The sequence below is a fragment of the Megalops cyprinoides genome, chromosome 18 (assembly GCF_013368585.1).
Source record: "Megalops cyprinoides isolate fMegCyp1 chromosome 18, fMegCyp1.pri, whole genome shotgun sequence".
Lineage (NCBI taxonomy): Eukaryota > Metazoa > Chordata > Actinopteri > Elopiformes > Megalopidae > Megalops > Megalops cyprinoides.
This window is the reverse complement of record NC_050600.1, coordinates 9,856,291-9,979,289: the sequence shown is the minus strand read 5'-3', so window position 1 is coordinate 9,979,289 and position 122,999 is coordinate 9,856,291. Positions and strand designations below refer to the sequence as shown.

The window sequence follows — 122,999 nt, the reverse complement described above, 5'->3', positions numbered from 1 at the left end:
TCAGTCTCAGAGCAATCAGATTGGTTACTTGTACATGCCCATCCTTTTCAAATGTGATGTGGGGTGGGGGTGGAGGGGGTGGGAGTGAACAGCAACATTAAGGTGCACTATTCATGTGCCACTATTCAAGTGGTAAAGCGTTGCGGGTGGTCAGTCAGGCAACGGCTTGGCTGGGAGGACCCACCTTCCCCAGTATGAAGATGTGACCTATCACCTTGTACCTGACCATGAGCAATGGTTCATTTTCATTTTAATAAGAAAAGAGTTCCTCTGAGGCACAATTAGAGTTTGTGCAGGCTAACGCCTGAAAAATCATTTAAATTTGCATTTCGTATATGTTTTGTCACCCTTTTCAAGAAATTGTGCATCCTAGCGACCCATCTGCTGAAGTCCTCTAAAGGCAATTCAGCTTCTTCACAGGGAAACAGCTACTCTGCTGGAGTGGAAACCTGCAGGCCAGGGTGACCTTATGCCACAAGGAAATTTTACCCATGATTCTCTGGGGCATGGTCTGTGTGTGGTAGGGTTTGCTTACCTTTTTTGTTCAGAATAAAAGAAGAGGTTTTGTCTGCCTCATTCTATTGTTGGTTTGTGAATATGGCAGTCCATTTTAAGTGTCCATTATAAAAGATAATGCAGAAGGGTCAGCTGTGTTTTGACCACACAGAGGTAGCCCTTTAATTTTTGATATGCTTGTTTCTTCTTCCCTTGATCGGATGTGGGCACATCATGCGTCAGATGTAACCTTTTGAGTTTTGGTTGTGTAACTCAATATAGAACAGGTTTCTAGAACAAATTGTCAAAGATTCACTTCAACGATTTAAGTAACAGGAGAATGAAATTGGCATTGTATTTTTGCTGTTTATAATACAATACACTGGTATTACTGTGGTGTTCACTACTAACAACTTTTACTTCCTCCTGGTTTTGTTTTCAAAAATTCCACTTTAATATATATAAAAACATAAATATAATATAAAAATATGTAAATATATAATAAGCGTTTGTTCCTGCAATATCAACACAATTAAATAAAAACAGCAAACAAAACGAATATCATTTTGTAGACTCAAGATCCATCCTTAATGAGGTAACATTTAAGGATCTTTCACTTTTGTTGTTCCTAATCTTTCTTCTTTTTCTTGCAAGAATAAATAAAGTACATTATGGACATACTGGGAATTTTTAGAAACAAAAGAGCTCAAGAGTTCCAAAACAGTGGTGTAATGTGACATATAATTTAAGAGACTAAGATTAATTTAGGCATAATTGTGGATGAGTCATTTCCTCCAGAGATTATTTCAAACTACCAAGCAGCTAAGTGAGATGCAGGAACTGTTTGATGTCATATCTTCACAATTACCACACACAGCCCTAGTTGTGTTTTTCAGTGTTGATGATAAATATAAATATAGTATATATTGTACCCCCAAATGTGTGTGTTTGCCATTGGTTCTACATCGTTTCATGATGACAATTTGCCTGAACCAGACAAAGACTAGTAAAATCACAAATAAATAAATCTAAGAAACAGATGGTGGAATCTTCAAGCGGAAACCCAACAGCTATTTATACCCAGCAACCTGATGTAGAGACAGTGCGTGATCCATGTGAAATAAACATTTGAATACACGGTTTGTCCCTTATCTTTACTGCCCTGTCACACTCTACCATCATCTGTCATCTGTTGAAGATTAAATTAAGATTGTGTGTCGCTATGAATTTGCAAAGCTCTGGGGAGAGGGCATCTCCAGCTTTCGGTCGGTGAGAGCAGCCGTGTCACCAAGCCAAACAAGAAAGCTTTTTGGAGTAGACATTCCAAACCAAAGCCTCCCTGAGGAAGCCAGCGATGATGTTCTTTTGCTGCTGCTACTCTATTACAATATCCAGCACCTTTTGTTCCTTGGGAGCTTGTGTTTTTATCTTACTGCCTACATTACTGAAACACTGAGTTGCAATGCTGGCAACAAATACTTCCAAACTCTTAGAACAGAAAGCAAACAAGAAGAGACGATATTTTGTGTCTTAAGCTGGAAAAGCGCATGATCCCCCTTCCTCTCCATTCCTTTATCACAAATAAGCAACTCAGTACAGACATTGGTGTCAGTGCTTGCTAGGGTTGCTAGTTCCTTCATAGACAAAACCTATTATTTGAATTAGATTTGTGACTTGTGGTACATCTGTCTCCTCAGGTGGTTTGCATATTTTCACATGCATTTGCAAGGCTTTGCATTATTGTATTTCCATACATACAAGATTTCCAGCAATCAAGTAGCTGTTTCCTCTGATCAAGAGAAAAAGGCTGACGTTTGTTTTTATGTTTTTGTTACAAAATGTTTTGATTCATTATGAAACATCAACCGCATCAGCTGTGGTTGGTTTTTGTTGATATTGTGATTGATGTTTTTTTTTTTTTTTTTTGCTTGAGCAATAATGGGTGTGTTGGGATTTTTCTAGAAGGATTGATTTGAGGTGAGATTAACCTGAAAACAGTCAACGTCACATGACTAATTTAACTACACTTGCTCAATGTACCTTGTACTAGTTGTCCAACACACAAACTTGAGGCACATTCAATATTGCAGATAGACTAGCAAGCACTGTCAAAGATGGCATGATTGAATTGTTCCATTGCTCTGTCACCAGAGGGGCTATTACTTCAAATTAGCATACAATTTCAAACCAGGACAGATGGATTTGTCACATTCCAGTTGCCATCTTCTTCCAAGATTGGCTGTGCTTCTGCTGTATGATGGAGATAAGACACCTGTCTGCAGCAGATTCAGGGTGGCTGGTGGAGGGTGCCAGCGTGTGGGACTGCTGAGGTGTCTGCAATAAATTCTCCCGCAAACTGCGCTCCTGCACCACTAAGCCTCCTTCCCACAGACCATTGGGGCTGGAGAGGGAGCCATTCCGGCTCAAATCGGCGGTTACAGCAACAATCTACCGCTGTCTGATGCTCCCATTCCGGTCCCCGTTTGTCCCCAAGTTCGAGTTTTCGTCGGGTAATGTTCAAAAATCAGCTCTCGCATGTGTCTGCATATTGTCCCCTGGGTTCCCGCTGATGGGCGGTGATTACTTTTTGTAGAAGGTGAAACTGCTACATCAGCTAGCAAGGCTGAATATTCAATGACACACCCCTTCACTCAAATATGTGCCACTTCTACAGCCAAGTGCAATCAGCAAACTGAGCCTTCCATTAGAAACATAAGATCACCATGAATATCAGATACATAGATGGAAGTTCTTTGAAATCACAATGCATTGACCTCAGTAGCTGCACACACTATGAATGCAGCAAAATATTACAAGAATCAATTTTTACAGTTGACACAGCCATCGGACGCATAAGACAATTGAAACATACATATCATCAATAGCTTTTAAAATCAATGGGTTTAAGAGCCAAGACAGACAAACATTTTCATAATCATTATCTTATTCATGCTTGCTTTGATAGCCCTCTCCCATATAGGAAGATATAGTTATACGGATGCCTATTTCAGCAATTGAAGATGTGATGGGAGGAGGAATCCGTGATGTCATGGAAATTGGGCTGAAAAGAAGAAGCAGGTAATTGTATGTTATGCTCTGACTGTATGTCATTAGCCTCTCTCTAATAAAATATAACTTAGAAAAAAATAATGATTTTTCTGTAATTATGCTTGAGCAGATCAATGCAAAACATTGAGCACGAAAAAAAATCTCTCTTCACGAGATCAATGCCATATAATTTCCGATCAACTAAAACTAATGTGTTTTCTACTGGGCTGATTTAAGAGGCTAATCTTTAAGTGCAATTTCATGGTTACATTTCCGTTTTGCACGTAAAAAGCCATCTGCTTAAAACTCCAGAAGTACATATGGCTACCAACAATGTGAGAATATTAAAATAAACACACTAAGCTTCCCAGTCTGCAAGATGCACAAACAGTGCACTTATTATTCCGCTCATGCCTTTCGAGATTTCTGGTGAATCTATCATTCCACAAAAGGCAATGGTAAAAAGACTTCGACTGCCCCTCCCCTCACAGCGATACACCACTGAAACTTCAATCAGAGGGCAAACGCGCACTTAAAGTCCCTTTTGAAGTTCTTGTGTCTTCCTCACATGTAGCCACACGTAATATTCATCTCGTCTTGGGCACAAGCTGCTGTAATGTACAATGCCTTAGGTGAACAATGGATTCGGTCTTCATCTGCAACTAATGGATTAACACGGAGATAGAACAAAAGCCCCTGGGTTGCGCCGAGAACCTGTTTGCTTGAATACATTTAAGGAGCGCTACAACGCTTTTCTGTGTTCAGTCTGTCAGGTGCCCTTTTTTTTAAATGCACGCGCCCCAAATCTGAGAAAGGCAAAGCAAAGGCGTGCACTGTAAGAGCAATGCAGACGCGATGAAAGTTCAGCTGAAAAAGGGCTGACGACTCAATATCACTTGGAATGCGTGGGGGAAAATGTCATAGGGGAACAAAACCTACTGAATACATTGTCAACAGAGTGAAAGAAAATGCCCCAGATATAAGGAAATAAATGCTAAATCTCAAAAAGAACAGACTGCTCTGCATCAAACCATGGCCATTCTTTTGCATAATCCACCATGGGGACTGAACGCTGGAGTTCATACAACTGTCAAGGGTTTTTTACTCTGAATAATGCTTTGATTTTGTGGAGTCCGTGTAAATATACATCTGGGTACATACTGTGGGCCAGCATAGCAAATGCTACTGACAGGCTGTCTCTGAGGCAGCGGACTCCAAGTTAAGATGGCTTCATGAGACTTCCCTGTTTTGGGACCCGCACTGACCCAAGCCTTAGGGTCAGACCTGTTTTCAAGGGTTTCACTTTTGTGGGCCACATGTGGATTCTCGCCACTCAATTCCTCCTTGGTTCATGCTCCTTTTCACACAGTTGATTTTATTTGGATTCCTCACCGACAGCTTGAGGGAACTTTCTGATATCTGTATGTGAGCTTCTGTTTGGCTCAAGCAACTTTCTCAAGACCATCATTTTTTTTAGCATTTTTATAAGGCCAAGGCAATCAAGGGTAATGATCTGTCTTGGTGATACTGCAAGTCCAAAATACAATGTTCGCTTGATGCACATTGTGTGGGGGAACCAATGTGATAAGTTCCAGTCTTCTGGTCTAAAGTTGTTTGAGAGGAGTGTAGATCAGTAAAAATGGAAAGGAAAACTGGTCCTTTTCAAGGACAAAACAGTTAACACATGAAAGATTCATGTGACATTTTTCAGTGGTAATTTTAGTATGTGTAGTCTTTCCCATTATCTTACATTAGCTCAGTACCATATTTTTAAAGAAATTGTTTTCCATAAGTTTTTATTCACATAATGGACAGCTTGTCACTTAAATTAAGGCTATTGATCTTCTGCCCTCTATCTGCTGCACCAACAATTAATGGGATCATATAACAGGACTTTTGACTTTTTGCCTGTTCACAAACTGTTTTAAGAAACAGACTATGACCATCTTTTATCATGTTTATTTTATTTGTTATTTTCCAAATACAGCTGTGATGCTCATATTATCCAGGAACGGCACCTTCCTCTGAGCACAATAAAGCTTGTGTGAAATAGTCGGGGGGGGGGGTTCAAAATGGGATGTTTTTTCCTTTATAAAAACACTGATAAGCATTGTGCTTTATGCAACAGTACACATCATCAATACAACTTCTCCTCAAAACGGTCTGGACACGTTAAGCCCGTTATTGCACGTGGATGTTTCATCACAGTATTTGTGAACACAGGGCCAGCTTGACCATCACATTGCTAGGGGACCAGAGGCATGTGTAAATTAACAGAATGCAGGAAAGATTTCTGTTCAATGCACTGGAAATTCCTCAAAGCATTGGTAAACATAAGAATGATAACCACCAAGAATGATAAGGGTATTGTGCCCCCAGCACTGATCCTGAATCAGTATTCACCTTTTACATATGAATGTTTGGGTTATGAGTAGGAATAGGAACTCTGGGCAGGCCAGAAAGAACCTGGAACAGGAGACTTTATACAATTTAGAGCGCTTCGTGACTGTTAGAAATTTGGGGAATTTATACCAAGACTTTCAAAGACTTTAAGGCTAGTAAATGAATGTGACAGGTCAAAGGCACTGCTCACATCAGTGTAAAAATCAGTCTGTATATGGTAATAATCAAAGATGATAGCAATCCTGTAGCAAATGTGTGTTAACTAAATAATTTTTATGGTATGTAAAGGCATTGACCATAAAATACAGTCTAATTGCATTCCTTAATATATGGCATAAACAAGGCAGAGCAAATTGTTATCAGGTTGAGACCTGTCAGTTTTTGAGCTTGTCCACTTACTTTTAAGTTTAATTTTTGTTATGTTACCATGGCTAAAAAATATTTATTTTTATTATTGAATTACCCGCCAGCTGTTCTTATCTGAGCATATTTTTGAACATATTTTTGAATCCATTTGTACAGCTTGCTCTCAAGGAACAGGCAGAGAGGGAGGAGAGATGAGGAGATGAGATGACCCATCTATCTATTCATACATTTTTTTAACTTGACTGTAATGGAAACTTTTACTCACAGGAGAAAAAAATCCCAGTTTTCTGGATATCGCTCAAACATCTGAAGATATATATACACACACATGTTCTTTCAATTGGGTGAGTCTCTGGGTTTCACCATCTGCACTACATATAGTGCAGTCTAAAAGTGCAACGTGTGATTAAAACACCTTTCCAAGGGAGTGCCTTTCCTAAATCAATCATCTATTATTGTTTCAACATTCAACCTTCCCATCCAAAAAAAAAAAAAAGTCAGCCACATAACACTCAGAACCACAAGACACAGTCCAAGCAGTTTATGATGGAGGATTCCTATAGGGGTCCTCACATCCACAGTCCTGCACCTTTATACATTACATTCTTGTCATTTAGCAGGCACTCTTACCCAGAGTGACTTACATAGGTTACAATGGGTAACCCTAAGGGTACACCAGCAGTGCTCCAGCGGGGAATCAAACCAGCAACCTTACAGTCATACTCCCTGCTCCTTTCCACTATGCTACACTGCCACCCCACCCCTTTATCAAGACCATTTCTTTCATGTGCTCCAAGCCACAGCACAGGCACCAGCCTGGGTCCACGTAACTGTTCAGCTCCAACAATGAACACCACAGCGAAAGCCCAGCACAGTGAAAGGATTTTCATTGATTGCCTTTCCAAACATTTATAATTAACAACGGTTCTCTCAGATTACCTCTTGAATTCCCATTTACGCCTGCTAAAAATATGTTGGCTTTAAGTGATTGGTAGCATTAGGAATTTTCCTGTAAATGTGTGAGTCCTTCAAGTCCATGCTTTTCACAGCTGAAGGGAAAGAACTCTGCAGTCCCTTCAGTACACTCAATCACAGCTGGCCAGACCGAAAAAAAAAGCCACTGGTTTAACAAAGTCAATTTATTTTCAATGACTCCAAAATGTCAATTTCACCTATGAACAGATATAACTTAAGTGCTATTTAGGTTTGTTCACACAGCTAGCAAAAGTCCATATATTTAAGATGTCCTTTGGATACACAAACGTTTATGCAACCAAGAGAAGGCTGGAGACCTTACCCTGAGAAGCTGCCAGTGCCCAACTGCGCATCTATTTCAGTGACAATGTACTTGTACACAGCACACATCTCTCCAACTGCCAAGGCTGGTTTTAGTTGTTTTTTTTTATCGAATCAGAGCTCCTTCAGTGAATAAACAGGACCGTCTACGCAAATACATTATTTAATAGTTCACAATTTCTAAAAGGAATGTCAACATCCACATGAATGATCATGCATAGCATGGTCAGTAACTGTTCCTGTTGGCAGCCTGTATCAGGCAGGCTAGTATTCACTTCTAAAGCAACTTGTATCATAAATGCCTATGACAGTTTTACAGTTATGTTATCAGGTGAACAAAAAAAAAAAAGGACAAAAGAAAAAGTTATAAAAAAAATAATCGATTCTGAAAACAGTAAAGAAAAACAGTAAAGCCTTCCAAACGATGGATGTTAGATGTGTGGTGTACAGCTTTAAAAAGTTCTGATTCACTGAGCAATGAGCACTGAAGCTGATGTTTGTCCTCTTGCCAAAGCTGTTCTTTAGTACTGGGAGTATTCCTTGGTTTGGAGTTTGGCGAGGATGCGCTCCAGCTGTCTCTTAGCTTCACACTGGGGGAAGTTGCTCATCTCATAGTACTGGGGAGCTATTTTGACCAGCCTTCAAAAGGACAAAGAGACCTTTTTAGAAGCATTAAAAATGCATACATGAGTGCGAAATATTTATAAAACAAGCTGTGATTACAGGGCCGTGTGTTGCGCGTGTCGATACTCACCACTCTGGTTTGATGTCCGTGCACGTGCGGATGTAGTTCTTGGTGGTGAGGACAAACTCGTTGTAAAGAACCCATTCCGGCTTGTGGTCCAGGACGGTGGAGGGGTGAAGCTGGACCACCTGGTTGTCCTTCACGGTCAGGTAATGTCCCGTACGCTCCAGGTGGGCCACCTGCTCAAACACACGTATCTATAAGGTAAGGCACCTCCAAGTTTGCTCAATTCACTTTGCTAGACACAGACATGAAAGGACAATGGTGGTTTTATAGTCTGAATCTGGCATTCATTCAGATCAAGGTTTCAACTTACATCTTGACACAATGACACCTTAGCAAGGCACCCGCTTTGACAAAGACAAAAATGAACTGACAAACGCAGAGTATAACAAAAAGACTGATCTTAGTTCTAAGGTGCAGGCTACAGAAGTATTACATTAATCTGAGGCAGCCAGTTCATATTTTTCTGTAACACTTAAATATGCAGACGATGACTGTTATGATTGCCAAAGCAATCAGTCTCAATAAAAACAATTCAAAACAAAACATGTGGGGAAAATGACCCTCGCTTAAACATAAGTGGCAAATTTGTCTTTCTCAAAAAGGTTAATGTTCATGAATATTTAAATATTAATACGCTAAATCAACTTGTCAGGTTGCTTGATTCATGTCCTGCAGACGTGTGCTTCTCAAATTGGTACTTTTCTGAACAAGGGGCAAATTGACTAGATTTGACTAGACTAGAACTTTGTACTTAAGTACTGGCCCACATTTAAAAACTCTGAACATTAAGCATTCCAAATGTTCAACACGTTGTGTTTTCCTTTGGAGCAACACTTATGTTTTAATTACAATTGTACTTTTTGCCCAGTTTCAAGGACATAGTTCTGATCAAAGAAAAAGTATTGTTACAGGAAACTGTGCAATGTCAGCTTATGCTGTCAGGATGAAGTCCGATTACACCTGCAGAGATTGCTTCCAAATACCACTGAACTGATGTCAACGAGCAACAAACCCTGCTGAACACTTCAGAATCAGAATAAGAATCAGAATAATAATCAGGCTTTATTGGCCAAGTATGCTTTTACACATACAAGGAATTTGACGCCAGTTCCAATGTGTAAAAGCATACTTGGCCAATAAAGCCTGACACTTTGTGATAATTTACCACGTGCTCACACAACAATGACCGAAAAAAGAAACAAAGCAGGACCGGTTCATTGAGATCCAACCAGGAAATGAAGAACGTGACCAAAATATATCTCTTGTCCTGTTTTCAGCATAACGTAAGCGGTCACCCCTGGCCTCTACAGTGCAAATGCACATGCTGTGAGCACACAGACCTGCATGAAGAATCCTGTGACCAGGGCCCGGCGGATGTTGATGTAGTAATCTCTACTGGTGAACTCTGTGCTTCTTCGTGGTAGATTGAATCGGTCCATGATCCTGGACAGCTGCTGTCGCACATTGTCGGCTGACATCAGCGATCGGTAGTTCACGAAATTGTCATAGCACCATTGAACTGACTCGTGGTCTGCAAACCAGAGAGAAAACAAGGACTGAACCTGTCTGTTTAAGGTAAAATGCATTGAAAAGATGACAGAACCGAAGAAAACAAATCTATCAATCTACCAGTTTTTACTCAAATAACTGGGAGACCATATGAGACAGCTTTGCTATAAGAGCCTCATTCAAATGGCTACTGACTCACTACAAATGCTAATACTAATACAGCAACAGTAAAGCTGAATTCATAATTACAGAATAATTTAATTTAGATATTGAACGTACACCCACATTTAGGCACTATAAAAAGGACAACCGGCTCCAATGACAAAGAGTAACAACTACATATAGTCACATGCTCACGGTAGTGAAGAGATGTACGTACTCTGTTTGAACGCATGGTAGACGTTGAGCAGAGTCAAATGATCTCCGTCTATGTGAGCGAACCTCATCTTGGACTCATCGGCTGCCTTCTTGGCCTCCGTTGGACGAACAAAACACTGCGGGACTAAACAAGGTTGGTATGGGCCCAACACAGACGCCCAGTACGGATGAGTCAAGCATTCTCAGACAGAGGAACAAGGCCTAGAGTTAGGTCAGGTCTCAGAGCATAGGGCTGGGTAGGGTAGGGTTTTCCCATGGTCTCACCAACTGCACGATGAAGTGCCTATTTAGCTTGAGGGGGTCAACACCTAACCACATCTGGAAGACAAGAGTTTAAACAACTACAAACTGTTAAGAAAAAAGCATGACTGCCACACAGCGTGCAGCATAACGCATTACAGCCATTTTCACATTCAATAAGCCATTTACCGCTGAAAGAAAATGAAAAAGGCCTCAAAAAGGCATTTTGAGGACACTGACACAGATATAGACAAAGAAATACTGTGCTTCCAATTTATCACACAAGAATGTATCAAATTTATGGACCATTATATCTATCTATATATACCTATAAAATGTGAAATGATGGAACCACTATAACAAGGTCTCAATTAAGGAACCCAATAACTTTTTGAAGGAATCAGAATAAAGAATTTTTTCCATCAATGTTAGGCCTGGGAAATACGTATATATCCACTGATGCATCAACTTTAAAAATTGTAAATGCACATGACACTAAATAAATAACTTTCCTGAAACTGGACCAAATTATACTTGGTAGAAAATGAATCTGTACCTTTAAGAATGCTACACAAACCTTATCTTATGCTTTTAAGGCAGGTTTATGCTATCTTTTTTTCTGAAATGACAGTAATTGGAGCTAGAAATAAGCCCCCTGAATGTACTTCCTGTGAAAGTAATTTTTCTTTTGGGCAAAACATGTACATTAACCTTTGTAACAGACAAAAGGAAAAAGCAAGCGAGAAACCACTTGAATAGGTAGCTAGCCCCATTAATGAGGGGATGAGAATTTGCTCCTGTTCTTTGGACTCGCTACAGAAAAATAAGTACATTAATTTCATGATGCATTCTAAAGGTTAGTATAGAAAGGGTTAATGCCCAACACACATATCTGGCCACCCTTATATTGGTAGCTATTTAATGCAGTTAGATGGCTATGTTCATGAAATTAGCAAGTCAATTTACAGTCATTAAGACTACCAATTACATTTTAAGCATTTCTCAAAGTCTAAAATGAATCTAGTATGGAATTCATTAGCTAGAACTTCGGTCAGCTGTGCACTACATGTCAGAATAGGAGTGTTAACATCGGTTAAAATTAAAGCCACATTAAATGTGCATGCAGTATCGCTTGATTGGTTTTCTTTTGCATCAGGAATAATTGCATCAATACATCCTTTCTAAACCACAAATGCTGTGAAAACTGTCCCAGCCCTACCAAATGTACAAAAAAGGTCTGGAAAAAAATGACCACACATCACTAATTCACCACATTACACAGTTTATTTTTTTTTTTGGAGATGACTGGCTTCGCACTAAGGTGATGTTGATGGGCATGAGTGCCTGGCTGTGGTGGAATATCAGGCACACTGGCACTTGTGAGGTACTAAAACATAGCAGGAGGGAAACCTCTGCCCTGCCCGCCGCTCTGGTCCTGGACGCTCCAAACAGGTTCATGACGAAATAAGCAGGCACATGTCCAACCAAGTACGGCACGCTCCATGAGCAGCCAGATTAAATAACTCTGAGGTTTATCTCTCTCCCCCCCAACCATACCCTGTTTTTTCTCCCCCTCACTTTTTTAACGTCAGATCCTGCTCCTATTCAATCATGAGCTTAACAGGCGCACTCAATGTTTATTGAACACAACACCCGGCCGTTGTGGTGATATGATGGCTCTGCATACGCTGCTGACTTGGTAATGAACTCAGCAGAAATCAGCTCTCCAGCGCACCCATTATTAATGCACCCAGCGTCGAAACAGCTAGTTAAATTCCTTTTTTCCCTTCAAAGGCATCTGTTTTCATCTCAATGAGCAGCATTCTGCTTTGGCAGCCTAAAGTGCAATTACTGCAGCAGCACATTCTAGCTGTGCAGACTATAAACTCATTAATTTAGTGTAGACATGCATTTTTTCCCCCCTGACAAATATTAACTGACACCACCAGCTCCGTCCTCCACACATCACTATCTTTAGAAAGTCCTCGAGCGCTGGCGAGGGCCGTGCGCCACTTCCTGCGAGCAGGGGCCCGGACCGAATTAAAGCTGCAGCCAAAATGAAAAGGCCGATTCAATTCAAGTTAAAAAATAAAGCATGGTAGCAGGAAAAGACCCAGACACCTCGGTCTGCGGGCGCGTCCGAAATTGCGTGCACGTGCGAATAAGGAGGCCGGCTCTCCCCCGGGCGTTACCTGACAGCATGGCGGTGATGGACAGGATCTCGTTGGAGCAGTTGTACTCGCAGCTGGCGATCACCATCTTGGCCAGCTGTGGGTCCAGGGGGAACTCGGCCATCATGGAGCCCAGCTCCGTCAGGTCGCCGTCGTCGTTCAGGGCCGCCAGGTAGTTCAGCAGCTCCAGGGCCCGCATCAGCGTCTCCGGAGCTGCGGAAACAGAGAGACGGTCCCACAATGCACCAGCCGGCTCTCGCGCCCACCCATCTGCAAGCTCATTTTTCATCCGTCGCTCCAGTGCTTCAAAACAACTACACCACCACCACCGCCCATGCAATTACAAGGGAACCCTTTACTTAATGAATCAAAGAGGTTTACACTGTTTGGTCAAAAGAATTTCCCCAAGATGCAATTATTGACCTTTGGCTCTGAAAAGCTGAAGTCTAATGATCAGTTGCATGTTAAGTGAAAATGACTGGCTTTGCCTTCGTCTTAGGGCAGAGCTGAGCTGAGTGCTAACACAGAGCGCTAACATGACAGGTTCTATTCCCAATATCCTGGAAAATTCCAGGGCATAATTTATTATTAGGAACAGATCGATTTAGGATGTGGGCCCTACTTCTCTTACAGAGAGAAAGTGAACACCATTATTTAGAGCGCTATGACCAGAGTCATGCAGAGCCTGGTTTTAGTCCAGCTCAAAGGTAATATGATAAACCATGTAAAACCCAATCCATACACAGCATACCTAATCTGAAACAAGTTTCTGACCATTATAATATATAATTTTGTAGAATAGAATTTATTGCTCTATCATGTGGCTTCTCCCTGAAGGGAAATCACTGAGATTATAGGCTTTATGCTATTTGGAAGAGGGACATTATACACTATTGGGGCGACTATATCGTACAGTCTGCACGTACTTTGAGAGGCAGGCAAAAAGGATTATAAAAACATGATAGTACTTCCAGATTCTTGGGATGATACTGATATATATCATATACATCATCAACTTTCTTCAAGGTTTAATTTTTCCAATGTGCATATGTGCAAGTATTTAAAGGAACAAATCTTTCTGTTTCAGATGACAGTATCCTGTGCAGGAAAAGACAAAAATAGTCCAGTACATAATATTTGTGTTAAATCATACATTTATACAAAATTTTCTTCCCTGAATAAATATGATTATATATCACAAACATACACTAACTTACAGCACTTACTTATACATACTTAATGCATTAATTAAATTTCTCCAAGTTCAGCATATGTAAATCATATACATTTTAATTTTTAAGCAAGTTACGGAAGATTAGACATTAGATTCATTTAAGAAAAACGAACAGAAGAAAAACCTCAGCTCTCTGTATACAGATTAGCATAAAATACATAAAACAGAGACATGTTGGCTTACTTTGCTTGCAGTAACATCTTAAGCGAACTGGCTTATGTGGTTCCCTAACATTTTTTGGGACAGTTCAACTTTAATTGCTTATGGAAAGACCATTTTTGTAACTTATGTTAAATGAGTTTTTCTTTGCTATGGGGGAAAAAGTTTAAAAAGCAACATGTTGAACTAAAAAAGGTTTAATTCAACAAAGCGGAAACACAATTAACACTAAAAGCTAACAACCTTTTTCACTGCAGATCTTTAATTGTCCCCTAATATGAGGATTCATGACCCAGCTGTCCTAATGCCCAACCCCATCCTCGTGTCCATGACACACCAAGACTTTTCAGCAGTGACTAAATCACCACGGCGACTTCACCCTCTCCCAAGTGACAGGTCGAATGCAGTCACACATTAAATCCCTTTAATGGACCTAAACTGATTAAGAACGAAAACAATGGCCACTAACAGAGATTCCAATCGGCGAGGGGGTGGGTTGTTCCATCTTTAGTTTGAGGGGCTGACGTTTAATTCATCGCGTTGTGTGTGGCCTCATCAGTCAGCACAGAGGGAGTGAAAGGCTGGGACTGCAGTGGATACTCTCTGCAGCTGGAGATCCGGAGCTCGGCACAAATCAACATCCCCGTTTCCACCACGCCGCATCACTCCTCCCTGCCTGCAGTCTTACAGCATTCTCTCAGCACACCTGCTTAACGCACACCATCTTGGACAGTTAATGCTTTACCTGCTGCGCGTTCGATCAGCTTGAGCGGAATAGCTCCTGGGCGTAGTTGAGACAAGCTGGCAGTCCAAATGACAATATGCGCTCCTCGCTGAGCAGTTCGATGCAGCCGCACGATGGCCTGGGTGACCGCGGTGAAACTGCGCTGTGGGTCCGGGCAGTGCCACCTCAGCTCCACAGAATCAGCAACAGGCCCAGCAGCTACAGCTGCGTACAGCCCCAGATCCCACATCAGCACAATGCCAAGCCGTCTTGCACCAGAACCCCACGGTCCCCTTTCAAAGTTCAAAGCACAACATGGTGCAAAAGATACTCTGTTCAAGCTGATATGAGCATCCCCACTCAAAACACAGGTTAAGCTATTTGAAATAGTTCATCTATTCTACACCAAACATGTGTGACCTCATCAAACATGGATCTCCCCACACTGCAAAGAGAAATGGCAACGCAGCATCACACTCATTCATTTAACACCTAATATATTTCAGACATGTTTGAACTAACACAAAAACACAGAATCCTTCATCTGTCAATAGCAATACCTATTTATCAAAAAGAGCTATTCTTTAACGGTCTAGTTCCATGTATCTGAGTGCAGGGATGTTAGGTGTGTCTTTCAGGATCTACACAAATGCCAATATTGGTTGGCAGCCAGCCAATCACACATCAGCATGGAATTTTTCTTTCAGCGGGGGGTGGAGCTGAATAGTGTCTGCAGCTGCATCCCTCAGACAAAAGAAAAGCTGCAAGGTATTCTGCCCACGAGACACTAAATCAGAACCACTCACTTGCTCTCAGCCGATTTAACAAATAATCCTGTCTGGAAGGAATCACTCTGTACGAAGAAAACATACAATGTTATTGTCTATAAAAGTGCTACAACACATTCCAGTATGGAGTGAGCTGAAGTACTTGACTGGGGAGCAACAACAAATAAAATAGCGAATAGTGGTTACCCACTACGATGCAAAACACCTCCAAAATGACAAAAAAAAGCAAACTTCTTCAGCTTAGAACTCATGCTAACCCTGCATGGGCGCACTGCCACACCTCTACGTCGTGGGAAGATCCCGTCACTGAAACAGAAGAGAGAGTGCACACACCACTGCTGCATCTACAGAAAATCTGACGAGACAACAAGCTATTTCTGTAACCTGTCTCCATGTTCTTAGTGCTGTTTGGTGTTGTGAACAGAAGTATTAGGTCCGATTTCATCAGCCAGACATGAGTGGAGTGTGTTGAGTGTGGAGCTCTCCTGCTCTAGTTTCACACTGCAGGGAACGCCGTGGCCCGCTCTCCCCAGTGCCGCACCAGCAAGCGCATGAGATCAGACCGGACAGGACCAGAGCGGCCGGCGGAACAATCTGGCACCTTTCCAGCAAGGAGCCAACGAGCGAACAACTCCGGCACCGTCGAAGCAACAGCACAAACAACCTTATCGGCAGAGAAAGTACCCTGAAAGAAAACCGCAAGCTGACCGTGACTCCCTCAGTAAGTGTTGCGGGAATCATCCCCAGCCGTGGCTCTGAAGGGTTTTCATTACAGATGAGCACTTAAACACCCTGTTGAAATAACCGTCATCCAGACTGCCCTCTTCGCCCAGCTGAATGCATTTCTGAAGCTGTCAGACTGGAGCCCTTGAAGACCAGGATTATGAGGACAGGGAAGACCCCAGAATTGAATAAAAAGATATAAATTAAAAAAAAAAAAAATCACCTCTAGTGTTAACATGTTAATGGACAACATTTCATTAGTCCTATTATAAAAACTTCTGGCTCTAACCTGGTGGGTCCATGAAGTCAAAGTGCACTAGGTCGTCGATCCCGAGTTTCTTGAGCTGCAATACGACCGAGCCCAAGTTAGACCTCAGGATCTCAGGATACGTGTTGTCCTGTCAAAAAAGAGAAGAAAATTGAAATAAATTAGTCAGGGTGCGATTATCTTTTCACACATACTCATATGTCAAGCGAACACAGCCTTCTGACTGGAGCATGTGAAGGGCTATTTAACTTGTTTTAAAATTCACTTTCCCACTCGGCGTGACATGAAAGAATTACCCTGTTAAACTGAGGACTTGGCTTTCACGTGTGCATTTGTCAGGATGTGTCTGTTCCTCTGGCATTGCTTATTAAAAGCGCTGGGGCTCAATGGCGGAGAATCAGATATATGAAGGGGAAAAGAGTGCAAGAATTATACCGCTCTGCGTAACATTTATCACCGAGTGCACAGGGGTGGCCGAGAATCTGAATTTAGAGGCATGGCAGTGGTTCTGAAATACACAAACGGTTCTCAGCATCAGGAAAAATCTAGAAACCTCTAGAAAACTGTGCCATGCTCTCCGTCTCCCGCATCCTTTCTCCTTTCCCCTCTACTGTGGAGCTGTGCTCACGTCAACAACTGTACTTGATGGGAAAGAAAAATCAATGGCTTTCGTGTTTGAAATGTAAAGTGAAATTCAGAAACTTTGTAAAACAGCACTGCCATATAGGTGTGCGTGTCAGATTAAAACCACGCAGATTCCATATGTGACATACAACACAGTTCTATGCCCACTAACTCTGCGTCTGTACAAGAGAATGGTGGGAGCAGTGGTTAACAGCTCGAGTTTGAACAATTCCCCTACACATTATAAAGTGACTGCAGTCGCGCTGTTATTTACGCCCGCGTGCTCTGTGCCCAGCTGCTACCACGGGCTTGCAGAAATGAGATGGCACAAGCCACCAATATCAGGAACAAACAACCTCAGGGCGAGACACAGGGCAGGGACACGTGGGCCTCTGATCCGCTCCCTGTAAACACGCTCACGATAAAAAAGATTTACATTTATCTCCAAAAATGCACTGGCTTGACAAAATCCCACTTCAGAGGGATCCACTTATTTTTCCAGGGCCACATGGTCCTTAATTTATTTATCTTTAAGGAATAACCCTGCACATTATTATATTATTGCCATTTAGCAGATGCTCTTACCCAGAGCGACTTACAGAGGTTATAGAGCTTCGCATGTTATCCATTTATACAGCTGGATATTTACTGAGGACATTATGGGTTAGGCACCTTGGTCCAGGGTCCAGCAGCAGTTCTCCAGTGGGGAATCAAACCAGCAACCTTTCAGTTATAAGTCCTGCACTTTCACCACTATGCTACACTGCTGCCCCCACACAGTGACAGCAGCGCTGAGCCCCAACCCCATGGACCCCTTTCCCCCTAACAGCACGGCGGGCACCTCACCTGCATCTCGGTCTTGTAGGCCTTCTCCGTGTACAGGCGGAAACACTTCCCTGGGCGTGTCCTGCCAGCTCGCCCCGCCCGTTGCTGTGCCGAGGCTTTGCTGATGGCCGTCACCAGCAGCGACTCCACCCTGATGCGTGGGTTGTACACCTTAACAGAGGGGCGACTGGACAGGTCAACAACAACCAACAGCAGCGACGAAAAACTGCTAGCAAAATGCTTAATAAACTGCTTCTGTGCAGACGCCATTTTCATTCAGGAAGATGTGTAAATTCCTTCTTAAATCTTTTTTTTTTTTTTTTTTCTTCTTCTTCCAGGGCTTCCAAATGTCAGAAGAATAAATAAATAGCATTTCCATCTCCTGTGCTGTCAGATATGTATGAGCATTTATCTGGGGATTTTGCTGGCAACAGAAGCAGGTGATGGGAGGAGATTATGTGGAGGACAGAGGCAGCCGCTAACCTTCTGCTTGGCAAATCCGGGATCAATTACAAACACCACGCCGTCGATTGTCAGGGACGTCTCGGCAATGTTTGTCGACACCACAACCTGCAAAAAGCGAGCGCAGGCCCGGATTACTCACCCTCCCGCTCAGGGCTAAAGACACTCCCGTCGTCATGGAAGACCCTGTAATTCACCACTTCATTCATCAGGCGTGCACTCATTGGGTCATAAACTCTGATGAGCACCGCAATAATCGTGTATTCTTCGGGTGTGCTTTCAGAGCATTCAACAATTACAGAACCTGTATGGACCTGGGTATAATCCCAGGCCTCTCAGCTCAGCACTCAGTCTAAAGGTGTCAAACCTGCAATCACATTACTTCAGAAAGAACGGACAAAAACATTAAAAATAAATTACGACCTCTAAAAGGAAGTATAAAGCAGAATGTAGACGCTCGCTTGCAGCGTACTACCGGCAAATATATCAAATATGAAAGCTTTCCAAAGAAAGATCTACCACCAGAAAAAAAAAAAAAAAAACAGTCTATGTTCCACTTCCCCAAAAATACTTTATGGAGGGCCAGAGCAACACATTGTGAATGAATTAAATCCAGCAGACACTTCTGCGGAGCGTAATAGAACCTAACAGGGGAGTGCTGCGACAGTTGCTGCAATCAACTCGAATAGACAGTCAGCAAACTAAAATGGGCTGCTTTCAGCAGAGCATCTTGTCCAAATGCATTACCGCCTCCTCTTTGTGGAATAGATGCAGTTTGCTTGCACCCAACCACCCCTCCGTTTCTTAGAAATGCTTTCTGCCTTATCTGGAGCTCCCTCCGAATAATTATTTTTTGTGATCCAATTTTTTCCAATTGAGGCACGTTACGTTGACGGTAGACCGATTCCGAAATCAGTTTACATCAACGTTCTGAAATTCACGTTTTGTCAAAACCATAACCATTAATTTGAGATGAAAATGAAAGCCGCAGTAAATCAAACACCGAAATGCTCCAGAAAAACAAACCCTGTCATGTTTGAAAAACAAAAGTGAGCAGAGGAATGATTCATTTGCCTGGAGGTGAGAGCCCCACACAGAGGCGTAAGAGCACCCGCTAAATTAAAATCACTCAAACTGACTGTTGGAAGAGCACTAAAAAGCTACTTTGAAATAGGAGATAAGTTGCATTAAAATTAATTAGCTTTGTGGATAACTGAAATTACCCAAACGCGGCTGCAAATTCATGTTAGTGAACAGCAACACTGCTTTAAAGGGAACGAGAGGAACCAAAAAAATGATTTCCAGGTATATTCTTGTAGATTGTTTATATCACAATATATATATAAAATATGGCGCTCTTCCTAGGACTGAATGCAAGGCCACACATAGTAATATACAGCTTAGAAATGCTGAAATCTCTTCCCTGTCAGATCTGTGCAGCCTCTGATCAAAGCGCTGGGGCTGCCTGCTACATTTATTTTATCTCAAATATTAATAGGATCCAGACAAATAAAAAAAAAAAGAAATAAATGAAATAAAAAGGCGTTGGGATTCTAAAAGACAAGGAGGCCCAGGGAAGCCATGTCTCAGAATCCCCCAGATCTTTTTCTATTACGATTATCCCCTATAGCGAGTCTGTCCATGAGAAATGACAGCCGAAATCGCAGTGCCGAAATAAAACGAGTCACATCACCCTATGGGTCTTTCTGTCAGCGTTTAAACTAATGGGGGGAAGTGCAATGTGATGCCGCCGCACGCGAGCAGGAGCCCGGGCGCTGGACAGCCCCTTACATAAAGAGTCACGGCCCTCACCCCCCCTCGGAGGGAACAGAGCCGGGCGGAGCCGGAGTCTGCAGCTGGGCCAGCGTGACGGCTTTTACGCAACACACCCGGACCTGCATAATGATGAGTATCACTTCCCCTTTATGGAGGAAAAAAAAAATATCAAAAGAGAGCAGAGGTTGGAATCTTTCTGAGATCGCTTGAACTCAAGAAAAAAGAAAAGAAAATGTTGAGATGAAATATGAATTAAACCCACCTGTATTTTCTACGCAAGGGTACCCGATTTATATACTTTGAAATCTAGTGCTGGTTTTTTCAAACAGTTGAAATTTACTTCAGTTTTAAAATCCAAAAGCGTTCCTTGATATTCCAAAAAGCTCAACATCCTGTTTCTATGTTTGTACCATTTCGATGCTCAATTTTCCTGTTTCCTGCTCCTGTTTTCTATCATCATTTGGTAGATTTCACAATAAGGAGCCTGGACAAGGATCAGCAGTGCCAATATTATGCTTGAACTGACCTTCACAATCATCTTGTTCTGCTTCATAAAGCTCATTTGCAGCTAATGATACACAAGTATCTAGGGCATTGGCATCTAATTGACCCCATCAATTCATCAGCTTTAATATCTGACCAATGCCGTGTCCATGTAAATGTTGCCGTATCCGTGGCAAGCTCCAAAAGCTCACCTCATGTGTACCTCCTGTAACTGCAAGGTCAAGTGGACTCCTTTTAAAACTCACTATGGGATGGGCTGCAAAACTATTAAACCTTTACCTTTATGCATTCTTGCTTTCTGCAGATTCCCTTATACTGGTCAACATACACTGTCTTTTTGGTCTATTCTACTTTAATCGAACGTGAAACATGAACTAGATCCCGTTTCAAAACCGACATCTATCGATAGTAAACGAGTCACTGCAGTCATAAACAAGTCAGTGCTCTGATCGTCACTAAGTTCCTCATTAGCCTCATGACGGAGGGTTGCCATCATTAGCATTAGCATTTCACATGTAGTAGCTGGCGGTTGATTGTCAAATTTTCCCCTAAATAGATCCCTATCATTTGACAGACAGGTAGCCTAAAACTTGAATATCCCACTTCAGAAGTGCAGCGGCCTATCAGCATGCACCGCAGGTGATGAGAGCCAGAGACTCGCGGCCCCATCTCTAGTGATGCGGCCGCCTTTGCCTATGATAGGCGTTTAAATCCCACCTTTTAACAGTGGATTTCTCTCCTGTGATTAGAATGCAGTGGTGTTTAGTTATTAATGCCATGGATCATTTTAAGTTTTTCCAGCCCTTAACCTTGTGTAATACCGCCTCTGAATGAATCATCCTGGCGCGCATTAGCATTCCATCGGGTAACGGAGAAACCAGTCAGGCGACGAAAATGGCCTCTCTGGAGGACTTGGGCAGGATTCTCTGGACCGAGCCGAAAGAACAAACCAAACAGGCAGTTTGAGTGAAATCAGCAGGCAGATAAATGACAGAGCTTTGGTCTCTTCGATCTACGGACCCCTCAGACTAATAAGAGAGACGCCGTGGTGACATTTACCGCTCAACCAGTCCTCTCCCTTCCCCAAGTTAGGTTCATGTGGCCCACTCTAATTTAATATGTGCCCGTGAAACTGTCAGCACACGTATCAAAGAGATCGGGGGGGCTGTCATAGCGCTTATGAATTGGAGACACTTTCAAGACAGATCACGAAACAAAGCAGAGCATCGCCTGACACTTATTAATGTCTGGAGCCATCAAGGGAAGCCGGTATGCACGACCGCTGAAGCGTCGTAAATCTTAAAAAACAGCTTCCGTTTTCCTCATCCGAATTAAAGCCACACAAATTGCTTGGCGAAGCATGCAAGGAATGAACAGTGCTTAACCACATTTAGTGAACCGTGGTTGTTGGGAAATTGCACCTTTTTGCAGCCAATGATCCACATGTGAACGATCTGGAACGAGGGTGACCACAGGCGTGCATGGGGTGGGGGCTGGAACGGTCGATTTCTCACTTGAAAAGGAGAATTTAGAGCTGAAAAGGATGGCATGTGGCTACACGGGCTACGCTCCCCACCAGTTTAATCAAGGGAATAACGAGAGAGAGCAAGGCACCTACAGATCATCCACATGGGCCTCTGTGCGCCCACAGTGATACACAGCGATCTGTACACCAGCGCTACCAGCGGTTCTACATGCAGTATTCACATTGTGTGCCGTAATTACACAAGCCCTACCCACTACCAGCCACTGTGATTCTGCGTAGCAGAGGACATGAATGAAACAGTGCCTGCTGACATTTTATAATCGTGTGGGAGCAGATAGCCTCTCATCGATTGCATTGATTCAAAGTACATATGGAGCCCGGGAATCATTTAAAAGGCATGGGGCCGGCTCCTGCTTGTCTGTGGCCATATTGTAGAGCGAAGAGTTTTCATCAGTAATATCATTACAGCATTATCACTGCGTGTTATTTCTAGGTTATTACCAAGCAGGGGCAGGGACTTTGCTTAACAAGGCCATTCTTCACTCTCACCATGGGGAAACTGCAGGGTTGACAAATAAAGCCATCTCCTGATTAGTAAAAATGGGAGGGATCCTTAATGGTTTTTGCGCCTGAATGTGTTTGCCGCACACTGAAGTGTTTATCACGGGCGTACAGGTCTGACGTCTGAAGGAATATCCGGACGTTTAAAAAAAAAATCCTTATACTAATAGAGTCTATTTGTCAAAAACGTTTAACAATGATACTTTAGAAGAGGATGGGGTGGGGTGGGATTTAAGTCTTTGTTAGTAATTACAGTGAATGGAAGCTCCAACACAAAAATCATTAAACTGTAAAAGGCAAGATCAGTGCCTTTTTTGGAGGAATAGACCGTCGATGTGGGGGGGGCTCTATGTTAATGGAAGGGAAGCTTAATGCGCTCATCAGCATGCGAGTGGGCCGTCGCGGATCGTCTTAATTCTGTCATTACCTTTCCCCGAGCTCCTGCTTGCGACACCTCGCCACACCCCTACTCACATCAGTATCACTCTCTGACATAACGGAAGGGGGAAAACTCGCGTGGCGCCCTGTCTTCAATTATTCTCTCCCAGACGAGCGCCGCCACACCGCGGTCTGATCCTAATAAAAATGACAACTCCGTTTGGGGCCGTGGCAAAAGCGCGCACGCCAGTTCAATTATTCGACCTTGCCAAGGTTCTCATGGCCAGGAATTTGTTCAGGTGTTTACACGTTGCCTCCGGGTCCTTATTTGCATGGCGGGGTTATATATACTCCGGCTCTGACAACCTGACATTTTAACAAGGTAATTTAAGCTCATCTCCATGCGACTGGAGTCACCCAGGATACCCAGGGGGCAAGAGAAAATGATACTTGAAAGCATGCAGACTGTCCAGGCACCTCGGGAATCACCTGGGAAAGGCAGGCGCTTGCCATTTCGGATGGCGTGGCAAAGCGTGTGTCACTTCGGGGGGGGGGGGATGCAGAATGCAAATTTAGGGGGGGGGGCCGTCACGGGTCTTCTTTCGCGTCTCTCTGAATCTGGAGATGGCATCTCCCGGGCCATGCCATATTCAAACCTGCCCCTGAGTATCCATGTCGCTCTTTCATGTCAACATGCCTTTGAGTGGCGAGAGCAAACACAGATAATGTTTGAACTTTTAAAATTCCCGTCCGCCAGCTTAACGTAATCAGACTGTTGCACATCTTGAGCCTCTGTAAACACAAAGGAGCTCAAGGAGATAAAACCCATGCTGCTGCATGGAAGGGGGAAGAGAAAGACTGAAACACAATCTTCTCGTTTGCATTTCCGTGCTGCCAAAAGGTGCTGATTAAGGAGTTTTGATATGCGTTGATTTGGGTTACGCAGCAAAATGTATGTAAGCCAATTTAAAGGGCATCAAGCCTGGATTCCAAAAATCCAACGCCAACAAACCAAAAATAATGCTTAGGAGCTGCGCGCATCATAATCCCGTGTTAGGGTAGTCACTACAGAAGATTTAAAAATGCGACTTAGTAATCCTGCACTCCCATTTTCAGCTGTCCAGGGAGAAAAAAATGAAGCCACAGGGAGATATAGGAAGTGTGAGGCTGCTTACCCTCCTCCTGAGGAGTGCTGAAATGTTCTGAACTAAAACACTACAGGGAGATGGAGAATAACTAGCATCACAAATACAATTAGAGTGTTGCATTGGAATTGATGACAGGACTGCATAGCCCTATTGTTTTAAAGGTTATGGGCAGTTTAAACAATTTGAGTGAACCAACAAGTCTCAAATTATGAAGTAATTTTCTAAAATTACTATTAAAAACAAATGTCCGTTAATACTGTATATATCCTGGACAAAAATGTGCTAAAATCATGTATCTGATACTAAGCAATTATGGATATACAAAGGGCTTACTATACATGGGTTACCCAGTCATCATACTTGTGCTTCTGCATATGCGTGAAGCAGGGTACACATATGCTTAGCTGAGCACTATTGTGCATTCCTATCTTGAACATAAATACCCACAAAGATTAACAGCATGTTCCACTACAATAATTCAATAAAAACTCAAACAAGCAAACAATTCACATGGCAATATAATTTACAATTTAATCACAAAACCCAGATGAATTACTTGCACAGAACACTTCTTGGCTCATAATTATTCTCATCAAATAGGAATTAAAAATATTTCACTTGTTTGTCTCAACATAAATTGACAACTTAGCGGAACAAATGTCAGAGATTGCTTGTGTCTAGGAGGGGTTATACACTGTGAGCAAGTCTAGATGGGAACAGTGCAAAGCACTGCCATTCTAAAGTTTGGTAAAAGTTTGCCAGTTTCTGAAAGCCAAAGCTAATGTCAAGTTGAGCCGACTGAAAAGTATCAAAGCTGAAAGCCACGGTAAGGCAAAGTATCTGTGAAAGTGGTAAAAATGGCACCAACAGATTATTCACAGCAGCAGCACCTGATTATTCACAACCTGACCATTGTTAATACTCTATTGTACGAACATTACATTATTGTCATTTAGCAGGCACTATTATCCAGAGCAACTTACACAGGTTTCAATTTTTACATATTATCCATTTATACAGCTGGATATTTATGGGGTAAGTACCTTGCCCACAAGTACAGCAGCAGTGCCCTAGCGGGGAATCAAACCAGCAACCTTTTGGTTATGAGCCCTGCTCCTTACTGCTATGCCACACTGCTGCCACTCCCTGTTGCTTCACCAACAATGCTCCATCCGGTCCTACTGCGAAGGCGGCAGGGAAGAGTAACTCCTCCAACCACAATCAGATGTCTGGGTAAATGTTTGCAAATTTACCACTAACCATCACGTTTAATATTCCCTCAGATCCCTGTCCAAGAGAGCTGCAGTCCAAGAGGTTCTCCAGTTACAACATACAGCTTTTAAAAAATATAAAAACAATGGTTGAATGCCTTAATAGTGTCTATAAATAGACAAAAAAACCAAAATAAAAATCAGTAGGACAGAAGAGGGTAAGAGAGAGCCAAGATCTAACACAAAATAAACAGCTGTGGACCGGTGTTTTGCATCAATAATTCATGCTGTTTTTTGGCATTAAAGACGGCAGATCATTTTGGCCTCTGTTCTCCCAGTGAGAATGACTATCTGCAGATAGATAAAGGACTGCAGCTTCAGTGCTTTCCTTAGGCTCTCAGTCAGTGCATAAAAACCCAAGTTATAATTTAGAGGGAATCATATGCTGACAAAAGCAGCATATGTTGTGAGTCAGTCCTGCACCAAAGCTGAAGGAAACTTTTTCCCCCCCACCATCTTTTTTTTTAAACTAGCAGACAAGTGGTGAGGCACTGAGCTGCAAAGTAATTGAGTGCTGTGTACGTACCTTCCTTCCTATTGCGCCGTTCGGCTTTCTGGGCGGGGGCGGCTCGAAGATCCTCTGCTGCTGCTGGGGGGGCAGTGTGGAATACAGCGGAATGATCTTAATGTCCCCCACTTCGGGCCCCAGGTCGTCAATTTCGCGTTTTATCCGCTTGCAGGCTTCATCAATTTCCTGGAAGATGATTCACGCAATTAAGGTCAGTGATGGGCACTTGTCAAGTATGTGCTCAGTGCAGTCATAGTGGCTCCACGGTCAATATCACCCACGGAAACAGCAAGGACGGCCGGGGTAGGCACCGGGCAGGAAGTTGGCGATATCAGATCAGTGCACCCCCGGCTATCTAACTTGGGAAATCCAACCTGCGCTGGAATTTGCCAGGGTGAATTCCACATGGCTCTACTGTCAAATGAAGCACATTCAGAAAAGGCCCACTTATGCCCTTCCTCAGTGGTAACACTAAGGTGATATGAAACAAAGAGAGCAATACTGATGCTTCAGCAGCTTTCCATGGAGAGGAAACACGCACCCACACACTTTTTAAATGCTCCAAAGTCAGGTTTTCCTTTTTTACACAACAAAAACAAATATCAGTGTTTTGCCGCCAATGAGTTGGTTTGGGGTTTTTTTTTAGAATACTACTCACTTGAGAATTTAAATAGTGGGTGGATGTTTTCTATTCCTCTCCGGTCCCAGACATTTTTGTTAGCCTGCAGGTGGAAATATGGAGGTGTGAATGTTTTCATTCTGCTCACTTTAATTAGCCCACTCCCGGTCCCAGCAGATAGGATGGCTGTGGCTGAAAACTGGAGCTTGTGGGACAACCAGGTGGTAACTTAGGGGCCCCTAAGGTGTTCATCCGTTGCACCAATACGTGGGTAGTGGGCAGCCAGGGCCTCTCACTGTCCTTCGGGTGTGCACTGGTGAGGACACCATGGAGGTGCAGCAATTAAGATTAAGGGAGCCGGTTCTAAAAAGAATTTCTGGCCCATCTAAACTGTTGGTCTGGCTGCACTCTTGAACTTCCCCAGCGTCTGGGTCAGAAAGGGAGCCGTTCTACACGGAAACTGTGATGTCACACAGGCAGGAATCACCTCTGAAAGTAATAACTGATCTTCTGTTTTGTCTGTTGCATGTACATGTGGATTTGGAATCATAAGACCTATAATAATGGAATTTCAATTATTGCCGTAAGTACAGAGTGTGCAAAACATGGACTGTCTGTGCATCAAAGCCATGGCCTGTCTGGAAGGGGAAATGAGACATAAGGACACCCACTGGACTGGACAGAGCCTAGATGTGCTACTGGAAATCATACCTGCATTTGTAATCATCTTGTTTTCATGGCCGGTATATAACCTAAAGCCAAAAGCACTATAAACAAAAAAAGCCAAAAGAAACTGCTAAAAATGTTAGCTCTTATTGCTAACTGAAGCTTTGAAAAAAAAACTGTCTACTTCAATACAAAGAGGCATGAGAAAATAGTTTTCAGTCTGAAAAACACTTCTCAGTGGAACAGACATTCACCACTCTAGGTGGAGAGAGTATGCACCTTTTAAAACATAAACCGTATAAACAGTATACAGTTAATCACTAACAAACACATGGAAACATCAGTAATTTCAATTTAATCTTAATGTACAATTTGGCAACCATAAGGACTCAGTATTATTTCATATTAGCAGCTGCTTCAGTCATATCTTTAAAAAAAAAAGGCTGAAGACAATGGCAAAGCATTCAAAAACATATTTGGAACACATCCTCTTCTAGACAATGTAATGTGCTTCCCTGAAAGATTTCATTTTTCCTTTTCCAGAAATGCATTTCCTCAAAACAGCACAAGTAACAAAATGAAATGGCTTGAGGAGGGTAAACTGAGGCAGCAGAGAATGAGAGAGACTCCTGCCACATTCTGAGTACAAAGGCATACATCCCTGCCCGAGCCTGGCACTTTTCTAAGAGAACTTGGGGAGATCTTTGGGCAGAACCAGAAAACATGGCACAGGAATGGGTTTGCCTAATGAAGCGATCCAAATGCTTATTCTCAAATACCACAACATGTAACCCACAGAACTGGCTCCGTGCCCACAACACAAGGCCTCAGCCTGTGCTATAGCACCACCCTCAGGTGGCAGCGGAAATTACAGCTGCTCCCTGAGCGGTCATGTGACACAGATGAATTACTTGGCGCTGTACCTTTGGAGAGAATGTTCCATGGAAACCTGGAGCAAGGTGCATTCTGAAATTACCGGAGCCATTTTTAATACATTGTTTTCCATTATCATATCAAGGCCACTCTGTGGCACTGAGAGCGCTGCAACCTAATCCCAGCCTGCAGAATTAATACCCTTTTCTTGGGAGTATCCCGGCTGCATAGGAATTTTATTTTAACCTGTTCAGGGCTCCCACAGACCTAGAGGAAGCTACAAAGACACCACATAAGGGGATGAAAATGGCCATGTGTCTTAATCTAACCACTATGGCACGCACTGGAGTAGCACACAAATGGATGAATGAAATTAGCTTCAGTATTAATAGCCCATCAACACTCTGGATGCAACAGCTGTCACGAAAACAGCATTTGCTGCCAAGCAAAGAAACGAGCCAGCATCCATACCTTAGGAAGAGCAAAATGCAGGGCAGATTCGCTGCACTCGTTCCATATATAGAGAGCTGGGTGTTAACCACTTAATTGAGGTAATTAAGTGTGTTCTTGGTCCTGCTAATTAGAAAGACTCCAACATATCTGCACTTTGAGGTTAACAGCTGTGGGCATAGCTTAAATGGTGAAACATACCACTAAATCACAGATGGCTTATTCTTCACCCATTCTATTTTCCTATGGTTTACCATAACAAAATATCTGAACGTGCACCGAGGGAACCCCACCCCCACTCCCCCAATTTATGTTGTTATGAATTATACTCCTTTATCTGGAAAAGATAAAAAAAAACGTGCATACTTTAAAAGAGATTTCCATCGCAGTCATTAGGCGACATCAAAGTTGTGAGGAGAAAGTGAAGAGGTTAAGAGGCTCTCAGGGGCAGGGAATGGCACCCTTTGAACATACAATTCTGCCAGACCTACCTCATATTCCCTTTTAACCTAATTAAGGGCCCGCTAATAAACTAACTGCGCAAGTGTTTAGAGTACTGACACTCTGCACCATGACATGCTACCCCCAATACATTTTCAGCAGACAAGCGCATCCCTAATATTCTACTGTATGGGGGGATTACGATGACCAAATTGAAATCAGAATAAAATGTCTTACAACATTTTTTACTCACAACCTTTTCCTGCACTCATACAAATAACAGTATTACTTCCCAATTAAGTTAATTCACACACTACTATATTTAAAGTCAATTACAGTCCTTTTGAGGAAATTACTTCAGACACAACTACATAACAAGTGAAGTATTCACTTGTTTTTACATCAGGTGTATTACATGGTTACCCTAAACCACCGATAATTCATTTATACTGAACAATAAGCAAACCCAAATTAAATGCAGTATGTGATTGGGGGAGCTTTGCTGTTACCATTTTGTTTGAGAGACCACTATTTGAGAAATTTCAGACAGCACCAGGGAACACAAATCCATCTCACAAAACTCAAAATGAGTGAAAGCAATTGAAAGTTGTCCACTCATTAATATGGTTCAGTTGGCTTGCTGTTGGAAGCATTCATTCTGCTCCCTTTATATATCCAATAATAAGACTCTGTACACTGCGCTTAATGCCTTTTCTCCTACAATAGATGCCGGCTGGTGGGCCCATTACGGCCAGTGTAGCCATGCAGGGGCGGCTGTCTGCCTTCGCCTGAGAACTTGAGGCTGTCAGACACATTTCCGCAAGGCTTGAGCTTGCCCGGCTGTGACCAAATTCATCATTTTCGGCATGAACCTCGCCCTCTATTACACATCAGTAAGCAACATTTGCGGGAGCAAAAATAATAAATTACTTAATTTCAGGGATTCATGAGGAGGGCAGAATCTGGGTCACTTTCTCCCAGTTTTTAGGGTATTTTCCAAACAGACAAGGCCAGACATTAAATACCACTATTAGCCTGATTGATTTTTTAACCTTTGCTCGCATGTGTTGGTGCACATGTGTGCTTGCATGCATGTGCGCTTGAGGAAAACATTTGTGAAGGCATCCCCATCCCTGCTGCATCAGACCGGGCACGGCCCATAAACGTGCGTACCTCCTGGCCTGTGAGGAACAGCAGGACGTCCCCCTCCTCTTCCTCGCACATGTGAATCTGGATGACGGTGCGGATGGCCGCCTCCAGGTAGTCCCTCTCGGGCTCCGGCGTGTAGAAGATCTCCACGGGGTGCGTGCGCCCGGGGATGGTCAGCAGGGGGCAGCTGTCGAAGTAAACCTGGAACTTCCCGGCGTCTAGAGTCGCACTCATTACAATGACCTGTTTGTGGACCAAAAAAAAAAAAAAGCACTCGTCAACAGCAAAATTCATCTACTGGCTTTCTCCATGGTTTATGAGGGTTGTACATGTGAAACACTGGGGGTGCAGAGTTCTCTCAGCTCTCCGGCCTCCTAAGGCGGGACAGAGAAGTTTACAGGCGCAGCACTGCGGAAGGCACATTCTGTTCCAGTGAGCCCATTAGATAAAACACATTAGGATTCTGATGGGAAGCGTCTCTCAATTTTCAATCTAAATATTTCGGGCCACTGTCTCAGTATTCGCTTTACGCACTGCAAAACATTATAATTGCTCTTAATCAAGGCAAATTAAACTTTAAATTTAGAAGGGACAGAGGCAGAAGATCATTCAGAATAACCTAGACCTCATTTAACAGTCTTTGAACACATGTATAACCTTTGATTCGTTCCTAACAACAAGCAGTCATTACCCATCTGCTTTATGAGAATTGTGTCCAGTGCCTTCTATCTATAAAAACTATACGCTTCTCCTCCTCCAGGATTGATGGCTTTAAATGGGCTGACCCGGGAACAATCTCCCCGCTGCTGAAAAGTGACTCGCTGTGCATTTCTGAGCTAAATGCTTGAGTTTGTCTTTCCTCAATAGCCACACAGCTGTCAAACAAAGAAACTTCATCACCGATTGTCAGCAAATGGCAAAGGAAAAAAAAACGTAAGCAAACAGCTGCTACAAAAGCCATTCTGATGCCCATCCTGCCAGAAATACGCATATTTTTCCATATTGTCTACAGCAGCTCTGACTGCAGCCGGGGAGGTGACTCGGCAGGGTACCTTCAGGTCCGTTCTCTGTCGGACGACTTCTTTTAGGACGCCCATCAGGATGTCTGTGGCCAGCGTGCGTTCATGGGCTTCGTCTAGAATGATCACCCCATAGCGCTCTAGGAGGGGGTCGTTCATGGCTTCCCGAAGCAACATACCATCAGTCATGTATCTGAGGGGGAGGGCAAACAATGACAATATCTATCCGTCCATCATTGACCTGATCAATCAAATGTGCGTGTATTGTTACAAAGAGTTTGCAGAGTATGTTTTCCTAAGCAAATAATTATATAAATAATAATAAAAAAGAGAAAACTGGAAAATTACTACATGGAAAAGGGGGTCAAGAGATACTCGTGGAAAAAAGAAAAATAATTCACTAAAGGCTTGGAGATGAAAACATCTATAAGGAGACAGCTGGAGGGATAGCCATCAATGGGATATAAAATGGTGGAAATTGATAAGAATAAAAAGGAACGGCATGGTAGTGGCCAACTGCTACATTTATTCAGTGCTAATCCTTTTTCACTCCTATTGATTTCCACCACTTTATATCCCATCCATGCCCATGCTGAACAGCAAATAGGACTTCTCAAAAGACAGGTAGCAAAATATTTGCAGGAGCGTGGTATTCATTCAAGCTGCACTGGTTATCACACCTAAATCCAATTTCAATCTCTGCCCCAATTAAAGGAAAGTGAATACTTGGTCTAAGAAAGAACGTGGGAGCGCTAGCCTTACTTCAGTATGGTCTTGGCGCTGCTGCAGTCTTCGAATCGGATGGAGTAGCCCACTTCCTGCCCCAGCATGACGTCCATCTCATCCGCCACCCTCTGGGCCACGCTCATGGCAGCCACCCTCCTAGGCTGAGTGCAGGCCACACCCCTCTTGGGACCCGGCAACGCCCGCACCATGTCGACACACCACTGGGGGATCTACATGAAAAGAGAGGGTGTCACTTAGCAGGCTTGTTCTCATAGGGTAACAAAGGACCAGTTTAGACAGAAACTACCTCAACAGAGGAGTGCAGACATTAGCAAGCACAAGGGTTTAAAGGCATCCTGACTGTGCCAATTACAACAATGTAAAAAAGTTTACTCCCACGAAACCTGACGCACCAACTCTTGGAGGAGCTATGACGCAAAATACAAAATAAGTGCAACTAAGGAGGAATGGAAAAGTCTGCCAGCTCCAGTTCCCATGCAAACACACAGTAGGGATCCCAGCTGGTTTAAAAAATGATGAGACCTGCTAAGAGAGAACTAAACTTAGAAACTGTTCCTTCCACTGTATTAACCTTGAGTTCGGATGAGTGACTGTTAGTGGCACCAACCTTTTTGACTGCCGAGGAAAACACTTCCTACATCTAACATGTCAACAAATCCACAGCAAGAAATAAATGTAGAACTATGCGAGCCGTTGTGATAAATCTGCTACAGAGTGTACTGAAACAAGAGATTTCATTAAAGCTGAAGGCCGAATCCTCACACTTCACAGCTTAGACATTGATGAAACTCACAGATGAAAGCTGCAGGGTAAAAAGTAGCATGAGGTCTAATGCTTTGCCAGTTCGTTTTGGTGCCAGCAGCAAGGCGCAGCTCGAGCATCGCGTATCCCCCGGGGAACGCTTACTGTCCGCGAGTTCGAACACAGCTTGGCTGTGCGCTGAAGAGGACAATCAGCCAGCTGGGACGCAAATGCGGGGCTCGTGCGGAGAAAATGGCGACGTTCAGGTAAAACTCGAGGACAGGTTTGAGTCAACAAAGCAGCATTACGGCCGGCAGCAGAGGGGGCGGATCTCGATGGTAGAGAGGCACTCCCAGGGAGGCCCTTTTCACTCAGACTCCGCCACCACAAGCCACCAATGCCACCACAACCACATCTACCCATGCCTCCAAGATGGGAGGTTTTTTCAGCTGCGGGGAACATCAGGATATCCGGTGGCAGAGTAGCATAGTGGTAAAAAGCAGGTCACGTAACTGAAACTTTGCTGGTTCAATTCCTCACTCGGGCACTGCTACTGTACCCTTGGTTAAGGTACTTAACCCAGAATTGCCTCAGTAAACATCCAGCATGGTTTTACATGTAAAAACGGTAACCTATGGAAGTGGCTCTGGATAAGAGCATCTGCTAAAATGAGTAACGAAATGTAATGTAATATGGATCTGATGTTATCCAAACAGGCCTCACCTGCGTGGTCTTCCCAGAGCCCGTCTCTCCGACGAGCACGAAGCTCTGGTGGCGTGTGAGGATGTCGCTGAAGCGCTCCTTGTACTCCCACACGGGCAGCTGCAGCCTCTTCTTCAGGATCTCGTAGTAGCGGGGCGTGTGCGGAAGGTTGGTGAAGGGGTTCACCTGCTGGTGGAGGGCCATCTGCTTAAGAGGGAGCATGCCGGTGCCCGCCATCGCGGGGTTGAGGGAAATACCGGGCACCTTGGCGTCCTTGTCTCTGTCTCTGTCCCGGTCTCGGTCGCGTTCCCTGTCCTTCGACCGGTCATCGCGGTCTCTGTCGCGGTCACGCTCTTTTCTGTGAGGGGAAAATGGACTCATTCATAAACCGGGAGGAGTGACAAAGTCAATAAGGCGTTCTTACTTTATGGTCTTGTTTTCAATGAAGAAGAACCAATTTCCACACAGCGTGACAAAATTTCCTACTAATCAAAAATCGCTTTTGATCAGTTACACTGACCATGTCAGTTGTATCACATATTTTCCACATATATTTACAAAATAGATTAGGCGTGGCTTTGAATGACATTACACACAGTGCCATTTTGGAAGAGTGCCATCCAATCCCAGCAACACTTTAACATCTTATCCTTAGAGGTCTAAAAGACAAAAACTCATCAGATACTTTTAAACCCAAGCTAAAGGTGACTACTATCAAGGTATTTCACAAAATATATTTACAGCTTGATTTGTCAAAATCAATTATTTGTTCAATTGAAGTGGATCAATCTTAATGTAGCAGTAGTGCCAAAATAGGCATATACATAAATTTATATTTATTTGTTCCACAGAGTGCTTGTTAGTGTTGTAAATAACAATTAGTTAACAGTTTTGAGACAATACATTCAACTCAAGATATGTTTCATGAAATAGAGTTCAGGAGACAAAATTATCATGAAAAACTGACAATCGCGAACATTGGAAATTATGAACAATGGATCGTAATTAATCTATTGGACAGAACAAGTAATGCAAATAACAATTTCATAAACATTCTTCCCAGCATTAAGTCACTTAAATTTATTTCACAGTACCCCCCCCCTCCCCCGTTTCTATATTTCTGTCATCTATCAATCTATATCTATATATCATATATACACACATGCACACACATACACATATATGTACACATATGGACAGACAGACAGATAGAAAGATATTAATCAAATATAACGCAGTATATATGAATATAACACGAATGTGAAAACTCAATTTAAGTACCAGGGAAGAAATATGTTTGATTAAATCTCTATATAGAGTTGATGCAAAATCACATTTTTTCTATTTTAGCTTGGTATATGATTTGAAAAGATTTTCTATGCAAAACAAGAAACTGTACTTGTGTTCTTGATGGGACAAAGTAGGCTTAAGACAGGTCTTAAACATGCATATTTGTGATTTTATTATTAGCACAAACATCCAGTTAATGCAAACACATTTTTGCAGATTTTTTTGCAAATTTTGCAATGCAGATATCATCCATGCATCAATTACCCTACATAAACAGGTGTGTTTGAAAGGAAAAAAAAAAAAGTTATTATTGTCATTGTCAAAACTTAGTGTTGCATACTGTTCATTACAAGCGTTACAATTCAGATAAATTACAAATACATATCTCTACATTCAATCAACTGGAAAGTCAGTGCTAACAAAGTAATTTATACTAGAACCTAATTTAGTTAACATACTTGCAGTGGTGATTGTTAAGTGAAGATACAATGCGGTTGGATACTGTATGCATGTGAAATTGTCGGTGTGTGATCCTGTGCACCAGCATGCATGAACTCCCTGCAGTAGTGGAACGCCCTGTTGGACAGAGTACAGTAGCGTTACGTCATGCAGTGCCATACCCATACAAGAGCTTGCTTAACACGCATGCCAAAAGTGTGAAAGTGTGAATCCTTTGGGGAATGCAGGTTCAAATAAATGCATACACTTTGCCTTGTGTTGCAGTAAATGTCCCTGTTCCCCGTTAAACTATTTGAGTCCACAGGAATCTTGAGAGGCTTACATCATTATAACTGGAATTGAAATATCGTGCAACTAAAAATTTAGCATCTTCACTTTGTACAGCACCTTTGTTTATGAAACTGAGATAGTTCACAGGATGGCTCTCCCAATACAAAGCATAAGCACATTTCACCCACCCATTTAGTTTGGCACGTAATCTTTCCTTTAACCATAATGTTTTCATCTGCATAGCAGTGGGTGTAATTCTTGGTTTTGATCAGTGCATTGCCACTGCAGGTTCCCTGGATGAGACCAGGCAGGCAGTACTGTAGTTCAGAAGTAGGGGATATACTTTGGACTAGAAGTAGATCATTATCAGTCTTTTCAGGCTAAAGGTAATACTGATGTTTTACAGAATAGGTAGACCAATGGCTGATGTATCAGGACTAAGGTGATGTCACATATCTCTGGTTGATATTATTATATACACTTACACTAATACTGTATCACACCCTGATGCTGCCATAAACACTAAAATATCTGGCTTCTGCTGGTCATATTTTGCATCAAATTATCTGCAAAAAAATACAGATTTCCATTTATTAAACATATACTGTGCAGTGTAGCATTCTCATTTCCAAAATGATTTTTGTTATTGGGAAGTTTCAAAAAACTTCATAACTTCTGTATGTATTCACAAAATAATTAAAATGGTTTGCAGCGGTTGCAAAACGACCCTGCCCAAGTTACCACAACCTCTGGTGGTTGGACAAACTGGAGAAATGCTGCCTGTGACTTAAAATAAATAAATGAAAGCAGATATGGGAGATTTGTATAATGGTTGGGTGGCTACCAAGAAAACCCCAATATTGGGGAGAAATGCAGTTGGTAACCCTGGATAATAACTTTTAGGCTCCTACACATTATTTCCCACAGTAGCCTTCCTACACTTTGTGACACATGACTGATTGCCGTTGCTGAATTATATCCAAAACAAAACTATCAGTGTCACTGCTGCTGTAAATCTTACAGCCCATGTCCACTGCTGAGATACTCCATAAACAAGCCAAAGGAATCCTTGTCACTGCATGCCAGAGATATATCATCAATGTATCCAAACCAGATGTCTGGTTTGTTTCAACAGATTGCAAAACACATAATCCATTTAAAATTTGCCCCAAAACAGCTCTGCGCAATTGGGTGACATTATGAGATATACTGGTGCACAGCCCTCGCAGCTCCACAAGCTAGCACATCTAATTTCTTAAATTAATCCCTGTTGTACTAACACCTGAAATTCTAATGAACTGTAAAACCTTTTTTAAAGACACCTGTTCACCGACTAACACCTGATGCTCTGATGAGACCAAAACATTTCAGCTTCAGTTTTTATTATGCAAACGGAAACCAGAGTAAACATTTCTGTATTGATTTCCTTGCATTTAAGTATTTATATAGTGTACTTCTAATATTGCCCAATCAACGTCTGGTGCCCGGAGCGGAAAAAATAAAAGATAAAACACTTTAACTACATTATGGAGTTGTGAAGAAGGAAAAACGATGATTTTTTTAAATACCCCTACAAGATATAAGCGTCAAAAATGCACCTGGAACCAAGTTTAAAGTTCTGCCTGTGTTCTGCACCGGACATGCGCACACAGCATCGTGCATACATCACATGAATCCTTTACCGGGAGCATTCACAGGTTAAAAGCATTTTCACGTTTGTAACTATGAATACTTAGTGGTAACATGTCGTAAAGCATGTCTAATGGGATCTTAGAATCTTTTCATTATTATTTCGCGAATGGGTTATCCAGTTATTCACTCTTATACGCGGATAGCAGAAACTTGGACTGCATTCTATAATTAAAGTATCTTTTAGCTAATGTTACCTAGTTCTACTGATAATATGACTAACTGGGTTATTTTCAGGGTTGCTCGTTGCAAGTCCACTGCAGGCACCAAACGTTTGTTTTGGATTAGAGAACCTCCCACATGGTTGGCCTACATTAACAAAACAGACTGTCTACGCTGCCGAACAATAACACTCATCAAAGCACTGACAGCGTGCATTTAAGACAACTTTCACACACCGATACCCTTGACTGCAGCTAGCAAGTTATGCTGACTAGACTCTCTACGCTTTGCCATTCATTAACTGTGTTGGACAAGTAGCGATGGATACTAGCTAATAGCGTTTCTCAGCTATCTGGAGGTAACGGAAACAAATTCAAGCTAATTAGATACCCATCTGACTCCAGAATTAACGTTACTGTCCAGACGCACTAATGCTAGGGTGACAGGTTAACAGTTGCCAAAGCGCAATTAAGTGCCATTTATGTTTAGCTAGCTAGCTACCAACGCAATGGGTTCACGTACCACGTTAGCTAAAAATTTACTTACTGTAATGCGAGCTAGCTGCACATGTTTTAAGTGTGACAGACCGCTAAGTGGTTAACCTTACACAGTTAATACAGCCTGACAACTAAATTGTGCTAGTCTGGCTACCTAACTGAGACCACCACTCCATGTAGCTAGGCCCCAAGCTTTCCTCCTGCAAAAAGGTCATATCAGAAATGACAAGTGGAAAAGAAACTGATACATTTCTCGTGCTATTTCTATGACACAAAATCAATACAGCTGCACAGATAAATAGCTGGCTATTTTACCAGCTGCAATACTACAACATTGCCTGGAACAGTTTAGAGGACAGCAATGCAAAACCCAATTAATTAGCAGGACAGCTACTAACGTTATATTGTATTCAAGGTAGTGTGCTAGCTGTCTACCCAGCCGTTTGATTTCCATTCATCAGCGTGGTCGATATTCCTTAGAAGACCCAAAACAAACAAAACGCTAGCTAGCTGGCTAGCATAGCTATTACTTCATTATACTTCAACTTACCCTTCAGAGGATATTCTCTTTTTACCAGATGAATAGTCGTCTCCCAAATCCAACCGATGCCTTTTCGACATATTGCACAAATCGCACGATTGTTTCAATTAATCAACCAAAGTGGACAATTATTCCAAACAAACCCTCCTTTCCACTCACACAGCATTAGCGACAAGATGGCGACCGGAAGCACTTACCTCATCATTATTATTTCAGGGAAAATAAAAGAAAATCGTAAATGTTGGGCCTATCTAAAACAAATCATAGACTGGTTAGAGGGACTAGTTTGTCTTTTGAAAAGGCGTCTTTGTTAGCAATGCAGACGTTAAGACTGCGGTGGGGGGATTTTGGCGGCGCGCAATGTCATAAAGCAAAGCCTGGGGATGCCGGTGTAAGTTCGGAAGATATTGTATTAAGCGCCAGTGAAGACGACCGCCCCTTCTCAAGCTGCATGTAGTACCTGCTTTGGCAGATAGGGACATTTTGGGCACTTTTCCTCAAAAAAAAAAATTCTAAAATTGATTCGCATCGTGTGGAATTCCATTCTTATGCAGACTTCAAGTAGATTCACTCATCTCCTTCGGGAAAAGGACGGTACATGGCTGCAACTATCATCATCATCATCTTCCCATGGTCGCTAAATGTAACACGTGGTTTCCAGAAAAAAAAGAATGCAGAATGTGAAAAGGGTAATGTAATGTAGAGGTCAGAAGGAAGAAGGGGCAGTCACGAGAATATTTCCAAAAATGATACAGTGATTTCTTTTAAGAGGTGCACAGATACTAGTGTGGTCAATACATACCTCACAACAAAGACTGAGATACTATTTGCCAGCTCTGTGGGCTAACACTGCAGCCAAGTCAGCATTACACACGTTAACTCGGGTATAGACTCGGACGCAACTACCGGCCTCAATGAAAGTCACTCACACTGAGCTAACAAGCTATCTTAAATAATATTTCCCTATTACAAGTAGCCCCCACCCTTCATTCAACCACGTGAGGTCAAAAGAACAAGGCACATAATTAGGCCTACAGTAACATTCTAGTCTTCTTTTACATAGCCTATAGAAGCAATGGATAACACCTCTTACACTGTACAGCTCAATCCCATGCAGGATGACTAAATTAAAAGCATGCCATTTAAATACTTCAGTGAATAGTTATAGCCCCTCCCCCATAAACAGAATGAACATACCCATATTCCGACGACTCACTTTGCGCGTTTGTCTTCGGATATCAGGTAGCCTACATTCAAAGTGTACGTTTTAAGTTTGCACATTAATTTGTGCAAATATATAAAAAAATATTTGGGACAATCCCTAACAGTGTAATAGGCTATAACTACCTGGCCAGCGGTAAAGCGAAAATGCTCAATTTTAGCACGTGTTGGATGGACATCCTCCACTTATTCACACAAAAGTTTGATGGTCAGAGCTAAGGTTTCTTCTCTCAAAGAAGTAGGTGTAGAGTTACAATTAAGGTTTGAGAACTAGGCCTGTACATGATGTAGCGAAGAACTCAGGAGGAGATGCTAGCCCTTATGTACCAGCGATTCCAGCAAGTTTCCAATGGTTTCCTCACTGGAAATCTAACAATGGGTTACATACTGTACACGCAAAATGGAAGGGTAAGTATGCTAGTCTGAAAAACATGAAATGCGTGCATTGACTAAAGTGATTGAAGTGTAATGTTAGTGAATGTCAGAGTTACAGAATGAAAATGAATTAAAAATCGGGCTCCAATGTTACTTTTTTACATTATTAAAATATATAAATCTGGAGGAAATTCTAACTCTAAAGTGTAATGCTGCAGCTTCTCATTCAGAGAAGGTGGACATAGTTTGAATACAGAGGAATGCAAACAATAGCCCTCCATTATTATGGTGAAATTACCATTTGCATGGGACTTAGTAGCTCAGTGCATGAATATCTACAATGGCCCATTGGTGAGTTCAGTGTTTAGAAATTTTAATCTAAAAGGCCTACCTAAACAGAAGAGTAACTGACTACATTGGTTAAACAGATGATAGAAAAAACATGCTATATTTACTATTTTGAGTACCAGTGTAAACAGTATTTTTGAAAATGACACATGTAATCCACAAAGAACTGTATTAAAAAGATACATACATCCATACATTTAGAGTCACTTAAATGCTTCCTTGCCACTTAAAACCTATTGGATTATGTAGTGATAAATCGGCTGGTACCTAAGACAATCATTGCCATCGACACAGGTAATTACACAACCTGGGCATTGCTAACAAGCTTTGTAATGGCAAATGGCTCATTGCTTGTAACTGGGGATTGATGGTGATGGGGAAGAGGAAGTTAACATTACAACAAAGCCTTACTAATGCTCTATATCCAAGGCTAATTTAAAATACCAGGCTTTTTTCTTTTTCTTTCACAGGCAATTAAATAACAGTCCAGTTGTGTGTGAAATAGAACAGCTTGGCAGCCCTGCTGTCAGACAGAGAAAAGCACCTTGTGAGAATAGACAGAAACAGAGGGCTGTTCTCAAGTGAAAGGGCATTGCCACCTGAATTGAAAATCTTTACAAAAACATTGTGATTAGAGGATTACCAAGATGCCAAAGACCTTAAGTCCAGCAAAACCCCAGCATCCATTAAAGCAGAGTGAATGGAGGAATTTGTTTCCTCTGAATATTTTTGTTCATACTAAGTTAAACATTTGCTCTACTGCACAATGTTACCTCCAGATAACAACTCGATTGTTGCTGTTATCCACACCCAGGTGTAACAAGTCTGTCTTGAGCGTAAACACAACGGACTAACGACTACAATGTACTTTTTTGTGTATAGGAATGCGTAACATGGAGAAGATAAGTGAGGTCTGAGCTTGCATATCATAACTAAATCAAACATTGTTGCTTAAAGTATCTTAATTACTTTATTCACTTTCATATTACCATCCTAAAATTGTTTTTTATGTTCTTCATCTCTTTTAACGACTGACCAGTCCTTCTCTCACATACTACCGCACAGATCGTCTTTGTGAACACTTGGTATGAACACAATAGCCTACAGTGTTAATACAGATTTCCCCCCATAACCAATCTGCTATTTAATGACATGGCCTATTGTAGCCACATGCAATGTACAATTGGCCTACATTTTATCGAGCTCTTTACATCTGTAAACTAATGTAAAATTTGATATGCGTGTACCTCCCACTCCACTCCGGTGCTCAAACCGCTCAAACAATAGCCTACTTATTATGCAAGCCATGCCCTCAAATCTGAGGAGTCACTGCTGTTGTGTGATTTGCGTGTGTGTTTGTCTTGCACAGGTGGAAGAAAGTTCCACCTACTTTTAAACTGAGATAATTCTTTAAATCGAGGTGTTGCGTCGCGTTTTCTGCGCAGCGCACGGACATTTTTTATTTTGAATTTAAGAACCTGTAAGTATTTTATTTTGGGAAGCTTTCTGATGGAGGTGTTCTGTTTTTCACTGGTGGGGCATGGGTGTAGAAGAATGAAATAACCTACAATGGGAACAGTTGATAATTTTGTGCGATTGTTATAATAAATTTCAACGATAGTGTATATGCGAAGCTTTCAATGAATTAATCACTTTGTTCTCGGCTGCAGTAAGTGTTATATTCGTCGGTAAACAATTATGTGTTAATCAGTTTATTTTATACTGTACATTTACTCTATACTATATTTACATTGTTGTGCATATTCTTATTCTATATTTATACCGACCGTATCATGTTGGTGTACCGTAGTATCATGTGTAGTTTGCATTATGAACATTGTGTATAAAATAGGCTGTGTCCATCTATCCATCTATGGTCTTGATCCTATTTAGAGCAGAAAGTAAGGAAGTTTTTAAAAAAAAAAAAACATTAGTTGTTAGCTCAGACGTTTACCAAGAAGTGTTTTATGGTGTGCATGAAGCAAGACGTTAAGTCCTTCAGTCCTTTCCAAACGAAGACCAGAGTGGCTGCATGGCGATCCGAATGCGAACGGTGGCTGTATCACAGGTTTATTCATTTGGCAGACGCTCTTAACCAGAGACATTCAGTAGAACTAGACGATTATATGCAACGATACTGAAACATTAGAATATAATCAATGTAAGAATTGTACCAGTATTAATTTCAGTTTGTTTTTCACGTATGCGTGGATAGTGATCCATGCAGCAAAATAATTATATGAAATTGACACTAGATATGGCCTCTGAAATACACAGGAATTTCAGCCGACTTTGTCCTAAGCATGGTAATGTATTTTTGGTGTCCTTTATTTTGGCAAACAAGACTGTCTAATTTCAAGATTCTTTGGATTGTCTGTGTATTTGTCCTTTTTCTAGGATTACAGCAATGGCACAAACTACACGATCACTCAGCTGCCTGCTGCTGGCAGTCTTTATTGGTTCCCAAGCACCCTGCTGTGAAGGTGTCTCACCAAGTGAAGAATCTGCCATAAAAACGACATCTTCCGCAGACATTACCGATTTCAACGGAACCCTGTACGCGGCCTGCGAGATGAAGCCCAGTGCTACGCTGCCAGACGGTCAGCTCCAGATATATGGGCAGGTTCTATTCAAGCAAGGCTACCCCAAAGGAACACTGAGCGTCATGGTCAACCTGCACAACCTCCCCTACAAGGACAACCAGTCCAGAGCCATCCACATCCATGAGTACGGAGACCTCAGTGAGGGCTGTGACGCCAGCGGTGGCCACTACAACCCGCTGAAGGTCAACCACCCCAATCACCCCGGCGACCTCGGCAACTTCTCCAGTCGCCATAGAAGGATCCGGAAGCTGATGAGCTCCGCAGCCACGCTGTTCGGCGAGCAGTCTGTCCTGGGCCGAGCCGTGGTAATCCATGAGAAGGAGGACGATATGGGCCTGAGTGGGAATGCGGGGAGTCTGTTGCATGGAAATGCAGGCCGTAGGCTGGCTTGCTGCACCATTGGAATCAGCTCCTCCAAACTCTGGGAGAAGACTGTGGAATCCACCTTTGAAGAAGAGACCAAGTGATTGTGTGAATGATGAGCTAGTTAATCACTGCCATGGAGCACAGAGTGAAAGCTAAACTTACAGGTGAAGAAATAGAAATGTTTTTGGAAAATGATCAGGCCTGTATCTAACCTCAACAATCAAGTGAGCAGAGTAGATTAATGTTGCTAGCCGTTTGTAAACTATTTTGTTATTTCTGATGGTACGTGAGCAATACTGTGTGTTATTCATATCAAGAAAAATAAACGGGAAGCCATTGGTGGGTATTGCACTACCTCTACCAAACCTCAAGTAAAGAACAAATTATTATTAACATGAAATGACTCTTTTATTGGAATATCAAATATATTAATAAGTGTTTATGATTATCATGAGATGTGAGGCAGTGTTTTACCTCACCAGTTTATGGTGTCAGCTATCAAACACATAAAATTCAGTGCACACCATAATTTATTTTAACTTTGACGTTATTTTAACGTTTATTTACTAAAAATAACTTTACACAAAGAATATAATTCCATATAATTATAATCCACTCCAACAATGCAAATTCAGGGGATCTGTTGTAGCTCTGTATTTCTGACATTGTAAAAAATGTAATTTCTCAGAGAAACAACTTAAATTTGGCAAAGAATAATGACATGGTTAAAAACTGATATATGCATGGTTTCAAACAATGCATTACATATATACAACAAAGCTGTTGATACGAACTAACGCTTTCAATCCATATAATAATAATTTGACTGCATATGGAGCAAATGAATATAACCTGAGCAATGAATTTGATAGCAAACTGGCTGAAATGCTTCTGACTCCAAATCCATGATTACACATAAGCAAGTAACCGTGATGAAGAATGTAACCAGTCAAAATTGTTAAGAAAAGACATTCGGTCACTCAACTTATATTTTCTTACATATAGTTTATAATGAACTGTGGGTATACACATATTTATTCCTGAAAGCCATGTTTGATAAATAGAACTTCAAATCAATGGAACAGGCTGATCCTGATCAATTAAATACCAAATGTACTCATACCCTTGATAACTGATGAACTAACACATATAATGCAACTGTCCAAGCATGGTTTTGAACAACTAAAGGAAGGTAAGTACAGTTGATACTGCACAAAGCAAAGGCATACATCTTGCATATAATTGTTCATTTGTCAAAAATTTCCACACCTTGAAATTTCTTATAAATGGAGTCATATATATGACAATCCAGCATCTGGGTAATGTGTCTGAAAGTCAAGAGAAGCTTCTGGATTTTACAACTTTACAGGGAATAAGCCTTTTTGTGAAGTCACAAATAAAAAAAAGTACAAATTTACTAAGCTGCATCTTAATGATATCTGGGCCCATACTCAACAAAAGTCAAGCTGTACACGTGTGCTCAGTACCAGTGATGAAGCTTGAACTGAGAAATATGGAGGTGGATCTGTTTTACTTTGGGGTTGTTCTCTGGCCCTCACCCCCTTGTAAGACTCGGAAAGTTTTAAATGGATACTATGACATTGTGGCGAAAACCCTGGTGCCCTCACCTAAGAAGCTCAAGGGGAAAGTATACAAAAAATCAAGCAGGAAATAAGAGGAAGCTGGTGAAACGCCAGGAGGAATGGTCAGAAATACCCCTGTGAAGTATCTGAGCCTGGCAAATACCTACAGGAGACATCTTCCCAGTGTCACCAGAGGAAGGGTGTAAATGATTTCCGCTGTGTGATTTTTGAAAGATGTGATTTTGCACCGCATATTGTGTATAGTAAAACATTTGACCTATTTTCAGTTATTTGAAGAAGAATGCTGCTTGTGCATTAGCATGTCCTCTGTTAATTCATCTGTTTGTTACAGTGTGTTACAGGGTGTGTGAGGGTCACTGTTGAACAACACTTAGTTTCCATTTTGTCTCCATAGTTTTTTGTTTCTGTGTGCAACATACCATTACCAAATAATACAGTGTAATATCTGCTAAAATCCAAAGCATTGTATTATCTATCAAAATATTGCACATAGTAAAACCTATAAATTATTGTTAAATTCATAAATGTAATTTCATTTACTCTGTAGGTATACAACATACATTGCATAAGATATACATAACATACATTGTATAAGATATCCAGAATACGTTTCATACATTCTTCAGATCCTCCTCATGAAAGCAAAATGGGATGAATTAAAGACAAGTTACGTTAATAAAAGGTGGTAGACTAAATAACAAATACATACACATGTGATCCCACATGTAAATGATGTGCCCTGCACAGGCAGGCTGATGGCTTGTGTGTATTTACTTTCAGCTGGTCAAACACTAAACCATATAATGTATCCATGAGAGAAAATAAGGAAAGATAACTTCCACTACTTGAAATTAAAAGCACAAAAACAACAGAAATGACTAAAGATAGTAACAAAAAGATACAATAGTAATGCCACTGCAATAATCTAGAGACACTCAAAATGAAAAAGAAAAGATTCCCCTCATCTATAGTAAGTAAAGTACTTTAAGTCAATAGTAAGGTTAAAGATTTAATGAAACCATTCAATAAAGCATAAATCTGTAACAGCAAAGGAAAAGTTCTTTTATAAAACGCTACCATTATTTAGATCCATGGTGTATTCATCAAGTTAGTCACATTTGGAGCTGTTAAAGGTCACCGCTGATGACTGCTCAAGAAGGAGAAAGAGGCAGAAATGTCAAAACTTTAAATTAGGATCCCCCCCCCATCGGGCAGTCAAAGTGCTTTCAGTATTTCTGTGGTCACTTTTATCTGCCCATACCTGCGGACGCGTTCACAGGCCGAAAGACTAAGGCTGACTGATTCCAGTCCTTCATTAGTTCCTGCTTTCCACCTCAGGTCTTGTCAGTTGATTAAGAGGTGAAAAGCTGTGATTTTCCAGGTCTTAATCACAGGCAGCAGTAATTGAGATTGAAAACCCACAGGAAGCGGGCCCTGCAGGACTTGAGAAGTCCAACCCTGCTGGGGCACTGAAGCGACCAACTGCCATTCGGGAGGGGTCTTCCCAGCAGGGCACATATTTACTCTTGAAGAAGAAGCTTTAGGGGACAAAACAAGAACATCAACTTTTTTGTGTAAACATGTGAAGCTTCCTTTCTAAGTTTTTCAACCGCGTTTGTGACTGTGGACGTGGCTTCACATTTTCGATCACACAAACTCTGGGAATGACATGAAAAGGTGGCAGCCTCTATATTTAAATTCACAAATAGAAACCCCTCACACTAAAACTGCATGGTGTACATTACTGCTGTTCCACTGCAGATATCAGTACTCCCGTCTCCCGCTATCAGGCATGCCCATAATCCACTATCTTAATAGAGATCTAACTGTAAACTGTGCTGCTGCAGACTTCCAGCATGGGCTCCATGCTTATCTGCACTTGACAAGTGTATCCCCTTTTGCGAGTGACGTCAGCAGTTTAAATGTCACACTATTCCGTCCGCTATGACATAAAAAAATATTCGTTTTCACATGACTTTGGCCCATATCAAGTTGTAGGAACATAACAAATAACGGACATAGTAGGCTGAAGTTAGAGCATAATTGAACAGGTCTCTATGAGGAGATGAAGTATTGCGCAGCAATGTTATTTATGCACAGTGTGTGTGTGTAACCATTCACAGATTCTGAACCTCAGTTCAAAACACATACAAATCAAGAGGGATATAAAAAAAGACATAAATGTCCCAAACCTTTTGTTCTGCCTGTGGTTTGGCCAGCATTCACCCTTGCGGAAGCACAACTAGTATAATTACAGCCAATAAATAACTCCAAGATGTGCAACTCAGTGTCAACAGAAGAGTAGCATAGAGAGGAAAAGTTCTACAGGGGTACTTATACTGAATCACAAGGAATTGATTTATACAATAGCTGAAACAAGATCCCCTTCATGCAGCTGTACTAGATAAAATTTATCTGAGAGCAACTATTGATTACCAGTTAAAATCAGGAACAACAGTTTCATATTTTTCATATGCAGGTTTATTGCACAAATACTGTCATCTTCTCCCATTAAGGGAACCAACAAAACAAAACATATGCTTGATAATATGGCAATATATTTTCTGGTGCTTTCATACATTTTAATAATAATCATGATAACACAAAAATAATTCAGAACTATTGTATACATTCCCAAATATCTTGCATGTGACCTGTATATAATGTTTACTGGTGCTTTATCACTGTCTGAAAATGAGACATGAATCATCTGATTAGCACGAAAGGCGCATCCATGCTAGTGTGGGAAATACAATACATCTGCGCGTCTTGTTAATCGCTGCATGAGAAGACTGAAACAAGAAGTCAAATGCTCTACAAGACAGGGGCATTCCGCTTTACTGCGCATACAGTTATTTTCCAGTTTTGAATAATAGACCTGTCAAACACGGTAAAAAAAAAGTTACACTTTTGAAATTACAAAAGAAAGAGAGACCTTTGGGGGCTTTAGGACCTTCGATTTGTAGCATCTCCAACGAGCGGCTGGCTGCATTTGGACGGTGTAAATGAGCACAAGGATGAGGCACTTTCATGACCAACACTCACAAAACCACCATCAGGAGGTGCCTGAAAGTAATTAACCTGATGGCAAGATATGTGTTAAACTGCTGGCTTCAAGTGGCCCCATACCCCTTTGACAACAGGCAATAAAATGAATCAGCCACACACAGCAATGCCCTGTCACACCCATTACGGACAGCGCGGACTGGCGTGCCCCTGATGAATTGTGTCCTGGGCTGGTGTTGCGGCTGGCCATGCCACCTGCAGGCACCCTGCTGACTTGACCTCCCACTGTGACCCCAGGCTGCCACTCCTCTGGATTTTGATTAAAATCAGTAGATGAGAGATTTCCCCAGTGGCGGCCCCTAATTACACCCCCTTCCCCACACACACGCACGCACACACACACACACCCTCCCTACAGCTCCCTGGAGTCAGATGACAGTGTCTGTCACTCTGCAGAGAGGGCCCTGCTCCACTCATCCTCCCAGCACACCCTGGCTCACACACAACCAATCACCACATCACTGGACACTGGCACTGGGTTGAGGGTACAAAAAAAAAAAAAGACACTTCCTCAGACCGGCTTCGGCAAGGACAACTAAACAGTGACCGTGGCCTCATTTTACCCGCCACTCGAGCGGAAGGCTCCGTATTGTCTTTTCACAGTTGCCTTTTCGCACAGGACCCCTGAAGGACCAACTATAGCTGTGAGCAGAGCCCAGCAGTCTGCCTGACAGCCAGACCCTCATAAACAAGCTGGCCATGAACTGCTGAGGAGCACTGCAACAATTACACCTGCATGTTAAAAGATGTAACAAATAACAACTTCCTAAATGCAACTTCCTAAATGCACCATTTGATCAATCATTGTTGATGAGATGCTATCTATGGCTCTCATATTTAATTGAATATCGCCTGTGCTTTTCAGACGCACAGCTCTCTGACTAATTGGGGAAGAAGCAAAAGATGCAGCAGGAAGATCTGCTTTCCTACTGTGCCAAATGACAGACTGCACCAGGCAATCTGCAAAAGAGAAGGGAATGAAAAGTGAATTGTCGACTTCAATCCATCTCGCACCCAGACAAAGCCTTGTTTTCACCCTCACGGCAAGAGCTGGAATTGTTCAACTTCTTCAATCCCAAGCTGCAATTCATTTTGTTGCCTTCTATAAAAAAAAAAAAAACACTCAAACTTTATTAGATTTATTTGGATAACATTCAGCACTACACTGTGGCTCTGAAGAAAAAACATTACTTCCCTCAACTGTTATTTCACAAAACGGAGACATACTATTGGACAGAGCAGCGCCGTTCAAAGGCATCTTATCGATGTGAGCGGGCACACCGCTTTAATGCGTCTCTTTGCCCACAGCCAGAGTTCTCTTCAGTTTCATTAGTGAAATCCGATCCATTTTATTAAGCCGTCACATTCCTCGACTGTCATGCCAACCTGCCAAATCAGCTGGCTGGCATCAGGGACCCGCGCATACTGAATCCTGTGAATGTTGGGGGGGTAAAAATAGAAAACAGCATTCTGCAAAATAAGCAGTTTATGAATTTTGGCGTGATGCTCCATTTGCTCAGAGAGGCCAGCAGCCGCAATGGGTTTGAGTCTTATACGGAAGGGGCGAGAGTGAGAACGCAAGCAGCTCTCTTTATTTTTGGTACAAAATGTTTGGTAGTAATTCATGGTCACAGAAAAAAAAAAATCACCCAGGCGGTCTCAATCATGTGGCCTCTCTGTAGCACCGATAACCTGGTAGGATGCAACAACGGTGTTGTGCAAGAACATCACAAGAGGTTATCATAACTCTGCAAACCCTGGGACTTTGACATGTTTGATGTTTTTTAACTTCACTCCTGTGTCTGTGCTGCAAACGCACTGCATTGATTTTGAGATTCTAAGCCAGATACAGCTGGACCAATAAAAATGAGTCGTGTTTTCAGCAAGATACAAAGCTACAGCTAAACCCCTTTCATCCCATGTGATTAATTTCTGCTTTGTTTCTGCTTGTGAACAAAAATCATATCCCTATATAATTAAAGATGATTATATATATATATAACCCTAAGATGTCTGGTCTGCATATTTGTCATAAATTGTGTATGAGTGTATTTGTTCATTGCAATTGTCTACTTTCAAAGGTTTGTCTGGATATCTCCTCCTGAAGTGTGGTGTGCAGGAAATCTCTTTGGAGTGCTTGTGGAGAAAGCATGCAACAGAAACCTAGCTGCTTGCAGAAAACCTCTCATACCTCATTCATCTGTCAATCTCTTCAAGGGCACGTGTGTTTCATAGACAGGTTTCTTCAGACATGGCACAAACGGAAGCGCTGCAGATCTTAGACCTGATCAGACAGGCCCTCTGTATGTCACGCAGAGTAAACGTTTCTAAAGAAAACACAGAAAAGCAAATGGGATGGGAACAAAGCAAACACCACAGATAAGGCAAGTTTCACAGCAGAAGCCCAAGGCAGCGTGGCGTGTCTCTCTCCCCGCGAACGCCTCTATGTCTTCATTAGCGGGGGGGGGGGTAGAAAAAAAGACTATGCAAGGCTTTCGCAGAAGTAGCTGTCATTCTGCTCTGTGGCACTGGCAGGGCCTGACTCCTCAGTGTAAGAGGAACTGCTGGCCTGGGAACAAAGTATAGATGTAAGGTTAAAGGCCTCTTTCCTGCCAGAGGCCTCTGGGAGCTCCTGCTCTGGTGTGTGGTTGGAAAGAAGCCCCTCCTCTGGGGCGGGGTCTGAAGGAGTGGGAGGAGCTTGTGCTTGTGAGTGTTCTAAGGGGCTGTCTATAGAGGGCTCGGCCTCAAGGGCAGGGGTAGCGGCCGCCTCCTTCTCCTGCTCCTCGGTCAGGGTCTCCAACTCGGCAGCAGCCTGCTCCTCTGTCAGCTTGACAATCTCCGCCCCCCGCTTATCTATCTCCTCCTCCTCCTGCTCCGTCGGCTCCACCCTGCCTCTGGCACCGCGCTCAGAGGTGTCCAAACAAACAGGTGCGCCCTCCTCACTGCTGCCATCTGGACCGGCTCGGGAACTGGGCCACACTTTTGGGTGACTGTCGTTGCCAGGTGTGCCTCGTTCCCATGTTGACGCTTCCTTACTTCCAGTCCTGTCATCTGATCAGATTGGAGACAAACAAGATTAATGGTCATGGTGTGAGCTCGGCGATCACGGAAACGCATCTCAATTTGCTAATGCGTTATTAAGCACAGAACATACTGTGAGGCAGGTCACCGCCTGACCAACTCCTTTGTCACACAGCAACTACATTTTGTAACGCAGCTGTTTTGAATAGGATATGACCAATGTATGACAATTTCATATCTCAAACAAAATGGTGATTTTCTGAATTAGTCATGGAACTTTGTTTAGCTGGATGAAAACAAAAACATGAATCATTTGCAAAACAAAAGAAGAGTATGTTCAAATCTCCACTGTAGGAATAAAGTAAGTTATACCCATTATTTGTAGGGAAAATAATGGGGCCTCTATGGTTAAATCCTAATAATAGAGCAACAGTATCATATAAACGGGGACAAAAGCATGACGGCCAGCCTTTTGATGGGAACAGCTTAGTCCTGCCACCTCTCTAAAACCTGCTCTCATTTCAGGGATTACTGACCCCTATTTGGGAACGTTCAGCCAAAAGGTTAAAGACTCCACGCAGGGGCGGAAAACTTCCCCCCCCACCCCCACCCCCGCCGAAAATCATTTTGCACGGCAGAGTCCATATTTATAGGCCTCCGTCAAAACACGGCCCACGTTTTGAATGTCAGTGGGCAGAATTTGCTAGCATTTTCAAAATGCCATGGCATTTGAGAGGAATGGGTACTTATCCATCAGCACCAATAAGGGCTTTGTGAAGGAGAGGCGGGAAGGGGAGCGTGCACTACTAATTACGGCACTTTTGTCGCTCGCCGAGGGCATCGTTAATGAACAGCGCAGCCAGTTACACACAATTACACACTCACCTTTGGGTGGCTGCACTCTCTGTTGCACTGGCTGCTGCGCGGGGCCCAGCAGATGAGACCGAGGCCACTGGCTCTCATTCAGGCTAATGGTGTCTCTTCCTCCTATTTGCCACAAGTCATAAAGCCCGCAGAAGCGGCGGTTACTTCTCACTTGCAGGACGGTTTACTCAACACATGTCACATGTCCGGCCCCCAACTCCTCCACCCACACCCACACACACACATACATGCATTCACGCACGCACAGACGCACGCACACACATACATACGCACACGTGCACACACACCACAAATGTTTCCTTAATAGAATATAAAACTAAGAGACAGAGTGCCAGCGTGGGGGCTGTCTCTGAAAGGTGCATGTGTAAGCAGGAAAGGACAGAGGCTTCACACATGAACAGTGCTGGATTCACAGGAAGTGGCTGCAGTTTCCTCTCATCAGTCTTCATTAGTGCTGCTTGCACGCATTGTGGACCGACGCCATATGCTATTCACAGGGGAACGTACACTATATACTGGAGACATCAAAAAAACGAGCATCGACACTGCTTACGCTTTAACACTGGATGGAGGAAAGAGGCTCCGAGGCCACTGACGTTTGAAAAACAAACATAAATGGATGACAGCGTAGGACGTTCTGTGTTTAAAAAGAGCTGCTGCCAAACCAGCCATGTCACAACCCGAATGGGACTCCGCTAGCATCCCAGCTGCTGTGTGATGAAAATGTACCATGCTTGCCTTGTGTCCAATACTATGCCCCTTGCACTGCTTTTGCAAGCACAACATGTTTGCTGTATGATACATAACAGTAATTGATTGGCTTCCCCCTTAACTGAGCTCTCATTTTCACTCCGTAGTGCATTTTCTCTTGCCATTTCCACTAGACGGGGGTCAAACACACAAAGCAAACCTTCATAGATCATATTTTCAGTTCCATCAGGGACGAGTCTCCTCTGATTGGTTCTTGGCGGCATCGTGTGCTCCCGATTATTTGGGAGACAGAGGGTAATGCCCTCCGCAGCAGACCAACAGGTTCAAATGGGTGGGGTGTGACTTTAAGGCTCACTTATCCACTCCTGCGTGCCTAAATGAGGGGGAGTTTCTGGGTGAACAGATCATTGGGCATGCGTCTCACTCACAAGAGGGCTTGTTCTAATCCAATCAGGCGTCAGACGGGGCTCTGGTTTCTCGCAAGTGAAATACAGAGCGGGTCTGATGATGGAAGGCACTGCAGCCACGATCCTGATGCATTAAAACCAGCATTATCTGCCAGCAGTGACTCAAATGATCTAAGGGCTACTGAGGGAAACGCTGACCCATTTGACTCCTCTAACAAGTGTATGAAGTAGAAAGTGAATGTCACTAAGGTACATGCAGAAAAACTGTAATCTCTGTACTCCACATATATTGGTTTGCCTGGATGGCTTGTCTTCAGTCAATATAAAGTGTTATCTTAGATTTTTCTGTGTAAAATGACTCATACTCTATAATTACACATATTCCAAGTGTTAGATGTTGGTTAAGAATGTGACTGGGATCCTAACAATGCTTGTGTATGAATGTTCCCTGCTTGGGTAAGAACTGAAGTTGTCATATGCCTTAATAGACAGAAGTTCCACAGAAGAGCTATTTGGCTGAATCGAAGAGTCAACAGGGCGAAGCAGGACAGCTTCGCCACTAAGACATTATTTAAAAAAAAAAAAAGAGGAAAGTAATTCCTCATCTCTCCACCTGCAGAGACAGAGGCCCTGATTCACTGGTGTCTACCTCACTGAGCCACACGCTAAAATGCCGCCGAACTTCACTGACTTCGGTGGATGACGAGACTGCTGATAACATGTTCTGCAGACTGCCAAAGGCAATTAAAAGTTCTGGTAATTATGTATGCTACACAAGCCCCGAGTTTCACAACGCCATGCTGTGCCTTGCTGAGTAAGGAGGGGGAACTAAGGAGTGGCTTTTAACTCCTGGCAGGCATCTGGTTCCCCCCCATTCGTCCTGCTCCTACATTTAAACAGACGCCCCACTGCCTGTCTTCTCCGAGTCACGGGTATGCAGAGTCACACAGGGAGCCACATATCCATACGCACTGGAAAGGTTATTTTGACAATGCAGCAGGTCTGTCAGTTGGAAATAGCGCTGCGAGCGCCTTCCGTCGTGACTGCCAGAGACGTCAACGCCGCTCCACGAGAGACACGACACCGGGGAAACAAGAGAGCAGGAACAAAGCCAGAGCTTAATAACCTCAATCGAGCAGCGGCACTGTGTCTACCTCACATGAGTGGTCTGGATAGACAAAGAGCGCACTGTGCTTCCAGTTTTCAGTTTAAATAGACCTTAGTTATACGATGCCCTTCAGGACGTTCCTGTCTGCCTGTCCTCGGTATGGTGAGTGGGCTCATTGTTGCTAGTGTGGGTGATATAGTCTGACAGCTTTTCAGATGGTATGTTTTTCGGCAGCTCCTTCAAGGGAAGGCCCTCTGGGGGGGGGGGGGGGGGGGGGGGGTTGTTTCGGACTCAAATTGAGTTTTCCCCCCCAGATGCTAACAATGTGCTTTTCCGTTTTAATGTTTGGACTCGAATCACATACCCGGCCTGCTTTTCTCCACCCATCTCTGTCCATCTTAGCCAGGCCACTCTTCTCCACTTTCACTTTCATGAACTGACTCATGAGCCACTTTCTGTCTCGTCTACAAATTCCCTAATAACAGCACATTCCCTAAATGTGTTTGTAATGTGGGCAATCATTTTCAGTAATGGATGCTTGTCAGTTTTATGGTGGGAGAATGACAGTCTTATGACAGGCAAGCTTCACAGCGCAGGATTTTTGAAGCCAGGGAGGAACTTAAAACAAAGTGCCACATCCCCCTCTACTGGATATTGTAAGTATTGCATTTATTTCAGAAGTCCTGCAGCACAAAATCAGCATAGAGGATGTCGTTGAAAAAACCGCAGCACTTCTGTGCACTGATGAAATGGCAAATGCTCACTGAACCTTAATTTCATTGGATATTTAACTTTCTAAATTTCCCCTTCAGATCACATACATGATAGTACAAGGCATTTGTGAAACTGCGGCTGCAACCAATTCAGCTCATAACCTCTTCACTGACATTTTGAACTCAAAATATTTGGTTAAAAATTGAAATGACACATGTCTTCATTATACATTATATATCCTGCATATCTTTACAGTCTTACTGGGAACAGTGGGTATTAACATCAAAGTGAATTGAAATAATAACACTGCATTCTCTTGGGGCAGATTAGCTGGGCATTGATCTGCCACTTCAGTTTATCATACTAATGCAATGCTGTTTTTGAAAATCAGAAGTTGTTTCAGGCTTTTAATGAAACTATTATGATTATTTCTACTTCTTTTTTTGTCAGTTTTGTCCTTAATTGGAATTTCAATTCAGTGGACAACCTGAGGATTGGGGAGTTTGTTCTTCCAATAAAATTGGATGACAGGGATTTAGTTTGTTGAGGAATGCAATTATTCCATGCTCTGAAACCTTTATTTTGAAATATTTCAACACCAAGTCCATCATTCATCCATATTTTCAGAAAGCAAATCTCCAAATACTCCAAAAAAATACTAATGTACACAGGACAGTCACTGATTACAAGGACCCTCTGATTCCTCTATTTAGATTTTTTCCCATAGTAATAAAATGAGCCAGTTTGAAAATTGATGTTGGTGTTCAAGCATGCAGGATTATAATTCTGAGAATGAAATCTGAGAATGGTACACACAAGCACCGAGTTGACTGGCAAGCTAAAACACTAAGAGGAAAAAAAGAAAACTCCTTTATTTTTCCTCTTCTTTTTGTCTTGTTTGATAAATCTACAAACAAGACAATACTACTGTAATATTCAAAGTGGAAGAAAAAAATGTACACTGTGCTGGTTCCTGACTGAGACACAGACGAACATGGGGAAAGGGATACACAGGGATAAGGTAGTGTCTGGCAGGCTACTCGTAATACTGTTGGCGCGACACGGGCAGTGCAGGCAATGGAACAAACACGAGGATAGCAGAAACATACTTCCTACTCCCAGTGAAACACTGTAGGTCAGGCCTTCAGGCAGCACAGAGGGAAGAGAGACATTCAGTTAACTCCTTTGTCCTTTTACTTTTACCTGCACGTCATTATTCTAAGCCAAAAGTTTAAAAGCAAAAAGTGATAACCTTAAAATAAAAGAACGGAAAAAATGTGCAAAACTACACATTCACGAAGTAGATTAGAGATGTATAAAGAAAAAAAAAATACTGGTGGTTCAGAGGATGTCTTGTGTGCTGGGAGTTTATATGACAGCGGCTCAAATGTCTGTGTTTTTAATAATAAAATGCATGATTTTGATAGTCTGAGTCAGCAGGCAGGGTTTGTGAACATCAAATGTGCAAGGCAATGCAAGGGAAATTCAGCAAGGCCCTCCCCATTGCACCAATATTGTTGGCATATGCAACTGTACAACAAATACTGAATGAGGTACCACTGCACTGATGCAATGCATGGCAGATCCCTGTACTGCTGCTTGAAATAAACAGGTTCAACTGCTTTTGTTTAATAAAGAATGCTCCCTACATGCAACACTGTTAGTGAGATCTGTGACACAGACGTTGTGTAACGCGCTTTCTGTTGAACAGAGAATAGGTTTCAGTGGTTTAGAGTAGAGAAATGGCATTCTCGATTCCACGGTGTTAGAAGACAAAGGTGACACGTGCTTTGGGCCCTGCAGAACTAAAACAAGCACCCTCCATCATGCAGATACAAACACGACGCCCAGTGTGGAAGACGACGCTTGTCAGGAAGCCAGCGCCTGGGCTCCATCCAGGACCACATGAATATAATCATGCAGATGGGGCACAAGCATAACATGCATGACTGTGTTAGTGAAAACAGGCCAGAGATGCACAATGTAATACCAACCGGGAAGACACCACAGGCCAGACACTTCCAGGGTTTTCAGCTTTTTCTCCAGCTCGGCAACTCTGTTTCCCAGAATCCTATGGGACAGTGACAGAGTTCAGTCAGAGGTCCTCATTGACCAGCTGTGAGTGAGGTGGCATTCACCTCACTTGGACATTCAATGAGAAAACCTGGTAAACTCCTTACATTATATGCCTATCAACATATAATAAGCAATTTAAGTTTACAAGAGATTTGAGGCAAAAAAACAGGCAACGGAATCATGCAGGCCAAAAAAGGAAAGAGAAAAAATAAGAATAAAGGTTAGAACACACATGCTAAAAAGAGAAAACAATGACGAAAAGGGGACAAAGAAAGTAAAAGAAAAAGAGTAATACCAGAAAGAACAAAAAAAAGAAAGAGAGAAGGAAAATAAAAGGAAGAAGACAGAGCCATACTTGTTTGTCTGGCGCTGGTGCTGTATGACAATGTTCTTTTCATGGATGGTCTCGAGCAGGGAGGTGGCCAGGGACTTGAGGTCGGAGATAGATTGAGGTGTGGCGGGCAGACCGCAGCCATTGTCTTCGGACAGCAGCTCATGCACTGCGGAGATCTCCAAACAATGAGCACACCGCACACGCCTCCGCACAAAGTTAAACTCACAGCACAGCCACCCGGGCCCATCTAGACAGTTTTCCATTAGCAGACAATGACAGCTACAGCTGACAGTCCAAACGCAGCCTTTGTTTGCCCGGATTCATCCAGCGAGGACAGAATGATTGAATGGCTGCAGAGCTTTGAAACCTTGGCAAGTTAGCGCTTAGCAAACTATTTCAAAGCAGAGTTTTAAGCATCAAATCTGGAGTGACCAGTTGTGGCCTCAGTGTCCAGCTCTAAGGTTCTTAAGTCACCTCTGCGGGACCCAATCATCATTTCATTTCCTCACAGAGCTCACAATCTGCTTATTCAGGGCCGCAGGTAATATTAGCCAATTATAATTTCATTCAACAATGATAAAAGTCCTACATACATACAGAAAGTTTCAGGGCTGTATTTGGGATGAAATAGAGACGAGAGATTTCAGTTCAGTGTGGTTTTAAAGAAAGCCTGTGGGCAGACGGCTCCTGCGAGATCCCCCTTCCCTCAGGGTGCTGCGGGGGGAGTGAGACGTACCTTGCTTGGCGGAGAGGACTCCCGTGAGGCCCCCGCTCTTGGATTTACCGCACGTTTTAGAGTTCTTCCTCCGCTCCAGAGCGTTCTACAAATCAACACACACTGACATTGATGAACGCTCCAGACACACACAGACACACAGATATCCAGACACACACACACACACAATCAGATATCCAGACACACACACACACACACACACACACACACACACACACACACACACACACACACACACGATTCAGGTTTAAGACACACAGCACCAATAATGGAGACCTGAAACCATGGGACTTTACACACCTTCACCAGAAATGTTGATAGTACTTTTATTAAAGTATTTTTAGTGTTAGTATTTTTCACTTTGAAATAACTCTGTACTGTATTAATCAGCAGAGCATTCACTGAGGTGTAAAGTGCATAATGAGTATACTTTTTATGAAACACAGGGCAAAATATATAAAAAATATATAGTTAATATATATTAATATATAATATATAGTATATAATATAGCAAATATATAGGTTTTCATGTCCTCTATTGCTACTACAATATGCTTTGTCATCATTGTCTTACATCATGTTGAACAGCTCATTGTCCCTAAATGGGAAATACTCACAGTAGTGTAGAACACTTGTATGTTCTCATCAGTAAAAGCCTACACTAACTTCACCATAGTTTATCATTTAAAACTATGTAACCGGAAATGTTAGATTGGACATTATCATAGGTGGACATGCAAGATACCTAATGCAAATGAAACAGACACCTCTATAATATCAATTGTCACCTGCAGAAAGTTAATTAAACTTTCACACCATTTACCTTGTACTTCATTATGTTCATTTTGAGCAGGTTGACTTCTTCTTGGAGTTGCTTAAATCGCTCCTGTAAGTACCTGAGAAGAAAGGGTTCTTCAGTAAAGCTGCACCAGGTTTAACTTTCAAACTGCACAAACAGCTATAAACTGACATTTAAACTGATATTAGGTGAATCTCATCAGTTTCTAATCGGAATAGGTCTCAGGCTGTTCTAAGAACTTGTCTAATAACTTAATCTGTAGGAATGCAGCAACCCCAGAACAGTTTTGTACACATGGTCCAAAACAGGACCCAGTCATAAGCAGTTCAGAGTGGAACCAATCGATGTGAAAATAATTCCTATAATTCCTGTCATTTATTTAAGAGACGTGGTCATGTGAAATGGTGCCAGCATAGAGGTTTAAAATGCAGTCCTCCTGACCGCCTCCTACGTCTGCCTGAGTATTTCAATCTCCTTTAAGCTCTACTGCTGATTTCAGTGATTGGAAAGGCAGAGCAAAGTAAAGCCACAATTGCCATGGAGACACAGAAAACAGCCCCGAGCTGAATTCCCATTTCATTTGGTGTTTGTTTCAAAAGATATAAGGAAAATGATTTCATAAATACCAGGTAATAGAGTTACTGTTTAAAAACATATCAAATGTGTAAACGCAAGACAATCCACTGCCAATAGCTCTCACTTAAAGAGTCTTGAATTATTAAAGTTCACAATGTGAATGTGTGACTCAGTTTTCTTCGCTCATCACACTACATTCCAGCCAAAATCGAGTCAGATTTGAAAAGTTTTGTACTAAGTGCAGAAAAATTTAAATGAAAACATGCTGCACTCTATCACATAAGGCAACATCTCCCACAATCCCCCTGTGACCTTCCTCAAATGGCCCCGCCCCTCAGACACACACACACACACCGGTTCTCCATGCAGAGCGCGTCCACGTCGATGATGCGGTTCTCGTGGCCTCCGAGGATGTGGTTGAGCTCCAGGTTGAGCCTGTTGGCCTTCTCCTGGAACACGGCCCGCTCCGCCTTCACATCCTGCAGCTCGTCGGCTGAGGCCTTCAGGCTGTGCTCCAGCTCCTCATTCTGCACATAAAGAGAAGCCCAGACATACATTACCCATTAGACACAGACTACGTCAAAGGATCCTACAGTAATTAGTTTCAACGGGAACCAATAAGGCAACTGAAAATCAGATCAGCAGATATTCTATTAGGAAAGGATTTACGAAATGGAAACAAGTAGCCCTTACACAACCAATTAGTCAGAAATGCACAACCAGAAAGACATTGCATTTACAGATCAAAATTAAGCGTGCCTGACAGGATTTCCAAAACATTATCATATAAACAGGGTTGAGTGTTAAGTGTTGATACTCTAAAAGACAGGGTGGACATGATTTGACAAAGCAAATGCAAGAAATACTTGACTCATATTGCATACTCTTTGTCCTAATCAATGCTTTTAGCATCCAATGCACACTGAGATGAGGGACAAAATTCCTTTCCAAAGGAACCAACCAATACATGTGATTACAACATTATTCAAGGGTGTTTACTTCTTTTATCTAGAAAAAGTTTTGAGTCATTTACAATGCTCCATCATAGAGGACAGAGCTTTTCCTGACAAAGTGTGCACTTAGAGGCTGGGATGAGCCGGCCGCCTGCTTCTCACCAGCACGCGCGCCCTCTCCAGCTGCTGCACCAGGTCCTCACGCTCGTGGGCAGGGAAGTGACGCGCCCCAACCTCTTCATCCCCCAGCCTCTGTCTGGCAATAGTCATCCTCAGGAGCTGGGGTGGCGGAGGGGAAACAGAAGGGGGGGGGTCATGAACTCCCATAAACCTTTCCGGCTGAGGTCCCCCTGGTGACACCGAGAGTCTACTGGTTAAAGAGTTCATCACTGCGCTACGTTACCAGGGGCTTTATGCATCTGCTCACTGGACTTAGCGGATTAGTCACACACCGAGACTTTCTCCTCAAAGGGTGTGTTTGTGCAGTCTGCGTCCCCACAGCTGCGTCCACAGTCGCTGTGTGTGATTCACGAGGTGGAGTGTGTGTGCACGGAGGAGGGTGCGAAGATGGATGCCGTACCTTGTTATCCCCCTGGGACTCCGCCAGCCGCTGATTCAGTTCCTTCATCTCGTCGGCGAGCTGTTTACTCCTCTCTCGGGAGTCTCTCAACAGCTGGGCCAGGTTCACCTGGGCAGGGAGAGGCGGGGGGGTGGGGGATGGGGGTGGAAAGAGGGAGAGTTACGGAGACAGGACAGAGGATAAGACACAGGCGGAGTACACTGGGCAGCCAGCGGAGCTCCACAGACAGGAATTACCGCACAGCAGAGCACCTCGCCAAACCTCAGCCCAGATGTTACTGCGCCTGCCGTGAAATAATCCCCCCTTCTGAGTGCAAGGACTTTTTCTGTAATGTTCCACCACTGTCTCCTAAATCTTTTTGTGCATTACTATAACTCTGTGCGCTAAATTTGACAATAAAAGAGAAGTACTTCTCTAACAGTAAAAGGGAATATATTTATGAATAAGGTACAATGCAGTCATACAATTGAATATGCGTGGCCCTGGGTTAAATACGTCAATGTGCTGACCAAATATTGGCTCAGTTCCTTTCCACTTCTACGCTAACAAGATCACAGAAGTCACAAAGCTCTTGGGAAAGTATCTGGTTCAACTGCTATGATCTTGTATTTAGCAGATACCTTCAGCATTCTGACTTTGCTAGTCTAGTCTCATTAGCCACCATCCACATCTGTTCTAATTTCTCCAACAACCGGCTTACTGTGCCCTCTTGGATTTGTAAATGTATTAACGTTCATGTGGCCTGCTTGGATACACTATTTGTTTTCTTTTTGTAACAAGCAACACAGAATTGATATCCAATTTCTACACATTTCTAGGTGAATAACTCAGTTATTTCAGTTGATTTCAGTTATTTAACCTTCATCTACAGTATTTTAATATAGACCCTTTTCCTGTTTTCCCACAGCAAAATAAGCATGGCTGGTGGCACAGCATATCCACAGTCTCAAAGAAAGAATGCAAGGTCATCATAGATGTACAATCTCCACAAACAGCACACATCAGCCATAAAGTGCAGAGAACACTTCCATCATTGGTAAGGCCCTGTTAAAGCAGAAGCATATACAACGCTCTTTATTTTAACACTTAACCATAACTTCAAATCACCACAATAATACATCCAATGAAAGAGACAGGACTTCTTGTCTCTAGGCATACCTGATTTCGTTTTTCAGGAGGTAAACTGGGGTCCCCATCCTACAATAAATATGAACACATCTCCAGTCATTATTCATCTACATGCAGCTATGACAATGACAACATTACCATTTCCCTTCCTCTGTATAGGGTTCTGCAACATACTGCAAGTGACATTTCGCCATGGGTGACTTTCTTTTAAACTTACAAGGCTTACAACAAAGGCAGAAAACACACATAATTTCCCCCTAAAATAACATATCCATTCATTTATCCAATGTAACAGCTAACATCTAAAGACCAATCACCTCCTTGTCTCATTTAATTTACTCAAAATTTAGGATTACAACAAACAAGAAAGTTGCTCGTTATTCTATCCACTTTAAAAAAAAACACAACAGTAACACCAATGTGTCCAGTCAGTATGAACAATTACCCCTGCCCAGCTAATACATTTCTCATTCAGAGTGAACTCGGGCGTGGCCTTACTATGAGCTCTCTGTACTTCTTCTTCAAGCCCTGGTGCCGTTCCCGCAGCTGATTGGCCATCAGCTTGTACTGGTCCCGCTCCTGCTGGCAGCTGTCCAGCTCCTTGGACAGAATGAGCAGGGCCTCCTTCTTGCTCTCCAGCTTGCGCTTGCACACCAGGAACTGAGGAGAGAGGAACGGAGGCAGATCCTTACACCTTCTTAAGCCGCTAAAAGGATGCGGCACATGCAGCACCAGGCACGTGGAACAAGAGGTCAAATTCTTGATCTTACCCCAGTGGCTGGGATTGGTTTTATGTTCCATTATTTACCATGGTAAATAGGTACTGGTTGCCAAAGCTCCTGGCATTGCGTTCTGTGTCTTTCTCTAGTGCTCTAAAATCTACACATCAATCTTTTTACTGCAAGTACTGAGACTTCTCCTTTATATAAGGGGGCAATGAGCACATGGCTGGAACTATCACTGAGGACAACAAGGTCATTACTGTGTGTGGATATATGTCATAATTCTGTCCATTTGCCTCCAATAAGATTAATCAGGGGATTGGACATGCCTGCTCAAAGAAACATGTATCATAGTGGTGGTCAGAATATGTCTCTGATTATCTGAGGAGAATGGCAATAGGTATAATTTTTTTCCATTTAATGTTAGAAAACAAACATATCCAGTTTGATAATGATGTAAAATGCTCGATATTACGCATTTAGCTCAATGCCATGTCTATAAATTAGCAAGTTAGGCAACGAACAATGTCAGTGCCATTACATTAACACAAGTCTCACTATGTATGCTTGTGATTTAATTTGTTTTGTGCCAAGACCTTATGACAGGGTCTCTAGAGAGAACAATTTTCTTACACGAATGTATGATGACTATTACTGGGTTAGACCATTACTGACGTATAGTACTTCTATCCCTGTGCCACTGGAGAGCTGTACTACTGTAGCTTGCACACCAGCTCACGATCTAGCCAGTTAAACATCTTGGGTATTGACACAATCATATTCTACGTACATATTAAAGCCATATTTCTCCCTTTCTTTGCTACACAGAATAAAGAACAAATGCTTCATAAACTTATTTTTGTCTTTGATTTAGGCTTCTGTTTTTTGGATCTGATGCCCTAAAGGCAGCACTGAGCCCAAGCCAGAAACATCACGACCAACAATAACATAATAACTGATTATAGCACAGCCGTGTTCATATCTATGCCTCACAAAAAAAATTAAAACTGAAGCATTTAGAACAAATTAGTGAAAAAATTTCTGACCAGATAAAGTGTTGAAAAGATACGCATTACTCATATTAAGATATTTCTTCACATCCATGAAATTCTCCATTGTCCAGCTAAACTGTACATAAATTACAATGTGCCATTACAGATATAAAATTAACCTTGCAAGCTATTTTGTAATGAATGTTTTGGTAAACAGGCTTATGTCTATTTTAAGGGAAATGTATCCACACAGCCACTTGTACAAAAAAAGACATGCTAAAAATGTTCCTTGGATTATTGTGATGTGTGAGCATGTTTATCCAAATGTGGCTGCACCAGTGGAAATTGTGTTTTCTCCAAAGAGGTGTACAGGAGAGCCATAAATGTGTCAGACAGCTGTCAGGTTGAAAAATGACAGCAAATATGAATAACCTGCTGTTCTGGCACACATATAGTATTGGATGGTAAACATAGTATTACTCACACCTTCAGACACCAGGACAGCTATAATGAGCACATTTAGAACTTTGGGAGCTCAAGTGCTTGTTGACACATGGATCACAGATGCAACAATACTCTGATAAACATTTACATCACACTAAATGCAAATTTCAGACAATACCGAAAATATATCTGAAGTATCAAATTCAACCAATATTCATATCCAATTGATAAATATCAGTATCCCATTCCTTCTTCACCAAGCACATAGACCCTTACTCGACATATGCTGGTACACCATTTCATACATACAATACGTCTGGTCAGAGAGAGACTACAACCAATTGAAAATTTCAGGGTGTTGCAGACACTTGAGGTAGCACAGCTATATAATAGTTGCGTGAGTCAGGACAAGTTACAACATAGAGCATGCAAGGTTTTTCTCATGAAATGCATTTACTGCCTGTAACAAGGCATTATACAAGGGTGTGACAGCTACTGCAGCATTTAATGCACCAGTGTGCTGTGGGGAAAACTAGGCAAAAAGCAGTTGCTAATAAAGTCAACAGTTGATTAAGAAGACAGGCATGGCAGTTGCCAGGACACTCGGCTCACTTTAAGTCGCAGGGGATAAACAGATTTCAGAGAAACTGTCTTGTACGATGCAGAACTAAGTGCATCTCCTTCCACGGCACAATAATGCAGATGCAGATCACGTCCAGCCGTTGTTTTATTGTGCCAAGATTCCCATGATCACTCCTCTGTGCAGCAATAAGATGCTTTAATGAGTGCATCTGGACTGGGTTTGGGTGTGTGGGTGCTGAGATACTGGTGGAGCCGCTTTTACACATTATATTTCATGCTGTGTTCGTTTTTTGGTTTGCCTTCGTTTGTCTGCTTTAGCTCTTTTGTTGTTCTTTTGGAAATAGGTATATTTGTTGTATAGTTGTTGGCATGTGAATGTCTCCTTAGGGATCAATGAAGGCTTATTCTACTCCATTATCATTACAGCTACCCAGAGAAAAGACAATGGTAGCTTGCAAACAAGCACATGAGCAAGACAGTTATGACTGGCCTTTAAACCGAAGGGTGCACTTGTCTAAATCAAACCTCAAAGATATGCATAGTAGCAAAATAACTCAGCATGCATGGACACCAAAGATGACATACAGCTCTATGTTGAAGCCCATTGTGTATTGTTCCTTTGTGAACTACACAGTTAATCTGTTTTATTCCCTGAACACCGAGCCCAGAGACAGAAAACATTCTGATATCTGGACCTCTGCTGTGAGTGACCAGTAAAGTGGCTCTGATAGTTTGTGGCTCATATACTGAAAAGAGAGTGATTCCATTCTCAGAACTATAAGCATGACACTTCCGAATGTTTGACGAATAAGTCATCAATAAGGTGCTCAAAGTAAGCCTGACAGCCACTCCCCCCACAGTGGACACTGTGCAAACACACACTGTTCTACACCTGCGGAAAAATAAACACAAAACCTGTTAAAAGAGGGGCGATAAGACTGGAGCTATTCTCCGCGCCAAAGGGAAATGTTCACCAGAACAGTGTAAAGACAACATACAAAGGGAGACATGTGAATTGTGCAAAGGAAATTAAATTAAAACTGATAACATGCGTAATCTCCTTTAAAAAGTTAATGCTGAAATGAATGTTCATTTCTGTTGCCAATCTTTACACAGTATACAGTAGAAAGGTTTCTAAGTCCGTTCAAAGTTCTAAGTCCGTCAGTTTCCATTCGCAGATTCTACATAATTAGCAGCTAATTTTGTACATATTCAGCTCTGATGCTTAATTAGATCATTAGAAGATGGAAGAAGAGATTGCAGGTTGTAACCTGCAATCAAGCAATTTTCTGATTCTAATCAGACATGTGGCCTGATACTGCTTATAATTTCATTTTCTTCTGACATCTGTTTTCTACGTGAATCCCATATCAACAAGCCAAAGGAGAACCTGCCTTCTGTTTTATAAAATTTGCATTTATGTTTGCAAGTCAGTCCTTACCAACTTAAAGTATATTACTAACATTATTAGTACAGCCATCTGTAAAGAACTAAACTGATCATTTTTCATAAGCTTTTTTGGTCAACACATCAATAAAAGAATACTTTTCAAACATGTCACCATTCTATTTTGGAAATATGTAACATTAAAGGAAACCTCAAGGTCCATTTCAGAAACTAAACTATAACTTCCTATAACATGGTATTACATGATGCATCAGGCTCTACGTCACACCAAACAACTAACACTTTTTAAAGATTGGTGGTTTTTTTACAAAAGAGTTAATACTACAACAGAATTTACTCTCCGTCAGATGTGGTGACTCGTTTTGCTAGTCATACGGTGATTTATCTGTGTAAAATGCAAATCACATAACTTTGCAAATTCATTCAAATTAAAACGTTAGAATTTCTCTGTGCACTTGCAATAAAATGAGTTTAATGCAAGATATGCTGTAACTGACTCGTGCATAAAACGGATCCAGAATTTTAATCCCTAAAATACTTAACCAAAGCGTTTTAACTAGCTGGTGTTGTCGATGTGGAAGGCGCACTGTAGGTGGCATCATGAAGCCAAATTTCTGGTGGGGGTATTGAATCTTTATTGCATGGCTGCTGCACCCGCTTGGTTGACGAAGAGCGCTCTCATTTGGCTGAGCACTAAGTGCCCTAAAGGACAGCAATCGGTATCTGCAATGATGAGTTGTGATGACCAAGCCAACATGCAACTTTCCAGCTACACCGGCTTGTATAGTCCCTCACTGGGCTGCAGATACGCATGTCGTTTACATGAAAAGATGTAGATGCGACGGGGGGCTTCATATAACTCTGGTGATAATTTTCTTTAGCAGATGGCAAAATCACCTTCTACGACTGCGTTTGATCTGGGACAGCAGTATCCTCTCGCAGAACGGGAATCACATCATTTGCGACTGTCAAAAGAGGCTGTATCGCACTCACCTCGCTCACCAAACCCTGCCAGTCATTTTCGTTCCGTCTGGAAGCAGTCATTTTTTCCTGGCTTTTTTCGATAATTCAGAATTCACGTTTGTCAATATCTGAGACTGTCGGGGTGAAAGCAGCCGTGCTATATTCACTGCCAGGTAAAACGGGGTTCTCCTATGCCAACTCCTCTTCGTGCGCCACTCACTTCTATCCGCTGTTTAACCTACGTCAGCTGTTGCAGAAGGGCGGGGCCAGGATATGGGGCTAGAGGGAACCGGATTTTAAACAAAACTTGAGGCTAAGCGTAAAATCCCTCCAGAATTCTTGTATGAGAGCAATTGTTAGGATAGGGTCACATGTGTATTAGTGTATATAATATATTTCCTGACCAAGATTATTTTTACCCAAAAATTGACTTGTTGCATTTACATGGCAAAATTACTCTATAATGTGTTGACATAAACACACATTGCAAAACACAACAGCTTAATTTCGATTTTTTTATTATTTTAATCGCTGTTTTTCTCTTTTGTCGTGCTGGGCACGGCAAGGTGAAATCGTTGTTTTGGTAACGAGGTGGTGCTTGCTTATGTTTGTCCAGAGATAAGTGTAGTTAAACAAAATAATAATAATTAGAAAGCGGTGTTTTAAAATTATCATTATGTATTCAAGGGAATGAGAATGTATCAGTTTTTACATCAAGAACGGGTTCATAGTGATTGCATATAGTGTCAAAATAGGTGGCAGTACTCTCTTTTCAACACTAGATGGTATAATTGAGCTCCATGCATTAATTATCGATCAGGGAGCCCCCTTGAGGTTAACCGCGGCCAAGGGCTTGCAGGCTTTCGGGATCACGCAATAATGCACTGTCCTATGTAATTAGGCATCAGAAATAAAAACAAAGAAGGTATTCTGGCATTTTGTATTAATGTATATACTAATAATTAAACACTGAACAATTACTGATTTAGTACAGTCATATTTGTTGAAAACTGAAAAAAATCTGTTTGTCATTAGCAAAATTGCAAGTAAGCATGGTGAACCTGAATATGTCAACATTGTCCTGAAATTACAACAGATAAAAGAACACACAAAACCTGAAGAAGTTTCTTTAATTGCCCAGTGAGTGGGTACTGTCTGTTACCCGCTGGAAAGCTGGTTTATCCAACTGACTGATCATCTTTATTTCACATGTATGGGGCGGGGGGGGGGGGGATCTGCAACAATGTCATCTTATGAACGGAGAATGTGTGGGCTGGATATGTCCCTCACCTTACGTTCAGAGCTGAGCTGAAGGCGTAAGACAGAGAATTCAAGTTGTAGACGGATGTTGTCTATGGCAAAATGGCTCCGTCTGGTGGAGAGCTGGGACATAGCAGGACAACGTAATCGAGCTGAAGCGGGGCACCTTCACACCTGCAATGCATCCAGGTCATTGCGCCTCTGTGGGGCGGAAGCACACCCCTTGTTGCATTATTATGTAACAAGGTTGCCAAAGAGATTGGCTGAACCGTCAAGCATCCACATACTGATTGCTGGAGTGTGGGATTAACCCCCCCCCCCCCCCTCCCATTTAACAAAATCAGCATTTGATATTGGGTATTTGTGTCTTCTTACTAACTAGTTTGTGGGAAAAACTCAAGTAACAGTTCTTTGTCCTATGTTCTTTGTACTGTTCATGGTTTGGCTGTAAATCAAAAAAAGTAAAAAATGTTATGGTCCATGGACAATGCCATCTTTGGTCTGATGCAGATTCTTGTATATGTTGTATACATTTCGATAATTTTTGCCCCTTCAAAATGTCAGACTACTTCAACTGTATTACATTGAAACCTTGAGGTAGTTATGTTCATTTATGAATAGTAAGTATCGCATGACACTACTCTAGAAATCTGCAGTTATGTTGTCACAAATTCATAGCATATGCTAAAAGTGCTATGTGTGTATTATCTTTCATTCTCAAGTGCCCCAAATACACCAGCTGTCTGTGCAAATATTCTAAATTTCAAAGTACGTCCATATTAGAAAAAGAACTCATGTAAACCTGTATCTGTCAGCCTGTGCAAAACATTTAGTAGAAAACATCGCAAAAGAGAATGTAGGAAGCAGTTGGAGGAGTGACTAGCTACAAGGGGAAAACTGTCTTGCATTTGAACAAAGTTGTAGTGTAGGTTTATGCATTCTTCGTTGTCTTCTTTCTATTGTAACTCCTTCCTTGGCTGCTTTGCATTGCTGTGATCTCACAAAACTAAATCATAAGTTAGAATTTGATCTTGTTCTGTGTAGTGTGTGACTCTCCTTCCACTTGAATGGCATGATCATTCTCTCAGTAATTATTCCACACTGCCTGTTAGGCTTAACCCAGAAGCAGGGGGTAGAAGACACTGAATTTCCTGTTAACTTTCAAGTCAAAAATCCATCTAAACTTGGGTTTTGGTAATCAGCTTTTTGTTTCTAGAAAACATTTCCAAGACTAGCTAATGTTAAAAACCATTGTGCTATGTTTACTGTTAGCTTATTTCGAGTCGAGAAGATAAGTAATGATAAAAAGTTTGCGGTTTCATCACCTTATTTTTTGTTATTATTATTCTGATTTACAATGAATCGATTGTTATATAAGCCTGGCTTCTTTTATATTCTCAAAATATAAAATTCATATTATTATTAATGCACAGTCTGCTCAAGCATCAGGGATACAACAAAAAGGGAAAAAGCCTGCATTAGAGACACAGGTGGTCATTACCATTCAAAGTTAAAGTCATTTCTGTAAGATAAAGCTGGTCACAGGTGCTTTGGTACATGCTAAGCATTGAATTCATCTCAATTGTTCTTTTGTTGAATCTTTAACACTTTATAACTCTTTATCATTTATGTTTTACAATAGTCCTCCCAAATACTATACAGTTTCAATTGAACTATTTATCATGCACGAGGAACAGGCTGGCCCCAGAACCAAGCCTTGACACTTTGATATATACTTTGGTAGTATTAGTATTAGTTCTAGTGAAGCTAAAATTCATTAGTTTCTGAACATTTGAGTAAATCAGATTTCCTGCCTGCTTCTGTCTTCCCGGATAAGGCAGTAACAAAAAAGCTTGGTATTATAAGGGCATAATTCAAAAATACTTAAGCCTTTAGGTTCTCAACCCTAAAAAACAATGCTAATCTAGTGTGATTGTGCATCAGAACCCCAAAGACAAAATTCTAGAAAGCTGTAAATCATAAGCAATTTATTTTGATTTTTCAAGAACATTTTTAATTATAAGGATAACATTCAATAAGCATAAAACCAAATTCCTATCATGATACAAAAACAATCTACATGTCATACAGCTTGCATATTTGTTTAAGTGGTACTATGAGATATAATACCAGAGTAACCCCATATGAGCAACAGTAGTAGTAGTTACAATACATATTTTTCCAAGATTTCAAGTTCAAAGTTTTAACAAACATGAATGCAGTGGGCATTCAGTCTTGAATTACATGCTCTCACAAGCTGCATTAGTATTTTTGGTTGTGTGCAAATGTTTGTATTGGCATTCCAAGTGGCATTACATACTGAAAACAGAGGTCATTATTTGCAATTTAGATCAATGTAAAAAAAGAAATCATTTGTAAATCATTTATTACATATGTGTATTCCACAAAGAAATGATCTCTTATGTATATGACTGTGACTTAACATATCTTGAAACAAAACACATACCTTGATCAACCTCAATTACCAATTTAGTTTTTACTGTTGTTGATGGTGGTGGGACATGCTACAATAATAATTAAAAAAAAAATTCATAATAAATTGAACAGATCCACAAAACTCAGAAAACTGTATGAATTAAAATTATGCTGAAACTGATGATTCTTTACAATAGGTCATTGTTTCTGATGGCTGATTTATCCGATATACAGATAAACCCAGCTAATATCACCTTGCTAATATCTTAACCCTCTCAATATCACTTTTTTCCAAAAACCATTTGCCACACGCCATAGGTGTATAGATTTAATATAACTAATTCAATCAATAACACCGTATATACATACAGAAACACTGTGAACAGCCAAGCAAAGCTATTTGGCCCAGAAAGGTCAACTCAAAGCCATCAATAATGTACACCCTTTTGAAGTAAGGTCAATTTTCAGCTAATGTTCACTCTGAGGCTTGGAAAAACATCTCATATAGCATCATCAGACTAAACTTCCATCAAACAATATGTTATTGCTAATGTTGTAGCTTGCTTAGACTAGCACTGTTCTGTTGGCTGCTCACTGGCTATGTTTCCATTAGTGGACCTGAAGTAGACAGACACTGTGAGCTTAAACATCATAAATTCTACATCTTGAGATAAAGAGTCAATAGCTGAATGTATATTTTCATGCCTAGCTGTTAGTTTTGAATTTAAAATGCTTAAATTCTACTAAAAATGTATGTTTGTCCAGCAGCATGTCTAGCAGCTTGTTTTTCTCATTACAGATAGCAGAGCCAAAACAGTGCCCCTATACTTTTGAAAAGCTGTTTTTTGTACCTTAGCAGTAAATTATACAGTAGCGTTGCATACATTGTTCATTGTTCTTGCTTGCTAGATTAAGAATAGTTCATTTCATTTTAAGAAACACTTTATAGCAGCTGACATGCTCTTAAAGTAGGCTATTACACTGTATTTTAATCATAAATAGTGACATTGTGGTGAAGCACACGTGAAAACACGTTAAAAACAAAGAACTTAATAAACAGCCATGTAACGCTACAACTGTTGCATAGTATGGCAATAAACATGTAGTCTATGCAATTTAATTGGTTTTCTTTATTTAAATATAAAACGACTGAACATTCATGGATAAATGACCATTCTAATTTATCGCAGACAATATTGAAACCCTGTTGAAATGACACCCTGCATAACATCACACATCTCCTCTGCATAGCAGAGGGGATACTAAGTGGGTTTCACTGTACATCAAACCAAACTGCAATGTGAAACAGTGTTTCCATGTTCCACAATGTTAGGTCTATGTGAACTATTACTGGACTCTTTGCCACAACAAAAACCTACTATTTAACTACTGAAGAGCAGTGTCTGAAAAATATGTGTGATTCCACATGTTTTGAAACAGATGCTAAAAGTGGGAGAACCCATTCTCTCTCCTATTGGCAGTGGAGAGTTATTTGATCCATGATAATATTAGAAGCTGGGAATGCAGGAGGCAGAAGAACAGGACAGCTGATACACAGAAAAGGGACATTTGGGGACTTTTACTGAAAACGGTACTGATGAACATAAGGTATATGCAGGTGTGGACTGAGCACCTCTATGCACTGTTCTTTACATATTACAACACTGAGTTACTGAAGTGTCTCTAGAAACCACTACCATTAAGGCTACCCAGGAGGTCCACACAAGCTGTTCTTAACTTAAACCAGACATAAGTTTAGCTATCAGCAAACACAATAATTTGTGGCTAAAGTCAAGAGCGATAAAGGTCCTAGCTACACAAGCTATACTACCTGTCTGTATTAAAGGGATGTGCATTGAGGATACCAGAATGGCCAAAATCCTGCATGTTTTGTGGTCTGAGATCTGACTAGCTACCACACTGCAGAGATCATAGTTCATCATGCTCAGACTGTACTGAATATGTGACACTGAAGGAGGGGTCACTCCACCACTTCATGTTCTCCCATGAAGTACATCTCCTACCCTTCAAACCTGTTCTTTATCACAGGAGAAACCAAATCTCTGAAGCACTTCACGAAAGAACCCCCCACCCATCCACCACACAATTTTATTGCTCTCAGCACCAGGTGACGTGTCCTTGTTCTGAAAGATATATTCATTTGCATTTGTACAGTATTTCTTAATTTGTCTGAATGGTAGTACAAAACTTGAAAAAGCAGTTTATAATTGAAGATGGAAAAACTGAACAGCGAGCTTGTGTAAAAAGGCAAGTGATGGTTTACTCCTAAAACAAATCAGATTGAGATGGGCCCACAATCAAACTAAACACTATGTGAAGCACAGGTGCTTTGTAGTTTAATTTTGAGCAATTAATTCAAGTGTAAGCAAGTATTGCATTTGTCTACCTTTTTCACATCTGCACCATAGTATGAGTAAGTAGACTTACAGACAATGGACAGTGAAAATAACATAAGTTGTAAAATAAAAAAAAAAAAACAGAAAACACACAATTTGCTCAAATATTCTAGTCAAGTTTAAGTTCAAGGTTAAAGGAAACCTGGCTCTTCAGACAAGACTTACTTACTGAACAGGCTGTTTGACATAGAAAGACTCCAAGAATGATCGTTGGGACACACCAGTAATGCAGCAAAAGGACATTTAACATTGAATAGAGAATAGGGCAGACAATGAAAACTACAATGTGTCTTCACCATTTGAGGGGAAAAAGGTGAAGTGCTGTGATCCATTTGTGGGGTCTAGTTTGGGAAGATTTGTGCTTATTAAGTTATGTCTCTATTTAAAGTGAAGCTCTTACCTCTCCAGACGGAGCATTAATGATGCCATTTGTGACCAAGAACACTGACAGTGGATATCACAGAGCATAAAACACACAGCCTTAAACACACAGATAAGGCAATTTATGTCACCATCGGAAATTTGGCAGCTAAAGTCATACAGATATAGGAAAGAAACTATTTTCCTTTGAATATCTATATTCTTTTTCTACAACACAATTGAAGTAGTTGCTGTTTATCATGACCTGTGCATATCAAATAGTTAAAAGAGTGCCGCAAGGGTTACATTATTTCAGTTAAAACTTTTATACAAATGCAGGAACCACAGAATATGAATTCATACCTGATAATAACAAATGAAGCCTCTCTCTAAATATTTCAAACCTCCACTTGACCATGGAAGAGGCTGGGGCCAGGGCAAGCTCTAAGCCCTGGCCTACATTCACAAGCTCAGATCAATGATGATGTGCTCAAAGATTTGTGTGTTGCCTTTGAAGCTGGAGGAGAAGATGAAATCCCTGCGGTCTGTGGACACCACGGTGAAGGACCGGGGAGCTTGGATGTAGACCTCCTTGAACTTGTTGAAGAGTTTCTTCTCCTCATCCCACAAGTAGATCTGTGAGAAGGTGTAGTCGCTGCCCAGGGCCAGGTAGTGTCTGTCCTTGAAAGAGAATGGCTGCATGATCATGGAACCCCTCGAGGGAAGGGCCTGCACCTCAGAGATCTGCTTGTTAGTCCACTTAAGGACCTTGGAGTCGCCGATGTAGCGGGTCATGGAAAGGTAGAGCTCCTCTTTGATCCTGAAGGCTTTGACGGCCACCACATCCTCCATGTTGGGGATCTCGCCCTGCCACACAAATTTCTGAGTGCTCTTATCCCACTGGTAGATGACCGGGACCTGCGAGCGGCTGGCTAGTATGAGGTGGGCCTTCCCATCCAAATTGATAAACTCTGCATCCGTGTCCCGGAACCACTCGTGAAGGGACTGGAAGGAGTAGAAACCCTTGTCATTCCACTTGTAAAGAGTGGACAGGCCTGCCTTAGAGCTATCGGCGATCACAAAGAACCAGCCACTGCCGATCTGGAATGCTTCGATATCGTTGGGCTTGGAGATCTTGGACACCTCAATGTCCTGAAACTTGGTGAACTTGCTCTGGTCTTCATCAAACTTGTAGATGTGTGAGCCTCCAAAAAGCTGAGCCACAATGACAAACACCTGATTGTCAATGATGACAGACTTGCACCCAACGATTGACTGTCCTGGGTTTCAAGAAATACAAAAGTTAGTTTCTTTTTTTTTTTACGCTTTTCCCCTTTTTAATTCTATTTGTACACTGGATCTGTCTCAATGTGACACTCTATGCACTCGTGCAGCAGAGCCAGGGAGCAGCAAATGCAATCCTCTGCGGCACTCGCACACCAACAAGGACTGTTCTTCACACTACAAACCCCACAGTGCACCAGGAGAATAAAAAAACACAAAAAACAGATGATTTCCATATCTCTCTGATGTCATCTGAGTAACTCACAGGCATCTGACAAGTCGCAGGCTGCCCAAACTGAAGCAAAGACGGAACAGTGGCTGACGAACCCCACCAGCACTATGAGGCGAACTGAGTTCCGCAAAAACTAACAGAGTTTACAAATGATGCCTCAAAAGGGGTAGAACTTCAGATGTATGCTCTTCAGGCGATCTGTTTTGCATTCATATTCATGTTAGGCTAGAACTTTAATTTCACACAATCTGCACTACACTGTCTCTGTAGGATTACATGAAGCATGAACCTTGTGGAATATCTAAGTGTCTGAAATGCAACAATTAGATACAAAGTACCTACCAGTGATGTTGTCATAGCTCCTGAAGTTCATCTCGATGTGGTCCCACTCCATGACCATGCAGCTCTCTGTGCTGGGGGAAGCGATGGCCACATAGACATCGTTCTTATAGGAGAAGGTGTCCACGGACAGAGACTCTGAGGCCACTGACTGATGGAGGACAAAGTCTGAACATAGGACAGATGATGAGTATGTAATTTCTTGTGTAAAATTTGCTTAAAAAATGGAAAACACTGGAAAACAGTAGTTCATGTTTGTGTTAGATAACAGGCATAAACTATACACCAATGAGAGCTCAGTGAAAATAATAACTACTACCAAAATTAAGTCTCTAGTCATGACATGACCTGTGAGTTATGTGAGCAGGATGAGTCTTTTGTTAGACACAATTACTGTGAAGTCCTAAGGTTTGGTTCTGTACACAGGCTACCATGACAGCCTAAAGTTTTTTTTTTTTCTATTAACAGCTATCATGAAGTCCTAAGGTTTGGTTCTGTATGTGTTTTCTCAGTCCAATCAGATGTCTTCTCATTGTTGATCTTCTTAGCAAGGACAGACTCATTGTGGTTTGACTTAGCTGCATGCGGTCTGATCGTGTGATCACAGCATCAGTAAAAGCAATGTTGCTGACCGCAGTGTTGCTCGGCATGGTGCTGGCATCAGCCCGCCAGCACAGGTGCACGCTGTCCGTGCTGAGACGGTGCTGACGGGAAGTCACCTGTGGAGATGCACTCGTTGTGCAAGCTGCCGAGGTCGTTGAGCCGCTTGCCCTTCATCTCATCTGGGCCTGCGCAGAACACGTCCGACACTGTGGAGTTGGTGCTTTTCAGCCAGGTCATCAGCCACTTGGCCCGGCAGTCACACTCCAGTATGTTGCCTCTCAAGTCCCTGTAGGAGGACAAAGTCATCAAAAAAAAAAAGAAAATAAATTTCATCTCTAGAATACATCTTATAATGGAGGCAGGAATAAAACAATGACACTTAATTCAAATATATTACACTTTACAATAATACAATACAATACAACAGAGTATCCAGCACAGCTCGACCTGTAATAAGCATTGCCATACACTATCTATGGAAGGCTTTTTTCACTCATCCAGGAAAATGTGTTCACTCATCAATGAAACATGTTTCCTATCAACGTCCAGATATCAGATCGATGATAATGCTACTCAGTGCTCCAATGTATCGCTGCTAATTTATAGCAAAATTTAATACAAGAAAAGAATAAATGGCAATAATATTGTGGTGTTGCCAGGAAAATGGTGTCTTTACTACGTTAAAATGAAACCCACTTTAGCACGTTCTTCCTCCTCCCTGCCTCTTCCATTATTGCCTCTCTAGTTTAAGATTCACCCAATCTTAAAATCTTCTCTATTGATCTCTTATCCATTATGGTGCTGCAAATATGACATCAGATTAAAAATATCTAATTGATATAAATAACAATAAGTGCCCTTTAAAAGTCTACTTTTCAAAAAAAAAGTTAAAATATAGAACATCCTGTCTTGTACTGTAATGCACTTGTATGTGGTGTCTACAGAAAGTGGTACATCTTTCTTCTGTCGCATGATATAATAGCCTCATTTCACATACTCTGAAGTCATTAATGGCTGTTTGCGTTTAATCAGACAAGGGAAAAATCATACAATCAGATATCAGACCTGGGTGTGAATACTTTGAAGTAAAAGGCCAAATAATTTCACCTTTTCAAATTGTCAAAAAATTGAGAATATAAAATTCAGCACCCTTCCCTTCCTCAATTACTAAATTAATAATAAAAAAATGAATAAATGAGCAGTAGCAATCAAAAAAGGGATAACAGACATCTGAATCCAAATTCAAAAGAATGTTCTGCTTCCATGTTATAATTAATGATCACACTATGCATAGTTTTCTGTCAGCGATCTGGCAGTTGTCACACTAGCTCACATAAAACAGGAACACATCTAAAAATACACTGCTAAACACATGCAAACAGCCAATTTTAGAACAATGAGCATGACATGTAATGCGTATATCTAAAAGCAGCGTAGATCTGCTTTTAGTTCAGAGTGAACAAACACTAAATTGCTTCAAGTAGTTGTTTTACGTTACATTTAAATTCAAATGCATTTGACCCCACACAACATCGATGCTTCAGTAGTGATTTGATTATTCAGCATACTATGAAGCATGCTAAATTATAATAATAATAAAAAAAATAGTTTACTACATATTGCAAACACAATTGCAGGCTGAATTGCCAACTTACAGCTCTATCAGAGAGTCCAGATCAATGAAGAGATCCCTTGGCAAAGCCTTAATGTTGTTGTTTGCCAAAGACCTACAAGAGCAGTCAGTTGACAGGAAAAACAGAAAGTCAGCAGAGTGGATCTCCTCCACGTCCAGGAGGTGACAGCATAGCAAAGATTACAATGATGATTACTATAATCATGACTCACAGATGGGTCAAGTCTCGGAGCCCTCTGAAAGCATATCTGGACGTTGTCTCTATCTTGTTACTCTCTATGAATCTGTCGAGTCAAAATGGTGTAAAATAGTTAAATACAGGAGAGACGTATAAGCAGGGGATCTAAAAATAAATTTGGGGAGTAGCTTAATCTGAACACAACAACAACAACACAGGAGTGAAAAAATCACAGGCAAGCAGTAGCAATTGAGTCCGTATACGCCTTACTTTGAGTAAAATGCATTTTGAAAATAGCTATGTTCTTAAACAGCACTCTGGTAACCTAGAAAGCAAGCCTGCCCTTGCATGCACCTTCTATAGAGTCTGATGTTCATTATAGTATCTGGAGCTAAAAATAGTGTTACTGAAGCAGGCTGAAAAGCTTTTTCTAACTCCAAGCTGTAATTTCACGCAGGCACTTCCCTTACCCCCCGTGTCCTTAATGTTCCAACACAACAAACATAACGTCAGGTCCCTGTGAGAAATGGAATCCATTTTTGACTGTGTTTGTGGCTGGGTCCTAATGAATATGGGCATGCTGAGTGTTCATGCAATTGTCCTTGTGCTTCATGATATCGGTTCTCAGAGATTCTGCTTCATCACTGCAGAGTCAGTAGTCATACTGAAACCAGACACTTACAGATATTCAAGGTGTGGAAGCCCAGAGAACGCATCATCCCTTATGGTTGTAAGTGAATTTGAATTGAGAAGCCTATGAAAAAGGAAAAAAAAACAGTTAAATTGCATTACAAGATAGGTGAATTTGTATGCACTATGTACGGCCAGAGTTAGTAATATAAAGCAACATGAATTCTAACAAAGCACTCAGAACCTGGGATTCTGCAGGCTATTTTCAGGAAAACAATAAGACTGACACACATTACATTAATTCCACTGTAAGTGAACCACCTTTCTATTTACACGATGTTGAGGAAAATTGATTTGATGGAAACAGGCCAGTCAGTGCCCCTGAATATTTGCATTATGGCTTCATGGCTATGTATATATAATGAAAAATGCATATTCTGCAGTATATTCCCTGTGATACTTCATTCAAAATACATGGTTTTATACGCTTGACTTTTTTTATAATAGCTGAGAGAGCTACAGCAGATGGAATATTTTCCTTTCTTGTAACCGGTATTCCTTCTTGTCCCGGCAGTATATTTATATATTTATTTATTGAATGTTTTTGGTGTCCCTTCATTGTGGTGAGACCACACAGGGAATGGGAACAGTGGTATTATGTTCTGTAGGACAGCGAGAGTCTGTTCGCTTCACCAGCGGCTCACAGTGAATCTGGGAGCCATGGTGTCGGTGCAAGGCACGCAGCTGGTTGTGATCACTTGGCAGCTCTGCGTTGGCAGAATCCAGCTGTTCTAATCTCCATATTCTTAGCCTCGGCGGCACGGACACCGATGGAGGTCATACATTTATTTGCCCCATGAATCTTTTTTTTGTTGGTATGGATACTCCATAAATGGGCAGATCAATGCATTGTTGAAAGAAGCTGGTATTGCAGGGATTGAATGGTGAGTAACCTTATCTGAAGCCCCTGGTAATGCATGTGTCTCAGATGTTTTATGTCACTCACAGCCAGCATCCCCCGGCGCCTGTAATGCATGACAGCACCTCAACGATGACTCACCAAGTACCAGTCATTCAACTCAGGATGGCTGTGACAGACAGTTCTATAGAACCAATGTTCTGTTTTTGCTAAGAATTTAAGTGTTTGAGTTAGTTGTCAATGGTGTGTGCTAGATGACACTCGTGACAATGGCATCTTAGTTTAAATAAAAAAGACCCAACTTGTGGTGCCTGATTTTATTTTGGAATAGGATGATGCTTTATCAGTTGTGACTCCCTGGATTGCAGTGCTACACCTGAAAAGCTACACTTTTCAAGTGTGACACTCAATCAAAACCTGTTAGGCATAGGTTAAGGTTCAGGGTTTAGGTATTCATCATTTTATAGACAGTACATGTCCACTTATTTTATCTGTGCACTTCTAATACGTTATATCAAAGTCCAGTGCATTACTGTTATTTAGGTCAAATGCATTATTGGAGTCCTGGATTAATATCATTGCTGGTAATGCACCTTGTGAGTTAGACAAATCTTTCCACCTCAACTGAAGTTCACTTTAAGTTCTAACGCTAAAAACTCTCAATGACCATTAATTACTTTACGCAAAATTCGCAACATCTTATATAAATTTCATATGATTTCTGTAATAGAGGTCACGTGTAATGATGACTTACAGTAATTGTAAAGAAGGCATATGTGAAAACATAGCCTCCTTTATTTCGGAAAACGTCCCATTTACAATGCTCCTGGAAAAAAGGAATACATAAGAAAACAATCACGCTGCAGTTATGACCTTATTAGCACAAACAGTAAGAATAAGTCTGCATCTTCTTCACAGGTAATGTCATTATCGAAGAACATAATGAAATGATCATCTACACAATGTGCCGGAAATTCTGCGCATAAGTACTAGCAACACGCAATTTCATTCATTTACCAGTACACTCAGGTAAATGATTTTAAAACACACTGCAAAATATAAGCATATTGTAAAATAATTTACCGATACAAACAAGGCAGTTTTGCGCAAGGCAATAAATATACTGTACACACACGTTAAATAGACTTAACACACGTACTAAAAAGGAAAAACAAAAAGCCAAACAATCTCTGAATACTTACAACGAATTGATGTCATTTGGGATAATCCGCGGGACATACGAAGACCCGACACAAATGATAGACTCCTTGGAACAAGTGCACGTAGAAGGGCATCTGAAAACCTTTCTCAAATTAACCGGTGGAGCCAGATATAAAAACACCAACGATAATATCGAAAAACGCATAACGACAGACAACATCTCGATTGCCAGGCTCGCATGTGTGAAATGAGAAGAGAACGCCTAAGTAACCCGCCGCTCTTACACCCTGCACCATGAAATGCTGCACTGAATTCCTGACATCAGCATTTCAGCTGCAGCCCTCCTCGGCGAATTCATTATTTATTACGCGTGCTACACCGATGATTGTTGTCTTAACGGCTCCCATTTCAGCATTCCGAAATGAGCCCAAATTTCTTACCATTGAACAAAGTGGTGACTATGGAGAAAAAGGCAGTTCTACAACGACCTTGTGAAATTAATAAAGAGGGACCCTGTCCAAACGCCATTTAGTGAAACCTATTCGAACTTTACTGATCAAAACTGTTCAGTTATATTCCGAGTTAATTAGGAAAACAGGTTTATGATATCAAAATAAATTATGTCGAATGTTCCAATTCCTGTGATTTAATTGTGCAAGCCATTGTGATGTCAAAAACACTGACAGAACAAGCTATATGATGATGATAGTGATGACGATGATGCATTTAATAGCCAAGCTGGACTGTCACGCTAGGTGAGCTAACGTTAATGACACCTACGATTCTGGGAGAGAAGTATGTTTTGATCATTTTAATAGTGTTTCTTAACAAAGTACAGGGAAAGAAAAAGGCTACATGAAATGTAATTATGAAACCCAATATAGCAACAATAGAGGGCACCGATTTGTTGTTTCGACATATTTCATTTCAATATCTACATATCAGTCCATCTGTCTATCTATTTATCTATCTATTCAAACACACACACACACGCACACACACATTTTTGAAATATTGTTGATGTTCTGCTTCCTGCAGACATGCTGTTCGGAAGGTCATCTCTGCCAGGCCCATCTGTTTCAGTCCAACAGGATCAGAGGAGCCAATGGCATGCCGGCCCTGCCATGTCCTCTGTGATGTGAGAAGGGTCCTTGGTGACTGTTAGGCAGTGCCCAGCCGCCGCGTGGATGGGCAGTACTTTGTCATGTGGGGAGAGCCTACAGGTATTGTAGCCATGATGGAGTGCTACAATATACAAAGGGACATCTCAGGCTATTTTGGGGAATCTGTGTCATGACTGGGAGGCATTTAAGCAAGGAGCAGTTGCAGACAGTCTGGCAGAGTGAGCGAGTGGTTTTGCAAGGTGAGGACATGATAGGATAGACATAGCACAGGCTGGAGTTATCAGGCAGACAGACTGAGTTTGTTCAGTTTTGATAAATATTAAATAAATGTTTTGGTAGTATGACTGGTCCCACTGGTCCCAGCGGTGAAGGTGGTGAAAAATCAAAAATCAAAAATCAGGGCTACCGAAAGACCCTGCAACCACAGTAGCAGTATAACATTATAAACCTACACCAACAGAGCCCTGACAAACTGACAAAATGGCTGTTCATGCTCCCTGTCTTCCACTGAAATAAAAAGGGAAATATCTCTTCTTTTTTTCACCAACCAAAAGACACTACTTGATTTAAAGTCAAATGAATGTGCATAAATTCAGTAAAAATTGATAGCTAAGAAACAATGCCTTTATTCTCAGGATTGATCAGGCTACTGCTCAGGTGACATAATGCAGATATAAATCTGCATTTTATCGAATTATTGTCTTTGGCCACTACACTTGTCAATTTACAGCAATAAATCATTTTAAAATATGTATTCTATACTAATGTGGCCCTGTTAGTCATTGTAATTTTCGGTTTAATTGTGAGTGACCATTCTCATAATCCACATTTCATCAAATGCACAGCCAACTGCAACTGCAACAGCATGCAGCTTTCTAAAGATTTAAACATTTCGACAGCCCGATCAATATACGCACCATAAAAAAAAACTGTGGCTGTGAAAAGTGTTTGGGGCAGTATGCTGGTCAGTTTACATGTCACCTGCATGAAGTCAAACAGAAGACAGAGATAGGGGGAGGCAAAAGAGGAAAGCGTCTGTCCATCATCAGGGAGAGAGAGCGATATAAGGCTCAGTATTTAGTCTGTGCTGTAGCAGAAGCAAGGCCCTGCAGAATGAGAGAGCTGAGAGTGGGAACACCGCAGAGGGAGAGAAGTCCTCCTCCAGAGCTGCACCCACTGATTACCTATTAAACACTCCAACAGCCCTCCTCTGTGTAACAAGCACAGAACATGTACTGTAGGACTGACTGTCTCAAGCTTTAACGTAATTTTCTAGTTAAAAATGAATACAATGCACAGTATCTAGAGAGCTATTCCTGTCAAAAAGAATACAAAAGAAACAGAGAATAAGACAGGAAGTTGTCTCATATACTTTCTTTGACAGGTTTCAAGAAAACTGATGATCACTACACGCAGTTAACTACGGATCATGACTATTTTTCTCTCACTCAGACTCTTCAAGGACTGTCTCTTAATGTGAGTAATAACTGCAGTAAATCACATAGGCTGGGATGATGTGTGCATTTAACTGGGGTGTTCAGATGTTGTTCTTGCAAATGACCTGCAGAGTAAGAGTAATTACCTCAAACAACTGTTTTCTCAAATAATCAGAGAATGTACAGCATCCATATATAGACTAGTCATCAGTCAACACTAATACGTTGCAGACTTGCCCACAGTAATCTATTCACGTTCCATGAGACAGCCCTGGAGATCCCACTCCCTTAATGAGACCAATTACTGAGAAATGCCTCGGGATGCCCCAAACTTGTGATTAGAGGCCAATTCCCCAGGTCCAGTCTTTCTCATATTCTATTAACAAATGATGTGTTCCTTACAGTTGTTCTAGAGATGTTGTTTTGATAGATGTGGTGCACGATGATCTCAGATTGGTAATCTGTCAATTGTTTATCTCCTGTGTATCAGATATGTTGTTAATAGGGTAAATCAAAAGCTGACCCTATCAGAGAGGTCTGAAATAACTAGTCCGCTACAACACAGATTGTATTAAATGTACAACAATGTATAAAACTGGCACTTCTATTTGCATTGAGATGAGAGATGAGATGAGATGAACTCAAGGGACTGAAATAACCTGAGTCTGAAAAGACTGCATTGCAACAGGAATATTTTACAGATATCTACACCTCATAACATAAACTGCTCTGTTCTCAGAAAGTCCTGGTTTAAGCACCAGTGGGGAAGCGCCTCCGTCAGCATTTCAATTGGCACCTGAAATCATTCCGGACAGCCCAGATACAGTGTTTCCTACCTATGAGGCTGCTTTATCTCAGTGATTGATCCATGTGAAATACTTCAAGGACACATTTGAGGGGTTTGCAGGAAATTAGGTTTTATTCGGTGAAAACTCATTCAAAACTCAGACTTTCAAACATATTATCGTAAGCAGCACTTTACATTTTTGGAAATAATCACAAAGAGATTGCATCTCTCCTTTGGTAGATGAGAGCAGCTACAATGTCCGCACGTAATACGTAATACGTAATACGAAAAAACTCTATGCCCGTTTCTCAGCTGTCAGGTTGCCTTCAGTGGAGGACGTACTAGGGAAAGCTTTACCTGGCCATACCAACAAGAGGAGGCCAGCTACATCCAAGCCTGGATATAAACGAATGCACACTGTGACCTGGGAATTACGCTTTTACTCGGCGTCAGGGCCGTTCTCACCGGCAGTGGGCTCTGGACCAGCTTCCTTCCTCATGCTCTTAAGGCACTTGTCCAGTCTCTTGATGCACAGTGTTACGTCGTCCTGGGTGATGCCGATGGCAGAGGCGGCATTTAGGTACGGGCATGGGTACGCCTCCGAGTGAGACATGAAGCCCTTGAAGGTATGCCCGCTCACCACCTGCTCGTTACCCAGCGGAACTACCCTGCAACACAGAGATAACCTTGAGGCTAGGAATCCTTCTTTCCTACATGCCAGTGGTGATTTGGGCAGGACGGGGGACAGGAGGGGCTCATGGGAGATGGGGAGATTTGCAAAGCAGCCAATGTGTTGTTAAGCATCGCTGTCCACAGCCAACAGCAGATGCATCGAGAGCTATTTATAGCACAGAGTGATTAGAAGTGCTTTGATCACACTCCACAATGGCGTTTGAGGGTATAATGCTAACCTTTATGTAACAGGTATGATGGACACTCCAGATGGCTGAATGCTTGTGATTTGCCACAGAGAGTTAAACTAATATTTGGGGTATAATCTGTGTTTGGGTCTTTCTCTATGCAAATGACTAAGTTAAAGCATAGAGGACGCACTGCGGCAGCATTATCTGTAGTAATACAGCTGCCTTTGACTCAATGCAATCTCATTTGAATTACAGTCAGGGTTTTCCCTCAAAGCCACTTTCCTGCTGGCAAAAAACTGCACAGCAAAGGAGTTCTCCTATCTCTGGCGGAACATAAGGCTTTTACTGTATCCCACCCATTGTGCGTATATATCGCTGTCGAGCTGGAGGACAGAAAAGGAACAATCGGCAGAACATTCTCAGGCAGTATTACGGCCACTCTATTTTCCATCTATTCTGCATAAGCCCATGCTAGCGGGTCTCATCTTCTAGTTAAGAAAGACGCGTCACCCCTGCAAGAAAGCGGTGTATAAGTCACAGCAATGTAAAATCAACGCTGGGATTCTGAGGTGATACAGCACGTGCAGTGCCGCCCATTTGCTAAGAGGGATGCCTTAATGAGCTGGACTCGGTCATCATTAAGTTCTGTTGCATCTTTCATCTTACATCTTTCTATGTGCTGTAAGTCCCGAGCTGGGCCTAAGCTGATGATAATAATGACCATAAAAGCAGAAGACATGATGCTAACTGTTCCCTAAAGGCCAAACTGCACTGTACGTCTCTGCACTGTAAAATCCTCCACGGAGAGGCACACTCATGAACTCTTGTTACTGTTGCCATTTTGGCTCACATCTCTTTTAAAACTCACTTCTCAAAAAGAAGACTCTGCAGTTAAACTTCAATTACGTCCCTGCAATTGATGAGCAAGCGTGGGAAGCCATTTACTTGCTTGCAGTTTCTTTTAAAAATCAGTTCCAAGGCACACTAAATACACACAATGTGCAATGGCACCACTAGTGTCTGATGTATATTGTATATCCCGTCGTTGTGCACTTTTAAAAACATACATATTTTTTTAAGATTCCACACAATGGTACAGAGAATGGGAAATTGTACCAGCAGAGGCTGAATAAATTAGTAAAGAGACTGCATTTCCTTTACTTCTCTACAAATGTTTAATGCAATATATTAATGATTGCATGATGATCTCTCAGATGTCAATAGTAAAGGAAAGTACTGGAAGGTCCTCAGTAGAGACGATCTCCATCAGTGATAACGAGAAGCAGCATGAGAAGCCCTTGGATTAATACTGCAAATAGTCATCTGTTCTCATTAACAACCTTCAGAAACTGCTTGTAAATTCAGAGGTGCTGTCCTATTAAGGGAACGTTTCCAAATGAATATGTTTGTTATTCCACTATTCCAATAATGCACTGTGTTGAGGGCAATGGCCAAGAGCTGGCCTGTTTTCACATGTGTGATGGCGGAGCCTCAAAGGAGGAGACTGTATGGGCGTGGCCAACGTGGAGGGGCATCAGGCCTCAGAGGTCTGGGCCAGAGAAAGCGGTCTGTGGAGGTGCTTACCTGGCTCCGGAAACCTGCCTGGTGAACAGCATGGAGCCCAGCTGTGTCACTGCTTTGACACTCTGGGACTGGAGGCTACTGAGGGACATGGCTAAAGTGGAACAGCGAAAATGGCGTAAATGAATGATATTTTGATATTTGAATGAATGATATTTTGGCATGCAGGCTGAATTAATACTTCAATATTGCGCACAGGATGCAGTTTATTATTTAGTTTATTTACATTTTCTGGACATAATTACCAGCACAACGGAGCTCTTCGTAATGGATCTAATGCTTCTTTGTGGCATTTGTATAGTTTTCCATTACTGTGTAGATCTCCGTTTAAACAAAAAGAGGCCCTGAGAGAGTGTTGCATTAATGAAGGTGAGTTTACTAATGCCTTTTTTATGTGATCAGGCTCCTGCATTCCTTGAATGAGATCAAGAGGCTTGATTGTATGAGTTTGTCTGAGGGACAGGATTTGGGAGCAAGAGGGTCGGTAGGACTACCACGCTCACCTAGGGAAATGGGGTTATGTGGCGTGTGCAGCAGCCTCTCTCCATGAGCCTCGGCCAGCTTCTGCAGCTCCTGCGCCAGGTGGGTGTACATCTCCTTCAGGCAATGCAAACGCACATCTATGAATAGCAGCGCAACATTTTCACCTCCCCTCCCTTCCACCTGGCACAGCAGGGGCTGCTTACTGCTAATCTGGCAATTTCCAGACGACAGGCGCCCCACCGCCTCGCTGCTGTTCCAGGACTGGGCTTACTTTAAAACCGTTAACTCCTGCCCCGGTCCCATCGCTAAAACACAAACACTATTAAAGCCCTTATTCACCTCCAAGTTTTCATTAGGGTAAGCGGGCAAGATTTGCAGGGCTCTGCATAGTGCTGACTAGGTTAGAACAATCCAAGTCCCCAGAAAGTACTGCGCATTATGTATTGAAAGTATTGGGGTGATAAAATTTTCATAGCCAGAAAGTCCTATTCAGTGAAGAACAATAACAGAGGTACAAATTGTCACAGAGAGTCAAGCTTTAATGGAGAGTTACATAATCTACACTGCAGCACTGGGATAATGTTTATCCAGGACACACAAAATGCTTTATCATAATAGAGTTGTGTGTGTGCTCTATGAAAAGTATTATTTACTCCACCTAATTTGGGATGTTTCAAAAACACCTTAAAAACCCAGGTCCAGGTGGATTAGTGTAAATATTCCTGTCCCCCTGAAAACACACACACACAAACAAGTGTTGCCAAAGACGAGCCTTTACAGGATGTACTAAAACAAAAATAAAGGTGCTGGCCCTTTAATGAGAAGACAGGGAAAAATAAAAACCCAGCAGCATATATTGGACTGCCCTCTGAGACAGCCGCTTCAACATAAAGTCCCCTGACATTTCTAATGCTGGAGCGCCTTCCATATTTTCCACTTGAGCAGTTTTACATGAGGAGCACCGGAGAGGGAGAAAATGATGCCCCAGCAGTTTTTTTTCTGTGCTTTACAACTGAAAAGGAAGGAGAAGGACCTGCAGCGTGTCTAAAAATAGCTCCCCTCTCCACAGACAGGGAGTGTGTGACTGGAGCCTGGCGGCGTGGCGTTTGAGAGGACAGATGCTCCGTTGGCCCGCGGCCAAGCCGGGCCCAGACACTGGGACGGTGACAGTGACAGAGAACGCCGCACGGACAACACCAACATGGAGCTGCGTCGGGCCGCTCTGTGTGGGACAACTCTGATCCCACCATGCAACTTCAGATCGTGCACGCGCTGGGGTTTCAAACAGCAACGCTACCAATTTATAGCAGATTATGGGAAACAAACAAGCCAATATATATTGTCACATTAAGACAGCTGAGAAAATCATAACTAATCCAGCTATATATGTCTCCCATCAATATACAAAGAAGAAAACAAAACCGTCATTTCTGTTCCTGAATTATTCAGGATTGCTGACCCTTAGAGGAGGACATAAGGGTATCCCTCAGTTCCACACATGCAATTATATTCCATCAACAAGGATATATTGACATCAAAAATTCATGACGAGGACACGAAAAAAGAAATCAATAGTATCCCAACAATCCCTGATCGTGTTCAGAGGCCTTTCCTAAGAACTGCACAGGAGCAGGTCATATTTCTGGTGTTTGGGAGTCGATATGTGCACCAGCTCAAAGGGTAAGCACATGGCCCTTCCGTGCACATCACTACGGACATATCGGAGCAGTAATGTGGTGTTAACCAGACCTGCCTCGGAATGTATTACCATTAGACAACACAGTAAGTAAGACTAGATACAACCTTGTAGGATGTGTGCAGAGGCAACCTGGTGGGGGCAGTGGGGGCTCCCTGATGCGGCTGTATATCCTACACACATCTGTGTGGGCAGAACTTGCTTTAATGCAAAACGAAAGATCACAGCACCAGCAGTGCTGCTGTAGTGCTCTCCAGACTGCCAGGCAGGAGTCCTGTTATGAACAACTCAGCTTCCCTGGGATCAATTTCTGCTTGCAGCAGTACATCCCTCCTACTGCAGGGCCCACGCTCTCAGAAGTTATCTGAAAGCTTATGGGCGAGAGCACGGAGCAGGAAGCTTACACAACACTACTCACACCCCAAGGAGTGCAACAAAGAGCACGGTGATGTCTTACCTTGCGTTCCTTCAGGAGCCTCTTGTAGCCGCTTGCACCCAGGGTTAGGAGGGTGATGAGCACGTCCAGGGAGGGAGAGGCCGAGGCACGACCTGGGGGCACAATGCACCGTAAGCCCCTCTACAGGCCCTCTTGCGTGTAGCAGCTCCATCCTGATCACCGTCCAACTTGCTAATTTCAGTGTTTCTGTCTGATATATGTAGCCTCATATCTGCTAACAACCTTGACGATAATGAAAAAGTGAAAGTTCATGATTAAGTAATAACTCCTCCTTTTCTGAAAAATGACTTCCACATCCCCATTACATCCTGTTTGCTGGCATGTAGCTGTGGGTTTCTATAGCTGACATCATGTCATATGTGCATGCGTAGGTAGGCTACAGACGTTACACTACTTGTAACGGCTATGATTAATTGTTTACTGAAGAGCTTAGGGAGCATCTGCAAAGCAGAACCCTGGACAGGGGCCCAGAGAAAAAGATAATGTGGGTAATTGTGGGATTACTTGCTTGATAATGCCTAAATCATATCTACTTAAAGTTGTGTGCAGGGAGACCTGATGCAATGCGTGCTTCCTACATAAGAACAAATAGACGTGGATAAACAAGTGATGTCATGGGTAAAATGGGAGGGAAACCTAAATCAGATATGATACCAAAAAAGGAACCAAATCAAGGGATAAATAATAGAGTCAAGTACTGACATACATAAGAACAGGTACTTCTCACATGGATGTAAGATAAGGAATGAAGGGTGAGAAATCAGCCAGGTCCTTTCATAGGCAAACCTGCACTCTGCTCCAAGGTCCACATCCTTCCAAACTCCAGGTAATTACTTCAGTGCCAAAATCAAGATGGTCAAATGATCTTGCCACATCCTATACCGGCTGATGACAAACTAACCAACCAGATCAACATGTGTAACTGCTCTCTGTTTTCACCATTTCTGTGTAATGCGCACTTTATAAAAATACATTGTTTAAGAGTTTTGACTGGGTATAGTTTTACAGAGGACCATTTGGTGTACAGTCCTGCAGACAGCACTGCAGTGGGGCTGCTGGACAGAATCGCATTAACTTTCTCACACACTCAACTGACCCTTCTGTTTGAAACCCCATCTCTTTACAAACCAAACACCCTATGCAAATACTCTGTGGTAACCTCAAGTAGAAAACTAAACATTAGACAATCCAAATAAACCTTTCATAAAACCAATGGATTAACCATTACAAAATGCACACTTGCATGTAAACAAGGAGGCCTTCCACTTTCCTGTTCTCTAATGACTTTCACATGTGCACTCAACACTTTAGCTGCCACTAAGCTTTAAATTTTTAAGCAACGCCACTGTAAAATTCCATGGTGACAACTGAACTAACCAGGGTACATTCGACTGATTTCCTGGATGAAGGACTCATTGAAACCAGCAATGATGGCGCCACCTACTGGAACCATGAAGTTTTTGTCCAGACTCTGAACAAAGGCGTCTATCCTTCCAACACGCGCACCCTGAAACAAAGAAAAAATTACTGTCTTTACACTTTTTTTGTCCATACATAATTTTAACATGTTCAGCCAAGGGATGTGAAAGAGTATGTGGGCGGCCAGTAACACAATAAAGTCTAACTATGAACACGTTAAAAAATTACAAGTTACACACATTAACAAAAAATAATGTTCCTCATTAGGGGGCACCATTTTATTTTAAGACATGGATAGGAGGGCAAGGCTGTCATCTTGTCAAATCTTTCTACACTGACACAGGGCTGTTCTTGCGCCGAACATGTACTGTTAACTCAAAACCCAATACTCTTAACATTTTAATACTTAAATAATAATTATGAACATCCCACATCAGGCAGCAGGTTCATACCTGTTGAATGAGATGCATACACTTGGAGGACTGGACTCCATATGCATTGTTGACTATGTGGGGAATGTCGTGTTTGGCACACATCTTCGCCAACTCTTCCAACCTGCAACATCAGACAAAATATTGATTCAATGGTCTGTCAGTACAGGTGGAGTCAGTACGAGGCAGTATGAGAATTAATAGGAATGATAAGGTGCCCTTATAAAATGACTAACTGCCATATTGACAGCTGAGAAACAAGAGTCTGTCAATGTAATTTCCAGGGTGAACCAATGCATACAGGGTTCGAAGGGTACCTGTCGGGAACACGGGGGGCGAAGCAGGAGGTGGTGGAGTGGACACACAGGATATTCTCTGCACCCAGCTCCTCTATCTTCTTCTCCACTGCTTCAAGGTCTGTGCGTAGCTCATCACCCTCCAGCACATTCTCAATCACCACTGGTTCAAAACCTGCCAGAAAGAAAAAAAATGGCAAGATGCCAGTATTAGATAGATGACCCCCAAATACTACTGCAAAAGGGAAAAGGTCACAAATGGACCAGAGCTGCAGCAGCAGAAGGTTAAGGATCATTACTGGGCACTGTCGAAGATATATGGTTATCATTTATCATTTATACAGTCTATAAGACAGGAAGAACTATGCAAGAGGAAATAAAAAGAACTGCCGACCATGTGTATCTGATAGAAAAAGATTCAAGGCATTTGTAAGGAGGCGCCAGCCTAATTGAAATAATGTACAACAATGTCTAAGAATCAAACAGTTGAATTCTGGACTGTGACCAAGTGTGTTATGTCCTCTGAAGTCAGGCTTTTAAGCAGCAGAGGCTTCTTCACAAGGACAGTCCCTCACCTGCGGTTATCATGGCTTTGAAGCAGGACTTCTGGTCAATGCGAGGCCAGATGATGTAGCGTGCCTGGGGCCTCCTGTGCCTCAGCGTTAGGAAGCACAGGGTCAGGCTCATTCCTGTTGCCATGGGTACCACAAAACAACTGGACACGCTCCGCACACCTTAGCAAAACAACAAAGAAGAAGAGTTCTGTTTCATTTAGCAAAGGACATGCCAGTGTGGCTTTTTCCCATGGTCATTATGTTTTGCCATACAAATACAATGACTGTTGGTCCACTTGTAGCCTGCACAAGACAGCATGATGTCCCATTTGTGATGCTGCCATATTGTCATGCATGTTGTAATATCTGTATGTATGCTGCACATGGCAGTCTAATTTCCCCTGAGGGGATTAATAAGGTTCAGCCTACTGTATTTACTATTCTACAGAAAGTTTGTTGACCATACATGTCACAAACAGAAACATATAAGGACGCTTCTAACATTTACACTAGTTCTTCAGGCCGTCTATGGTTTCACAATATAGATGTCAGACAATTTCTTTCTTTCATCACTGAGCAAATGAATGAATAAAAGTAAGGCAGTCCTACGTACCGGCTACTTTTAAAATGTCAAGAACAACTGAGTTCGTCAGCTTGTTGAGAAGACTGGACCCTGCAGCCTTGGGCTGAACTGCTGCAATGTCCCCTGAGCGGCCTATTCCATGAATGAACCTGGATAAACACACAAAGACCCCACACCAAACCACTCAATTCCAAAGTAATTCAAACGAGACCACCATACAGAACGGACTTACAGTAACATTTGTCAATTTGTATTATTGTGTCAAATTGCAACTAAGCATTACACTGGCCTATTCATAAATACAAAACATAGATCAAGATTAACGTATGCATGGACATTATTCAACTTGGGTTTACCTAAGGTTTTTGAATTAGAATTGATTATTGGACATATCTAAGCATCAGTGCTGAAGCTCTCATGACATCACATTGCATTAAAACTGCATAACAGACAGAAGTTTCAGAATGGTGTTTCCTTCATTTTTTCCATCTAAGAATCACTTCTGTTTATTCATCAATACTGCTGCGGCATTTACTGTACCTGTAATGCCTTCTGGCGACTAGGCTGGAGGCCACTCTCCCCTCCCTCTCCCCAACGCCACAGTTTCCCAGGAAGTTGTTGCTGTCCATTACTGCCAGCTCGTTCAGAAAGAGCTCTACAGTGCTCTCACTCCATCCTTCCTCCGGACACTTTCCCTTCACAGTGGAACAGTCACTTTTAACGGGTCAGGATTTTAAATGCCTTAATTTAATATTTAAACTTTGATTAACACATCGATTCCTCTGTAATTTTCCTATGATCTAGGAAATGTTTTATTTATAATACTCCTGACATTATATTATGTTAAATATATATTAAATATCCACTTTGCAACTATAATTATTTTTAAAATTAAGATCACATTAGATCACCCTGTATACTGTGCATTCATTTTTTTATAGAACTAGAAGCCCACTTGTGTCCACCACATGGCAAGGTGCTAAAAAGCATATTAATCTGTGACTTACTGGTACATATGTATTAACCGACCATATACGTCAGTGTATGAACAATGAACGCAGCGTGATGAAATTTTACCTGATCTAGCAGTAATCGTATTAGCTGCTCATGACTGCGCCGGGCTTGAGAACCCTGACGCACATATGAAGACGACACAATCTTCTCGCATATGGAAAAGTTTTCACTGTTCATTTCTGCAGCGACGCTTCGAAGACAGGCGTGTATATTATTACTTCTTTACGTGCGCTTCACCTGCCAATAGAAATTCCTAGCTGTCTCGTGCCTACTATAATCGTAAGTGTGGCTAGTTAAAACAAATAAAATACTATAACGTATTAATATCTGCGAACATAAAGTCAACATTTACAGCTACAGAGAAATGGCATACAATGTGTACCAGCTATTGCTAACTCTATCTACCTATACCTCAAAGCTTTTCGCGTTGCTTCACCTTTGCACCGTGATACATCGCCTGAGCCATCACATGCACAGGCGCCCAAAATACACGTCACAGCATGGCAAAGGCTACTCCGTTCCCCGGTAGTTGTTTGACTTCTCAACCAATCGCAGCCTGCAAAATCTACAACCCCGCCTTCTGTTTTGAGTTTCGCCCAGTTTCGAGCAGGCAGAACTGAGCAGGTCTGTTGATCTGTAAACATGTGATCTGGACAGCGTGAGATGGAAGTGGTGGAAAGATTAATGAATTATGTGAATATACGCAGTGCTTGCTGTAAAAGAGATGATCGTGAATGATCAGAGTCATAAGGAATGCCTGCGGCACGCCTCCTTTTACATTTATACGCTCCATTCCTCAGACACGCGTGCAGTCGAACACAATCACTGAAGCGAACGACTAGCAAGTGCAACTAGGGCCACTGTTACGGAGGGACTTAACATGTGAGCTACCTGTATGGATCATTTTCAGTTTGTTTAGCTCCACAACATCCTGTGTAAAACGACTTGTCACTTGTTATTAATTGTTGAAGGAAAATAAGTAAAAACTTTACAGTAACCTCATGTTTTCTGAAGGAGTGAAACCGTTAACGTGCAATTTGCAGAATATATGTATGTCACTGTCATTTTATGAGAACATAAATGACACTGTTATGATATGTAAAGCAAGAACAAAACAAAATCACATGAACTGAGCCCTTGCTCTCCATTAAAATGATGTGAAATGCATGTACCCGACTGATTAATAAACGTTTGCTGATATGTCCGTTGCTTCGTCCAGTTGTGTTCTTATGGAGGTGATGTTATCTGAGCCAGCTGCTTTTCAGTTCAGCGGCAGACGTACGCAGAGCTGCAGGCAGCCATACCACCCTGTAACTTTCCCCTGCCTGATGGCTGAAGGTTTGGTTAGTGCTGGGATGAAAGTCCTCATAGGAAAACAGACTGCTGCTGGAGGTGCTGTTGGTGGTGGGCCAGCAGGGGGCAATCTCCATCGTAGACCATAAAAGCAATACACCAATATAGTGACAGGGACACTGTTCTGTAGGATGTGCCTTTTTTTTTTTTTTTTGGATGAAACAGTATGTCGTGGTCCTGACTAACCTGACTCACTTAGTCATTAACGATCCCATGGTATTTATTGCAAAGAGTCAGCGTTTCCCTGGTATTCTGGCCAAATTCTTAGTCTGACTCTTTAAATCTGAATATAATGATCCTAACTATGTTTGCCACATAATTTCCCTTCCCTTTCCTCCACATCTCATTTGTCTTGATTATTAGCTTACCTTTCTCTGTAAAAAGCCTCATGCTGGTAAAATGAAAATCAAGATAGAAGCTTGATTGTCAAAAGATACATTCATTAGTCACAGATCTCAATAAAATAATTAAAAATGCAAGGTGAACTGGCAGTAATTACAATTGTCTTTTCTAGCTGTCTCTTTACTGGAATCATCAAGACTTTGTCTCCCAGATGCCATCACAGCCCTGCAACTGGTAAGTCCTTCCAGCTCTCAGTGTGGGATGGAGCAGCTGACTGTGGAACTTGTGGAACCCATGAGCATTTCTGTGCTGTCCTCATCTGTGGAAGTGCGTCCAGCCGCTTCACTCTGGAATAACTTAAAGAGCCGTGTTGATTTCCGTTGACAAAATTTGGCTTCAGGTCGTAAGTGACTGTATCTGCAAAAAGATGACAATCAAGCCATGACTGGCCATAAACTTTCTCTGGAACCTAAGCCGGCACGGTGAGGCATACCTGCCATAGCCCTTGCAGACTCTCACATCTGGAGGTCACGGTGGAGCTGCTCTCCTGTACCATGGTGATCCTAGGGGTTAGTATTCCTCAGACATGTGTGAAATAGAAACTCTGGAGCCAGGAGGGAGCAACCACACATGCCTTACATATCTCAGAGTATTGATGACAGCTCACTATATCTTGCATTGCTTTTTTTAAAGGCACAAGCACCTCTGATGAACTACAGAAAGAAAGGCAGCAAAACGATAACAAATCGATGTCTGTGTTTTGTTGTTTCCTGTCGGTGGTTTAAATGCCCCAGTGAGTGAGCAGAAGCATTTCACAACCTGTGTGTGTTTTTTTTTTTTCCAACAGATTTCTCAATTCAGGATCAACTGAGAACAGGCAGACTGCCTCCACACATATCAGTCATGTTGAAATAGGAGACACTCTTCAGCTCTACTCCAAGTTTGCACTTTTCAAATGCCAGCCTTACTGCAGCAGTCTCCATGTGAAGACAGGGATCACCCACCGGTGAGGGTTTACTTCATAAAAAGGGGTCCGCACAATTCAGAGCAGTACTGTATTTCCACAGAACGGCTGCAATTCCTGGTTAGTTGTATGTATCCTGCTGTACTTCTTGCACTTTGATTCCATGCACATATTTATTCTGCAGCTGTCACAGGGCCATAAAACCTGAAACTAATTTTCAGATCTCAGCTTCGTCTTTAGAATCATATCGTAAAATGCGCACTGCATGGAAAAAGCTACTCTCTCAAAATGGACAGATCAGAGTCATGTTTCTGTAAAAACAAATTCTGTTTTGGGCCCCTACTGCCTTAGCCTGAGCCCCTAATATAGTTCTCCAGACAGCCACAGCATTCTGGCAACAAACTTACATCCCCTTGGTCAGTGGCTGCTATGCCACCCCCAGACCCTGGGGAGTCTTAAAAAAATACAGCTGGACCACTACCAACCTGACATTTCTGGGACTATGCATTAACAAGGAAAAACATCATTCAGATTAATCTGTTCACTCAATCAGCTCAAGCAGAACATGTTGCAATAAAGTCGTTCTTCACATAATAATCAGTAATAGTAAACAGAAACAGTTACACTTTTTTATGGCAATATTTCCAAAAAGATGACTGACAAGATGTTCACTAAACCAACTTTTTTCCACAAGCGAATTTGTGAAGATCTTAAAGCAATGCTATAAAAGTAACTCACAAAACTTTGGTATGAGGTTTTATTTGGGTTAAAGTGAGCTGAGCATTTATTTTCTGAGGTTTTATTATTTTATTATTGCTGGGAAGTGGTGCCATTGGTACAGGGCGAACTCAAACAAACACTGTCCCCAGACTCAAATGCATTACTGTTTACAGTTTGCTTTGAACAAATTAGCCAGAACAATAATTCTGTATGACAACCTTGGGAACCAATTTAAGCCCAACTGAGATAATGCCAGTAATGCACTCAAACTTATCATTGTTTATAAAGGCATCATAATAAAACTATTACAAAACAAAGGTTAACAGAGGTTACTCACATTCACCCCTATATTCTTTCAGACTTGTTATCAATGTCCTGAGGGTGATGTAAATGTCTATGTATGACCAGGCCATTTCTGAAATAACTACCCATCTGCCCAACAGCATTATTTTGCTTTCCAGTATAGTAGGAGAATAACCAGAATTCATCCTCATAATCATGGAGCGGAGCTTTGTGTTATCTTATGGAACACTGTAAGCTGTAATAAGCTGTAATAACCATTACCATTACCATATTTGTGTGGCATGGATAGTTGTAGGAATATTGGGATAGGGATAATTTATGGTTATAGGGATAGCAAAGTATATACAGAAAAAGGGTCATTTTTACATTAACTGCACCAGAAAACGGAGTGGAGATGATATTCCAATTTACAATACTCTGCATTGTAGAAGAAACTTGACATGTATTTTTCAAAGGCTTAGGCTTGTCTTAATACCATGAAATTTTCCCTAGCACGTACACATGACAGTTTTTAAAAGCTAAAAAGTAATAAAATCTGATATTGCAATCACAATCCGATGTAATTTATTTTAAGATGAAACGTAGTATTACTTCCCGAGGTTAGCTGTGCGTAGCTTAAATGTTGTAAGGAAGTTAGTGTGTATTGTGTGAGAAACCGTGAAATTTTAAAGAAAGTGAAAATGCTGTGATATTTACAACAGCCTGCCGTAAGACTAATTACAGTGTGAAATGAAGACCTGCCCTCGCCTAATTAATGAGTGGGCTGGCCCTGACCCACATGCAGACGCCCCCCTTTGAAAGTGAGGATCAGGAGTAACCTTTTCAACTTGACAGCCCAGTGGGAAACCCCCTGGCCCTGCCGGGCTCCTGGCTGCTGATGAATGCTTTGCGGCAGATGGTGGAGCGTTCAGGCATCTCGGATCCTCTCACGAGTGCCCTGCCGGTGCCAGTGTGGGTGTCAGGCTCACCAGGGCACCGCTAGATGGGTCTGCTGTTACAGGTGCTGTACATCATCTGAGGGGTGCCTCCAATCAGGTCTCTGCAACACTTTCCCGTACCCACTTTGGCCGCTGAGAAACTGCTTAGGGCTGAAGATCCACAGCCAACAAGAATGTGTAATATCTGACAGATACAGTACCATCTGCATGATGCCCTCCTTTCTGCCTTACCCCTTCTGTGTGTAGGTCTGTGTGCGTGTCTGAATGTCTGTAAAAGTTTTGTAATTGGGCCATCTTGGGCTTAGAAGTAATAATGTGTCACAATCAACAAAACACTTTGACAGATATTATGTGCAGAGGGATTGCCTTTTACTGTGGCCAGAATGTAAATATTTGTGGTTGAACCCTCTTCTAGTGACTGCTAAACAAGTTGTCTTGCCCTGTCATTAGGAAATGATTGCTTTTGCAGAACGTCTTAGCATGCTGGTTATCGAAAGTCAAATACCGCAGACGCCATGGGAAAACTGTCATAGTAAAAATGGCCATGGTTTGCGAGGAAAGTAATCATTCATGCAGATATTCAGATGTGCAGTCAGATTAAATCTGTTGAAGGAAAGTACTGTAGAATTATGTTAGCGGGAGAACAGGGCAAAGAGGCTCTGATAGAATGCTCAGTAAAACATTTCTAACATAAAGAAAAAAGAGGAATCACAGCATATTTACATGTCTGTAGAAAGAATATGTGTGTCTGTGTGGGTACATATGTGTGTGTGCATATGTGTGTGTGTGTAAAGCTGGCTCAGTGGATGGACCTCCAGTCAGTTTTGATTAATGGTGGCTATGATTTAACACCTGCTGTTTTAATGTAGCCCCTGAAAGTAACCGATCTCACCATACTTGTGCAGACAGGCCCTCTTTTTAAATAGCTGCCTAAATTTATCTTGTTTGTGTGGGCAATTTAAACATGGCCTTGAACACTTTTGCAAAGAGTGGGATTGGGAAAAAAAGGCACAAAAGAGTAAGGTGAGGTGCTACACAGCAGAACAGAAAGCAAAAAACTGCCGGCAGAGAGAAAGAACAGCTGCTTCCCTTTGCATTCTCATCTAATATGAAAAGGCGGTGCTGCAGATGGCATAAGATCCCTTTTAGGCTCCACCCACCTCCCCCCTCTGCCCTGTGGGTTGTGGCTTCTCCAGTTACCCTGCAGAGCACTCAGAGAACTGTAAGTGGCTGCAGGGCTCCAGAGTCACAAGCACATTTCTAGTACACTTCTGTACTTGACTATAACCCTTAGTCACCCATATGTTTCCAGTCAAAACAGTGAAGCTGCTCAGGTGTTTTGAGAAGACAAGTGAAACAGTCAAACATCAAACAATATCATACCTTAAAAGACACAAGGAATCCTGAGGGTGGTAAAATATAAATGTTTCATTGTAAGAAATCATGATTGTGATATATATCATGATAAATCACGATAAATTAATAATTGGTAATAATTTATTCTGTTTTCTCTTTCTGGCTAGTTGGTGGTACATGGTAGTTTGCACAGGATTAAGTAGCAATTCTCTGGTTTATAGGGTCTTTAATGGCACACAGGACACAGGCACATAGATCTTCAATTTGCTGGAAGAGATGAAAAGTATTTACTTATGCAAAACTGAGAGTAACCAAACCAACTTGTTTCTTTTTAGGGCATGATGAAAAACTGCACAACCTGCAGACTAATCATACACAAGATGAACATTAAGGCTACACAGCGACTATCATAAACTGCACCCATAAGTGGCATACCAACAGCAGCTAAAATGAGGGGGCCAGAAGCAGAACCATTGTGCCTGAGGGTCCTGCTGTGGATGCTTCAATCAAGCAGGCTCTGCAGCTGCTGCCATTGAGAAAGGAATGCCGATAACATTCAGCACTCAGCTTTTCCCCTCCCACTCTCTTTCTGTCGTGCAGCCAATATGTGAAGTATGTTTTTGTTAATGCATTGGAGATTTCAGTCTAAATGAAGCCATTTATGAAAGTGCTTGTCTAACTGAACAAACAAGAATGAGTTGACTCGTGAGCCATATGATGTCATACACATTTAACAAGCCTTGTACTAGGCTACCGGAGCTTTACCCTGGGTTGAAAACAATTACATGTTTGTATATTTGGAAGGGCTCTCTTGTTGTGAGCTAATGTGACTGACAGAGTTTAACTAAAATCCAAAACAATATTAGGTCCTCTAAATACAACCATCTGTGAGTGTATAATATTAAATAGACAGGCCCTGAAAAATTATTTTCATAGTAATTTGTTCTTGTGTGTATTCATATTTGTCCTCTTCACCTGATCTCATCTTACATCTTGTCACAGCATGTGATACAAGATATTCGTGGAATTCAGAAAAAACGTGCTCTTTGTCTTAACTGAGGATAAAGAAACCTCATTTAATAGTAACACATGTTAATATTCCCCATATATTGAATTTACATTATGCAAATTCAGTGATGATAATTGATGTTATTTTTTAATTTCATTGTATAAGTGATACTTTTAAAATGTTTAAATTTCGTTCATTTTAGCTTTATATTTTCAGAATTAACTATATTGAATACATGAGCACTTTTGCAGCTAAAGTGAAACGTTCTAATGTTAATCTGTAAACATGTTATCATTGCCCTTTCTTTCACCTTCACTGCACATTGTATTACAGACAAATGAAAGAAAATATCACTTTTGGAATAAAATATAAATGATTGATATCAAGCAGGTTAATGTATGTCACTTTAGCACCATATATGGCCAAGCTTTAAACTCTAAATTTATCCAAAGCCTTGAAGCAAGCCTTAAGGTCATCAATCAGATGTAATCAGTAATCCAAATAACAGATGAAGGCTTTCCCATATGACTCCCCTCACATGCTCCTGGCCATGGGCTTCCATCCGATACTGCCTTGTCAGTTCCAGGCAATCTGCGTTGTTTTCTTTGTATCCTGGCAGAACAATCTTTCTGCCCTTTATGTGTTCCAGTTAAACCATCTTAATGAAACAGTGATAAGAGATTGTTATTGAGAAGAGAAATACATCACTGTCAATTAAGTCAACCCTACCATGCCTGTTGCCTGGATGTCTTGCGGTGTGTGTGTCTGTGTGCGTGTATATGCACACACAAGTTTCCCATTAGCAAAGCAGCACTGTTGCTATTTCCATGTCAGACATTGCGATTACCACAGAAAAAATTACATTCTCAGTAGTACACAAGTAATTTACACATTTCATTATCTGTACTGTGACCTCTCAGTTCAAATGAGTTGCATAAATTTGAACTGTAATGCAGTTGGCAGAACACCTGTTCCCAGCAGCACAATGTTTCACTGAGCACTGCTTCATCACCTAAACACGCCATGATATATGGCTTTCATTATGAGGAATTTACAAGGGCACCAGGATTATCTCAAACTGTTGAGTGAATGTAATCCTTGGCCTGGTACACTTTTCTTTCACTGACAATATAAGCCCAGGTCAGGTGCACAAATACAGAGTCCATCAAGGGGTTGCAGACAGAGTTTGGACCCCACACCACTCGCCACCCTTGGCCATTATGCGGGATGGGACTAAAAAATAACATCACATATCATTGCCACTCCCATGATTTCATCAATTTGCATGTAATGACGTGGCTGGTGTCTGGGTTCACAACTTTTGAGAAAATCTGAGAAAATTTATATCACTTGGAAGGGCCTGGGTTCACTGTATCACTTGCCATGTACCCTTGGCCATGCAGTTCAGACTAGAATAACCAGCAAGTTATGACTTGTGTTCAGACAAAGAAAACCCTTTCTGTGAAACAACAAAAAAATGAAATGTTAACACTCTGAAACTGATCCATACCTTTGCAAAGAAATTAAAGTACCTCTAAATTTACAGTTACAAAAATGTCTGACCCAAAATTAACAGCCATCAAAACTCCTGATTAATATACACAGAATACTGTCTGCTTTTCTCAACCTTGCATCGTATCATATTTTTAATAATAAACTGAAGATCCACATTCCTGGTAGGAGTCGATGGCGAATTGGCTTCTAAAAGAGTTCAAGTTAAAACAGTTAAAAGTGGGTTTTGGAGGCCCACTTTTCATCTTCGTTTCCTTTTCAACCTGAATACAGTAATGACCATGTATCGGTCAAGCCCTGTGAGAACTGATATTCGTGCCTGGGCAACTGTAAAAAGGTCAACTGTGAAAGCTGCACAATGAGGGCCCGCGCGCTGTGCTATATATAGATACGCTAGTGATGAGAGCTTACACCGAGCAGGAACTGATCCAAGCTTTCATCGTCCTGCACTGGAAAGTGCTTATTTGGCTTCAAATTAGCGGACAAAATCCCGCTAGACCTGCAATCGCGTGCCGTGCTAATTGCAAGCAAACCCGCGTAACCTGCAGAACCGCTGTGTGGGGAGACTAGTATGGCTTTCACGCCGCGCTGGGAGTGCGTCAGCTGAGCAAGGCAAGTAACTCACCGTTCCACGCTGTCGTGAAGGACAGGTCATCGATTTCAAGTTTTAATTGCAAACTACAGTTTAATTTCCCGGATCGGTACGATATAGCGACCTCCTTCGGGAAATGAAATTCCTGCCATTGCTTTCGTCGTTACAGTTTCATTTGTGTGCCAGACGCAGGAGCACCGCCACGTCCGATGGTTACTCGAAAAAAAAAATTAATTCAGTGTAAGAGCTAAATGGACAATTAAAGTCACGTTCACCCGTGACGTTAACCACATTTCTGCTTGAATGTGGCTCTTTCAAAAGACTAAAATAGGCAAAATACTTTATGCGTGACAAAAATTACAATACGCATCTTTCAGGTGAAAGGAGAGCAAATTTAGCTGCCAGTTTTGTCCATCCAAGAGAGGAACAGTCTTTCCTGCAAACTTTATGTGACTCGCCTGATAAATGGCCATTGCCTTTTTTCTGCGTGCCAACGACTGCAAAGGAGTGCAGCTAAATAACTGGAATGCAAAATGTATAAACTCAACCTAAGACTGTAAACACTTATATTATAAAAGTGTTAGAAATATACCTTATATTGTGGCTTTTCCACGGCGCAACATGTTTAATTTAGAGTTTCCAGGGTACGGCATGTTCTTGCCACCCCGCTGTCAGTTATACTGACACACTGGCAGTGAAAGAATTTGATTTTAACAAAGGTGGAACATTCTTTTTTACAGCTTCCAGTAAAGTATGATCTCAAATCCCTTTTATAAATAGCAAAGAAATGAAGTCATAAACAGTATCTTGCAAGCTGTGTACTTCACAATTCAGTCATCTGACATTTTCTAATTATAATGATTAAGTGCAGTTAGTGACTAAATGCAAATTGCATTTCTCCACATTCGTCTGTGAATGAATGACATTTTATCTTCACATTTAATTAACAGTAATCTATTAAATAATTTCCACCTTTTCTGATTATAAAATTACCAGCAACAGATGACCAATGAAAATAACTGTTGTATATATAAACCAGTGACCCTAAAAAAAAACATTGCATCTCACTATGTAATTATTTTAAAAGATCAATGTCAGATTGTCCAATATCAAAATAGGGTTTGCATAGTTCCCCAATAATCTGAAGAGGACAAATTCACTGCTGTATACATCTGTTACATACCAGGTATTATCTGGAAAAGAACTATACATGTGCTAAGTCAGCCCATGCATATGGAAACCTATGGAACCTAGCAATTACCTAGAGACTGAATATTATTCTCTGTACAGAGTTCCCCTCTTTTTCAGGACACTTGCATGTCAGCAGCCGCCTAATGGTTTCCCTCACCGCCAAGCCCCCCTCTTTTACCAAGCGCCAAATGTGCTTCTGCCAGTTATGCACCCATTGACTCCCCCATTCATACTGCACAGACTCATTCTCAATTAGATAGGCTAATTTGTTGGTATTTGATCATTCAGCTTAATATATATTAGTTTGAAGAGTGAATTGGACATAAGCGCATTGGACATATGCATATTGGATGTAAGTGTAGTATGGACACGTCAGGCAATGTTTGTTTGCAAATTTAAATGTACCTAAACCTAACGTACTGGAACACTCTATGCTGAATTGTGTTCCTTTCAACATACTAGTATTTCAATAAAACTCATTATCAACAAAGTGTGTAACTTTTCCATCATGTTATGCCCTTTATTGATATGTGTATGCTATGAAAAGGCAGTGTAAGGCCTGACAAGGATGCAAATACAACCCCCTTCCCCAACACCACCCTCACCCCAACAAACAAACACACATATTATCATCTTTGTAAAGTGTAACACTGCTTACAGTCTCCTGCCCATTTTGTTGATAATGCGTTTTATTACTGTAAGAGATCTGAGAGAAAAGCAAGCAAGAAAGGAGGATAAGTCACATTTTTGTCTTTAGATGGGGAGCTGTCCAGAGATGGTGGTGCTGAACATGCTGGCAAAATATTTTCCAACAAACAGAAAATATCAATTTTGTTTTGTGACTGACAGCACGCTCTTAATGTAATGGTAATGGTAATGGCAACAGAAATACAAGCAATGCAATGCCTCAGTTTTTATACTTTATATGTTTTTGCAGTTCCCCTCTGAATATAGAGCATTATGTTAATTTGTGAGTCTATTGAAGTATATTTGTCAATGTAAATGTATTATAATGTAGAATATAATGTATAACTGTAATGTATCATGATAATACAAATGGCTAATTAGTGCACTCTCGTTCTATAAATATTGATTTTATATCAAATCGTGTGTTGGTTTAGGCCTATTATGAGATGTTCTTAGGAAGTGAATATTTAGGTTATTTCCTCTTCAGCTCCTGTTCACTTCCTAGAGTTTTATATGTTTTTCTTTTTTTGCTCTACTCATGACTCTCAATTACTTATAATTAGCATATTCTTTCCATATTTTCTTGAAATGTTTATTTATTTGTAAATGATACACACTTTAAAATGATACATTTGCGTCATAAGTTAACTATACGTCCACAACACACACGCACACTTTTTTTGGGTGGGGGGGGGGGCATAGGAGTAAATAATTAATTCACTAATTGGACTAATTACGTAGTGGCCACTGGCTGGAACCAAACTCAAGAACTGAAGCGCGCACGTCTTCAGAAATAGCTTCTGTAGTATTCCGTCATCCATTTATCTGCGTCCCTTTGACAGACAGGCATAAATGTATAGGTTGCCTTTCACACAAACTTTATACGTATGAATATTAATATCTCAGCTGACATTTCTAAATATCCCGTGCGTATGTTATTTATGATAAGGCCTATCATAGATGTCTGTAATTGCGATCTTCCTGTAGAAGTGAAGCAGTATATATTCCAGATGGTGACATCTTAAATATGCGTGATAGATGACGTTCTCTCGAATGCAGTAAAAGTAAGACTGTCCATATACTGTGCTTTCTGTCTGGGGCAGGGAGCCGGGACACTGATTCTGTTACTGTTACCAATGGCATCCAAAACGACAGCCTCGAGCGCCACACAGACAACTGTCGAGAAGAACTACAGCGCAGAGCAACAGCTCCACTATCAGACTCTGGTTGGTCCATTTGACACCAGGGAGCGAAGTCGGGATTCCTGGGGACTCGTGTCTCTCTCTCCTTTTTGTCCCGGGTTCGAGATAGTATCGTTGACAACAAAGACCTTTAACAGTGGGGAAAAACGACAATGGAAGCCCTTCAGAAGCCTGTCACTTATCGAGGAGACACCGGTCTATGCAGAAAGCTGATGCCCGACAAGGATCTTTGTAACTCCGGGACACAAGACGAATCTCACTATGTGGATTTGAATGACTTGTTAGACATGAAAGCAGAAGGCACAAAAACGGTAAAAGTTACCTTTACCGGCGAAGGTAGCCAGCTGGCAATATTTAAATGCAACAGTGACACTTCAGCTTCGGGAGATAGAAGCCCTGGCGACCGTGAACTGAATGATAAGATCCCTAATCTCCCTACTATGGACTGCAAATCCAATAATAAAGAAAGATCACGGGACGTCAGAACCGAGCAGTGTATCACAGGCGATCTCTCGGGCTCTTTTGAAACTGCCTCTTCATCTGAAATCCCTGAAAACAATGACGATTTCAAGGACTGTCCTGAATCCCCCATTCGCAATGTGGATACCGCTGCAGGACCACAAACGCAAATTGTACCGAGCAATTTCAATCCAAAAAATACTGTCGAGAAAGAAGAACTGCAGTACACCGATATGCATTTGAGCAGGAAAATGCAATCAGATGACGGTGTAAGCGTGGTTTTATCTGATCACTGTGTGCCCAGCTCCACGGAGGACGAGTCCCATTACATTACAACCCACGAAATCCAGCTGTCAGAATTAGACCACGATGTCGATTATGACTTTGGGCTGGGATCCTGTTGGGACGTGGAAGACGATAACCTGGTCTACTCGTTTGTTGATTATGCTTCTTTTGACAGTGATGAAACGATAGAAGGAAGGCAGATACTAGGGGAGAGAACTTCGGCGAGAGTGAAAAGCAATCAGGTTCAATCTAATAATACGGACCGAGGCGCTACTAGCGGAGCAGCAGTCAGCAGTAAGCATGAAAACGATCTCTGCGACTCGGACAAATGCGCCAGCTCAGATGAAGGTCTGTCAAAGAACCAGAAAGGCAGTGGGAATTCTGCAGGGCAGATTCACCTGTCAATCAAAGCGACTTCCAGAGCTATAAATGAGCCTAGCAACATACAAGAAAAGGAAAACATTCGTTATCATGCCAAGCACGAGGGAGACATGAGTCGTTATGTTTTTAGAGACGCAAAAGCAGAGAAAATCTGTGATAGTGCGAAATGTTTTATCGCGGCCCCCGGCCGCCTGCACTTTGGCAGCAAATTAAAGGGGAAGGATTTTAATGAGTATTCCAGTGGCGCGTCCAGCGCCGTGAGTGAGCTAGATGATGCTGATAAGGAAGTACGAAATTTAACTGCCAGGGCGTTCAGAAGTTTAGCCTACCCGTACTTTGATGCCATCAATTTCAGCACTTCCAGCGAGTCTTCTGCATCAGAGCACGGGCTGGGAATCAACAGGTGGTCAACTTTTGTTGACCTCAAATATGGCAACATGACACAAGGAAGAGAGCAAAATCTAGTCTCCCATAAAAGTGCAACATCAACTTTTGAAATCGCCAAGAATGCAGAGGGGAAAGGGATTAAAGGATTATCTTTAGCCAATATAAAAGCGCCCCAGACTAAGATCTTTGCTTTGAATGGCAACCTATCAGATCGCCAAAACGCATCATCTTCAACCAAGAAGATAGAACTCATGGGGAAGTTTGGACAGGGACAGAGCGGGGTTATAACACTGACAGAAACGTTAAATTTCCGTTGCAATGTCCAAGCTGGGGTGCCTGGAAGCGATAGACGTGCAAAAATTGCACAAAATGCTGCAGGATCACGTTCCACAGATGAAGTTACCGACACCTTGCCAAGCGAGCCGGGGAATGAGGCCAGCAAGCAACCCTGCAATGCAGGGGAAACCATGGAGGACACACACAAGAAAGCAATATTCGCCTCGAGCCTTCTCAAAAATGTTATTTCCAAGAAAATGCAGTTTGAGCAAGAGCGCAAAATGGAAAGGGGGGAAATATGCGAACCCTACTCTGCGCTGTCTCCGTGCCTCGCTCACAGAGAGCAGGACACGCATAAGGAGAGAGTTATGTCGGGCGAGTCAAAGGGGTTGCAAAGACAGAACTCGAAATACTCAGAGGCGGGTTCTGACTTCACTATTGTTTGTTTGGATGAACTTGGGGACATAGTGGACACTAATTCGAATGATCCCAAGGATGGTAGTCCGAGAGAAGACGCTTCAACTCTCGCATCAGTAACTAATTTAGAGTCGACGAATGAAGCGGGATTCGATACTAAAAAAGGAGCATTCGAAGCCTCCAAAAGCACGCTGCTTCGTAGCCAAAATAGCGCATTCAGATCCTGGAGGGACGGTGAGCTAGAGTTTCAAAAGGAACATAAAAACGATAAAACTCCAGCGGGGAAACCGCCCTTGTTCACCGACAACCTTGGGGAAACGGACGTGGAGACTAAAGCGGGCAGCAAGACTAAAATGTCACATTTGTTTGTGCCGAGTATCCAGGTTCTGTCCAAGGAGGGGGAAGTTGGAAAAGCTCCGCCGAATATGAATTATTCAACACGCGCAGTTACGGATCATGGGGACGGTGGCGGTGGCAAACTGCGCTCTGACAACACACTGTACGTTGCGGATGCTGCAAGAAGTGTTGTAACATCGAAGTCACCCGAAATCAAAATAAGTTTGAGGAGTATAAAAGAAAACAAATGCAATCCGTTCAACATTGCTAAGCTGCTAACTCCCAATATAGGTTGCAATGCAGCCAACCTGATAAAGACAGCTGATGACTCCAAATGCCAAGCGCTCGCTGCATCATTAAAGGGAGAGTCGTCGGAAAAAGTGCCCCACTTCATGGTCAGAGACATAAGGGAAAACAAGTGCAAGCTGCAAACGCCGATTCATCAGGTCAGAGACGTGCGCAAATTGGTTAAAAGTTCTTATCACTTCGTTTCTTTGGATAATAACGAAAACAAAGCCAACACTGCTGTCGCCGACCTTCACGCAGACCTCAAGCCTTCAAAAAAGGGGCCTTACCGAAACCGGGCATCGCTTTCGCCTATAGTTATAAAGTGTCAGTCCGTGAATACAAATAGCAATGTGAAGCAATCGGGAAATTTAATCGAGGTTTCAAAACGCAGACCTGGGGAGGATATACCCGAGATTGACAGATCGTCTCCTCAACAACCTGCAGAGGGCGCCAAAAACGGAACCATACTGGTGCATCGACCAACAGGCAGAGTCCCTTTAGTTACTGCAAAACAGCCGAAGGGTGACCCATCCGAAGGGTCTGTTGGGGTGAAAATTGAAACCAGGACGGCTAAACGGAAGCAAGAGAAGGTCATTGATACCACTGAAAAGAAACCCGATGCAAAGATGGCTAACCAGGCCGCATTAGAGAAGTTAAAGGCTGCGGTTAAAACGATGGAACAGCTTTACGTTTTTGACAGGAACGAATGGAAGCGCAAAACCGAGCCCCAGCCAATCACAGACAGTCACGTGCTTTCGCTAATTGCCAGTGAGGAGCATGGCGGTTTAGGAAAATCAGAATCTGAAGAAGAGCTGAGCAACATAGCAAGCTCTGCTGCAGCAGGTAATACTGAGAGACTTGTGAGGACAAACTCTTACCCTAATGCAGACAAATCACCGCCTACACTGGCAGCTGCACCAGCATCTGAAATATCACCTGCAAAGGAAGAGAAAGATGTACAGAAAATGTTCCACATTCCCTATAGCCGTGAGGATAAAGATGTGGCTAAACCGCAGTCTCACCAAAGTGGAACTTTCAGCAACAAAAGTGCATCCACTGTCAGTCAAACTCAGAAGGCACCCACCAACATCAGCAGCACCAGCTGTAAAGTGCCACAGGCCTACACCTCTTCACAAACACCTTTCAGCGCAAAGAGCTTTACTCCAAAATCTCCTAAAGTCCCACTATCATTAAAAATATCCCATCCTAAACGGGCAGTGGAGGAGAGGGAGAAGCCCAATGGAAGCGAGGCAGAGAAGCCTTTCCTACCGCACCTCAACCTGTCTGCCGCTGCCGACTCAGAGAATTACCTAACCATCCCAGTCAAGGCCCATCCAGGTGAAGCCAAACCAGCTGCCGCCTCCAGCAGAGAGCAGACGTCCGTGTACACATTCACGGCCACGGGCGCCCAACCTCAGACATCCAGCCCGGCCTGTCACCCCGGTCAAGGGGACAGCAGGCAGTCCCCGAAAAGATCCTCCATTGTCATGGAGACACGGTCCCCGGATACCCCTACCGCTACCATCTACCATCACCCCCTGCCGATGGCCATGTCCGGTGCACAGCCACAGGTCATCTGCTTCTCACCGTCAGTGCCCCCGCCGCCATCAGTAGACCACTACCAGCAAATGCAGAGGAAGATGCTGTTGGACCCTACCACAGGACACTACTACCTGGTGGACACCCCTGTCCAGCCGGCCACCAAGAGGCTCTTCGACCCAGAGACCGGACAGTACGTGGACGTCCCCATGTCGCAGCAACCCATGGCCCCTATGCCCATGCCCATCTCCCCTCTAGCGCTGAATCCCGGTGCGTACGGCCCAACGTACATGATCTACCCCGGCTTCCTCCCCACCCCAACCATGCTGCCCTCCAGGACAATGCAGTCACAACTGTCCATGCACTCTGAGGTAGACGGTGGGGACAAGGCCTCGCACACGCCGCAACAGGGGGAAGTGGCCTACATGGAGAGTCCCTACTACATCCCCACAGGGAAGTCCCCGCAGGCTCCGCCCGTGTCCCAGCACATCACCACCAGGGGCTCCAAGGGCTTCCCTGATGGAAAGCCAGTCATCAGCATCACATCACAGCAAGGCCCAAGGATCATTGCCCCGCCCTCCTTTGATGGAACTACCATGAGTTTTGTTGTGGAGCACAGGTAAACTGCAGGCATTTTTACAGGTATGTGGCGCTGTACATCTATCCCATTGTAGGCATGCCTTTTCTAATGTTTAAGTTATGAATGCATCACCATTTGTGTTTTTCATAGCTTCATAGTAATTGCATTGCTCAGATCAAAGACATCCCTAAACGTAATCTGCAGAATGTCTGCAGATATCCCAAAAAATAAATCAACTATGGATGGCTCTCACATGTCAGTATATGCTGATTAATGAGTCTATGGGTATATTAGTAAGGAAAAGATGATTGAGTGGTATTGATCTTGCCAAGCAGTATTAAGACTGAACTGTACACAAAAATTACATGGAATAAGAAATCAAGATTTGTATTTCCTCACAGATCCATACTGACAGAGTTACAGGTTGCAAATGAGTTTACATTTTTATTTTTTGCTATTGGTTTTGAAGTTTCAGTTGATTCATGGGAATTTAATTACATTTCAGTTTCACATGTTTATGTCTTTAGAGAGTGGTTTGGGATAGGGTGGTCTTTCAAGTAAATATGTTACATAAGAAGTCAAAAAGCTAATATGACTTGACCATAATTATGTTGCAAAAGGTGTACAATAATATAGAGTCACAGCATCAGGATGTGCCCAGGGCCTTAATGTACATGTTAGTAGTGGAAAGAGAATTTGATTGTCAGTGTATTCTTTCTGTTATAAATTACTAGCCTTTTTCACAAATGCCTAATCTTTGTCATCCCAAGGCAAGAACAAGAGCTACTTCACTGGTCCTCCAGTTCATGTCCCCACTTAACACTTATGAGTGCAGTTCACTTATTTCAATGAAGATACAGTATCATTGGCTTAGAGAGGCCTAGAGGCTATATATTCCTCTAGAACAAGAACAGGTCTAATAGACAGCTGCCGATCCGTCTCAGAAATATAAAAAAAATAGATTCATAATTTAAATTTCAATTTGCAACATATGAATGTCAAACATTTTTTGTCTTCAGCACTGAGCAAACACAACGCTATGTTGACACACAGAAAACTGATCACAGTCTATCATGCAGATTCATATGTGCTGCAATATTTACATTTCAGAGCACATTAAGAGTCATAGACTGATCATCTGAGTTGAAGTGATTTTCTAAACAGTTATGTGTCCTGTATTTAATTAGGGATATCCGAATAATGAGAATTATTGAATTGTTTTATATTTTATTCCCACTGACAACTGGAAAAGGCACCTGGTTTTTGTTAAGACTATTCACTATACCATGTTCACCAACCTCTACTATAGTAAATGGCATTAATGGATGTTGAATGGCCACTCAGTACCCCTAGGGTAACCTGATTCTGATACCTGCTGCTGTTATCGAGGGACTGAGTTTTGACCTTGGTCCAGACCAAACATCAAAACAGTTCCTTTTCACGCATTAAAGTCTGTCTGCTGTTTTGATGCTGTGAGCCGGGCGTTTGTTTATAGGTTTATCCCCAGGCTGTGACATGCTCAGATTAAGGGGACGTAAACAGCCGCAGTCCTCACATTTCTGCAGTCTGCTCTGCTCATTAACGGGGAATCTGTGTGCTGGAGTGGTGCTTTTCTGTCAGCAAAACCAATCTCGCTGTCAAGGAATATGCTGGCGCTTTCTTAGCAATGACTCACCAACTGGTTTCAGTTCCTGCTTGGTCTTGTTTATCATGTCTTTGTATTGTTAAAGCAAAACTTTTCATGTGAGAAAATAACTAATCTTTCATAACGTTTATTTTGTCTTTGTCCACTAAAAGGAATTGAAACAAATTGAATCTGTAGCTCCCGCTCTGCCTAAAGAGCACAATATTGAATTATATATAGCAAGGCCATATTGCAAGTGCATCAGGTACAGATATTTTGTTTCGCTTCATGTGAAATTACAGACAAAAGCTGTGACAGGAACTGCAGGGGCATTGTCAAGTGCTGTCCATGGTCACTGGGGGCGGCTGGCGAAGGGAAAGGGGGGGGGGCGTGGCATTGCCGGCATAGTGGCAGGAGGAAAAGGTCATGCAATGCGAGGCATTTGTTGTGCTGATGCAGGACAAGCACAGCTGCTGGGAGAAATCAAGGCACTAGCTGTGGCACTTGGGCTGCAGCGAGGTCACCTTTATATAGACCGGCTCTTTTAAAAGGGGAACGAGAGAGGAACCAAGCACCACCGGCCTACAGCTATTACATAAACAAATCATGCAGCTTGCTGGGCATGGTGGCTGCAACCTGGGCTTTCAAGCAAGGCACATCAGTGGACATACATACATTTTGTTAAACTGTTGAATACATTGTCATTTTCCTAACAGTACATATTCCACTTACCAGATATTATTTAGTTGCAAAACCAATATTACTGATACTATTTTTAATCATACTACATTCATAAAATGTACAATTTCAAAAGCATATTTGAAAAAAATGCATGTAAAAACAAAATAGTAAATTAAAACATACATAAGCTGACCTGTGGCGAGAATAAAAGGAGGAAAAGCCAACTTTTTGTAAATAGAAAATACCAATCTCCATATGTTTTAATATGGAGTATGCAATAATGGATGATGATCTTTTTATGTTTGGAAACATCAGAGAAAGGGAAATTTGAGATTCTCCAGCCCAATGAATAAGAAAGCTATTGGATCAGAGCTATTAAGGAAAAAACAGAAAGAGGGAAGGCAAGCTCTGTTGCAGGCAGTTTGAGCCGCTGTAGATGAACAGTAGCCCTTTGTTCTTTCTTTTTTGTTTGTGTTATTTTTAACGCTTTCTGCTATTTTTAAGGCTTTTTAGTTTTTTTTTTAAACCAACTCGTAAGTGTGCCACAGTTTGTTTTGGGATGAACAAGTTCTTTCATAATTCTGTTTGGGCAGGAAGTGAAAATGTTTAAAAACTCCAGAGGAACCTATGTCAGTATGCAGCACTTTATGACTTTTTGCTCATGCTCATTAACATATTATGACATCATTATACTGTCAACAATCTGGAGTCACATGTTCTTGAATTAATGATGGGGAATGAAAACGATGTGGAACTTTGATGGGCTCAGCCATTTTTGGTTTCCTGCTTCCTCACTGTCCAATATGTTCTATTCTATGCAGGAGAAACTTCTGAGGAGTCTTCTCGCCATTCCTGAGAGCGGCGAGTTTTTGTTGGGTCACTCTTATGTCACAGTACCTGCTGTTCATGGCCACCTACACCAACTGGAACGTCACCTCCATCCCCTACCACAACCTTGGCTTCCTGTTTTGTTGTTTATTTTGCAGTTTGCATATATCTTTAAAACTGTACATCATGGCTGCAGTTTTTCTGTTCTTTGTAAATACTGGCATCGACTTCAATATTTTGGCAAATCTCTTTAAACTCAAAAGTAAAAAAAAAGCACTGCTGCTTTGTACATCAAAAATAAGTGTTCTGCATATGATTTATTTTCATCACAACAAAGGAAAGCGTATAAGTGCAAAATTTCCACTGTATGACGTGCATGCCATCAGCAACCTTATGTTTAAAGATCAAGAATGTAAATTATTATGAATTATTATAGCATCTACATGCATTTTCCTCTGATTCACAGACTCAGCATTCAATCACAAATAAAATTTTATCAGTGAGGTATCAAAAGGGTGTCAGTTAGATAATTCTCAAAGTGAAATATCAAGTGCATTACCCTGATGTTGAAAACAAGGCCTAACCTGTTCATACAATTCTCTGCAATATGAATTCACAGTGAAAGTCTTCTTTTTTAGGCACTGGAGACATAATGGGTGGTCAACAGATAGGTGATAATATGTGTGACGTGTCAATTTTGCCCTCCCATCATACTAACTTAGTTGATTAACTGAAAGCCAAGTAAATGAAGACATTAGACTGCCGCAATCTATTCAGATGATAAGCCTTATATCATATTTTAGAGTCAGGATAATGTCACAGAGTTTCAGGTTGGGAATGGCTGTGTCAGCTGTCATCGGGGTTACCAGTTAGTTACATCCCTAAAGACTTGATGACGCCTGTGCTCTGTTCTCAAAGTAAACCCTGCTCCAGACTCCACACCCCTTCCCCTCTCTTAGTGGCAGTACCACCTAATAGTTTATTCACACAGTGCCATGTACAGATGAAGCAGTACACAAAGGTGTACTGCTTGTAGTTATTGATTTTGTATGTGTTAAGATGGCACCAACCTGGTACTATGATGTCACACCTAGAGAAACATATGAAGGTATGTTGCTCTCTGTAGCTGGAGCTCCTGTCTGTCTTTGGCCTCTGGTCCAGAGATTCAGCTAGTTTGGCCCTGCTGCCTACTTGGGTGAAAGTGCCCTGAGTAGCAATGGGCCTGTGGAGCTATCCTCAGCTGGGAATATTCAGAGGAAATCCTCCTCTATGGGACCCAGCTGTGCATGTGTCCCTCTGTGTAATGGGGCAAGGTACCACTGTGGATTGTGTGTGTGTGATTGTTAGCATATACTTAAAGCTGTGCACTTTTGTGTGACATTAAACGATGGGCTGCTACCTCTTCTAGCCTGAGTGGAAGAGCGTTGGGTGGAAGTTGGATGCTGAGTTAAATCTGAAACAGCAAATTTTAAGAAAACAACATCAAGTCAGGACAGCTCACAGCGTATGCATATATATTCTTAATGATCCATAACGATAAAGACAGCTAAAGAGTCCCACACATCCAATTCACATTTGCTCAACACAACTCCCAGAATATTATAGAATAAGCTCAACCATTCCCTAAACTACTTTACCTGTACATCTGAGTCTGAAAAGAAGAATACCCATGTGATCACTGTATCTGAAAGCCTAAAGCGAATTCATAATATCGTTAAATATGCTTTATGGATTGTGCCATTTGTCTTAGTGTTGAAATCTGACACTGGGTTTAAACCTTTCAAATATAACTTATTCATTTCTTTCATTATTGATATTTCATTTGCAGGTGTTCAGCAAGTGTAAAATGTGTGTCAGCCCCTGTGCCAGAAAAGTATGTATTAGTTTTATACAAATGCACATTTTTGTGAGAGAAAATGAAGATTTGGGGTACATTATATTTAGTTACTAATGCAACATTGGACTCACAATATATCAGAAAGGAGACAAGGCAAATTTATTCTCTTTTCCCAGTAGTTTCCACATACCTCTTCACATTTTTGCTGAGCCCAGTTGTTACAGGCAGTGGTGCTTTTTGTAGGTTTGCTATTTTTAAGAACTTACCATTTTGTTTGAGTGTGCATAGGTTTCTGTTTTTTATTATTATTATGCTTCAGTACACTGAACATAAATGTGTAGCTATTGGACCTGCTGGCCAGTCCATATACTTGCCTCCTGTATTGTTTAAAATTGTATTTGGATTTTAACTATTAATTTAACATCATGTATGTGTATGTGAAAATGGGTGCCTTGTGAGAAAGTTCCATAGCACAACATGTGGGTTTGCACAAGAACTTCTCAGGTTTGTCTGTAACTGTTATACTTGAAAAATCGCAAGAGCTATGCTGAAGCTATGACAAACTGGCCCAAATCTATCAGTGTATCTATTTTAACAACAGGAGTGTGTGCCTTTACATGAGAAAGAAATGCAACAACTGAATTTATGTGAAGGTATGACTTAATTCAACAGTTAGAGAAGTTTCACAATCCTATCAATCTAATCATGTTTAAAGTTGTTTTAAGTTGACATGTCCTGCATGTGTCATAAACTAAAAATACTTTAAATGCTCTACATGGTTTTAGATGGTTTGAATTGTATATATGGTTTTTTGTTGTGTTTTTTCTCTCTAAAAAAAAAACCCTGAGGTTCAGATGAATACTGATAAATTGCGGCCAATGCACTCACTGTGTTTTTGGGTGAATGTAAAACTATGGAAATTTTGTTCTCAGGCACTATAGCAACAAGGTCTGATTGGTTGTGTTGTTTTGTCTTGTTTGTGAAAACACATCTAGTTTAGAATTAAGTTACTTTCAAAAGTATAGTCTGGTTATCAGGCCAGGGTTCAATTAAAAATCTGAAGGAAACAGGCTACTACAGTGGCACCTGGTGGCTTTTTTTACCATCAGTGCAACAGTGGATCAATGTTCTGATATCATACAAGCTCAGATGAGGAACAATGCATTGCTGGTTCACAGACGTAGTGGTGATTCACACAAAGCCAAAACAAATACTTTTGTTAAAGGATGGATTATTTCACCAAGGTTTTTGTGCTGCTAATCCTGTCATAGCAGTTCTCATTCACGTTTGTGTTTTGATGCTTTTTAACCACCTGACAAAATTCCTCACAGCTCCCATATGAGTGTCTCTCTGCCTCAGCTTGTGAGGATGGGCAGCACTGTCTGCAACATCCATTACTTACTTTGTAAAGCGTTCACGATGTACTGGGTTTGTGAGAGACAGGGCAGGACTGGGTTTAGTTATGTAGAGAGGGTGAGAGGGAGGTTTGTAAAGGACTGAAGAAGGGCACAGTGCAAGAGAAATGGCTCCAGTCAGTTGAGTGGACACAATGACGCTCTTGCACCTTCGGAATGAAACATTTCTAACGGCACCACATGGACACCAGACTGTAAACCCTCAAAAAAGTGACCATGAAAATTGATGAAGGAGGATGTTTATGCTAAAGGAACTACAAATACTAGCAAAGCTGCAAAAAGAGGAAACAGAAGTGCTACGTAAAGATAGTTGACTGCTGGTTTTCTGAATGAATGGGGTTCAACAGCAATGTACATTGTACAAGATGTATTTAAAAATAAATATGATGTACATTTCCAGCATTTTCATGTGTGTTTTTGTACTGTATAGATATGCTTCAGAATCTATTTCATATTATCATATGAAGATATGACAGCTAAAAGAAAATTAGATGCAACAAATTGTGGTTTAATGGAATTTCACTATTATATATGAATTTTATGACATAAAAAAAATTATGTACATTATTTATTTAAGCCCTGTGTAATGTTCCAACTCTGCTGTACACCAGAGAAGGACAGGTATTCATATGCACAGTATATGCATATGCACTTGACTTTGATAAGAGTTATGATTATAATTATTGTACGTTGCTATAATTGTCCATTTGATTTACATGTGGCCACATGGGGAGAAATGTGAGAGGTGAAGAGTCCGCCACTCTGTGTGGGAAGGCAGGTTGTTTTTCTGACTGCTTCTAGACAGTGTGGCTTCATTCTCTGTAACCTCATGCCCAACCAAAGAGAACCACAGCCAGACCAGTTTGTTGGTTTGTTGATGCAGTTGCCATAGAAGCAGAACGAGTGACTCACCTCCTCACTCCCAGCTGCTCTCCCACAGCTCCTGAAGAATCTCCACTAATGCCCAGTTGTTGTGCTCAGATGTGTCCACACGTTGATACAATACTAGCAGAGCCAAGCAATTTGTTACCTGAGCTGGGTCAGCATATCGTGCCCACACACGTTCACTCCAGTCACCTGGATGTACAATACATCCTCTGTTGATGGCTGGGCAGGGTTGTTGAGCCACAACACATTCCAACCATTCTGGTGATACAAGGTGAGCTACACCCACAAGTGGCAACCACTGCTTATATCACTATTTACTCTGCAGACTCTCTCAAAACCTGGAAATTCATGACACTCTTTTGTAAGTGTCACAGTTAATGATGAAACTGTGTAGACAGGAAAGGACAGGGCCATTGGGCTACTCCATGTTCTCTGGGGTTACATAGAGAACTAGCACCCCTGAGAAAGTACCCTCTGTGTGCTCTAATGATAGAGAATGTCAGGACAACAATATCATGTATACCCTGCCCATCTGAAACATAGCTGGGCAGAGAGAAGGGAGAGGGAGTGAGAGAAGTATCCAGCATTCACCTTTCAGCGAATATCATTTTCACATCCTTTGCTAAATCCCACAAAGACCATATCATTTCAGGTGCTTAATCTCCAGGCTTTCAAGGACAGTACAGAGCGCTCCAGCTGGCATTACCATGCAAACAGTGCTCTGGCAATGGGGGTATAAAATTCAGAAACACCTGCACAGAGCTTTCAAAGTAGACTATCACAGAATCAACATCTGTATGCCGCACACATATGCTTCAGCAGATATGTAGATACTCATTTCAGGCAATGTTATTTCTAAAAAAGGGAATGATCCCATCTTGCTAATCTTTGCTGTATTTCATCATTTTGTGGGGGCCATTGTGATAATACTTGTGTGTCTTGCCATCACAGTGAAAAATTTTCAAAATGATGTCCAAAACAATAACGGTCTTTTCTACATTTCTTTTAGATACCCAGGAAACCACTACAAGCTGCTGGAGAACCAACTGTTCAGAGACTATTCATTTTAGAAAAAACATCATTCCGAAAATGATCACAGACAAAATGCAAAGTCTAAATGAAAAAAACTGCATTGGATTTCAATATAATTTCCAACACTTTCTATGGCAACATTTCCTAGCAGAGTGTCAATCTACTGATCGACTGATACACAGAACTTACGGTCACTTAGGTTACACAAGAGCGCTAAGCCCCTGGATGCAGTTCAGCCTAAGGCAACAGCGCATTAAAGCCTAGTGTACTGAGAATCAGGTGTCTATGACACAGCACAGGGCCGCAAGGGACCATCTGTCCCCAGATTACCTCCTCCAGCCACTCCTTCCTGTCAGTCTAAGTAAAACCGGACTGTAATTTATTAACATGTCTTTTATTATGCACTACAACCTTTACATAAACAATTCAATAGTACATGGGGACCAAATGTATTTATAATAAATCTAAATAAATCAAAGCAAAACTTCAATGGGAACAACTGATATTGCCATGTAAAACAGCAACTACTACAAGTAAAAATAATGATAATAATACTTGATCAGATGAATAAATTGATCAACTCTCAACAATTTATTTTTCTGTCAAATGAAATGTAATTGGCTCAAAGCTCAGAGGCAGTAGAAATTTAATCCAGTTTGCACCAGAGCCAGTCCGACAGCCACTCTCAAACACCTTCTTCAGAATGTTGCAGATCTTTTTGTGCAGGGTAACTCAAATCCTGCACAGTCTACACAATTAGTTAGGTGCTGCTTACAGCCTCATTTTAGACAGTGAGTCCCCTTGTACATGTGCATGTGGGTAAACTAAGCCTTTGGTGCACACATTGACAAGAATATTCTGTAGCATATGTCAATTTACAAATGGATTAGGGCAGTGTGCATTGAAAGAGCACCTTGGGTCTCTGGAAGCGGTAGGGCGTGTCAACAATATCAATAGTGTGTTATGGTCCTATAGCTAGAGTCTTACTTTGCTCTATCATCAGTGAGGGTTCAATGTAGCATGTTGATTCAGACACCTGCTTGTGTTACTCACACTCAAGCACCAGCCCAGCCCAGAATACCAGCAGATGAAAAAAAACAATAAACAAACATCTATATATACATCAACACCTCTCCCCATCCTGGCCGAGTCTACTGATCTCTCTACTGAAACAGAATAGAATATCATTACTGCTAATAAATACTCCTCTCTATATTCAACTCTTTACTATTGATATTATTAAGTTTACTGCTCACGGATTTAACCTTTCAGAGCTAATAAAGATTCTTAATGGGTGAAATGACTAAAGGCAGTGGCTGCAGAAACTGATGTCAGCTCCATAGATATCCAGTGATGAGGGATAGGCGTGCATATCCTGGGTGTGAGAGGGAGCCATCTCATTCCAACAGCCATCTGCAACAGCCAGAAGCAGCGCGGCATTGTGGGTAAGGAGCAGGACTCATGATCCATAAAGGTTACCAGTTTCAACACCATGTGGACCACTGCTGTTGCACCCTTGGACAGGGTACTGAACCGGAATAGCCTGAGGAAATGTTCAGCTGTATCAATAGATAAGATGTAGAAAAACTGTCAGCTGTGTAAGTCCTTCCAGATGAGTGTGTCTGCCACACAAAGTAATGTATTTATATACAATAGTAAAAGAATGGCATACCATTTTAAATAAAGCTCTGAAAACGTGCACACGTTAAAACGAAGAATTAATTTGAGCGGTCAAGGCAAAGCACATCACCATATTGACTAATATGTATCTGTTTGGAAATAATACACTGAATGGGTGAAAGTTGTGTGCAATTACATATGCAGATGCAGACATTCTAACCATTAAGAAGCCATTCTAATCATGGTCTTTATGACATAAATCCACATTGGAGAGGAAATACATCTGTTAATTGGGGTCTGCGAGATGCTTGGAGGGATGTTTGCGGTTTGAATCCCCATTACTGTAACAATATTTCAGAGATCACTCTGACATCAGTGGCATTTTCCAACCATTAGCGTTTGCTGACTTTGGATGGCCCGCTTTATCTCTGGAATGAAGGTTCCTCATACTGAGCAGAGCGTGACTGTGACAAGCAGGCCCCATGGAAGCCGAAGCAGGAGTGCGAATCCCTCACTCATGCATTGTACACCTGTCCCACCTTCCAGCCTAGGCAAAATAGGACCTGATCCTCCTGTTAAACACCCTATTAAACTCAGCAGGCCCACAGATCCAAAAGTCCTGTACTGCTACCTGTGGCTGGGGTTAGTCACTGTCAGATCCAGGGGCGGCAGTGCTGAAACTCTAACTGTGACTGACTCTGGTCTTGAACTCCTTATACTGTACCACAGGTTAAACTCCATGCCACCTAAAATGTCAATGGCCAGTGCTCCATGGAACCCCACACTGGCTTTGAGCCCAGCCTGTAACTGGATGACCAAGAAGGGTGAGTGGGGGGATGGGGAGAAGAGGAGAGGAGAGGCAGGAATTTAAAAGTGAGAGTCTGCACCAGACATAGAAGGATCACAGACAGCGCTATGACTAGACTCTGGAAAGATCAAATTAAAATGGAAAGAACCCCTTAATCCAAGTTTGTCTGCAGTACATTTCTAGGAGTCCAGTCATACTACCAGACCTTTTTACTAGAGCAGATCGTACTTTACTACAAACCAGCTCTATTTGTGAAATTTTAAGCACACAGTAGTTCTGGATAACAATATAAATATTTTTGTGTCAAGAATCCAAAACATATTATATGGCAAATCTTTAAAAGACTAACTGATTGCAGCAATAGTTTTTTTTCTTCTTCTTACTTGCTACATTACATAGGGACTTATCCAGCTTGGATTATGGAGTTGCTTCGTGTAGATATAATGCTTTTACTCTAAATGGTTAAGTTGCTTGGATGTTCTGCAGCAAGTTGCCAGGTTACTGCAGGTTTCTTCTGGGGGTGATCAGTAACTTGGTTCAAGCCCTTAACCATGACAGGGCACACTGGATATCAGGTCTCTGAAGCCCTTAAAGAAGGGGATAGGTCGCAGCTGCATTTATGAGCAGGGCAGATATACTATCATGGGACTACAGATCATCTTCAGTTTGGTGGACATGGCCATGATCAGATGTCCCAGACATTGTGTCCCTTCACCACCAGATCATGATCCCCAGACAACAACACAGCAGACACTGAATGTTCCATCTAGGCTTCATTTCACAAACAGAAGAGAGATCACACATTCTTGTTAAAAGAGATTCAAGAGAGCCAAAATTATGGGCACATATTTTTATTAACTGATATTTAGCACTATGCAAGCATGCAAAGACAAATTGTCCATTCCATTGCAGAGAGAAGCACCATGCACAACTCCTTTATCCTCAGATAGTGCAGGATATCCAGTGGGCCAGTTCAAAAATACCTCAATTTCTTCATAAAACACCAGTATGTCTTTTGAGAGGGAATTATCTTAAGATCTCTTCAATGGTTACTTTAGTGTGTTGAAACTGTAAAACTATTCCAACAAGAGGTCTTTCAGCTAAAACAACCAGGTTTCCCCACAATTGATGTTATCATTGACAACCAAGATCCCAGCGGGATCCGCTTGAAAACACCCATTAAACGATCACTCATCATTGACATGAAGTAGAAGGAATTCAAGTTTTATTTTGTTGCTCAAGCTGCTAGATAACTAAGAGGTCGTATAAACAAAAATAGCTACTGCTCTATATTCAGGCTGACCTGCACTCACAACCATTCAGTCTACAATTGCACACAAGAGAAAGGATAAACGGAACTATTCACAGTGTTACTTTTGATGGCCTGTCATTTGCCCTTTGGTCAGTGGTCAGATCTCTCCTTGCACAACAGTGTGAAATCTGATAACGGCTAAATCTCAAGGAAAGCCTGGCACAATTTATTTCTCAGCGTGCTGACATTTAAACACATGCAACACGTGTCTGGAATGTCCACCACCAACACCACAGCCTCCGATTCACAGATCTAGGGAGCTACTGATTTTCTGGTTGGTATTCATTCCTGTACAATGTCAGTTGTGCTCTCTGCATAGGGTGTTACTGTGGGGGCATGGAGTACAAATCCAAATCACTACAGATGACAGGGTTGTGATAACCAAAGCCTTTATAACATTCAGTTAGTCTGACAAACAAAAGGTTTCACATGCTAAAACCTGATTTCATAAAAATTGACTTTGTATGGGTTACAACACATTATCATGTTCGCATAAGCCCTTTCAAATTTAAAGCACAATAAAAGTTCC

General features: G+C 41.8%; 6 protein-coding genes across 7 annotated transcripts; 2 read left to right on the top strand and 4 right to left on the bottom strand.

The window, feature by feature from the left end:
• Nucleotides 1–7,996: 7,996 nt before the first annotated feature.
• On the bottom strand, nt 7,997–38,808 carry LOC118793207 (pre-mRNA-splicing factor ATP-dependent RNA helicase DHX15). 2 transcript variants are annotated; one of them, XM_036551273.1, is made up of 14 exons: nt 38,609–38,808; nt 33,525–33,861; nt 32,076–32,269; nt 31,347–31,506; nt 30,319–30,537; nt 26,115–26,282; nt 18,486–18,572; nt 18,024–18,173; nt 16,575–16,683; nt 12,679–12,870; nt 10,248–10,370; nt 9,700–9,890; nt 8,363–8,532; nt 7,997–8,247 (listed from the first exon to the last, which is right to left on the bottom strand). In XM_036551273.1, exons 1-14 carry the CDS (start codon nt 38,614–38,616, stop codon nt 8,130–8,132), a joined length of 2,226 nt encoding a protein of 741 aa, XP_036407166.1. In that variant the 5' UTR covers nt 38,617–38,808; the 3' UTR covers nt 7,997–8,129. The 2 variants fall into 2 exon arrangements, with proteins under 2 accessions (XP_036407166.1, XP_036407165.1); XM_036551272.1 differs by lacking the exon at nt 38,609–38,808 and adding an exon at nt 38,421–38,570.
• Nucleotides 38,809–41,766: 2,958 nt separating this feature from the next.
• Nucleotides 41,767–43,425, top strand: sod3a (superoxide dismutase 3, extracellular a). The gene is made up of 2 exons (XM_036551824.1): nt 41,767–41,835; nt 42,753–43,425. Exon 2 carries the CDS (start codon nt 42,763–42,765, stop codon nt 43,423–43,425), a length of 663 nt encoding a protein of 220 aa, XP_036407717.1. The 5' UTR covers nt 41,767–41,835; nt 42,753–42,762.
• Nucleotides 43,426–50,002: 6,577 nt separating this feature from the next.
• LOC118793304 (coiled-coil domain-containing protein 149-like) lies at nt 50,003–67,351 on the bottom strand. Its single transcript, XM_036551426.1, has 13 exons — nt 67,163–67,351; nt 62,521–62,682; nt 62,053–62,091; nt 60,895–61,002; nt 60,477–60,593; nt 59,716–59,888; nt 58,810–58,882; nt 57,987–58,071; nt 57,272–57,416; nt 56,835–56,911; nt 55,950–55,982; nt 51,901–52,002; nt 50,003–51,045 (listed from the first exon to the last, which is right to left on the bottom strand). The coding sequence occupies exons 1-13, from the start codon at nt 67,211–67,213 to the stop codon at nt 50,477–50,479; spliced, it is 1,734 nt and encodes a 577-aa protein (XP_036407319.1). The 5' UTR covers nt 67,214–67,351; the 3' UTR covers nt 50,003–50,476.
• Nucleotides 67,352–73,878: 6,527 nt separating this feature from the next.
• On the bottom strand, nt 73,879–80,896 carry lgi2a (leucine-rich repeat LGI family, member 2a). Its single transcript, XM_036551265.1, has 8 exons — nt 80,626–80,896; nt 80,178–80,249; nt 78,557–78,628; nt 77,909–77,980; nt 77,719–77,790; nt 76,180–76,349; nt 75,464–75,628; nt 73,879–74,885 (listed from the first exon to the last, which is right to left on the bottom strand). Exons 1-8 carry the CDS (start codon nt 80,802–80,804, stop codon nt 74,068–74,070), a joined length of 1,620 nt encoding a protein of 539 aa, XP_036407158.1. The 5' UTR covers nt 80,805–80,896; the 3' UTR covers nt 73,879–74,067.
• Nucleotides 80,897–84,236: 3,340 nt separating this feature from the next.
• On the bottom strand, nt 84,237–93,750 carry sepsecs (Sep (O-phosphoserine) tRNA:Sec (selenocysteine) tRNA synthase). Its single transcript, XM_036551298.1, has 11 exons — nt 93,372–93,750; nt 92,835–92,989; nt 92,325–92,443; nt 91,733–91,891; nt 91,179–91,332; nt 90,883–90,985; nt 90,389–90,518; nt 89,012–89,103; nt 86,879–86,972; nt 86,379–86,469; nt 84,237–84,599 (listed from the first exon to the last, which is right to left on the bottom strand). Exons 1-11 carry the CDS (start codon nt 93,483–93,485, stop codon nt 84,371–84,373), a joined length of 1,440 nt encoding a protein of 479 aa, XP_036407191.1. The 5' UTR covers nt 93,486–93,750; the 3' UTR covers nt 84,237–84,370.
• An 11,748-nt stretch (nt 93,751–105,498) lies between these two features.
• Nucleotides 105,499–113,670, top strand: c18h4orf54 (chromosome 18 C4orf54 homolog). Its single transcript, XM_036550763.1, has 2 exons — nt 105,499–110,487; nt 113,552–113,670. The coding sequence occupies exon 1, from the start codon at nt 105,630–105,632 to the stop codon at nt 110,466–110,468; it is 4,839 nt and encodes a 1,612-aa protein (XP_036406656.1). The 5' UTR covers nt 105,499–105,629; the 3' UTR covers nt 110,469–110,487; nt 113,552–113,670.
• The last annotated feature ends 9,329 nt before the right edge of the window (nt 113,671–122,999 follow it).

Coding starts and splice junctions, on each gene's coding strand:
- LOC118793207 (XM_036551272.1), bottom strand. CDS start 38,491: ATGTCGAAAAGGCATCGGTTGGATTTGGGAGACGACTATTCATCTGGT. Junction 26,283..30,318: donor TGTTCCTCACAGGCCAGGAG/GTACGCACGTTT, acceptor ATCATCTTCCAG/GAAATTGATGAAGCCTGCAA. Junction 9,891..10,247: donor CTACCATGCGTTCAAACAGA/GTACGTACATCT, acceptor TCTGGTTTGCAG/ACCACGAGTCAGTTCAATGG.
- sod3a (XM_036551824.1), top strand. CDS start 42,763: ATGGCACAAACTACACGATCACTCAGCTGCCTGCTGCTGGCAGTCTTT.
- LOC118793304 (XM_036551426.1), bottom strand. CDS start 67,213: ATGACTGCTTCCAGACGGAACGAAAATGACTGGCAGGGTTTGGTGAGC. Junction 60,594..60,894: donor AGTCCCAGGGGGATAACAAG/GTACGGCATCCA, acceptor CCGCCACCCCAG/CTCCTGAGGATGACTATTGC. Junction 59,889..60,476: donor TGGAGAGGGCGCGCGTGCTG/GTGAGAAGCAGG, acceptor CTTTATGTGCAG/AATGAGGAGCTGGAGCACAG.
- lgi2a (XM_036551265.1), bottom strand. CDS start 80,804: ATGTTGTCTGTCGTTATGCGTTTTTCGATATTATCGTTGGTGTTTTTA. Junction 77,791..77,908: donor CTCCGAGACTTGACCCATCT/GTGAGTCATGAT, acceptor CTGCTCTTGTAG/GTCTTTGGCAAACAACAACA. Junction 76,350..77,718: donor CTGGACTCTCTGATAGAGCT/GTAAGTTGGCAA, acceptor GTCCTCCTACAG/GGACTTGAGAGGCAACATAC.
- sepsecs (XM_036551298.1), bottom strand. CDS start 93,485: ATGAACAGTGAAAACTTTTCCATATGCGAGAAGATTGTGTCGTCTTCA. Junction 91,333..91,732: donor CAAAGCCATGATAACCGCAG/GTGAGGGACTGT, acceptor TCTTTCTGGCAG/GTTTTGAACCAGTGGTGATT. Junction 89,104..90,388: donor AATCAGTCGAATGTACCCTG/GTTAGTTCAGTT, acceptor TTGTGCCCCCAG/GTCGTGCCTCGGCCTCTCCC.
- c18h4orf54 (XM_036550763.1), top strand. CDS start 105,630: ATGGAAGCCCTTCAGAAGCCTGTCACTTATCGAGGAGACACCGGTCTA.